Source organism: Ambystoma mexicanum, chromosome 5q (genome assembly GCF_040938575.1).
Source record: "Ambystoma mexicanum isolate Mex_15411 chromosome 5q, UKY_AmexF1_1, whole genome shotgun sequence".
Taxonomy (NCBI): domain Eukaryota; kingdom Metazoa; phylum Chordata; class Amphibia; order Caudata; family Ambystomatidae; genus Ambystoma; species Ambystoma mexicanum.
In genome coordinates, this window is record NC_090933.1 from 1,232,759,110 (window position 1) to 1,232,903,288 (window position 144,179).

Genomic DNA, 144,179 nt, shown 5'->3' on the forward strand with positions numbered 1-144,179 from the left:
TCGACCCGGGCAAGGTGAAGGGAGCAAGACGGTCAGCGGACAGGACAAAGGAGCCTCGTGGTCTGGCCATTTTGGGAGCCAGGCCACCATTTTGGGTTAAGCGCGAGAAACGCGCTTAAATCGCCAAAAGGAGCTCAAAACACAAGAAACGATCGCTGCCACCATTCCCGTCCGTGAATCACTTGCACCGATCAGTTACAATCCTGAAAGAGTATCTAGGGCCTGTAGAAGGCTAGAGACCCAAGAGAGCAGTAACTTAGCTTACAGTGCCCCTTTGTGTCATGTTGCACGAAAGCCGCAACATGATAAAAGAAACTACGGAAAACAGCGTTTCCCGGTACTGACTGTCTTAAGGGCATGTCAGTTTCCCCGTAAGAAAGGAGCGAAAGCCCAGAGGAGTGCGGCAGAAGGCTGCACTTCTCTGGCAAAGTCGAGAACAAGGTGAAAAACAACAGCAAAAAGTTTAGGGGTTGCCACATGGAAGGAAAATGACCTACAATTACGAAATCTTTCCTAACAATTTGAATTGATGAGGAGAAGAAAACCCAACGCTAAGGTGTCGCCTCCATGGTTGGGAAGGGCGCGAGAGACCAACTGGAAACGTTAATGGGTGAAGAGGGTGAATGAGAAATCTTGTAGGTGGAGTACGGTGGTGTCAGAGGGCGATTGGGTTTCAATAAAGCAGGGTGTTGTAAAGAAGAAAGAAGAGATATTGTATTTCAATCCTGTGTAGCTGATGGAAGTGCTGAGAGGCGTAGTGAGGGTGCGCGGAGGACAAGTATGGAACTTGTTGAGAGTGTGGCAAGTCAAGCACGTGGGAATACACATATCTAGCACGTATGAAACCATGGCCATGTGAAATATTACAAACAAAATAGTCTGTAAATAGTTGTGCGTTGTGAAACAATGTTGGTAATAAAATGCAAATACTTTTGTACATAGTTGAAGGAGAGCAATGTGTTATATTGTGATTGCTCATAGGTGTTGTGCTGTGTTCTAATGGAACCCTCTCAGTGGAACCTGGTGGTAAAACCCAAGCAGGATGGTTCATGTAGGGAAGTGTCAGTTGGTGGCGGTAAGGCTCAGCCTCACAGTGCTGGGGGTTGCTGCATGAATTTATCTTAATACATCTACTGCTGTTAAGCCACATATGCGTGTGGAGTCATCCTTATTTCACTTACATACATTTTGCATAGTATAGTACAGCTAAAGATCAATACCCTCAAAACTAAAATCATGTGTCTAACCTCTGCCGATTCCCACAAAAACAAAACATTGTTTGTTCTTGAAAGCAAACGGTTAGCAAGAGTAAAAACAATAAAATTGAGTCAACTAGTCAGCTGTGTAAAAACACTGGGATGTTCATCTTAAATCCAAAGCCCATGCGCTAGCCCACCAAGGTCTGGTATTGCAACATAAATTTGGGAAATGTTCACTAAAACCAATAATAACCTACTAGAGACAGAAGATGAGTGCAATCCTCACGCATGGCGGAGAAACAATGAGTAACATGGAATGCACGGCCTGGCAACAACTGGAAGCCATCTTTTGGAGGAAAGTCTTGGCACTTCCATCTTCATTTCCAATGCCTCGTATCCGATATTAACTTGCTATTCAGTCATTGGACTCATTAATCACCTGGAAACACAGATCTATACATGAAAATGATCATCAAGGAACAGATACGTGCAATTGAAATATTCAGAACTAGAACAAATTTTTGCAATGACACAGTACTAAGCAAGTGGAAAAAATGTATTGAGAGTAAAAGACAGGAGGCAGTGATTCCAGAGGAAATGCTACTCAGCCGTTCCCAAAAGGCAAAAAAGCAAATTGCATACAATGACTGGATAAATACAATATATTAAAAAAACCAATAGCAGCTTGATCTACACTGCGAATTTGAGATAAGACCAATTAACACTCTGCCAAACTATCTACAGATCCATCCAGCTCAACTGATCCGCAACACCTTTTTGAGGTTGCGATTAATCCTCCTTCCGACACGCGTTAAAATACAGGCAAAAAGGAAACAACTTTCAAAGAACCAACAGTTTTGTCGGTTTCACCAACAAATCAAAAGTTTAGAAAGTTTATATCATATAATAATGGGATGCCCAGCCCTAACAGAGAAACGAAAGTTATTCAAAGGATTCTTTTTAAATTTCAACACAGAACTAGAACGGAAAGAACGGTGGGAGCAAATCCTTTTGGGAAACAACTACAAATTAGTATTTACAATCATTCAGTTCTGGAATAATAGCATGGAAACCCACGGACCTCAAGATTGAACTCAAATGATAGCTTAAATGATAATTTGTCGCTTCTGTAGACATGTTTTACTGAATAACAAATGAAAAGTTTAAAACCTAAACTAATACATTTTAATAAAACATTTTAAAAAAAAATAGTGTCCAAATACTGGGCCTCATTCCAAATCGGGTGGTCTGATAAAAATGTACCGGTATTCGCAGATGCCAGCACTTTACCGGACCGCCCTGTTACACGTGTTCGTCCTGCTCCGCACAATACTAGTGCTCATCCAGCTCCCTCACACCGTCTCAGGCATTCCGGCACTCAGCGCTCAAACACAAATAATACACAAAGCCGAAGTCGGGTGTAAAAGCTCTGTAATGCTAACACACGCACCAGGCTCTGGAGGGCTGCATTCTACTCTGCCCCTCCCAGGCCTGGCTCATACTTATGTACAAGGCAAAAGCTACATATGTATTCTCCTCCCATTAACAGTACGTATTCTTAACAATAAGTCATTTCGCCGAAGAGGGGGCATAAGTACATTTTGAACCTCAGATTGGGCCTCATTACGACCTCGGCGGTAGCCATGCCGTTATTGGTGGCATGGCTGCTGCCGAAATCACGTCCGGGTCCTCAGAATGAGGAATTACCGGGCCATTATGAGTTTCGGAAGGCCCGGTAATTCCTCTCTCCAAGGACCCAGACCCGGTCCTTCCACATTCCCATTTCATCCCCCATAGGGCTGAATGGGAATGGGAGAGGGAGCAAACAACGGGCCATTACGAGTTGGCCCGTTGTTTGCTGACTCTTCCCCTCGCGGGACCCGGTAAGCACACCTGGTTTGACCAGGTGTTGCTTCCTGGGTCCCGCGAGGGGACCTCGTAATGAGGCGGTACGGGGTAAACGGCGCTGGCACCTTTTACGGCACCGTTTACCCCGTACCGCCAGGGTCGTAATGAGGCCCATTGTCTTTGAAAAGCAGGCTCTTATCAACCTTGGAACTTGAGCCAGCAGATTCCTCACTGTGTACATTCTCAAAGTGAGGGCTACTGATGAACATCTGCGAGGTCTGTACGGCATTCCACAGCTCAGCTGGCTGTGCTCTGCGATATATGATTTCATGGCTGTTGGATGTTAGGCCAGTCCTTTCGTAAGGCCAGTCCAGTCATATCCGGTAAATCTCAAAAGAAACCAAAAGAGAGTGCAGAATCAAAAATGTACCAGGTAACACGCCTGACTACGGGTTTGCCGTAGGGGCACCTAGGCTTACCTCCAGATGAAAGCTGGAGGTAAGACAGGTGCCATACCGGCAAACAAAGCCCTCATCACCAGCACCAGCATTGTTGTTGCATTGTCGTTGCTGGTAATCGCGGCATATCCCCTCATGGAGTCCTATGGGACTCCAAGAATGGGGATTTACTCCGCCCTTCTGGCACTCGTAATCTGGCGGCAATGCTGCCGAACCGAGAGCCGGAAACAGTAACAGCCTTTGCCGGTATCCTGGCAGGATACTGGTAAGGTTGTGATGAGGCCAATTGTTTCTATATGTACTCTTGTGCTTTAATGACTTTTCTTCTTCTAGGATGATATGTATGCTGCACCTCTGTCCTTGACTGTGCATCATGAGACATGAGTCTCTCTTGACTAGATTATTCTGATATCCTTTACTTTGCCCGCGTTCTACATCACCCACCAAATCCAGATAATTAAAACCAAGGCTGTTTTGATTAGGGTTGGAGCCAAGAGACCACACTCTGCCAACCTTAAAACCTCTTCATGGCCCCCTGTGGAGTACAAAACCCTCTCTATCATCCAGAGTAGTTATTCTGGTGGCTCACCAATGATATGAAACTAAAGATCAAGACATGTTGCACAACTAGGCTCATAAGGCCTGTCGGCTTGATATCCCTTTCCTTACACTTGTTCAGGTCAGAAGAAAAAAATAGGTATGAAGGAAGAACTTTGGACACCACTGGTGCAGCCTGGTAAAATAAACTACCTATCACACCCTGAGCTGAACAATGTAATTTTTTCTCCAAAATATTTGAGGATTCTGTCAGAACCAGAAATCCTTTGTCTGGCCTCTGACCCAGTATTCCTTCTAGCCCGCTCAGCTCTGCGAGGTCATAAATAATTAGGAGACACACACACGGGTTAGGTTCCCAAGAAAAAATGCAATTCCATATTCTGAAAGTTTCCTTTCATTATCTCCCACTTTATTCAGAAATCGTAACCATCTCATTATAAGGAGGATGAAGTTAAAAACAGCTCTCTTTAAACTCCCTTCCAGACCATACGCCACAATGAAATGAACTACTCAAGGCTAGGTTTGTCCATCACGCAAGCACAAGATGTTCTCCTAGAGACAGACTGACATCAGCTAGGGAATATATCCAGCAGGAGAATCGATAAAGAGCCCTGTTAATCAGCCAGATAAAGGTTGACATGGGAGATGGGACAAAGGGAACAGACAATGGTGAGTAGAAAGGCAGATCAAAATGACAATATATGGAAAAACTTGACTACAAAATGGAAGCTGAAAGTAACATTAAAATAATACAATAAGACATGAATAACGTATGGTTTGTCAAGCCCTTTCCTCCCCAACAACTATTTCAAAGAACATTTGACTTGGATACTTCCTCCAAGTCACAGTTGTTGATGTATTTCTTTAAGTGCGTCATGTGGAAGTGAACATATCCCCACTTGTGGAATCATTATCTTCTATTGACTTCTGAACCAGGAAATTATTACACTGTGCATTTCTATTTCCAAGATCCCCTGTTACTAGCAAATGAACCTATCTCCCTCCTGCACTTACTATTACAGCTGTGATCATTATGCTTTTCAATGACTTTACAATTTGCTTGTATTATGCCATCCGCCCCCCCCGCGTACTCCTTAATAAATCGGGAATTTTTCAAGGATGTGAATGATTAGATGTTGCCTTGATTTCTTCCTATTCTCTCTGATCCCTCCCCTCTCGTCTTGCGGTCCGGTGAAGCAACTGTTTTCATATGTGGCACGTTTTAATTGACCAATGAAGTTAGGAATAATCAATAAGTATGCCAGCATCTACAAAATACATCCACAGAACTCTTCTGCCTCTTCAAAGAGACACAAAATAACCTCACGAATATCCTGTTCATGCTAATTTCTCCCAAAAACTAACCAATGTCCTGTCACACTTCTTGTGAAAAAACGCCAACATGTAGCAGAATATCAAGCGTAAACTAAGATCCATTGACACCCTCCAATCCATCAGACAAATCTCTTTCTTTGAGCTCCAGAATGTTTAGCAAGATGGATGCATCCCCTGAAGAGGTCTCACCATTCTTTGCTACCACCTCCATCAACAGCAACATCTCTACTGCTGCTCTGCTCCTTCTCCAATGGTAGTATCATTGACTCCCTCAAAAGATCCACCATCATCGCCCTTTCAACGATTTTATGGCAAACCTGAATATCATGATGAATTGCCATCCAGTAGCCAACACTCTGCTAATCAGAAACATCCTGGAGAAAATTGACACATACAACATGAGCATCAACCAGTTTTCAGAACAACCTAAAGAACATAATCTAACTTCTGTTCATGAAGGGCAAACATGTGGCACCCCTTTACACAAACATCCCTCTTACATATCTTGGCAGATTTTAACACTGTAAATCTACAATACCCTCCGCTCAGACTGGAAGTTACATTGAGGATCAACTGGATCTCCTCCTTCGTACACAACAATATTTTCCTGGTCGGGTCAGGTAACTCAGTCCCCAAGATATGCCCATCTACTAGTGGTGTTGCTCATGACACATTTCTCTCACAGTGTCTCTATATCATGTATGCATATTATGTATAATGTATAACCTCTAACCTCCCCTGCCACCAGCCTCGGTTATCACCACATTTCTTAAACATCGGTCCATTGCCCCCATCCAGGTTTGCCCCCACATAAGCCCAAACCTCTTTCAAATGTATACAAATGGCATCAACATTTTTTGCAAACCGGTGTCAAAATAAGTAACTTGGAAAGGATACTGGCATGCTTCTCCCACATCTAAAAATGGATGATTGATAATGATTTGGGGACCACTCCGGTGGTGATAGAGCGCGTTAAAAATGCTCTTTAACATTAACATTAACATTAGCTTAGGAATCTTCGAACCAGAAGTCCTTTTCCTGGGGACAGACAATTCCTGCTCTCCTTTCTTTCACCTTTCCTTCATCCATAGGCCTACTCCCTACACATGTTAATTACTCTTGCCCTCCCCAACAAACAAATCCATGAACTCACCTAGAAATCTCTCTACCAGCTTCCCCTCCTGAGACTCGCATTAATTTATTTAACTTTAAATGCCACACAACCTGCAAGTCACTAGGAACTCTCCTTCCTCAGTAAAGACTTAACCTTGTCATGTGCAACCTTGACAATGTCTCCAGGTCAACACTGGATGGTTGGCCATCAGTCTGGCCTGCCTCAACTACTGCAACATGCTCTTTATTGAGCTCCCCAAGCCCATGCAGGGACAACATGACTGAATCACTAAACATGCTACTCTGGCTCTGCATTAATTATACTAGGAGCTGTGCTGTGACATGAATTTGGAGAACATTGGGTGCTGTTCATGGAGCTGCTAGACACACAATACGTTATAATCATAAATGGGGTTGTTCGGCCTTGTGTGTTGTGATGTATCATTGGTATGGATTAGAGCAATAGTGTGACAACTTTAGAGTGGAGAGACAGACAATGTGCATAGGCTGTGGTTATGACTAGTGGCCATACATCCAGGCAAACGACACCTGTGATCTATTAATGTCTATGCCTATGCTATTCTGTTATCTCTCTCTACATCCTTTTATGGCAAAAAATGTGCATAGCCAACTGCCACTTCAGTGCCATCAATGAGCCAAAACGACACTCACTTGTTAATTGTGTTTCTTCTGCCCCAACACATGACTTGACCAGCAAGGGCCAAGACTTTGACGCTTTCCTCTATGAAAACAAATCAATATAATTTGTGTCAAAAATCCTTCCACAATGTCAAGCCCTATTAATTTGGCAAGTTGTCTTGTATTTTGTCAGATTTCAAGCTCTTTTGCTTGCCAGAATTGACTAAATGAACAGGGACAATGACATCAGTCGCTTAAGGGGCATGTACATTCCTATAGTACGATCATTTTCCATGTGTTTCCCCCTTTTAGTACAACCTGGTGCAGATTTCTGTGGCACGTGCCACTGTCCATGATATCACGGAGAATGGGGTGCAACTCCCTTTATAATGACAATGTCCTTAGGTCCAGGGTGCCTGGCTGACTACGGAATGGTTACAGCTATTACATGTCTTGGTAGTTTCTGGGAAGTGTTGTTTCTCTGCATCTGAACCATTTTACAATTGATAACCATAACTTTGGGCCCCTTATCAATCTGCCCTCCAACCTTCCTGTAGTATGGGGACAACCACCATCCTGATAGTCCAGGACAATGCCTAATACATATTGCATGCTGGGGCTGCTTGCCTGTTTATTCTAAAAACCATAAATGATCACAGGGCATAACTTCAATGGGCCTCATTCCGAGTATGGAGGTAATCATGGCGCTATTAGCGCCATGACTAGCACCATTACCGGTACCGTGTCCGCCCTGGTTCAATGGGGATTTACCGGTCTAGTCCGACCTTTGCGGGACCGGTATGTACCCATTGAAAATGTCAATCCCCATTCCCATTTGAGCCCCCATCGGGCTCAATGGGAATGGGGAGGGTGCTAATAATGGTACCGTAAATGACGGTACCGTTATTAGCTCTGAAGTCCCTTTGCGGGTCCCGTCCTTAACGCCTGCTAAAACCAGGAAGGACCGGCAAAGGGACCTTGGAATAGGGCGCAAAGGGATTACCGGCAACGGTGTCCGGTATCCCTTTGCGCCCGGGTCGTAATAATAATAATTAGGCTTTTATATAGCGCTACAAACCCTCAGGTATCCGAGCGCTGCTTATTATTACCCACGGTGTGTGGTGCTCATTTATCGACCTCGGAAGGATGAAAGGCAGAGTTTGGCCCCGCCGGGATTCGAACCTGCGTTAACAGGCTCTGCACGGGTGTCAAAGCGAGCGCTCTACTCGCTGTGCCACTTGACCGGTAATGACCCGCAATGTCTTCAATGTCAGATGGGTCCGCCCATTGCATGCTGATCATTAAAGGCCAGTCATCATGAAATGGCCAGGTCTTATTTGGACTGGTCTGAATTCCATTGATATGGTCTCTGGCGAGGACCAGGGAGCTGTCCTTTCATCCCCGCTAAGCAACCTTTATGGGGAGCTGCTTGGGGATATGTTGCTCAAGGAAAGGCGGTTCAATGTATCACTATCTGGATGGTACCCACATGTACCTGCCTGTCAACCACTTGTGAGATTGCACGTTGCACGGATTTCCTTTAGTGTAATCATGACATCCAAATATTGAAGCCAGGCTAGACCTAAATCCCCATGGTAAAACATACATGCTGCCCCTTGCTTTCTCCATCAATGATGAATCGCCCACATTTCTGTTGGGTATGTCACTGGGCCTCATCACGACCCAGGCGGTAAGTTACCGCCTGGGCCGTGACTTTAGCACCATGGCGTAAACTATGTTTACGCCATGGTGGTTGGCGGACTTACCGCCCCATTCCGACCTTGGCGGGGCGGTAAGTCCCCAATCCCCATTTACCCTTCCCCATTCCCATTTTTGCCCCATAGGGCATAATGGGAGTGGGGAAGGCGTTAATTACGCCACCGTAAATTACGGTGGCGTAATTAATTCCATGGTCCCTTAGCGCCATGGATTTTAACACCTGCTAAAAGCAGGTGTTAAATCCGCCATGGCGCCAAGGGACCTCGTACTCAGGCGGTAAGGGTCGGCGCTGTTTACGGCGCCGTAAACCCCTTACCGCCTGAGTTGTAATGAGGCCCACTATATCATTATATGCAGTTTCAGACCCCTAACCAGGTTTAGCTGTGTCACACAGGTCTGATGTGTTTATAAATGCTGTGTCATAAACTGTAGCTTGGCTCAAGGGCCAGTTTAACATCAGCTGCTTTGTTGCCTATGTCCAAGAGTTTGATGTAATTATTCTTCCAGAGACCCGGGCTCTAGAGCCCATTCTTTTAGATAGTTTTGGTTTATATCATTCCACAGCAGCAAAAAGTGTCAGTGGAAGGAACGAAGGTGGATTAGTGTCCTACATCAGCGATGGGTTATTTAAGCAAAGTGAATGTCTCTTTGTAAATGACATATTGTTGGTTATTTTTATAGGACTGAAAAGCGGTAGAAGCATTTTTTGTGCAACTTTCCTAATGTAAATAATGGTAGTCAACTGGGTCCACATATCATGCTTTTAAAGTATACTCTAAGGGCCCGATTCATGGAACAGTGCACAGAGATCCCACAAAGCCTGCTTGCCAAGAACAACACTGCGCGAGCCTGCACGCAGAAGGAAATCTGCGCGCTCCACTTATTCATGGAATAGTTCACGCAAAGTAGGCCTATCCGCAAATTGTGACCTGAACACCCTTACACACCCTCACGCAAAGCCAAAACAGGCACATTCACCTACCTTTGCGGTTTCCCCGGGCGCAAATACACGCACCCTGTGAAAACTGCGCGGGGTTCCCCACAACTAAGCCAGCACCTCTGCAACACTGCTCGGCATCCCACGTAACTGCAACCGGCAACCCGAGAACATGTGTACAGTTTCCCGGAACTCATGTCATATTTCGGTCAAATTGCATGCACACACCAGTAAACCGTCCCTGCACCCCGCTAAGCTGCTGGCACGCACCCCTAAGTCTGATTGGAATCCTGTCCGCAAGTATGCTCCTCTAAATCTGACATGCAAACTCATCTCCCCCCTGCAAAACCTATGCGCAACTGTCTGTATGGCTGCCTTCCGGTGACGGAAAGTACGAGGGCATTGCGTGGGCATTTTGCCGGCGAGATGTTGCGCGTTCACATCCATGAATACGCTTTGTCGTGTGCACTTGTGGGCATGCTCTGGACTGCCTGAGGGCTGTTCCTCGTAAAGCCCACGTTTTTCCTTGTTCTTCCTCATTTTACATGTTGTGCCCCTTACTCCAGTCCCTGCACAGGCCACGCCCACTCACCCTCTCGCAGAGATGTGCAGAGCCTGCGTGAAGTCCCCGCAAAGTATGAAAAAATACTGCACAGTCGATTCTATGAATCGACAGATGGGATTTCATGCATGGTTTGGTGTGCAAAGTCCCTATTTTCCGCGCAGATAATTCCATGAATGGGGCCCGTCGTATTTTTTTTTTTTTACCAAAACCACGGAATAATATGATATGTCTGTTTGGGAATATTTTAATAGACAGATGTGAGATCGCCCTGGAGTTCAGCAAATGAATAAGGATGATGATGATGATCATAAAATGCTGAATTCAATAATGAAAGATTCAGAGGCAAACAAATCAGGAGCATTTGTTTGTCTTTTCTATGGGAATTAGATCTTAGGGCAGTAAATGGAAGATTTCTTACTGATATCCTAGGTCATTTTTCCTTTTGCAATAATAGAAGTGCTTCAAGTTTAGACTATTTTTTTGTCCGAGATTGGTGCTATGTTCATGATTTTTGTATTGCTCAAACGCCCAAAAGTGACCAAGATATTTTAACTAGTCAACTAGGTATAAAATGTCCAAGGAATTTTGAGATAATTGAGGATAAGAAGCAAAATCGGTAATTTGAGGTGCCTCTGAAGAGGGATAGAGTTGACAAAGAATTGCTTACAAAAAGGATTATTTCTTTAGTATTAGCAGATACTGAGTCCTGGAGAGCAGTTCCTGGTCAGAAAGCAGAAATGATGAATTCCTTTGAACATAGGTTGTGGCTGTGAAGCATTTGGCAACCCGTGACTAACCCCACACATGAGCTATTGTCATACGAAATGGAGCAATAACATTTGAACAGACACAGAGTTCGCTCATACAAGCAATACACGCTAGCCCAAGGAATTGTGTAGTGGTTGCAAACCTAAGAAAGAAACATAACGACGTGGAGAATGGATTCAAGTAGAACACGAGGCCCGTAGTAAACGCAGGGCTGAATTCTGGAAAATCATATATCGGATGTTTTTAGAACAGCGCATGCATGGAACAAATCTGAGAACATAAAGCCATCCACGTCTGCTTGGATAAGGCAGTATAGAGATTTACATAACCCAAAATTGCCATAATCATTTTTTAGCTCCGATTATGGGGAAAATTAGGGTACAGGGGAAAAAAGTCATAACTTTGGTATGATTACGTGCAACAAGGTACCGACAGCTTTATTCACGATGGACAAGGAGAAAGCTTTTGGGTAGGGCATGGTTATAATAGCGTTATTCAAACATAATTGTGTTTTATTGGTTCCAGTCTTCACAAAAACATTTTCTTTAATTCTACAATGTTGCAGAATTCCCATAACTTAGAGATAGGCGTTTATTCTGCTATTATATAAGAAGGGGGACAGACCAGCCCCCAGTTGTCATCACCCTATTACGCTAATAGAATGACAAATAGCATGGCAAAATAATATACAATAAATACTACACTGGGCAATGGTAGATGACATTTTTTGTGACAAACAGTTTTCGGGAAATGCTAGGTACAGTAGAGCAAATATTAAACTTGACACTCTTTTTCAATGAATACATACTTGGATATAAGACTCCTATTTATTTAGGTTCCTTGGATCTGAGCTCTGCTTTTGATCATGCGAACCAACAAAAAATATGGAAGCAGGTAAACGATTTAGGAATGCTGCACGGCTTTAAGTGTATAAATCACACTTCAAGGGAATCTGACTGCAAGGATTCGCAATGGTCAAGCAAATGATTTGACTGATGAATTTCAATCCACAAGAGATATTAGGGAAGGATGGACACTGGCCCGCCCCATTGTTACATGACTTTTGCGTAAATTCTTTAGTCAATGAAATAAATAAATGAACAACTGATAGGCCTAAAATTACAACCAAAAATATTTGCCTTCTGACCTATGTGGACGACGCAGTGCTAGCATCACACACTACTCGAACCCTCCAGACACTAGTAAAGGGGTATTTGGCATACACGGATGAGCATGATCTGCAGCTCAATATTGCAAAAATAACTGTAATGTGTATAGGCCGCTATAGAAAATAGCCTGATTGATTTATTTTGCCGGAAGTATATGAAGCTGAGCCAAGCAATTTTCCTATTTAGGTATTATGTTCTCCGACAATAAGAATTGGGGAGCTCAGTTGGACGTCACTGCAATACAAAAGGCACAGGTTAACAGTACACTATTAAATTATGGTCATGAATTGGATGGTCTTACTATGAACTCAATTCTATCTATCTATCTATCTATCTATCTATCTATCTATCTATCTATCTATCTATCCATCTATCCATCTATCTAAAGTGGAATTTATGGTACAGAGTTTTGGGGGCACTTGAACCATTTGCTTCTACAAAATAAAAGTTAAAACACCTTTTTTACGTCGTGAGTTTGGTGTTTTGCAGGGCACCCCTACCTTCCTGCTATGTCAGGAGGCCAACCTTGGATACATCGTGGATACAATGAATCTAAGGTCCACACACCTGTGGACAAGGCTCTGGAAGAAAAACGCCTTTCATCTTACCCACAGGATAACCAGGGACTTAGTAGACTCCAGTTCAGGTCTGTGCAGCCTGGGGCCACAACATATTAACCAAGAATTAACCTTTTCGGCTGCCAACAAATACTATAGATGGGACATTTGATCTACAAGCACTGGTTGGGATCTTGGGTGGGAATTCTGAAGCAGATCAATAAGACATGAAGTAATGCGCTGTAACTGAGAATTATACCAGTCGAATGGGAAGTATGATGTTGAACATCAGGGCTAACAGACTGCCAGTAGATATATTGATAAAATATTTGAGTATTGCATACAATCCAGAAAGCTTAATTGTCCTTGTCTCAAACAAAGGTGGAGGATCGAGCACATGATTTGTTCTTCTGTCCCCTTTACAAATGTCCTCCGAGGAAGATTCTAATCCCCATGCTTAAGACAGAGAACGATATAGCTGTGCTCTTCTCTGAGAAATAAATCAATACATAATGGCTCTGGTGTTGTATGTACACATGCTAACATGTGTACAAGTCAGGAACGTTTGCATACAAGGAAGCTTTCCATCTGTATTTGCTTCATAACTCTAAATTACTCTTGTATTTATCATACATTATTTTACACTGCCCCAACTCAAACCTGTATAGACGTGTGAAAGTTGGAATTTGAAACTGCATTGCCTGCTTGCTGGCGTGTGCATGTGCACCATTGTTTAATTGGTATTAATCCAATGTAATTGTTGGTTTTAAGTGCATTAGCTTTATTGGATAGTTTGACTAAATAAACCATTCATTCATTCATTCATTAACTGCCGTATCGGGCTATTTCTGCAGCAGAGCAACCTCCAGTAACATTGCTGGGTACACCTGAGCATTGCCACCCATTCCAGGCACTAGCTGGTGGGCCCCAGGATCCTGTAGCCCTGAACATCCTGGAGATGGTGCTGGCGGAATCTGTGGAGGTGTGGGAGGAGCATGTGATGATGTTGTGCTTCTCAGCATAATAGCAAGTATCCACATTACAGTGTATTAATCATGAGGCTGGCACTGCTCGTGACCACGGTCCTGGACCCCTTTTCTTTGTTCACCATCCCAGATTGGTGGTTACCATAGATCAGAGCAGAGGGCCCTTGCCAATCTGCAGCTGCTAGAGAACAGCCCCAGAGCTGAACAGGATGTGGTAAATCAGGCAACTGCCTATTCTATGTTCTATGCCACCTGGTGCAAGGGAAAGGCAAGTATACAACTTAGAGCGGCTTCTGACTGCTGTTGCCCCCTTGGAGTGGTTCAGCTTCCTTTTGTTAGTCACATGGAAGACCAGATGGACTTATTTACAGGTGGGATTGCTGCAGGTTTATAGTGGATGGGGATATGATAGATATGATAGGCTATTTATAACGTGCTTAATACCCAGAGGTTTCTAAGCGCGGACCCAGGGATTGAACCTGTGTTGCTCCGTGTCGTCTTGCTTCCACTCGAGCATGTTGCCGCTGAGCTATCCTCCCACGTCTGTAGAGAGTAGGAAGACCCTCTCACAGAGTTGCGTTGGTCAGTTTTGGGGGTGCTTTGAGACAGAAATACTGTGCACCCATTTCTGGTGTTTCTTTTCCATGGCTCATCTGAAACTTCCTGAGTGATGGAGGTCTCTCATGCTCTGCACCACTTGGCTTGTCTGTTTCTCCTGGGCTGGCGCCATTGTGCATGCTTCCCTACTGCCATTGTTCTGTGGAGCAATGGTCTGATTGTACTCTGCTCCCGGCACCAGCATCTTCGCAAAGATGGGTGGCAGCCCTTAAATCTCCATCCCTCTAGCTTTCCTGTCCTGCACTCTCTGCAACAGGCTTGGTCCCACTTCCACCATTCCCCATCCTGTAGAAAGGTATCCAGGCTGCCTCCTCCACTCGGAGGGCTTCTCTCCTCAATTTTGTTTCTGCTGTCTGGTTGTGGGTGGCATTGTGCTGGGCGGTGTGCAGCTGGGTAATTGTGGCGGTCTGCAGTGTGGAGTGGGTCCTTAGTACATTTCTGTCAGAGGGGAAGGAAAGGTGGCCTGCGGATTTAAACAAGGTGGGGCCACACCAGCAAAGCTGCTCAAACTGGCCCTCAGTGCCCCAGACCCCAGGATGTGACCGCCGATTCTCAGTCCAAATTCTGAAACCCTATTCAGTCCAGTTTCCATGCTGATACACTATGCAGAAGCTTTTTGCCCCTCATTTTCGACTTTTTGTCCAGAATTATAAAATATACATATATAAATTCAGGAACTGTAAAATGGCTGTATATTGAATTTGCACTAATAATTTCCTCTCTCCCTTTGAGCGTTAAGACAGATGCCAGGGAGGCTATGTGGGTGAATTGCATTTGGGCTGCTTGTGGGACGCTGTTTGCGACAATGAATGTTCCTGTAAGTCAATAGTTGGCTGTGTTCATACAGGTTGAAATGTACTGTTATCAGGAGATGCGATGGATCATCTTCCTGCATGTCCGGTGTTCAACTTTAGCTCTCCAGGGTTTATGTACTGCATCTCCCGTCAGCACTAGCAGCATAGTCAACGGTGAGGGATCATGGGATTTCTAGTCTAAAGCATCTAGAGCACCGAAATATGCAGACCCCTTTGGTATGGTAAGTAGCACATCTCACCAAACACTGCAGAAATGCAATTTCATTGGCATTTGTTGGTAGAATGTACCGTACTAGCTGATAAGTGCAGATTTCTTGGAAGGCATTAGATTTTCACGCCTCTAAATTTCATGTGAAATGGTGACCTTAATGTTAATGACTAGAAAAAGCAGGAGCCTCAATTATACTGTCTGGGGCAGCTATGCAAATTATTAGTTCTAGGAAAAAGGGCTTGTGCACAGCAGCCAGGACTGCTTCAATCAAATTCACCTGGCGAAGCAGAGATCCAGCAGTGAATTCATTAGAAATGTAGGGACTGCATCAGCTTTCGTGCATTTCCCAGACTTTGTGCTTTATTCTTCACGTGCCTTGACCAAGACGATGGCACTTTCAGGCACTCACCATCACACACAGATGCCTCTCTCAGTCTGCACCCTCTTATCTGTCAGAACAAATTCACCAGGCGCCTACGAACAGACCTTAACGTGCCCAATACTCACACCAACTTTCAATGTCTGCCTTCAAAAGAGCTAAAGTCGGTGGTGCCAGCTTTGCTGTGTTAGAACCTAAAAACTTGAACTCACTACCACTCAAACTCAGAAATGAAACCTTCACTGTGTTCAGAAAAGCCTTGGAAACAAAGCTCCTCGACTAGTTTGCACTTGAAGGTGTTCCCCTGTAAACATGGATAATACCTAACGTAGTATTGTGTTGAACCATGCAATGTTATCTCCAATCAACTTTTGCCCATGTAATCTGTATCCAAGTGAAACTTCTGTAACAGTTCCCCAATGCCTCAGGGCCGCTAAACGCTTTATACGTTCAAATCAGTAAATCAAACATATATGTACTGAGAGAAGGTGCCTCCATGTATTGTTTTCCTTGATTCCCATGTGGTCTAACACCCAGGTGTTGGCACTGCAGCCCTTAGCTTTCTCAGAAATGTAGATAATTTTTTGGGATACAGGAAATGCTGCTGAGCTTTGTATTATTGGCCGACGAACAATGCACCTATTGGGTTAATGAGACCTGATGTCTCATCAGGTAATATGCTGTTGATCAATGTTTTCTCGTCCCATCATCGATGCGCCTAGAAAGAAACTACCTGCACTTCTCCATAGTTTCCATGTTGGGCGCTAATGGAAACCGTGCTACCCATGTGTAGGTTTTGCTCGAGTCAAGACCATATATGGGGGGTGTTAATGCTTTGCCAGCCTTTGATGGGCTTCACATGTTAAAGGGATGGTCTAGTAAAAATTTTTATTTAAAAAATAGATAGGCCACATAAAAAAAATACTAGCATCCTCCGTTTTAAAACGTCCTATGTAAAATTTTGAGCTATTCAAGCTCAAAATTCGAAAAAGCAAGCACAGGGGCGCAGCCATTTTGTGAAATGGAGGCCCTCCTGTGCTGGCTTTTGCTTTTGCGGCACTAATGAAGGAAAAGCCAGCCAGCTGTAGTAAACAAAGTCTACCGCTGGGTGGATTTCCCTTCATTAGTGCCGGGACTCGGAGGACGCGGACCGGAGACCAGAGCAGGAAAGCTGCAGCTGAATCTCGGTAAGTGCTATTTATTTTTTTTACAAAAAATAAGCACTAGCTGCGTTTTTTTTTCTAAGTTTTCCGGGCTGGAGGAGCCCGGAAAACTTAGAAATAAAACTGCAGCTTTAAAAACGTTGTATTTATGTTTGCGGTCGCTTTTGAAGCGCTGAGCACCGGAGACCCAAAGTGATAGCCACAGCAGGCAGAAACACACGCGGTTGTGTTGGAAAACGCTGCGGTTTTTCTTTCCAAGTTTCTCAGGCTCCTCCGAGCCGGAGGAGCCTGAGAAACTTGCAAAGAAAAACCGCAGCGTTTTCCAACACAATAACGTTGTATTTATGTTTGCGGTCGCTTCAAAAGCGACCGCAAACATACATAAACCTTTTTTAAAGCTGCGGTTTTATTTCTAAGTTTTCCGGGCTCCTCCAGCCCGGAAAACTTAGAAAAAAAACTGCAGCTAGTGCTTATTTTTTGTAAAAAAAATAAATAGCACTTACCGAGATTCAGCTGCAGCTTTCCTGCTCTGGTCTCCGGTCCGTGTCCTCTGAGTCCCGGCACTAATGAAGGGAAAGCCACCCAGCGGTAGACTTTGTTTACTACAGCTGGCTGGCTTTTCCTTCATTAGTGCCGCAAAAGCAAAAGCCAGCACAGGAGGGCCTCCATTTCACAAAATGGCTGCGCCCCTCTGCTTGCTTTTTCGAATTTTGAGCTTGAATAGCTCAAAATTTTACATAGGAAGTTTTAAAACGGAGGATGCTAGTATATTTTTTTTTATGTGGCCTATCTATTTTTTAAATAAAAATTTTTACTAGACCATCCCTTTAAGCTTTGGATTGTGAAGTGGGTAGGAGGATTTTTTTGAGAGCTGAGCCTGAAAGCCACCCCTACCAATGTATTTTTTCCTGTTTGCCTTGGAAGCAGGACAATGCAGACTGTCACAGGTTCGATTCCCGGCCCTGCACTTAGCGGCTGGTCTCCGCCCTGAAGCACGATATAAAAGCTCAATTCTTTTTTTTTTTTTTTAAATGTTGGTCTTGTATTTCATATTTGATTGTAATTGTTTGTATTGCTTTTGTTTAACCGTTGACAAATGAAACACATACATACTGTAGGTAATATGAGATTGGAGCTGTTGTACTCTTCAAGGAGGAGCAATATTTAGTTCCCTCTTCATAAACAGTTCCACAGCTACAACTGGCATGTGACATATGGAAAGGTGTTACAGCTAGCCTATGCTGGCAGAGTTGCACAATATTCTTGGGGTGTGGTAGGACCCAGGCCGGTGTCCCCTGTGCAATAATGTTGGACAAGAATAGGATTTGAAGCTGTTTGCTTTCCGGCACAGTTTTTACTTCCCAGGCTACAGTCACAGTGTTCATCTATGATGGCATATGGCGGTACAGTTGTATGCATAGCTCTTCTGCATTTACCTTCTCATGCCTTCCTGATCAGCTTATCTCTCCCTCGCCCTCATCCCAAGGATCTACTAGACTGTGCTCCTTCCTACTACCATTGAGTGTTCTATCATACTCCTCCTTTGCCTCACTGACAGCACTTCGATGCCATGAACTTTGCAAGTAGGTGCTATACAAAGGCAATATAACATGACATAACATGACACTGAGGCAGACTCACAAGGGATCCAATTTCATGCTGCGTGTCCTTAGGCTCTTTGTTGAGAAGCACAAGGGTATACAGTGATATGATCAATTAGAAAACAAAGAATGTGCTTTAAATAATCCCAAAACATCTACACAAAAAACTGAATTTTAAAAATCTATAAATATGTGGTAGGGGATGGGAATATTAGTTTTGGGGTGGGGGAAAAGTATTAAAATAAAGAGGTGGCTTGGCTCAAGGGAACTCCCCCAAAAACATCATAAAATAAATGTGTTACTTTTTTTAGATGTTTTTCTTTGTTCAAAATTAATTCTTTGTTTTATCATTTGATAAAATCACATGTAACCAAGCACAAGCCTACCTAAGGTTTTGCTAAAAAGAAAATGTATCCTTTCGGTAACCATGACCTTACCGAAGAAACCTCCATAATTGAATAGAGCTCTTTTGCTCACTTTTCAGGGATCTGTTGCACAATTGGCAAATTCGGACTTATGACATACAACCCCTCCCAAATGTTGATGGTGACCCTTGGAAGTAAACAAAAGGGCTTTGCTGCCTGTGCTTTCCTGGCGTTCACTGTGGCAAACTCACAAGGCTGACCAATGCAGAGTCAATGGCATGCTTTGTTTACTTAAGCCCTTTGTACGGAAGCACACGACACGTGTCTGGTCAAGTAAAATAAATAAATAACATTCATAAAAAAAGAAACTTCATTTATTAGGAGTGGGGCTTCTGCTCCCAAGGAAGCCATGGTTGAATGACCACCCTCAGTTAAATGTGCCCGTATTTCCTTCCAGCTTTCCCATCTTTCCCATCTTTAGAACCTGGCAGCTTTCTGGTTTCTTGGGCGTGATTTGTACATGCCTTTGCTCACCATGCACTGTGGAAGGCTCAAAAGTCGTGCTGTTCGTAAGCGTTTTGCGTACAAGCCTAGGAGACAAAATGAGACAAAATGAGAGGTTTTTTGGCTTGCTTTACAGAATGCTGTTGTTGGGGGCCCTAGGGAAGTAAAAGTGAAGAACAGTGGTATTATTATGTTTTTCTTTTACTATACAGTAACCTTGCTTCTGACTCTGCAGGGTACACACTGTGATGCACAACATCAACAAGAGAATGCAGTGGTCTACGTCAATGCCTGGATTGAGACAGGTACGAATTGAGACAAATAACACACAAAAGGACCAACGATTGGTTTACTAGATCCTGTACACAATCCTGAATACTTTCATACACACATATTACAGAACCAACATACTTACTTGTGTTGTTTAGAAAGCCACTAACAAATAGCCTCTATTACCCTCCAACAGAGTCTCAGACAGAATATTCCCTTCTGACAAAATTCTCAGTTATAGAAGGAATTCTTCCTCTTTACAGGTCTATGATGCAAAAGCAGTTGATCTTACTGACAAACTATGCTTGCAGGGGTCCCCGAAGAAAGTAGTATGCCATACCCAAAAACAGGCCAGACAGCTCAGCATACATCTAGGAAACACACTTCGGCCCACATCAAGGCAGTTCTGAGTTATTCTCCCCTAACAAATCGATTCTGTGATTCTTCAACTGCTTCATAAGAGTCATTGGCCTCATTACAGGTCGGGCGGTCCGGAATTAACAGTGGCGGTAAACCCGCCGCCACTGTTAATTCCGGACCGCCCGATCCCGAGTCCTGCAGGTGGGAGGTGCTCTTCCCACCTGGTCTGACCTGGCGGGTTGATCACCTCCCGCCTGCAGGCGGACGTGGAAACACCAGCACCATCACGAGATGGTGCCGGTGTTTCCACTTCCCCATTCCCATTGAGTCCTATCGTACTCAATGGGAATGGGGATTAACTGAATTCCGTCTCCGGAATTCCCGGGACACCAGGGCTGTAATGCCCTGGTAATTCTGGGAGTCACGGAGGCGGAATGGTAATACGAGTCCGGCGGTAACAAGGCGGTTTTACTGCCGCGGTTACCGCTGGACTCGTAATGACGCCCATTGTCAGGATATGTTGGCACCACTTTCAGTTTTAGCACTATTTATCAACTGCTTCATTTTCTTCTGTTTTACTAAATAATATTTGATTTTATTTGCATCGCACAATGGCTGTAGGTATCTAGGTGCTAGTTTCATTGAATTGTGGAAGTTCAGGTTATTTATAACACATGTGTTTTTTTCAAGCGAAGATCTGGATTTGACCCTGTGTTGCTCGGCGTGGTCTTGCTTTCAAGACCTGCGCGTTGCCACAGAGCTATCCTCCCATCACAATATGCTTTACACCCCACAGTACTTTGAACAACATTCACCTGGTTTACTTACAGGCCAGGGTTACAACTAATGCCACTCTCTGTTCTGTTGACTCCCTTGCCAGAACAACACAAATTACTCATGCAGTTCTCTGTTTGGGTATACTCTCCTGCCCAGGCAAAGTCAATTTTCTTGAAGTACTAAATTTTGGTATGCTTCCTTACCAGACCAGCACCTATTTATAAGTAACAAGATGAACTGGGCTTGTAGGTACAGCTGGTCAGTTTGGCGACTCTTTACGTATTGCTGAAAATATGGTTGGTTGCATCCAGAAATGAAATTAAACTGGGGACAGGTACAACCCCTTATGTTCCAACAATATACAATATCCTGTCGCAGGTCTCTGGATTGACGGTGAGCCACAAAAAAACCCGTCAAATATTTTTTTGTAATGAGGGTATGCCAAGGCATACAAAGTAATCCAGGACAGTGCGCCTTTGATAATAATTGTGTTTATTATAATCATATGATAACTGATCATAACATTTGCCCTTTGTAGTGATTATTATAATCATAAGATAACTGATCAGAACCTTTGCCCTTAGTAGTGATATTTTAAATGTGCTGCACTTATTCGAGCGCAAATATCGATATAAGTCATATTCTGGATTCACATATGGGTGTCAGATCTAGGATGTGAAGATAAATACATCCCATTCAGTTGCACTGATAAGCAGTTAATATAAAGAGAAAAGTATATATATATAAATGAATGTAATTCCATAAACGTTGGGGAGTGTCAATGGGAATTAAATGTAGAATGCAAACAGAAATGACATTGATTCTCCTTTAAATCATTGAAGTCAATAAATTGCTATTATGCAACATGAATTCATATGACAAAATCTCTTGATTACTATAGAAATGATACCATCTCAGTGTCCAAGTTCAACCCAAGCATGGTTGTGTTGAAAAGACAAATTATTCTGGCTTCGGCTTGTTTTAGGGTTTGTACTCTGTCTCCACCCCTCTTATTCATTATAACATGTCGTAGGCCTATAAATTGGATCCTGGCCTTATCGTCCAATTGATGGTTTTTCTGCCAATGTACTGCTAAGGGTAGATTTGGGTCCTGACTACCAATTTTAGCCAAATGTTCACGGATCCTGGTCCGGAGTTCTCTTTTGGTGCTGCCTATGTACAGTTTACTGCAGGTGCATTTTATAGCATACACCACATACTTGGTTCTGCAGTTGATTGCCTGTGTAATTGTGAAAGCTTTTCCATTGCGGCCCTCAAGTTTTTTTGTTTTATCAGCCGCAAATTTACACATTGTGCAAAAGCCACACTTTCTAAAACCTGGCTCAATTGGATTGAGCCAAGTAGTTAATCTCTTGTTGGTTACATCTGGTAACAGGGATGGGCTAATGATTGTCTTGATAGTATTAGCTTTTTTGAGAATATGACTTATATCGATATTTGCGCTCGAATAAGTGCAGCACATTTAAAATTTCACTACAAAGGGCAAATGTTATGATCAGTTATCGTATGATTATAATAATCACTACAAAGGGCAAATGTTATGATCAGTTATCGTATGATTATAATAAACACAATTATTATCAAAGGCACACAGTCCTGGATTACTTTGTATGCCTTGGCATACCCTCATTACAAAAAAACCTATTTATAAGTACTTTTGTGTTAAGGGTAAACTCCATAATTATTAGCAAGGTATTCTGTTTCACACAGTCAGATTTTAGGTTTCTTTTCATTGGACACAGGAATCACACTGGTCCTATTTACTGCACCTAAGTGTTTGCCGCATGCAAGACAGGCAATGCTTCTTTCCTCCTGAAAGTATTGCCTCAGAAGGGCAGTCTTCCTGCCAATCTTGTTCCATATTGTACCTTGCTTTGATCCATGTATGGATGTCTGCATGAATCTGATGAATGTGTGTAGAATGTTTATGTGTGTCTAAGAGCTCTCACTCAGGAAGTTGATGGAGATAAAACCTGGGTAGTGGGAGCCGGTGGGCTCTCCCCATAAGACCTTTGCTCTTATGAATATACTACTTGATCTGATGATATCTGATTTAGTATGGAACTGAATAAATACCTAAAGACTTACTACTGTTTCAAGAATCTACTTTACAATACTGTGCGACGAGGATGGGAACGTACAAGCAGAACAGGTACCCGTGAATAGTGAAGGGGGAAATGGAGATATGACTGCTGCAGGGGGTGCAGTAATGGAGCATGTGTCTGAGAAGAGGGTGAGGGAGACCCACTGCCCCCAGGGAGAAGTTTCCCACCACCTAGGGCAAAATAAAAAGGAACAGGAGAGAGAGAGAGAGAGGGAGAATGGTGCAAAGTGATTCTGCATCAAGGTTCTGAGTGGCACTTCCTCCAGGGCAAGGAGAGTGGTCCTGTACGCAGTGCCAGGAGTGACTGTATCTGCGAGGAACGGAGAGACTGTTCTTGCTCACCCAGTGCCTTTGTGAAAAGAAGTGCTACAGAGATATGGGGCCAAGTGAGCACACAGAAGTCCCATAGCATCTGGGAGCACGAGGATCCTGGTAGCATAAAGACTGCCCTTTGGAGATAAGTACATTTGGAAGGGTAGCTGCTTAACATGTTAAAGGACGGAAAGCCGATCCCTTATACTGCAGTACGGTGGACATGTTAATTGGGCTGGAGACAACTTGGACAAAACAAACAATGTATACATTTGTAGTGATAAGTGTATGTGATCAGCAGGCGGAGAGCCCTCTGCTTACATACCACATTTCGCTGAGCGCTGAGGTTCCTGTGCACTCTGCGTGTGAATGGAGACTTGCTGGCCTCCTTTGACATCAGTGCGCAAAGTGTTGTCATCACTGGACCTCCAAACTGCAACTCAGATACTGACTTCTTCATAAAACTGCATGCATCTCCTTAACAGTGCACATGACATAACCTCTCCACACCATCTCCCTAAACAACATGCATCTAAACGTTAATGCAATAGTCTCCCAAAACTCTACATTGCATACCTCCAAATATCCCTACTGCATTTGCCCCAAACTCACTCACATCTCCGTACTGAATGAGAGGTAACCAAAAGGTAGTACACGCAACAGTACCACAATGAAAATTAGAGGTCCTTGTTCCATCCTACAATTCATCAAGAAGATAAAACAACATGTTTAACTATCTACTATCACTGTCATACTCCTCACACAACGAACACACAAATACAATTCACTGGCAGGAGATATTGTAACTTGAAAGTGAAATGCTCCTACAGTTCCTCAAAGGGATAACTCTATTCAAACAATTATAGAATGTTTGATGCTTGTGTACCCATGCACAAACTCTCACTACGGAAATGTAACGTCCTAAAAGTTTAATGCTGCCTCCAAGCAGACACCATACTCAAGAATTGGTTACTCTAAAACATTGGCAATTTAGCACTTTGCAATAATATGATAGCATGTTGAAAGGAGAACGTGGGTAGGTAGGTAGGCTGTGTGCGCAAGAAGGGGGCAGGTTGATGCTCTAGGGTGGCAGCTTAAAGGTCCATCAGTGGCAGAGATGGATGGAGGGAGTATAGGGATTTTTCTGTTGGTTGAGGGTGTGTAGGTTTGTGGTGCGGTCGTCTGCGGTACGTTAGTTACGCCCGGTGTGGCAACTCCTTCTTTGATAAAGAGTTGTATGGTGAGTTGGAGATGTATGTGAATGTCATGTCTCTGGTAATTGAGGTAAACTAGAGGGTGTGTGTTGTGCCCTGCTTCCTCCATGTTGTTGCATTATGTTTTCCTTTTGCTGGTGTTTCTTATGATATGGTAAAGGAAGGGAGGAGTGTTGTATCTTATTCTCCTCCTGGTTGGTGTTTGATTGTAACATGTTACAGGAAAGAAGGTGTGATGTATATTGCTTCCCTCCCTTTATGGATGTCTGCATGAATGTGATGATGCCAGCATAGAAGATAGTATGATTGGGTAGAATGTTTATGTTTGTCTTAGAGGTCTGACCTAGGCAGTTGATGGAGATGTAGCCTGGGTTGTGGGAGTTGGTGGGCTCTCTCGATAAGACCTTTGCTCCTATACAAATATGATCTGATCTTGATGACATCTGATTTACTATAAAACTGAATAAATACCTAGACTTACTGCTGTCTCAAGAATCTACTGTACAACATTCCACCTTTGTATTACTAGTCAACTAATTATTATAACTCTTCTTCTTCTTCACATTTCTCTGGCTTTGGCAATGTGGGTTTAAGGCATTCTCTACATCTGGACAACATTCTTCATACACACTATTATAGTTAGTTATTTTCTTTTGTCTTAGGTAACCCTGGTTGTTTGTCAATTGCCTGAGTGTACATTCCATTTAGCTTTGGAAATTGTGGTTTTTGTTCGCCTCTTGAGGTAATGTCTCTTTGTATGTGTGACAGAAATAAAGAACAAATGGACCTGGGTAATGATGTTGGTTGACTCACACCAATTTATCATATACAATAAATGTATTATCAAACACTTCATAAAATGTATCAACACTGTTTGCCCATAGAGCACATAAATCCAAATACCTTCGTCATCAACAAGTTTATTCCATCATGCATACTCATATTACTCACACACATCCAATGATAATTTAACAGCAAAATGTGTTTTCCTTAAACATAGGGCCCTTAATAAAAAAAACACGTCAGTAAATCTTTTTTTACACCTATGTAAACTAACAGTATGTATTTTTGTTCGATAGCACCATGGCTTATTAAAATCTACACACGTTTTGGTGGTTCCAAAGGGGCTTGCGAAAATTAGCCTTCTATTTCTCGACCTTCTTCAGCAGAAATGGCCAGGCATTAGTGTTGTCTTACCCTGGTGACAAACTCTGATGGAAGATGTCTTCCAAACATAAATCTAAAACAAACAGAACATTGAACCACTCATTACTAACCAACCTCTTAATTATATGAACACAGTTCAGTTGTGTATATAAATCTTAAATGATTATATTCGTTCACACTCACCTCCAATCTCAATTTATGGGGGTAATGTAAACTGTGGAACTAATCCTTCATGCTCTAGGATTAAATTTGAAGAGGCCTTAAAAAATATAATAGAGGAGACACCAGCACAGAAAAACTTTTCCTGAGACTTATTGGATTTCTTATTTCGCGGAGTGCTAACATTTTGGTAAGATTTCTCCTCACTCTTAAACCATGACTGTTTACCATTGTCTTCACTTACTTTGTTGTAATTAACTTTAGGGAATATCTGGTTTCCTTGGCAACATGCCATTACATGTACTGGCACTAATGATATCCCTTTAGTGGAGGTAGACAAATTCTGTGTCCTCCTGTTTCTTTGGGGACCTTCTCGTCCCAGGTGATCCTCCCGGCTAACACCACCCCCAGGGTAAGGATAAGGATGTGTCTGCCTTTACCTGGCCACCTGAAAGGAGACTTTAAGGAGGAATCGTAGGATCCATCATAACATCTTGTTCACGGACAAGGTAAGTGTTGTTTTAGAATGGCTCAACAGGATGCTCTTCAGGAGCAAAGGACACCCTTTGAGCAAGCCCTCCCATAAGATTCCATCAAACGTACATGTCTGGGATTCCATTTGAGAGAGTAATGGGCACAGCATTCCTTAAAGAGCACACCATCACGCAAAGGTTGTTGCTGTATGCATGGAAGCATTACCCAGAAGAATCTCACAAATGACCTATCATAAAGGCAAATAACTCAAGCACTCCTCTGCAGCAATCATTTTGAGTGAAACTGGGACTTGCTTGGGTTTGAACTCCAGAATCTACTGTCACTCTTTGGAGTTCTTAAGGGTTAACTCAAGCATGTTCACAAGCACTTGTTGGGTGTCGTGACCCACGTTTGAGCTATCATGCTGCACCATTTGGTGCTGTGGGCTTAGAAAATCCAAGATGGCCAAAAAGCCCACATGTGCACCAGAATCCAGGAGAACCACGCAGTTTGTGCGCACACCAAAACGGTTGCCTAACTTGCCACCGACCAGTGCAAGCATGATGGGCCAGGGTGCCATGAGTGGAATGGGTGCCAAAGGTAAAACAGCAGCGCCTGTTAAAAAAAAAAAAAAAAAGCTTTAAAATTACCTTTGGTTTCTCTGAATGCCAGCTCAAAATGCCTATTTTCAAACATTGCAACACATCCAAAAATCTCACTGAACACCAGCAGACATCTGGCAGAATGAAGTTTTGTGTGCCTACATAATCTGGGAAGATGAAGAGCCCAAAATAATGTTGATAACAAGACTGGCTGAGTGCTAAACTGAACTGAAAGACACTAAAATCGAAATGTTTAGAATAAATGAGTGACCTACTTTTGAGTGTCACATAGTTTGTCACTGTTGGAATGTCATAGTTTTGAACTTAGAATCAGCATTCTAGCTGCATGTGTAAAAATTGTAAGTTTGATTTAAACTGAGAACCCAAAATGACATGTAGCTAAAAACTGTCTTAAAGAGATTCCAATTCTAGCTGACAGGTTCCCAGGCCTGGCTGCATTCTGTTCTCCCTGCCAAAAGGAGGTCACACACTCTCTGATTGAATTACCTGGGGACTGCAGGAAACTAAACAAAGGGCCCAGGCAGATGGTTTATTGGGGGGGTCGTAAATGGCTTCCTTTTGAACAAAGCCCTTCCTTGACTCAGGCAGATGGTTTATAGGGGAGGTCGTAAAGTGGCTTCCTCTTGGCAGAAACTGGGAGGGGCAGCCCCCTCTGAGGACAGGCTGAGCTTAAAGAAAGTGGATAGACTGGTTTCTCCACCATGTGACCTGGGAAGACACACCCCTGTTGGCCAGAATATGATTTTAAGAAAGATGTATAACTCATGGTGCGAACTTGTCAAAATTATCTAAATGATGCCATAATTCTTGTGATTTTTCTTCCCACATTTTAAGAGGTTTTAGTACCCGGTGGTATGATCTGGGGGTTTACGAGCGGAAAAGAGGCTGTTACTCTAAATGTATGCATGTTAAAAATCTGACACTTCCTTATCTAAATGCCCACATGCCTTGCACACAATTGTATAAATTTGGAGAAAAATCTGATATGGGGAAAGCTACTAAAAAGCGCAAAAAGTGGCCATTTCTTTACCCAAGTTCCTAGAAACGCCAGGGTCGGAACAGTGCCTCCCATCAGTAATGCATGATGTGTGTATACAATGACAAACAACTGTGTATCTGATAAATATGTATTTGGGTCAGAAATAGATTTGTGTGCAATCTGACAAGGGGAGGTTCCTCTGACCATAAAACCTACAGCATCACTCTGACTCACATTTCCTTCCCCCAATCATGGGAGAGGGGAGAATTGGGCCAATGACAAGTAGAGAGGGGCAGGCTTAGCTAGGCCCAGGCACACACCCATTTTCAAAACACATAAAAAGAGACTGCTGGGACAGGTAGAGACATTCAAATCCAGTTGCTGCGGAGCGTTTTGCCGGACCACACAACATCCAGAAGATACCAGTTCCAGACTAACTCCAGCTACATACTCTAGAACCTAGAACTTATACTTTGGAACCTAAATCAGAGGCCTAAAACCACAAGCTGAGTTCTCTGCAGCAGGCCTCAAATCATTGCAAGCTATTCACAGCCGGGTGAGCTGCTTGAATCCCTTGCCAAGAACTTTTGCCAGGACCAGTGCAGAGATCCAGGAGCCGTGCAGAGACCGCAATATCCGGACAGACCAGACCAGAGATCCAGATTGACCCAGACCACTGTGAGCAGAACCAGAGAGCTGACCCAGATCACTGTGAAGTGCCGAGACCAGAACCGGAGTCCAGTCCAAAACCTGACCAGATCCGTGGCGAGGCCTATTTCAAATTTATTTTGTGAGTACCTAGCAGAACTGTGCAGAACCAATCTCTTAGTTAAAATAATCTAATCCAAACTATTTTAACCTAAGTAGAACAGCCTCGTAGGAATCGTATCATCTGTCATTTGTAAAGCTGCACAACTGTCACCTGTCAATTCTGAAGCTGCAAGCTGTCACCTGTCATTTTGAGTTTACTTTAAATCCGAAAAACTACCTTTATTTAATCGTCCGTATCTCTGGAACCGTTTGGGATAGGAACGAAATTTTAGAATCTCAGCTTTCCAACGAACCTAGAACCGACTTGCTACTTTTGCCGTAATCACGATTCACGCACTTGCGAATTTTACCGCGATTTGCGATTTGGTTAAAAATCCAGCCACGTGTAACCATCAGCAGTCATTTCTTTCCTTGCTAAAAATTCGTTTGCCTCTTAATCACCATCTCTGAATCATTGCTAAAGTGAGCCTGAACTCATCCCAAGTATCTCTCAGTCACCCTGAACCTCCTAAAGGGAATTAAAAGCATTTTCAGCATATTTCTCACTTCATTGCCACCACATTCAAAGCACTTGGGCCTGTGTTTTAAAACTCCTACCTGTTTCCTCTAAGCTTGCTGGGGTGGGAATTGAATTTCGTCTTGTATTTGATTGCATTCCTGAGAACTGTGAGTGTTACTTCCATCTCCTTCCATTTCTTACATTGCATAGGGGAGGGGGGTGAATTGCCAGAGAAAAAGTGATTATCTTATCTTTTGCTAAAATCATATCAAGTATTTCTGTACTGCACTTTATTCCTCATTGCTTTTCCCTTGAAATCATAAAAGTATTTTTGCTACTTTATCCATCCTACACCAACTCCTCATTGATTATAAAGAAGTGTGCTAGTGTCAGATTACCCATTGTTGATTAACATTATATTTATACGGGCGATATCGATTATTAATTTATTATAAAAGCGTGGTATCTATATTTTGTTTTATTTCTCAAATAAACCTTTTAAACTTGCAAAACAGAACTACTTCTTGGCTCAGTGGGGTCAGGGGGATTCTAAGAGAGGGGTGTTATATAGGGGTAGTCATCCAGAACTCATGAACTAGACATAGAGATATATCAATAAGGGTTTCCATTCAGTATCCCAGACTAGGCATTGACTTAGCTGTAGTGTTGAATTGAATCTTCTTACACACTTGAATATGGCAGAACCCTTACAGGGCATTTCAAATATTTGATGGCAGACTCTGACCCTAGGTAACTGTGCCAGGGCCATTAATCACATTCAGAAGTTCTTCTCTATGGTCATGGAGAACAATTGGGCATTGACCAATGTGCATTTTTTAAATATTTGTATTAGGTTTAGCATTTAAAACAGAGGAAAACCTTACACAAGTTCATATTACAAATTCATATTGTGCATCAACAAACAAAAAACAATATAAAAATCTGACTAATACACCAAAATTTAAAATACATCTAATATTCTAAAACATGTTATATAAAAATATTTCCATCCTCTTCAAAAAAAGGTGGTATAAAAATCTCAACAAAGCGATAGTCCATGCTATTGAAGTTCCATGATTAATTCTCTTACATAAATGGTCAATAAAAACACACAATTGATGAAATACAAAATCCTTAAATATTTCAAAGTACAGATTTCTAAGAGCAACACATTCAACTATGAAATGCATAGGTTTTCCAAGGAGGTTTGACATTAACAACAAAAAAACCCTTGTCGCGTCAACCCCATCTCACCTAAACATATATACCCTTGTATAAAGTATACTAAAACCTAAATCTTAAAAGAGCATTTCTAAGGTTTGGTGATTGGAATTTTTGAAATAAAGTGGGATAGTCCCAAGTCTTTTACTAGTTTCTTATAAAATTGGAAAATGGTGGTATTGTTGAATTGCCTCACATGTATCACACCAATCCCTTTCTTGCATGATTCATTTTACAGATCTAGTGTCCATCATACATTTTTCAAAAGGAAAACCCTTTAATTACTATGGTTTTCCGGCATTTATTCACCTCCAGCATGTTATTACCTCTGCTAGCTGGTTGAACGTCCTCACAAAGCGAATGAGGTATAGGTTCTGTTGGGTTTTTGTTTAGAGGTAGGCGTTTCCACAATATCTTTGTATTTTACAATGACATTCCCAATTCAGATCTAAATATTGATATTGGGATACCCTTACGGAGGGACAATACCTTCCCACAGATCATCCCTTCATACAAAGATTAATCTAATTGTTTTAGCAAATGATGGGATTCAAGACCATATATCAATGAGGGGATGATCTTTTCCTCATACATCTTAATTTCCGGTAGCAGCGAGAATCTAGTCTAAAAATGTTTCAGTTGAACAGGTAATTGGAACGCTTTCTTTTTTAGTTTTTCAACCTCTACCATTTTATTTGGGTCTGCTGTAACCGTAAGACCTAAATAACTGAGTTCCTTCACTAGTTCTATTTTTTTATTTCCTATTACCCAGCTATAATTCCTCTTTCTTTGAGCTGGAGTAAAATGTAACATGTTTGTTTTTCCTTTGTTTATAATTAGCATATTCAACAGAGCATAGTCTTGAAAGGCATTCAGAAGACGCGTCCTACTGGTGCACAGTCAAACAGCATGATGGCGTCTGCATACATCATCCAAACTATTTTCACTCCATTCACCTTAGGTGAAATAAAGGTGGCATTTTCTACAAATTCGCCCATGTCTGCCATATAAAGGTTAAAAGGGATTGGGACTAATATGCAGCTTAGTCAGAGTGCTCTAAATATCTCAATTTCTTATGAAAAACAGCCTTTTGTACTTAACCTAATTTTAAACTTCATGGCATTATAAAGAAACATTAAAATATTTAATAAAACGTGTGGAAGGCACCTTTAAAAATATAATCTTTTTTTAAAGTAGTTTGTTTTTAATGCCACATTGCTTCTACTATAGGTTTTTCTGTATTGCAGATTGATGTGGGCCTAAATAATTTGCCATCTTCCAGCAGCAAATATCTGATTTTGTAATTAGAGCCTTAATCATGCATTCCCCGCTGCATTGGTATTGCATGCCCCGGTGAGTCTTGATCTTGTTTTTATATCCCTATTGTGCTATATGTATTCAGAGACTCTTCTTTTCCTCTTATTCCTGTGATTCTTTTACAGTTCTAAGCTCTCTTCTCAGTGCTTCTTTATATTTTGTATGTAAATGTCATATGCATGCTCACGCTGGCTCCTAATGCTTGACTGCATCTCGTGCTTAACACCATTATATTGAATGAAAATGACAAATGTTATGGAGAGACATTGTCCCAATTCCATTCATAGGAAGTGGCATCAAAGCATTTCCAAATGGATCTGTTAAATGAATAGTTCTGCTTTGGATGCCAAGTCACGCGATTTCTTCCATTAGATATTGCCACATTAAGTGGCTCGCCTCGTGAATAGACATCTGGTGGATCCTTAAAGACTGCACATAGCATATTATGGTCACTTAGAACCTCCACTTTGATGGTAAATGAGACGCATAGAGCAAAACAGGGTGCCCGTCACGAATACATAATCAAAGATAGATTTCAAATTTCCATTGTGCCAAGTTTCACCTCTGTCAAGGTGCCACCTAACATTCCTGTTAAACAAAAAAAGATTCCAATCCTCCATAAAGTCTAACCATTTGTTCACTTTCTGGATTTGGTTCATGTCATACTTGGGGGATCTCTTGCTCCCTTTAGGTTGATTACAAAGGTCTATAAGACAGTTACTGTTCAGATCTGATGCAATCACGATATTAGCAATTCCAAATTCATCAGGCCAGGATATCTATTTTACCAATAAATCTATCTAATGGACATGACTCTTCATTTCAATACACATTTATTAATAATACCTACCTCAGACCAGTGTTTTTCAGGCTTACAGCTAAAAAACTAGGGGTACTGTTATCAACAATATCAACGCTAGAGGCCGGAGTGGACTGAATGGCTGTAAGTAGGCCACCGCTCGGTTGCCCCTTAGTCTTATGTGAGGCTTTTTGGTCATAAGTGACAAATCCATCCAGTGACAGATCATTTAAGAGAAAAGTTTCTTGTAACACGATGGTTGTGTTATTCATTAGCTTTTGACACAACACAGAGTTATTCAGCAGATTTAACAACCTTCTCGAGTGCCAGACAATAGCTTAAGAACGGGGGTTCTGCTAAAAGCCTGGATGCAAAATGTTTCTCTGACTCATGCCAGGTGTCAATGATTTGGTCAACACAAATGTGTAATTATACTGTTTGTTGGTCCCTTTGAATGCTTGTACAATTTTGTTATTTTACTGTTGCTTTTATAACGTGCTAGTCACCCAATAATGCAATCGATAAATACATACCATAAATGGCATAAGCTTTATTGGGGAGCAAGAACATTTGCTTGGTTCCTAAGGGTCATCTGGAGCTCCTTATCCCTTGGCCACCCGGTGCAGCCGCCCGCCCACTGGGGGAGTTAATCTGCCAGCTCTGTCACGAGAAGAGTGCCAACCCTTTGGCGTTGGCCCAGCACCGCTGCTGGTGCATTGTGCGCATGGAGTACCACTGCCCCAAATGCGAGAAGGTCTTCTCGTGCCCTGCCAACTTGGCCTCTCACAGGCATTGGTACAAGCCACGACCACTGCCGCAACTGCCGACTGCTGTCTCTAGGGAGCTGAAGGGTGAGGTTGGTGAAGCCCGTACCGATACCCCCAGTCCTGGGCCTTCCGAGTCTGGTTCAGAGGAAGGACTCTATGTGAGCATGCACAGCAGCACATGATTCTGCCACCAGGCCTACTTGTGCAAGCATATGCTGGCACATAGGCCTGGTTCTTCACTTAACATTACTAAAAGGATAGGGGTTCACTAGCTCTAGATCTGTCACAGATAGGGCTTGATAGAATATCAAGATCGATTTGTGTGGCATTTTTAATTGAGGGAAAATACATAGTACATGTGGCCCCCATAAATATATCTCACAGATGGGCGCTCATGGCCGGGATCTAGTGACATTGTTAGCAGGCCAGTCATTTTAGTGCAACATCGGTAAGGTGTATTGCAGGTTGTTCATGCAATTGTTAAAGTACCATTGTAGCATGACCCCTAAGAGGCAGAGATTTACAGAGGAATGGGATTGTGTAGAGTAATGCAAAAGTAATCTTATTTGGTATTGATGAAATCTAGCAGAAATAAAATGAGTTTTGAAAAGAGAAACATAAAACCCTCATCCTAGGAGGGACATTCCCAAATCCTCCACATATTCAGGTGAATGGGTGGACTTGCCCAGGCTACCTGGAAGGAGGGAAAGTGCTCATTGGCAACAGTCTGAAGAAGAGACTGCATTGTATCCTGTGCCAAAACGTGACAATAAGGAAAGTGACCCCGAGGGCTCACAGCGGCACAGATGAAAATGGTGTAGAGCCCATGATTCTGAAAGGTATTCCCAATCTCGTACAGATAGGGAGTGGGTAGGAGACAGGGTCTGGACTGACAATAGCAGCACTGATTCTGAGGGTGGATGGACTCAGGTTCAGAGACAGAAAAGAAATAATAAACAAAGAAAAGGTGTTATTAAAGACCCATGGAGGCAGATTAGTGCTAGAAAGAGCTTCATGACCCCATACCACAAGAATGAAAAGTATTCAGTGTGGGAGCAGTTAGAATTCTCTGAACAAATGATGTCATCACTTGAAATTAAAAACAATGGCAATTGCATGGAGTTTGTGAAATTGACATTTTCCCAGAGTATGCCAGTTTCTCAGCTGGACTGGAAGAACAGGATCATTGCCTATAAGGTGGCCATTTTGAAACACATCTCCACTCACAAGAACCCACAAGAGGCCTGCAAGGCTGAATATAACTTGCAATGCTGGGAAGATCATGCCATTAGGGAGTTTGTACAAGAATTGAAATGTGCATTTGGGCAGACTTCCAGGTGAGTGAATTTGTGACCACATAGTTCCATGCTCTTCCCAAGTATATAAGTACCCAACTAGTTTGTCACGATTTCCAGGACACTGTATGTGGCAATAGAGCAAGCCACACGGATATATGAGGTCCAGAAACCCACTGACAAAAAAAACAGCCCTAAAGCAACAACGCCATCTACCACACCTGTCGCTGCCAAGGTGGCAGAGGTGAAAACTACCCCTCCTTTGGACCTGGAGACGGGGGTGCCTAACAATACTACTCCAACTGATAAACAGAATGAGATGCAGAGGAGACCCTCTAGCCAGGCCCAAACGAGTGGCAGCCAGGCAGGATGTCAGAGAAATTACCCATCTGACCCTGAACCTATGTAAGCCCTTGATTTAAGGGTACGAAACTGATCCTGAGGTATAGGTGCACTCCCCAGGCACAAGGGGGAGTGAATTACCACTCCACCTCACAACCTGAATTTTTTCAGCAGGTACCCTCAAGATCCTAACTTCCAAAACAATACTCCTACTCTCCCCAGTTCCAGGACAATGGATCCCTGAAACAAGGAGAAGGGACAATCAGGACTGAACATTAAGGAAGAAATTTCCAATACCCTAGCTACTCCGCTTGAAGATACATTTACCCTGTTTAGGGAGAAGCAGAGGTATGAGCAGACACCTGCCTACAACCCATAGAAAGTTACTCAGCTGGAAGACAGGTCCAACAATTGACCGACGACCTAGGGTGCATGCTGAGGGCTCAGTCAAACCCTCAACCTGACCCTGCTTCACAGAACCCACCTAACGCCCCAGAGGGGAAAATGACTGAAGAAAAGTCTGACAATAAACAGGTTATTGAGGATGGGGCCCTCGTGGAAGGGAGATGCCAAGCCCTACAGGAAGTGTCCTTTCTTACCAGAGCAGAACCCCTGGAAACCTCTCAGCCTGATAGTGACTCTGTCAAAGAAAAGCTCACTTTGTGGAGGGCATAATCCTTGTTGAAAGATGAGATCCCTGGAGGATTCAGGTAAGGAGACTTTTTCTTTCAGGAATGGGGGTTTCCCTCCCAAAGAGAAATGGGTCCAAAGGGACCATGAGTCTGACAGGGTTGGTATGGAAACCGACCCAAATCCAGAATTTCCTCAATCCCAACTGTGCAAGCCCAATAAGAAAAAAAAACACAGAGGTATTCTCCCCACAAACCAGTTTTAAGAACTTCTTCTGACAAAGGGGGACAGCAAAGATATTGGGGAGAAAGAGTTTTCCCGACTACCAGAATTGAAAAATTTGCAATTCATTACTACAGATTCCAAATACACCTGAGGAAAAAGAGTGCATATGTGATGCCATGGTCAAGGTACAGGGTCAGTGTGAATGATCAATTCTGGTGGATACTGGATCCCAAGCCACCCTTCTGTCCAAAATGGCATTCAACCTACTGAATATAGGAACTGGGGAGAGTCACCAGATTCCCCTCATACATCTTCTCAGACAACTCAAAAATTTCAATGGGAACGATATTTCCATCTCACGGACTGCGGATCTAGAGATACAAATTGTATGACATTGTTTTCAACATCCTGTTATAGTCTTGACAACAGAGGGCACTCCTTGTTTAGTGGGAAACAATTTCCTTTGGACGTTATCAACACTGATTAACCAGGGCCTCTGGACCCAGACTAACCAGCCCATCAAACTCAACTCTTGAAAATCAACCTTCCTCCCAGCTGCAAGTGGCATTCCATACTGGAAAGGAACACTCAGTAATTTTATACCAGTCAAAAGTCAGAAGAAACACTGAGTCTGGTGAAAAAGATTGATGAAAAACCAGCCCAAATTCTGACTGACATTCAGAAAAAGGGTAAACCCTTTGTTTTCCCCATTCAGATACATGATGGGGAGGAGCCAGGGTTCAGCAGAGTGTGTCTGAGTAATGGAAAAGCCGTAATCAGCAAAGGATTATTCAGGCAACTCAAAAAAGATCCAAACATTGCCACATTTAAATTGATTTATAAATGGAAAGTAGGTCTGGAAACACCAAATTCCAAACATGTCCTGCCCAGCAGGTATATGGTAAAGATATTAATTGCTGTTAAATGTATAGAGCACAATTGTTGGATCATTAGAAATGTTCATTCTGGCTTTTATTTTGCTAGGGACATTCTCAATTGATTCACAATTATCCTGGATTTAATCAAAAACAAAGTATGGTCACGACTGGGGGGTAACCACATGAGCTTTGACAATAAAGTTAAAGCATTCTGGTCAGGTCAATTGCTCTCTTTTGCAGTTGAAGTTCAGGTGGGAGAAGCGGTCACCATCCCAGGACAGGTGCAACAGTTCACCATTAACCTCAAAATAAATCAAGGACAGAAGCTTAAATATACGGACGCATATATAAACTTGAAACTCTTATTTCCAACAAGGTTCATACTTGCAATCGACCCATTTAGTGGATCTATAACATGACACCATTTGAATATTGGTGGATAACAGTGACCCTCAAAGTTTCACTTTGGGCACAGACACCTCTATTGGGATGGAGGATGATGCCCAACCCTATTCCATTGATTTAGGTAATAAGATAATTGGGCTGATTCCTCACTGCTGTTTTGAAGTCAATGACAATACTCCTCCAGAAAAGATTTTTACCAGTCATGGCGGGAAATACTTGGTGTATTCTTCATGCCCTTATGGGGTTGAAGATGTATCCTGTGACATCAGAAAGGACGAAATGGTGATGAAGTGGTATTTCGAGTGAATAACAACTACCTTTCATCCATGGAACATCCTGTCCAGGTGAACACCATAAAAAGGGATCTCCCACCCAACTCGAGGATACTGCTGAAATTGCCATGCCTGAGGTCTTTCCTGGTTTCAGGCAGATGATCGAGAAACAGATCAATCTCACTGATGCCTGTGAGACTGAAGAACAAAGACAAAAACTGAAACAGGTCTTCCTGGACCTCCAGGATATCTTATGACTGTGGATGTACATCTGTTCACTCAACCACCATACCCACAACCCTAAAATGGCCCCAGCATTTGGAAAACAATGTTGGTTACCTCTCGCGTACATGGAGCCACTCACAGAGAATATCAAGAACCTGGAATCCCGTGGGATAATTTGTCCAATGCACAGTACCTTTAACAACCCAGTACTTGGGATACTAAAACCCAATCGCCAAAGGAGACCTGAGGGAGTTGAAAAAATGGGTCCACGTGTCTAGATGGCCACTTCCCTAGATTGATTAAGGGCTGGGCCAGATCCAAGGGTGAAATGTGTACACAGCCATTGATTTGACCAACGGTTACTGGACGGTACCTGTGAGTAGGGAAGATCAATACAAGCTTGCCTTTACCATTCGGGGGCAACAATAGATGTGAACCCAACACCTTTTGGATATATAAACTCCAGAAATAAGTTAAATATCTTTCTGCATAAAGCCATGCCCAATTTGGGAAAAAGGGGAACATGGCTTATGTAGATGATGTATTGATCAAGAGCTCAACTGTGGAAGAACGTACTACAGTAATTCGCTATGTTATGGCCCAGTTGAAGAAAGACAGAGCAAAACTGCCTTTTCAGAAGGCACAGTGGGGATAGACCAGAGGGGCTTTCCTAGGGCATGAATTCACCCCTCAGGGTCTCAATCCTCAGGCGAAGAAACATACTTACTGAAATTAAAAGACCCTACGACGCTGTGAGAATTGAGAGGCCTTCTTGGACTTATTAATTATAGTTGAAGTTCATTAAAGACTCGATCCTTGGTACATTTATTAAATGCTAAAGTTAAGTGGGATTGGGGTCTGGAATAATGGCAGTTAAGCAACTGAAAGGAAAACTTTGCCAAGCTCGACAAGGATAACAAAGTTATCGCGTATGTGAGCAAAAATGTCTCCTCTGTCGAGGAAAATATCAACGACTTTGAAAAGGTACTCCTGGCAATGGTATGGGCCTTGAAAACGTACTGTCTGTTTATCCAGGGGGAGTAAATTATTGTAGAGACTCCTCATCAACGCTTGCAGTACTTGCAAAGGGACAGAATACGGGTTTGGAATTTAAGTAATTCCAGAATTACTTCCTGGTTCCTTTCCAGGCAAGGCATTCCTGTGGAGGTTCATTAATCCAGCCTCACTGCAGTACACCACTAACTCAACAAACTGGTTATAATAACCGGCTCTGATTATGTCAGAAATATGTTAGTGAAACACTTGATAAACTGGAAGAATCGAGGCATGCTTTTTGCCAACAACAAACAATTAAAACATGGAAATCTGTCCAAGTGATTGATGATCTGGTGACCTCTAATGAGATGACTATGTATTGGAAAAAGATAAGAGGTCATTCCAAAATAGGCTGACCAGTTGGCTAAAGCTGGATCTCTGCAGGGTGATTTCCTAAATATGGAATCCCTGCTGAGTGAAATCCAAGTCACAACTGTCACCAGGTCTCAAACTGATGCCAACAGTCAACTCTCAACTGCTCATTGGAGAAAAGAGGCCCCAGATGCAGATGTGATCACTGCACAAAATGAGCCCCCTATCATTGGAAAATTCCATTGACATATTGAAGACCCCGTGAGTTTTGCTCTAACAAAATCGGATTATTCCGGTAAACAGGATTTCCGAGTGTTGATGACATTTTCCTAAATGTTTTGAATCCAAGATGGTTTGTTGATTCAGTAGTCTTTTTCTGGATGTGACCAGTGGGTGGTACCTACCCAGTCCGGACCCTGATTTTGAATCACGCCCATGATGCAACCAGGGGTTTTCACACAATATTGGAAATCTTGCGTGATGTGCATACTGGCTAGATATTGGCCAGGACCTCAACATATATTTCAAGGGGTGTCTTGTGTGTGCATAATTTCAGGCAAACTCCCCCTCACACAGAACTACCCTACAAAAAAGGGAATTAAACTGCCATGGTCAGATTTACAAGTCAATTTCATTGGGGATGGTGATTCGGTCATCCCGAGGAAACACGTACATGTTTTTTAAAAACATTTTTTATTGATTTTAACAACAATATAACTTTGACTCTTACGTACATTGCATGAAAATGTCCAGTTGATTGTGTCTGCGTGTGTCTCCCCCCAACTTCCCCCTCCCTCATCCCAGCCAATTCCACTTACTTGCACTAACATCAAGCTTACGTATATACGTTTGCATTTGCCACTGACTATGCTGGACAATTACAACTATTCAGGTATCGCTATGTGATAAATCCAACAATTCCTGCACCATACTTTTCCAGGAGTCGAAGTGAATGCTTGGTTCTCCCTGGCCTCGGCGGGCTGCTTCCTGCCATACTGAGGTGTCTGCCAACATTAATTGTTGGAGGTCGTTCCACCATCGGCGCACTTCTGTTCTCCTATGCGCTTCCCACCCCCATTGCTATTCTCCGTTTCGCAAATATGTTAGTGAAACACTTGATAAACTGGACGAATCGAGGCACCTTGGCACCTTGTATCTGATATACAGTTTTATGAGTTTTTCTGCCTCATGTAACAGAACTGTTTTTACCAAGTATTGTTATGTAACTAAAGCTGTGATACCACTCGATTTGGGATTTGGGTTTTTAACAAATGCAATAAATAAATAAATAAATACATAAAATAACCATATAAAATCTTGTGGTTGTTTTCTCTCAAAACAAGAGGATGATGTATAGCACCCACCTACCTCCTGGGTCTTCTGTTGCACCCCCTACACCACGCTTCCCCCTTTTCCTTGCATGTTCCTCACAACTCTCTCTCGTGGCCACGGTTGTAAAAGTGTGAATGTTGCAGCAAGTGGGTATATAGGTGAAGGAGAAGACAGGAGCTAAGCGCTGCTGCTGTGCCTTGTCCTGCGGGTATCTATACCACTGTTCTATAAATAAAGGTGCATGGTTCAGGTCACTCACCTACCTGCAAGCTCGGTTATGAAATAAAACAGGCAGTCATGTTGTGCCTCTTGCCTCAATGAGTACATACTTTACTTGAGTTTGAAACCCACATTTAAAATGTGTTACAGGAAGACAATGCAACACAATTTAATGAAAAGTCAATGCCTTTAAGTGGGTGATCCTTCTTGCTTTGAAAGTGGTCCTTTGAAAGATCTGATCATTACTACATGCACAAAATTAGTACTTCTGAGGTGGTCTGTACTTTTTTCTCCATGGCTTGACTTGGAGCCTGATGGGAGCGCAATCATTGTTAAACTTGTTACAACAAGAAAGTGAAGGGGAAAAATCAATATTCCAAATGAATGGCTGAAATTGATTCTGGAACAGAGCGAATCACTCGTGTAAGTCCTTCAGCAGAACAATGATTTGGGTTGCTAAATGCCAATTTATGCGCAGTGGCTTTCAATCTGGATTCGTGTCACCACGTTCCATGAAAATTACCATATTATCAATCTTCCGGGGCTTTGTTAAATATTAGATTTGCTCGCTCTGTTCGTGAAAACGCTTGTTTCCTGCAAGGACATGCTTTCTGCACACCTTCCGTTGATTTGGAGCAACGCAAAGCAGATGCGTGTAGCCTTCAAGTAATTGGATTTAACACTGAGCAAATCTGAATGAATATATTTTTACCATTTCCCTCATAGGCTCCTTCATAAGCTTCACATGTTATTTGCATTATTACACCATTTCCCCATATGATTGAATTGTATGTGTATATTTGTTTAGGGACATCGGTACACATTATGTGATGTTGCGTGGGATTGGTGAGGTGCACATCAGCCTTCAATATGACTTGTGGTTGAGAGGTAGATTTAAATGTCATCCATCTCTTCTGCCCCTCCACCAACCCAATATTGCACAGGTGAGAAAAGTTACTCACTAAGGCAACCGTACCGTCCCCATCCCAGGCAGGTACAGCAGGAGATGGACACAATCTAATGCTGGCACGAACAAACAAAAGCAACGTTACAACAATACATCTGCATGCACTAGACACGAAGCAAATATGCACTCAACATGAAGACGTCAAACATTACGTAACACATGCATTTATACATGAGAAATATTAGCATAGTATTGATAAGACATGAAATATACTAACATAAGCAATGTGTAAACTGAATGCAGAATGAACAACGGTATCCAGTCATTGCATCGAATACAAAGCATTGAATGGCAAAAGCATCGAAAAAAATGCATCGGAAAAAAAGCATCGAATACATTTTTTTTCAAAAGGTAAAGGTTTTATTTTAATTATAATGGGTTTTAAGGGTTAAAAAAACAGGGGTTGGCGGGACCCCCATTACATTTTTTTAAAAAAAAATACATTTGATGCTTTTTTTTCATAGCTTTTTTTGGATTCTAAGGCATTTGATGCTTTGGCATTCGATGCAATTACTATAAACCACAACACACACATATAGCTCACTAACAAATAAATCTGCCCTCTCCACCCCTCCCCCTCTTTCCCACGACCAGCACTTGCCCGCTCCCACCGGTGGTACTCAGATACAAAGGAACACAGATAGGACACCTGCTATACTCCCTACACATGCACGAGATGCTGCATGGCCAAATACAAAGAGATCATCCTGCCTCATGGTCTAGAAATGAGGGATGGTATCTTCTTTAATTGAAAGGAAACAAGTCTGTGGACCTCTCTCCCCTACTCCTGTCTAGCTCATGTCTTGACGACCTGTTAATTTTCCAAGGTTGGGTAGTACCAAGACAACTAATGAAATCCCCAGATGTTAGGCTGCCCACTATGTATTATGCCAACCAATAGTTTATTGTAGGGATGATGTAGTTTTACTGTTATCAATATAGAGGTGGCCTCAGGAAGAGCCATTAAACAAGTGTTACCCAATTAGAAATATAATCCTTATAGAATGTATATGTAGTCACCACTATTATCCAATCCATGTACCCCAAAGCTTTCGGTAACTAAGATTACAGTATGATGTCAGCTATGACGTATATTGAATATAAAACATGTTGTTTTTGATAAGCGTGCTGAGAGCAACAACATTTTAATGCTTGTCTGCTGTCCCTGCTGTATTTTGATGATAATAAAGCTGGGTTTGCCTTGCCTTTTTTTCTTTTTTTGTACTGATGTGGTTTTAAATTTCAACCTTTCTTAAAAATAACAATATAATAAATATGTTAACCAAATTCAGTCTGCTAGAAAAGGGTGGATTTATCCCATATTAACCTGAAGTGTTGATTAAAAAGTAAATTTCACCATAATGAAAACTTTTTTTTTTAAATGGACGTCTGTTGTAATTGACAATTTTATTGACTGTTCACCACCATTATCAAATTACAGATTACATCCCAATTTATATTAAATGATTGATTCTAAGTGGAGTGAAACCATGGAATTCATTGCAGCAGTGATAACTGTTTTACAAGCACCTTGGAATAACCTATGCCAATACATCTCACAAGTAAGAGGCTGACCATTGTGGAACATGTGCTCCAGAAAGTATCTTTTTGTCCAACAGAGCTGGGCATACTGCCACAAGATGTTTTATTGTTTCTCTTTCAATATTATTTTTACAGAATCTACAAGTTCTTTCAGAGTCCACAGTTTTTGTTCTTTTACCAATTACATCTCGCGTTGGCCAAAAGTTGAGTCTGAATCTTAGAAACATAGACGTATATTTGGGATCCGGAAACTTGGACAGATATCATTCCTGATTATTAAGGCCCTTAATTATAAAGCTGCCATTTTTATTTTGTGAATTGCTGACTTGTCACGATCCAATCTTGCAACCACAGTTTTTGTCTTGCACGATTTGGGTTGGCTGACAGCAAGGCCATCGAAATGCCTGCTGTGGCCAATATACCAGCAATATGTTTCTTCCATTGCAGAGTACATTGCAGAGTAACAGCATAAGCAGTGGTAGTGAAATATGCAGCTAAAATTGCCAATATGGAGCCCTTTTCTGAATTAGAAATGGATTTGCTACTGGGGGATTGCTGGCATTAATAAATCACTGAAGAATATGTCCAACCTTCTTAACATGGTAGGCCATACAGCGTTCTAATGGTATTACTCACTTTTGACTAAAATAATTCTCCTACAGGTCGTTTCTGCCAAACAGCAGCCTGTCGGTGAACAGGCATGCGCTTACAGTGCATCCAGGAAGTGGAGCTGAGGGACAGTGAGGTAAGGAGGTGGTTTTGGGAGTGTTAGAATGTGTATGTGTGTATGTATGTTTGTGTGTGTACAGAGTGTGTGTTTGTGTGTGTGTGTGAATGTTTAACATGTCGGGAATGGAGGCTAGGTGCGGAGTCCAGGGGTGGCTGGGGTGTCCCTTGTGGAACACATGACATGGTGTGGGGGGAGGAGAGAGGATGAGACAAATGGGGTTGCAGGTGTCTCCAGCATTGGTGGAGACCGGGAAGGGACACTGGGAGGGAATGATGTTTCCCTACAAAACCAAACCTATGCTCAGTGAACCGGGTTTCTGAGAAATCAGCCTGCGGGGAAACATCATAAATCGGTTCTAATCCTTTATGTAGAGGTTGGAGATGCAATGTAGGTGGTAACCATTAAGGGGGAGATAATGAAGGGAAAATAAATAAACAGAAAGCAGAAAACAAGCATAATAATCATTGGCAAACATCTGTTGAGGCTCTGAGTGATCTTTGAGATTGCACCTCCATACCAGGACCCCTACCTTGATTTCATTCTAAGGATAAGAAAGATGTTGTCAGATAGGAAACTCAAAGGAGCAAGTAAAAATCAATAATTACGCTCAACAAAATCCTGGCAAAACTGGAATGAATGAAATGGCAGGGCACCCTGCATTGCCTGATGTGCAAGCTAGACATGACACAGGCACGCCCGACATTAATAACTTTAAAAGACAACATGGATGCCATCAGTCAGAAAACGAACACATTATCAGTAAAGTGGATATTTCGTCCATACAGATTGAGAAATGCTGAGGCTGTGTTTAAGAAGCTGAAAAACACATAAGTAACAAAGAAGACCAAATGATACACGTACAAGCCAATAAAATTCAACTCCAGGCAGATAAAAAGAAGGTTAATATCAAAAACGCGGACCTGGAAGGAATAACACATATATTCAACGGTACGGGCCGAGACTCTCTGGTAGAGCTGCAAGAGAGAACTGAAGTATGGATCGTCAATATAATGATTAACAAAGAGATAGAAAACCAAACAAAAATGAACAGTTGTAGGTATCAAACTAGGAACACTATTACTTATATAGATGATGTACCGGTATTTATATCTTGAAAAAAATAGATAAAGTACAACCAGATTATTCAAAACTATATAATTTATTGCACAAATAAAGGGACTCTAAAGAACACACATAACAGAGAATCGTATTAAATACAATTGCATTACTCAATTTTCATAAAATAATCGCACCTTAGACAAATACATGGACACAAATGTAGCAGCATATCACATCACAAAACGAATGTGTCACATAAAACATATATATTCCTGACATGTAGCATGTTTCAGTTCTTTGTGCCTTTGTATGGCTGAACTTTCTTCAGGGGAAAACACTTCTGTTGCTTTAAAATTCCTTCAAAATTGTGCGGTAGGGGTCCAAAAACCATCCGGCAATTATGTAATGAATAAGCTGAAAAGCCTCCAAAGATGGATACTAAACGGCTCTCAGATGTGTGTATAAATACACCATTAATACCAAAAACATCAACCCCAACACCCAAAATGGTCCGTGGTTCACTGACACCCTCGTAATCAATGGGTAAAACAAGAGATGACTGTCTGAAAAGTCTCAAAAGGTGGATAATAACCGGCTCTCTAATGTGTGTAAGAATACACCATCAATCTCAAAAGCATCAACCTCAGCACCCAAAATGGTCCATAGTCAACTGTAGCACTCGTTATCAGTGGGTAAGACAGGAGATGACTGTTCTACAGATGTGTCTCGAGCCGTCACCATGGGATTTAATCATTAATCATTATAATCATTATATATCTATATTCAGTGAAAAAACTTTGTTAAAGGGACGTTATGGTTAAGTTGCGCTACTAAAAACCTATGAAATTCAGTAAAAAAACATTGTTAAAGGGACGTTATGGTTAAGTTGCGCTACTAAAAATCTATGAAATTCAGTGAAAAAACTTTGTTAAAGGGACGTTATGGTTCAAAGTAAAACCGAAAAATCCCTGAAATTCGGCAGTTATGGTAACATAAGCAACCATAACTCGCGCCACCGTGCACTGCTAGCACTAACACCCAGGACATCAAAGATGACATCACAAATGTCATTGATGACATCACTGATGACATCACATGTGCATTTACTTTTCATAAAAACTCTGTACAAGGGATTCTTATAATGCTGACCAAAAACTGTCAAGGATCATTGGGATAAATATCATGAGCTAATTAGTGCATTAAGCAACGCATTGATATAAATAGCATTCTATTATGAAGTTCTATCCAGTATACTAAGCTACTCATGCAGAAACAAAGGCAGTGTGTGCAGCATACATGATGAAGGTGCTATATTCATAATCTTGCCATGTTGAATACTGAAATGATAACTGCTTTCTTATTAGAGTTTTGCGTACTGTAAAACATGTGATAAGTAGATAATAAAACCCACTTAATACATACTTATTACAGAAAAAACACAAAGAGACAATAACACATACTGTGTCTTCCGCTATGTATATGTTTCATATGATCTGACTTGACCCTAAGTCTACAAATATAGTACCTTTTCAATTTTTACTTCCTGACTGTTACTGAAGAAAACTATGTGGCTTCGATATGTCAGTAAAGGATGAAAAGGTAGAGCCAGCTATGTGATGTCATCAGTGATGTCCTGGGTGTTAGTGTTAGCAGTGCACGGTGGCGAGTTGTGGTTGCTTATGTTACCATAACTGCCGAATTTCAGGGGTTTTTCGGTTTTACGTTGAACCATAACGTCCCTTTAACAAAGTTTTTTCACTGAATTTCATAGGTTTTTAGTAGCGCAACTTAACGATAACGTCACTTTAACAAAGTTTATTCACTGAATTTCATAGGTTTTTAGTAGCACAACTTAACCATAATATCCCTGACTTCATATACATGTAACATAGAACATACTAACCCCCTCGTAGTGATTTTCATGTCCGCGGACTACCGCCATGTCCGCGGACATATCGAAAATCTAAGCGTGGTGAATGTAAATTTAAATAGTGTGCCCCATTTCCCCTTTGAAGTTGGCTCTGAAAAGAGACGTTTTTCTTTTTTTTTTTAACAGATGCTTGACTGACACCTATTATTTTGTATTTTTTTTCTTGTTTTTTTTTCTTACTTTACTCCTAAAATCTTCACATAACCTTCTCCAAAGCAACCCTTACATTCCAAAATAGAAAGGCATTTCCCGTAAAAGATGAAGAAATGCCATCTTCTTTAAAATTAACACCATTACTGGCATCAATATTCTCATTATTACAGAAGAACATACCAGCTCTAAGCATGAAGGCACACATGCCTCGGTTGATGACACACCTAGCAATGTTTTGCTGAGGACAAAAAACAGAACTATTGTCCCATATTGCCCTAGGTAGTAATCCAGAAAAAATTTCTTTCGCATTTGGAAGGATCTTCATTACGCTTGAACCAAGTGTTCCAAATCAGCCAACAAAGTAGGGGCACTGACGTTGCCCAAATGGAAAGCACCAGAGTGCAAAACTACCACATGCGGACTGTTCATCGTGGCCATATCCTCACAAACTTGTACAATTCCCTGTACATTGCAATCAGGCACAGTGCTCCACACCACATCCACTCCTTTCACATCAAAGTTCTTTGCAACATGCCTGCATTGAGCATACTGTTGTAAACCATACACAAACATATCTCCAAGCACCAACACCCTGACTTTCTCTACTTCTGCCATCTTCAGCACACACAGTCTCTTTCAACACAAATCCACAACCTCGACATCTGATTGGCTGATCCGTACAGTCTTCTTTCCATTTTGGATTTCCTGGAAAAACCCGGATGTAGCACGCCCTGTCCACGAACAGCCGCGGTGTCCGCGGATGGCATCCACTTTACTCTCTGTGCCATTCCCTCATTGCATACAGCTAAGCAATCACACAATACGAATAGCGTCCTCAGAACACTCCCATTTTGTGAATTTTTGAACATTTCAGGACAATTATCATTTCATTATTCAACATATTAACATTACAAATATTATACTTTCATCTTGTACTCTGCACACAATGCTATGTTTCTCCATTAGTAGCTCAGTATACTAGATAGAATCCCATAATACAATGCTATTTATATCAATGCATCGTTCAAAGCACTAATAACTGTATGATATTTCGCAACATTATAATAAAAATCCCTAGTACACAAATTTCATGAAAAGTACATACACATGTGATGTCATCAGTGATTTCATCAATGACATTTGCAATGTCATCTTTGATGTCCTGGGTGTTAGTCTTAGTGGTGCACGGTGGTGGCGCAAGTTATTTTTCATAGCTTACCATAACTTGCGATTTTCAGGGGTATTTCGGCTGTACTTAGAACCATAACGTCCCTTAAACAAACTTTTTTTAATATCACGCAAACAATATACAAACATGGCGTGCAAAAACCAACTTCTCAGAGATGGCTTTACACAGAATGTTGCAAAGTAATAATTTATGCTTGTTCACAGTGAAGGTCAGCTGCTTCCATTTTTTTCTCGGGCCCCGGAGAGGCTCACGAAGCGGACTATAAGGTTGTAATGTGTTTTGGCCTTGACAGACAGAGATTGTGATGAAAGACTTCTCTTGAAGGAGTGTTGCTAAAACGTAAGAGAAGATAAGGATGAAATTTCTGAAACGAAACCACTTTTATATATCATATCACTATGCGAAAGATCATTCGCGCACGCGGAGTCGTATTTTGGGACTGCACTACTCGTAGACAATGGAAATTGCAATTGTACTGTAAGTAACCCTTTAGATTATGGTATACCAAATATAATTACAATAGCGTGGCATTAAAGACCGCTCAAGTTGAACTTGTTGGTTGAAAGTGGCATAATGTTTTCTACCGCGCACTATCACCGCCGAATTGATCCCCTGTCGTTTAGAGGCCTCTGAAAAAGGCAGACGACACAGGGTGGGTTAATAGAAATAATTTGACCGGTCTATAGGTGGTCAAGCGCTCTACTCGCTGTGCCACTTCACTGTAGCCTGTCAAGTGGCACAGCGAGTGCAACGCTCGCTTTGACATCCGTGTACAGCTTGCTAACGCAAGTTCGAATCCCGGCAAGGCCAAACTCAGCCTTTCATCCTTCTGTGGTCAATAAATGAGCACAACGCACTGTGGTTAATAATAAGCACCGCTTAGATACCTCACGGTTCTTAGCGCTATATGAATGGGAAAATATTATTATTTTATTATTAACATACTCCGTTGCACTATCTTCGATAGCAAATAGTTTGACGCCCTAATAAATAAAATGATGATTTTTAATGAAGATCGGCTGGTGAGACTAATTTATGTTTTTTAAAACAGGTATGTGGCCCCATTTTGCCTACGTCACGATTTACAGACTCCAGCGGATGGGGTCTTCAACTACCAGGTGCAGGTCCAAATATGCAACTTCATGACCCTCACCATTTTATGGGACAATCGCCAAGGACCAATATGCCCTTACGCAGTACTAGCGGCTACAAACAACATACCAACCAATAGGGTGGTCTAATGGCTCGTTGTTGGAGAAACCTTCCGATTATCAGAGCGACCATTTACTGCTTTTATCATAAACCAACAGCCTATCTACCGCAAAGGAACAACGCGTGGCTCAAAATAAACTTTTGCTGATCGACAGCAGAGACAATAGCAAATCGCTGAATATTCACTAAACATTTCATGTGAAATAAATGTACTTTACCAAATGTACAATCCTGCTGTTTACTTTTAAACCACAGTTTCATATTCCGAATTGTGGCGCACTGAGTTGTAAAGCTGATCTAACACCCTCTGTACCGCAAAGGAACATTGAGTGCCTCAACATGAACTTTTGCGGATCGACAACAAAGACAAATGCAAATTGCTGAATATTCTCTAAACATTTGATGTCAAATAAATGTACTTTACAAAATGTACAATCTTGCCGTTTGCTTTTAAATCACTGTTTCATATTCCGATCTGTGGCGCGCTGTGTTATGACATAATATGTGTTGTCTTCCGGGTTCTGTGTAAAGTCACTTAGGACTGCAGAGGACTGGGCGCGTTTGATGACGCACCCTGTAACGTCACGGAGAGAGGCGGGGAATATGAATGCTTTGATAATATCAGGCTTAGGGGCGGGAGATATGATTTAATGTCGCAAAAGCAAGTCAGCCAGGTCAATAGCGCCATTCATAGGATTATCACATAATGTCGGCGCACACCAGCCGGATTTATCGTTTCTTTAGTGGACAAAAAGTCGGTTGACGTCCATAGGAAATTGTACTATTAGCGGACAAAAGGAGTGGTCTTAAAACACTTTCACCCTGACAACGAACAATACAAACAACGTTCTCAGAACACCCCCATTTTGTGTAATTGCAACCATTTTGGGACTCTGTGAGTGTTCTTAGAACACATACAACTAGACAGATTACAATACGGACAGCGTCCTGAGGACACCCCCAGTTTGTGTATTTACGAACAATTAAGTACACCGCGAGTGTTCATAGCTCATTTTTACCTTCCTTGTGAACAAAAATGACACATACTCTGTCCTCTAAACACCCCATCATTTAGTTTATTTACAAAATGTCAGAACAGCCGTGTTCTCCGCTGACAAATCAAACGCAACAAAAACGTCTAGTACATAAAAAAACAAAACATTGAACCTATCTCATACTCCCCCACCCTCCCCAAACACTCTTACACACCAACACACGGCACTAAATACAATTTTTTATCCACGTTTCACCACGCTGTACGCGGTCGACGGCGAATACAAGATGGCGTGCGCCACAGAAAATCTGACGAGCTCTACGCCCCTCGCCGTCCAATCAGCGAACACGTCGCATGTCCGCGGACATGACTCTAGGCCATGGGCCAATCGGGGTGCTGTCCGCGGAGCGAACAGGGAAGTCCGTCTGCGACGCGAACACAGATATCACTAATTTTTTTGCCTTACGTTTTGGTCATTTTATAAAAAACTACTGAACGGATTTACACCAAATTTGCAAAAGCACGCTTTCGGGACCAAGCCCCCGCTCCTGCCGCAAATTTGGTGTAAATCTGTCCAGCGGTTTGGGCTGTGGCCGTGCGCAAAGTTTTTTCCCATTCTGTCTATAGGAAAAAACACAAGTTTTGGGACCCCACTATAACTTTTCCCCTCCTGGACGAATCCTCACCAAACTTTGCAAAAAAATTCAGAGTGGGCCATATACTTTTTTTGCAAAGGTTGGTGAGGATTCGTCCAGAGGGAGTGAAGTTATAAGCCACCCAAAAAATGCTCTTCCTATGGAAACACCAACTTAACCATGACTACATGGACGCTACAGCGTCCATGTAATATCCCCTGATAGTAGAGATAGTGAAAATGGGGGTTATGTGTTAAAACCTATTTGAATCCCTGGATCGTCAATATTACAGGATTTCCCAGACTATAGCCCATAAGTTCAAGAATCAAGAGAAACATTCCAAGAAGTTAAGAATGCGTATCCAGCAAAATTAAACATTATGAACAATGGGAAAAACAGCGTTGTTCATGGGTCCTAAATCAGCTCTGGCGTTGCCAATGGATCTCGTCCAAGGGGTTTACTGTCATTTTACTGAAGCCTTTTTTACTGAAGTAAATTTTACAGAAAATTAAAAAATACTGATTTTTATGAATTGGGGAGTCCCCCCCTCGATCCCACCTGTTCACTTATGTTTTAAACTCCACCCCAAACCCCTCCCCACCCCTTCTAATCCCTTTCCCCCGATATATAAATCAATTTTGGCATTTTTTCAGTAACATTTACCTCAGTAAAATGTTTTCGGTTAAATGACTGGGTGCCGTCCAAGGAAGCAGTAGTCCCCACCTCTTCATTGCAATATTTGAGGATGCATGACAATACACTCTGCATAATGGCACTCTTCAACTTGTGAAGCCGCAACAAACAATCAGACTACCTGACGTAAAAATAAATGTACCACTCAGTTAGATTTAGAACTGAAAAGGGTTGTGAAATACACACACAGGAGCGGTTGCTCTGCCATAACTTCCCTTGAGCATGTAACGCTTACACACTAACAGGCCGATTCATGGAATAAATGTGCGGCGAAAATTCTGGCGCAGAGGGGCCTATACGTGCGCTGCGCCGAAAAATAGCGAAAAGCGCAGGGAAACCAGCGCACGTCGATTCATGGAAGTCCGTGCGTAAGAAAAGCATAGGACGTGCGCTGAAAAAGTGCGCGGCGCACGCCGGCACACAGGTCAACCAACGGCGTGCGCCACGGCCACTGCGCTATCACTCCGAGCGCAGCGCACTGCTCTAAAGTAGGCGGAACACAGGGCGGGACACTCGGAATGGGGAATAAAATGGGGCACAACACTCGGAATGGGGAAGAATGTGGGCGGCATGGGGAAGTACAGGAGGCAAGTGCGCGGAACGCCCACACGCTCTCCGGCAACACGTATTCATGGAATCGAACAGGGCAAAACAGCGCTCGATCAAACCAGCGCACAGGCCCAAAAACGTACGCCACAAGTAAGCAGGCGGTAGCGTCCCGACGCACTTAACAAAAGTGCGCCAAAACCTGCGCCAACAAATACCACCCACATACAGCAATGGGCCATACCGTGACCCCAAAGGACACATGAGGTGCAAAGGTGTACACCATTAACACGGACACCCACTGTTCAAAAATTTGCGCGTGTGTGTACAACGGGTTGCGCGAGAAGTCACTCGCGCGATTGCCCTGGGTACGTGTATCCCGGGGTGCGGGGAAGTCCCACACGCGATTGCCCTGGCCACGTCGATTTCAGGGGTGCGTGTGAAGTTCCACACGCGAAAAGCCAGGGTACGTCAATTACAGGGGTGCGCGGGAAGTTTCACACGCGAAAAGCTAGGCTACGGGAATTCCAGGGGTGCGCGTGAAATCCTACACGCGAAAAACTAGGGTACGTCATTTACAGGGGTGCGCGGGAAGTTTCACACGCGGCTCTGCTGGGTGGGTCCTCACAGGTGTTCCATTCACACCCTCCACGTCCCCTGCATGCAACCCACACCACAGGGGACTATCCTGCACACCTGCTCATGCCTCCCACCACCCCCACCCCCCCAGCAGTCAGGGGCACCTTCCAGCAGGCCCCCACCCATGTCTACCACCACCCCCACCCCCCCAGCAGTCAGGGGCACCTTCCAGCAGGCCCCCACCCATGTCTACCACCACCCCCACCCCCCCAGCAGTCAGGGGCACCTTCCAGCAGGCCCCCACCCATGTCTACCACCACCCCCACCCCCCCAGCAGTCAGGGGCACCTTCCAGCAGGCCCCCACCCATGTCTACCACCACCCCCACCCCCCCAGCAGTCAGGGGCACCTTCCAGCAGGCCCCCACCCATGTCTACCACCACCACCACCCCCCAGCAGTCAGGGGCACCTGCAAGAAGGCCCCCACCCATGTCTACCACCACCCCCACCCCCCAGAAGTCAGGGGCACCTTCCAGCAGGCCCCCACCCATGTCTACCACCACCCCCACCCCCCAGCAGTCAGGGGCACCTGCCAGAAGGCCCCCACCCATGTCTACCACCACCCCCACCCCCCAGCAGTCAGGGGCACCTTCCAGCAGGCCCCCACCCATGTCTACCACCACCCCCACCCCCCAGCAGTCAGGGGCACCTTCCAGCAGGCCCCCACCCATGTCTACCACCACCCCCACCCCCCCCCCGCAGTCAGGGGCACCTGCCAGAAGGCCCCCACCCATGTCTACCACCACCCCCACCCCCCAGCAGTCAGGGGCACCTTCCAGCAGGCCCCCACCCATGTCTACCACCACCCCCACCCCCCAGCAGTCAGGGGCACCTTCCAGCAGGCCCCCACCCATGTCTACCACCACCCCCACCCCCCCAGCAGTCAGGGGCACCTTCCAGCAGGCCCCCACCCATGTCTACCACCACCCCCACCCCCCAGCAGTCAGGGGCACCTACCAGAAGGCCCCCACCCATGTACTATCCATGTCCACCTTCACCTGGGTCACAACCCCACACAATCAAGACCGTAATGGACAGTCTGCCCTGCAAGAATTCCCAAACAACTATCCCATCCACCCACATATCAAACACAATGACATGTGATACACCCAATGTAAATCATATGAATGAACACATGTCTGTCACACACAGATGTTGCAAGTGAATGTCCAAACACCCCACATGTCATGCATGAAAGCAATGAGATGATACAACACATTGAAGGATCAAATGAAAATGTATTAAAAATAAACAAGGATGGTAAAAATAAAAAATAACAATAAACATGCAATGCAAACTAAATAATAAAAAAGTACAACCAAAAAAATCAGGAACACTAATTAACAAAAAAAAAGTAAAATAGGGGTCCAAAGTCAAAGTCCAAAATTAAATCCAAGTACAAATGAAAGAAGAAACACATTGCCTCATGTGAAAAATTAAAACAAATATTAACATCCCTCAAACTATCAACATGATGATCCGGGTCCATGAGCCCTAATAAATGAAACCTAACTATTTACACTAACTAAGAAAATGTCTATATACAAAAATGTGGTGCATTGTCCATTGGCAACCAAATAATAACATTAAAACAAAGGAAACCTAACTACAACTAAACTACAGAACTATATACAAAGGCGGCGGGCAAGTCCTGCGGCTCACTGATTGTTGTTCTGGGCCAGGGCATCATCGAACTCCCGCTCGATGTCCCGGAGGCAGCCCCGTTCCACAGCCCCGAGGGTCCGCAGGGACGCCGATGTACCCACCTCCAACTCCCTGCGGATGGCCTCGAGGCACTCGGCCCGCCTCAGGGCCCTCCGCATGGAGTTCTCCGCCCTGACCATAGCGAGCCGCGCCTCTTCCGCCCGCCGCCGCTCCGCATCTATGGCATGGCCCAACCGCTGCCACACGGAAGCCACTTGACGTCCAGGGTCCTCCTGCCCTCCGGCCGATGCCTGCCCTTCTGATGGTGATGGCCCCGAGCCATCAAGGCTCCCACCTTCTTCCTCCTGCTGCTGACGTGCTGGTGCCGGTGCCCTGACACCTGCTGCCTGCACATCCTCCATTGTTTGGGGTGCTGTTGTTGCGGTGGCCACGCCTGCTGGACTCACGACTCCCGACTGGGGCAGGGATGTGTCCTCCACCAGCCTGGCCCCATCGTCAGAGGCAGCTCCACAGGGCACCCAGGTGACAGGTGGGTAGGAAGATGGCACGGAGGACGACTGGCGCATAGGGGGTTCAGGTGAGGAGGGGGTCGGAACAAGGCCAAGTGTAAGGAGGAACACAGCCTGGTCTCCCTGAGAATGGGTCCGGACGTGGGCAACCCTGCTGGTGCAAGATGATGCAGACACAGGACCGGGGACAGGATTACACACAGGCACCTCCGCGGCGGCCTGTGCTGCCTCCTGTCCCTGCCCCTATGCTGCACCACTAGCACCAGTGGAATGCCCACCTCCAGACCCCATCTCAGTCCCTTGCACGGCCTCCTCCTCCACCAAACCCACCACCAACCTGGATGACTCCCTGCCATCTTCCGCCGCGGAACCCTGTGGGGTCTCAGCTGCCCCTTCTGCTGCCGAGGAGTCCAACTTCCTCCTGCGCCTCCTGGACCTCCCCTCGGCAGCTGCGACCTGGGACACAGCACCGGACTCCTCACTCCCCGACGAGATGACAACAGGGGAGGGGAGCCGGGCCTTGCGTCTCCGGCTGGCGGTGGCATCCCTGCCGCTGTGCTCCACAGCACCTTCTCCGCCCTCCACATCAGATGACGCTGCAGGCAGGGAGAGACAGGAGACAGGCATCAGGACACTGTACAATTGACTCACACACATAACAGTTGTACAAGAGTGGCATTGTCATACTCCAGACCTGGCATCACAATCCCCAACACACTTGTCTCCTCAACGCACACACATGAGTCATTCAACAGCCATATTGCTACAGCCCGCTACATACATTCACATACAGCAGCATGAGCAGACAAAGGTGAGCCACACATCACATGATACACACGGACTCAAATACACATGCACACATGCAAAGCACACATCCAAGCATGTGTACCACTCCGCAAACTGTCAGTCATGAGATGAACATCCATGTCACATTTGCAATTCACTCTCCAACATGACAGTGTCACCTGCATCCATGTTGCAACACTGTTGCACCCTTCACAACTACACACACGCACACGCTGCAGACTAATGCACCTGGAATCAACATCCATGTGTCACACCACAAGCATGCCAACTCACATGCACAGTCAAACACATGTGCCCACACACAAGCATTTGCACTGCAAGCACACACACACACACACATGCACCATCCTTGTCTCACACATCACAGGCACACATGTGCTTGTCTCACAGCCCTGCACACACACATTTATACATGGCCACACAAAGACATGTGCAACATGCACACTCCTGGCACACCACCACACACACAGCTTACAATCAGTATGCATGTACACTCACCGCTCGACTCCAGACGGGTCTGCCTCCCAAGGACCTGGACATGGAGCGCTGGGGATATGCGTTCCAGGACCCGAAGTTGATCTTGCGACAAGTGGCCCCGCCGCCCCTTGGCATCCACTGCCTTCACGAGGCGCCGGGCCTTGTTCAGGGTCCTGGACCTGTAGTCCTCCCAGCGCTTCTTGACTTGATGGAATTCTCGGACTGCCACCCCCTCCGCGTTGATGGCAGTCACAATGTCCGTCCAGATCCTGGTCCGTCCTTCCTTGTCGAGGCGCATCCGTCCGTAGAGGGCATCATACTGCCCCAGGACTCGCTCCACCAGGACACCAACTTCGGTGGCACTGAAGCTGGTGCCCCTCTGCCTCCCTGGCCGGGGGTTGCCAGTCGTGCCAGATGTTGTGCTCCCTGACATGGCAACCCCAGAGGCAGGAGTGGGTGGGCAACTGGGTCCTGGGGCTGGGCTGTGGAGCGATGGTACGGCTGTCGGGAGTCTTTGGTTCCAGCAGGGGTGGTCACAGCAACTGCACCCCAGGCAGCAAACAGCAGGGCACGTGGGCAGCAGGCAGTCAGGCAGCAGCAGATGGCAGGTGGGAGCGTGCTCGGGGCTCTGGGGGGCAGGATTCCGGCCTTCGGGGCAGGAGCGTGGTCTTCCGTGTGTGAACGCGTGGCCAGCTTGATACGGAGTGAATTGGCACGTGAAAATCATGCACGTCTGCGTGGAATCCGAGGAAAGGCCGCGTAAGCACGTCAGCACGCGTACGCGATTTCATTGGTCCAAAGGGCCAGGCGCGTAAGCGCGTCTATAACGCACGGCCGTTTCCCAACCCGCGTGATTGGTCCAAAGGACCAGGCGCGTAAGCGCGTCTATAACGCACGGCCGTTTCCCAACCCGCGTGAAAAAATAAACCTCCCGCGCGAGCGCGTCAGCACGCGTACGCGATCTCATTGGTCCAAAGGGCCAGGCGCGTAAGCGCGTCTACAACGCACGGCCGTTTCCCAACCCGCGTGAAAAAATAAACCTCCCGCGCGAGCGCGTCAGCACGCGTACGCGATCTCATTGGTCCAAAGGGCCAGACGCGTAAGCGCATCCATGACACGGCCGTTTCCCATCCCGCGTGAAAGAAACACAAGCCAGTGTCAATGCGTGTGATTGGAGGCTGGCCCTTCAGCGCCTACACGCGGAAGTGACGCAGGACCTCTGGGCCTGCATAAAAGGTACATGTAGAACGCCATTTCCTTGTACGTGCTTTTCGTGGAGAGCGAGTCGGTGTATTCTGTACTTCTTGTCAGTTGACACGCGATTTACTTCACGGCGTTCAAAGGTCATACTCCCTGTTACCTCTGACAGCTTTTTCTCTTTAGCTCTTTTTCCTGGGCCTGTTTCCTCACACAGCGTTCCCTTCTACTGTTGTCCTGTCTCCTCAGACAGCCTACCATTCTTCTTTTGGCGGGGGTGTTGCCAACGCGCACACGCGCGTCTTTTTGACGCATTTCTCCCTGGCAGACGGTGAGTTGCGCACGCATCTATCATCTGTGCTTGCCCCGTATGTCACGTACCTCTTCAGAGGTCAATCTAGGCTGCGTGTGACACGCATACGTTCATTCTTGTGTTACTGGATGCCACAGCGTAGTGCAGGGTTTTTTATACGCACACGTGGTCTAGGAGGGGTATCGTGCACGTTCCTTAACTTTTTTGGGGTGCCTGTGCGTTGCGTGACCCGTCATCTTTCCCCAGGGGTGTCATATAGCCTTGCCACTGCACTAGGGTACGAATACCATCTGGTACCCAACCCCTTTGACTCCCAATTGCCCAGGACAATTGTGCACACCGACTCCCATACGCACAATAACATCAGTGCCATGGTTGGGAGGCGTGCATGCCGTAAGGGTGGCAAAGGTGGCCGAGCCACACGTGGTGGCAGTGGAGGATCCACTAGGGGACGTGGTTGTGACTTGCAGGGTGCCCCTGTCCCCCCCAGTCTGGAGGACCAGTCAGGGACACCCATGCCCCCCCTCCTCCCCCCCCAGGTTGAGGGTCATGTGGCTGATACCAACCCTGATCAGCCCTTGTTGGACCAGCCCATTGTGGCACCAGACCTGTCCGAGGGTGACTCCATCGCTGACATCCAGGTCAGCAGGTCCACTGCACGTGCGCCGGTGCACATTGGTGTCATCAGGACCCGCGCATCTATGCCAGATAGGTCATCTGCTGCCCCCCGTGGGCAGGGTGTGGCTCCATCCACCCCACCTCTCATACACCCTGCCAAGACTGTGTCGGTCCTAGTTCATGCACCTCAGATCAGGCCTGACCCTATCCCTCTACCCCCAATGCCTGCACCTACTCCCATGCTGAGTGTGCAATCCCACACACCCAGTACTGAGTCCACCACGGCTCCTGCCCCTAGTGTCCACAGCGGCGTAGGACACTCTGGATCCCCACCCCCTTCCAAGCGGAAGAGGAAGAGTGCACGTCCGGCACAGGCTGATGCCCCAGGCACGGCTGCACAGTCCGGCCCATCAAGGAAGCCCAGCTTCACAGACGCCGAACTGAATGCACTTGTTCAGTATGTGTCATACCATGATAGGGAAATGGTCATCGTTGCAGGGTCCAAGACCACACATGCCAGACGCCAGGCACACTGGCAGACCATTGCTGACAAAATAAGTGCCCTTGGAGTAGTGAGGCGCACAGCTAGTGATTGCCAGAAGCGCTGGAATGACCTTAAGCGCAGGGCAAAGGATAAGCTGGCCTCAAGTCATGCCGCAACCTTGGTGACTGGAGGTGGGTCCCCAGCACAGGAAATAGAACTCACACCACACGAGTCCGTAGCTGGATCCTACGTCACCGAGGGACAACTCCAAGGTGTGGGAGATCTCCCTGATTACGAGGCATCATCCGGTGAGTGCACATGCATGTGTGTTATATCCATGTGCATGGTGTGTGTGCGAAGCCTTCATGTTGGGTGCCTGTCAAGGGGGTGTGTGGCAGAGTTGATAGTGTCACCCATGTGCCTCATCCAGTATGTTCAGTGCAACACCATGTGCCCACAGCACTATCCCTACTGCCAACAGTGCACATATGGCCCTACACCATGGAAGTTCCCCTTGAATTGTCATTTTGTCACGACATTGTTGCTCATTCTCCCCTGTCTATTCATCTTATGTCTTACATACCATTCCTACACTTTCCCCCAGCCATTCAAGTTCCATCGTCACATGCCTGACATGCAATGATACCACATGCTAATGCGTCCTCTGTATATACATGGCACTCAACATGCTGTCATACTGTGGAATTTGCCTTGACACCCACCTCCTACCTGTGTGCTCTTGTTCCGTCTGGTTTCAAGCCCCATTCCCTCACACTCCATGCTGCTCTTCATGGTCTATCTTCCCTGACTTCTACTGTTCAGACCATCGTGCCCTACTCACGACACCTGCTTGCAAACAGTCAAATGAGGGCACCCTGCCCTCCAATGCGACCCACCGTATTGCTGACAAGTACATCTGAGCCTACTCAAGGTTAACTCTCACTGACATCTGCTCATACATGCCTTTGCCTGTCCCATGGACCCTTCACATGGTCCCAGTCCTCTCTCCTTGCTCCTCTTCCACCATCAATGGTGTGACCCGTTGGGGTGTACTCTTGGCCTCCTTCCAATCCTCAGAGGCCACAATTGATGTGTATGGTAATGGGAGCATCTCAGTCCAAGGCCCTCAGGCCAACCTTATTCTCCTTGACAAATGCTACCCACATCTCATCAACTTCCTTTCCTCTCCTGCTGTCCCCCCTCCTCTCTCCTCATCTATCCTGCACTGCCTCCCTGCACCCTCCCATGATCCTTCTCCGCCTCCCACTCCAACTCCTACACATGCTGCACCTCTGATCTGTAGCACTCCCCGTAAGTCCTACAAGGCTGTCAACCTCCTCCACATTTACACTCCTTACTCTGCCGCTGCATCAGGCATTCCTCCAATATATGTCACTTACATGAGGTAATGCACCTTGACATCCTTGGTCTCATGGAAACATGTCTGACGGCCAGCTCTGTCTGCATCTTTGACACACTCCTACCTGACGTTCAGGAGATCCTCTCCTTGGCCCGGCACTACTGTGCAGGGGGGGGGTGTGCCCTTGCCTTCCCTGAGGGTATTCCTGCCACTGTCACTCCTACGTAGACCTACTCCCCTCTGGAATGGCTTGTGTGACGTCTCTCTCCATCTCACCTCGACATTCACAAACTGTGCGTACTGTGTATCGGAAAACTGGTCAAATGTACTACTTCCTTTCTGAGTGGCCTCACCTCTCCTCCTCACTCATGTCCCCAGACACTGAAATCCTCTTCCTTGGTGATGTACGCATCCACCTGCATGCTTGTTGTCCCCCCCACGTGACTTTTCCGTGACCTCAGCAACTCCCTATCACCCTCTAAACTCCCGTCTGTCCCTACTCATTCTGCAGGGCACACTCTTGATGCTCTGATCTCATCTGACCTTCCCCTCTCCATCCCTCTCTGCACTCCTCTCTCCTGGAGTGATCACTTTCTCCTCTCCTCCCACCTCACCCTCACCACCCCACAGGCAAAGCCACCCTCACCACTGTCACACACCTTCTTGGTATTCCAACCCATGAAGTGTGTGTCAGTCGAGGCTTATGCTGCCAAAATCTCCCCCCCATCCAGCTCCCCCTTAGGCTCACTCCCATCCTGACAGGGCCCACTCCATGCTCCACTCTATGTCAGGTACACTGGATGTCTTTGCCACGGTCATGACAATCCGCCTGAAGCCCCATGCCAATGCTGACCCCTGGCATGACTCGGATCTTGTGAACCCAAAACACAGGTGCCGGGTGGCAGAGAGGAAATGGCCTGCATCATGCTCATCCTCTGGCAAACTGGCCTGCCGACTGCTCCAAAGGCAATAGCGTCTCACCCTTCTCACCAAGATGAGAGCCCCAATCCAAGGGCACATATCTGCGGCATCTGACAACTCTGCAGGACACATTGAAATCTGCAAGGACCTTGCCGAGCCAGATGTAGTGTGTACCTCCCCTGTCCCCTCCGAGCCCACAGCACTGCATGACTGTCTCTGTACCCCTATAGGCCACCCCCCCAGCACTTGTCTGCGCCTACCACCATCTGCCCTCGACGTTAAGTCCTACTTACCTTGTACAGCACTTCCAGCCGCCACTTCCCCTTGCACTTCATTGTGCCACCCACCTCTGCACTTGCGTTACATGAATGACACCAGCACCAGTAGGATTGTTGAATGGCATCCCCTTCTGCCCCACCACCCCTCAGTGCTCCGCTGTACCTTCATACATTTCTGTACAGGTGCTTCACGAATGCTATATGAATCCATTACAGGTGATGGGGAGGTGGAATCTCATTGTTTACTGCATTTTGTTAATGTTGACAAGGCACTGTGCATCGTGGCCAATTGGGACTAGCAGATCCATGTCCAACATGTTAACTTCTTGATGTGATGAAGCAATGTCAGGACCAGAGTGGCCAAAATCCAAATTAGTTGCCCTCCTCTCCCTCTTCACTTGGTGGCTATGTCACATGCCATGTGTGTGATGGCATGTGCATTTGACATGGCAATCACCGGCCAATGTGTGATGCCAGTGCTAGGCAGCATGGGGAGCAGGCGTTGCTCTCCATTCTCTGTGTCATCATTGTGTGCCCTGAGCCTCCCCTCCAGACCCAGTGATGGTGAATGCATAGGAGGTTTCCCAGTCATGTGGGACATGTGTCATTGAACTACTGCCTCTGTTGTTCATCAGCCCTTGTTGTATGCCATGGTGCTAATGCCTGTTTCCATTTCTCTCTTTCATGTCTTTGCAGGGGACGAAGCACTTGTTGATGCTGGGGATGTGGTGGTGGAGCCGTCCCAGGAGGGCAACCCGGGCCGACCTTCCACAAGTGAGGGACGTGGTGTGTTTGTGGGTGAAAACCCACAAGTGCTGCAGGTCGTGCTGTCGAGGGGTGTCTCTGGGGGTTCCTCCCCCGAGCAGTATTCAGGTGTAGACTCGGAGGATGACACCTATGTGCAGTCGCAGGTGAGTGTTCTTGGGAGAGAATCTCCTCTGTCCGACCCACCTGCAGCCGGGTTATTGCCCTCAATGGGGATGTCAGTGTCGGCAGCTCAGCCTCCGGTGGTTACGGATGCAGGGCCACACCACACAATCTCTGATCCTGTTCCTGGGGCTGCAGATCAGAGAGGGAATGCAGTCCTGCAGCCTGAGTCTTTGCCGGCACAGCAAGGCGCAGTCCGCCTTGCCCCAGGCAGGTGTGGTGCCCGCCAACGTGGTGGCCGTATGCCACCTGGCAATACCGCTTGGGAGCAATCCATCTACGGTATGGCCACCCAACAGGCAGCATCATCCGAGATGATTGCACAGGCCATGGATAGGGTGGCCACTTCCATTGTCCCCCCAGAAAGGCTGATGGAGCGACTGGAGCAGGCTACAGAGTCCATCTGCCAGGCACACAGGGAGGACATGTTGGCGTCCAACATGGACAGGCGGGCGGCACTGGCAACTCTGCGGGAATCACTTTCCATGGAGTCCCAGCGCCACAGGGAAGGCCTGAGGGAAGAATTCCATCACCTCAGGTCGACCCTGTTAGAGCTTGAGGCTTCATCCCATAGAAGGACAGAGGAGCAGCTGGAGCGTCTGACACGGACGCTCTCGGCCGAGATGCAGGCAACTCATGCGGAGGTCAGGTCATCCCGGAAGTTACTGCATGGGGACCTCCGCATGATTATAATCCAGAACCAGACCTTCCAGACCCGCCTGCTTGCAGCCATGGAGGAGCAAACTCGGGCTTTGCGTGGGCTGCCTCCCATTGTCACACCATCTTCTGAGGCAGCTCCCCCACCTCCTGAGTCAGCTGCAGGGTCTGGCCAGAGCGATAGCGACTCATCTCCCACAACAGAGTAGCCGTGTGGGCCACGAGCCTATGGGGTGTATTTTTTTCCCATGATCCACACAGGTGGATTGTGGCGTGCATCCTGTCCTCGGACCTCATAGGTGGCCCCCCCCTCCCCGCCGTCCCTTTCATGGTCATTTGTTCTTATCATATTTTTCTTTTTCAAGTGTGTTGCCTTGTGTGGGTACCTGGGCATACACTGTATTGTGGCTGGGCACATGCAGGCTTGTCCTGAGTTTGGTTTCGATGCTTGGGTACCTGACATCCACACCCCTCCTGCTTCCGTTTCCATGGGCTGGCAAAGGGTGTGCCCAAGTGACAGCAAATTACACGGTGACATTGGACTCCCATGAGCTGTTGGGCAGTCCATAGTCAATACTGTGTAGACATTCATAGTGTACATTGTTGTTGCACCTAACTATGCATGATGGTTTGATATGTGCCTCAACTTACATATGTTACTCATGTTTTGCAGGTATTTCACACAGTTCTTCACACGGGCATACTGTCTGGAGTCAGACTACATGTCGGTAGATGTGCAGTGACACTTTTGCGTGGCGCCATCACTGTACATCTGGACGGTGAGGACATACCAGCACAATCAGGTATTGAGACTACCATTGATTACATGCAGTGTGTCTTGTTTGGGTGGGCTTCAGGGTGGGTTGGTGTGTAATTTGATTGAAATGACTCTTACACAGGTGTGTAGTAGTGCCTCCATCACGGTTAGCTGTTCAAGTGCGGCTATGTTCCATTTGTGGCACTGCAATTTGTGACACCGGTGTCATGTTGTGAGGGTCAGTTTGTTTGCTCTCACATACCATGACATGGTGTCCTCTGTGGCGGGACTGTGAAGTGATTGGGTGACATGGCAATGTTGTCATGTAGCAATTCGCCTGTGCCAATGCATATTTGATGAATGGAGTTGTGTCTTTTCGTAGTTATGCATTGCTGGTGTATGTGTAGGTAGGGGTGCACACATAGTGACACTTCCATGTTAACAATCTCAGGCTGATGTGTTTCTGACAGTTTATTGTCAAGAAATTTTGTGACATTGTCAGGTAGTGTCATCATTGATCGTCAGATGGTATGTGCCAGAGCAGTGTGCACTAGCCAGCACTGTGATTCCTAGGTGAAGAAGTTGGCCACCAGTTGCGTACGGGCTGCCTCCCCCCGTGCCCTTTCCCCTCCCATGCGCAGCGGGCGTGCATGTGGTTGTGGATGTGGGGGCACCACCATGTCCACGGGCAGGCCCCGGCGTGTTGCAACGTTGTGCAGGACACATGCTGCCACTATGATCCTGCACACTAGTGGGGGAGCATATAACAGCTGCCCGCCAGAACGGTCAAGGGAGCGAAAGCGTGACTTCAGCACTCCGAATGTGCGCTCCACTATGCCCCGTGTTGCAATGTGGGCTGTGTTGTACCTTACCTCGGGTGGCGTGGTGGGGTTCCGGATTGGGGTCATCATGTGGGGGCTGATAGGGTAGGCACTGTCCCCTGCGGAGGTGGTGATGGGTATCATTAGTGGTGTTGTGACATGACCCTGTATCTGACATGCATGCATGTGCAGTGGCATTCATGCTCACCAAGCAGCCATGTATCTCCATGCCGGCCAGCCTCTAGGTCCCGGCTTAGGGTAGACATTCTGTAGATGAAGCTGTCGTGGGTGGACCCGGGATAGTTGGCATATACTGATGTGATGATTCCCTTGGCATTGCATACAACTTGCACGTTGATGGAATGCCAGTGCTTGCGGTTTCTATAGATGTGCTCTGTTGCCCTGGGGGGACGTAGAGCCACATGGGTGCAGTCAATTGCACCAAGCACTTTGGGGAATTGAGCCACACCATAGAATTCCTGGATGCACGCCCGCCTTTCTGCAGGAGTCCTGGGGAGATATATGTGCCTGCGGACTGATGGCCGTGCAGTGATGATGTTCAAGACCTGGTGTAGACAGCGTGACTGCGTGGCCTGTGACACACAACCCACTATGGCACTTGTCCGCTGAAAAGATCCAGTGCCCAAGAAGTGCAGTACATTCAGGACCTTCTGCAGGGGGCTGAGTGCTTGGGAGCACAGGGTGGGTGATGTGAGGTCATCCTCCCACTCACTGACCAGGTCCAGTATGATGTGTGCTGGAAACCTGTACCTCCCATACACCTGGTCATCAGGCATCCCGAATAGGCTGGTTCTGGGTGAGAAAATTCTGGCCCTGACTCTCCTCCTCCTCCTCCTTTGGTAACCCACAGCCACTGCTGCTAGGAACGGTATGTTCATCTTTGCACTGAGCTTGTAGGATGTTTTCACGTGAATATTTAGACGTGCCGGGTCACGTACGCCTGCTTCCTGCAGGCGTACGTCTTTCCGTATTGCCTGTTGTAATTTTGCACGTGTCGTGGCCGAGCGTGTGTGACTACATGCTCGAGGTTTACCAGGTTAAATGTACGTTATTAATATTGTAATTGTATTCAGATGTAAATGGTAACCGGGCGTTTTTCACGCGCGCTGTTGAATATGCGATTACTCGCTGTGTGCCTTTGGACCAATGAAATCGGGTACGCGTGCTGACGCGCTCGCGCGGCACGTGTATTTTTTTCACGTGGGTTGGGAAACACCCGTGCGTCATAGGCGCGCTTACGCGCCTGGCCCTTTGGACCAATGAAATCGGGTACGCGTGCTGACGCGCTCGCGCGGCACGTGTATTTTTTTCACGTGGGTTGGGAAACACCCGTGCGTCATAGGCGCGCTTACGCGCCTGGCCCTTTGGACCAATGAAATCGGGTACGCGTGCTGACGCGCTCGCGCGGCACGTGTATTTTTTTCACGTGGGTTGGGAAACACCCGTGCGTCATAGGCGCGCTTACGCGCCTGGCCCTTTGGACCAATGAAATCGCGTACGCGTGCTGACGTGCTTACGCGCTGAGGGCCTTTCCTCAGATTCCACGCAGACGTGCATGATTTTCACGTGCCAATTCACTCCGTATCAAGCTGGCCACGCGTTCACACACGGAAGACCACGCTCCTGCCCAGAAGGCCGAGTTACTGCCCCCCAGTGCCCCGAGCAGCCTCCCACGTGCCATCTGCTGCTGCCTGCCTGCCTGCCTGCTGCCACCGTGCCCTGCCATTTGGTGCCTGCACATCAGCCATCTGCAGGCGTACAGTTGCTGTGTCCACCCCTGCTGGAACTGAAGACTCCCGACTGGAAGAACACCACTCCACAGCCCAGCCCCAGGACCAAGTTGCCCACCCACTCCTGCCTCTGGGGTTGCCATGTCGGGCACTGAAACATCTGGCACCACTGGCAACCCCCAGCCAGAGAGGCAGAGGGGCCTCAGCTTCAGTGTCACTGAGGTTGGGGTCCTGGTGGAGCGAGTCCTGGGGCAGTATGATGCCCTCTTCGGAAGTAGCCGCGCCAACTATGAAGGACGGACTCGGATCTGGGACGACATCGTGACTGCCATCAACGCGGAGGGGGTGGCAGTCCGCGACAACCGACATGTCAGGAAGCGTTGGGAGGACTGCAGGTCCAGGACCCTCTCAAAGGCCCGGCGCCTCGTGGAGGGGGGCCGGGGCCACATGAGTTCGATCCAAATGAGGGTCCTGGCACGCATACACCCAGCGCTCCACTCCCAGGTCCTTGAGAGGGAGACCCGTCTGGAGTTGAGCGGTAAGTGTGCAGGCATTGCTGTGTGAGACAGTGCATGTTGCAGTGTGCTGGTTGTGTGATGCTGTATGTGTGGAATGGGCCTTGTAGGCATGTATGTGTGCAGTGTTGTCATGGCGATGCATGTGCGACCAGTAATTTGTGGATCACATGGTTGTTGTATGTGTTGCTATGCAACCTGAGGAGGCCTATGCAGATTGGACACATGTGAGCATGCAAGTGTATGTTCGTGGACATGGGTGTGGGTGAGGGATGGATGCTGATGCCAGGTACATGTATGATGTCGAGGTCGGTGTGCTTGACCTGCATGTCTGTGACTTTTGAATGGCATGGATGCATGACACATGTCTGTGACACTGTACAGATTCACTGATGCTGCCTAATCATCCTTGTATCCACTGTGTTTGTGATGTACGAGGCCACATGGATGTGACAGAGGTGAAGTGTGTGCGTGTGATTTGCATGACCAATGATGCATGTGAGTTCCATGACATCGTACTTTAGAAGAGTGCAGTGGACATGTATGTTGATGTGCATGCCATGGACCATGGGTGTTGCGTGTGTGTATTGCCTGACCCATGTGTTGTGGAGGGACATGATAGAAGTGTACTTTACCATTGGCAGTCATCTGATATTGCTTCCTGTGTAGGGGACCATTGTACAGTGCCCTGATGCTTGTGTTCTATGTCTCCCTCTATGCAGTGGCTAGTGATGGAGAGGGCGGAGACGGCGCTGTGGAGGTAGACGGCGGGGATGCCCCCACGGCTGCGGCGGAAGGGGTGGGTGAGCCCCCACAGGGGCCAGCTACAGCGGAAGAGGGCAAGGAGCCATCCAGGTTGGTGGTTTCTACAGAGGAGGAGGCGGCCGAGACTGAGGCGCACCTGAGGCCTGGTGGGGGCATCCCTGCTGGTGCAAGTGGTGCAGTCCAGGGCCAGGGGCAGGAGGCAGCACAGGTCGCCGTGGAGGTGCCTGTGCATGTCGCTGTCCCTGACCCTGTGAGTGCACCACCATGCACCAGCATGGATGCCCCGTCCCAGGCCCGTCCGCAGGTGGAGGGGGTGTCTATGTCATCTGACTCCCCTCCACCTGCGGACGAGGGGACCCGTGGGCGCATGGAAAAGGTCCTGATTGGGGTCGCGTTGCGCAAGGGGGTCATTCGTGATGACGTGCGTGCTTCCCGGGAGGAGCACGCACATCATCACGAAGAGCACCGTGCCGACGTGGCCCAGTTGGGATCTGCCATTGCCGTGGGTTTTCTGCAGGTGATGGCCAATGTGTCGGGCATCTCCTCCTCTGTGGAAAGTACGCGCCGGTCGTTCTCCTTGCCGTCTTCCGGCCCAGTTGACACCAGGGCCCCCTGTGGACCTGCCCCGACCAATGCAGCCGGCTCAGTGGGGATCCCATCCCTGCCACAGTCGGGAGTCGGTGGTCCAGCAGGTGTGGACACCATGGCAACTGGACCCCTGCAGGTGGAGGATGTGCCGGCATCATCAGGCAGGGCACGTGCACGACGGCGTCGGTGGATACCATCAGCCTGGATGCCGTCGTGCTGGCAGAGGCAGTGGCTGCAGAGGCAGCGGCAGCGACGTGGGAGGCGTCATGGCTCGGGGCCATCAACATCGGAGGGGCAGCCATCGGCTGGAGGGCAGGAGGACCCTGGACAGAATGTGTCTTCCGTATGGCAGCGGTTAGGCCACGCAATAGATGCGGAGAGGCGGCGGGCAGAAAAGGGGCGGCTCGCTATGGTCAGGGCGGTGGACTCCATGCAGAGGGCCCTGAGGCGTGCCGAGTGCCTCGAGGAGATCCGCAGGGGCTTGGAGGTGGACACTGCGTCAGCCCTGCGGGCCCTCGGGGCCATTGAGGATGAACGCCTCAGGGAGATAGAAAGGGAGTTCGATGATGCCCTGGCCCATAACATCTCTCAGTGAGCCGCAGGACTGGCCCGCCGCCTTTGTATATAGTTATGTAGATAGTAGGTTTCCTTTATTTTTATTTATTATTTGGGTTGATTGGACAATGGCCCACGTTTTTTGTATATAGTTAGCATTAGTTAGGTTTTGGGTAGGTTTCATTTTATGGTTTTTAGGGATATTGGACCCGGACAATCATCTTTGTACATAGTTTGTGGATATTTTCGATTTTATTATTTGGACCATGGGGCAATGTGTTTGATTTTGATTTCCATTTTGAGTGACTTTGCACCCGTTCTTTTGGATTTCACCTTTCATTTGATTTTTTTTGTTTTTTACCTGTTACTTTGTGTATTCATTTAGGTGTTTCTTTTTTTTTCCTTCTTACATTTTAATACATTGTTCTTTTGATTCTATTGTGTGGACTTCTCTCATTGGTTTGTTGACTGTCACAATCTGGGTTTTCACAGTCATGTGTTGCCATTGTGTGAGTCTGACGGACTTGGACTCATGCGCATACTGCTCATTGGTTATGTATCATGTAATGGGTATTTGATTTTTGAATGGATGTGTACCTTGGATGTGTGTATGGACTGGGGTGACATGGGGTGGGATGTGGTTGCCCATGGGATCCTGGGATCTGTATTGTGATTTCCTATTGGCAGGGGAACATCTGTGTGGGCCTGGTGGAGGGTGCCCCATGACTGCTGGGGGGTGGGGTTGGTGGGAGACATGAGTGGGACATAAGTGGGGGCCTGCTGGCAGGTGCCCCACAGTGCTGGGGGGTGGGGGTGGTGGGAGGCATGAGTGGGACATTAGTGGGGGCCTTCTGGCAGGTGCCCCTGACTGCTGGGGGGTGGGGGTGGGGGTGGTGGTAGACATGGGTGGGGGCCTTCTTGCAGGTGCCCCTGACTGGTGGGGGGTGGGGGTGGTGGTAGACATGGGTGGGGGCCTTCTTGCAGGTGCCCCTGACTGCTGGGGGGGTGGGGGTGGTGGTAGACATAAGTGGGGGCCTGCTGGCAGGTGCCCCACAGTGCTGGGGGGTGGGGGTGGTGGGAGGCATGAGTGGGACATTAGTGGGGGCCTTCTGGCAGGTGCCCCTGACTGCTGGGGGGTGGGGGTGGTGGTAGACATGGGTGGGGGCCTTCTTGCCGGTGCCCCTGACTGGTGGGGGGTGGGGGTGGTGGTAGACATGGGTGGGGGCCTTCTTGCAGGTGCCCCTGACTGGTGGGGGGTGGGGGTGGTGGTAGACATGGGTGGGGGCCTTCTTGCAGGTGCCCCTGACTGGTGGGGGGTGGGGGTGGTGGTAGACATGGGTGGGGGCCTTCTTGCAGGTGCCCCTGACTGGTGGTGGGTGGGGTGGTGGTAGACATGGGTGGGGGCCTTCTTGCAGGTGCCCCTGACTGCTGGGGGGGTGGGGGTGGTGGTAGACATGGGTGGGGGCCTGCTGGAAGGTGCCCCTGACTGCTGGGGGGGGTGGGGGTGGTGGTAGACATGGGTGGGGGACTTCTTGCAGGTGCCCCTGACTGGTGGGGGGTGGGGGTGGTGGTAGACATGGGTGGGGGCCTTCTTGCAGGTGCCCCTGACTGCTGGGGGGTGGGGGTGGTGGTAGACATGGGTGGGGGCCTGCTGGAAGGTGCCCCTGACTGCTGGGGGTTGGGGGTGGTGGTAGACATGGGTGGGGGACTTCTTGCAGGTGCCCCTGACTGCTGGGGGGTGGGGGTGGTGGTAGACATGGGTGGGGGCCTGCTGGAAGCTGCCCCTGACTGCTGGGGGTTGGGGTTGGTGGGAGACATGAGTGGGACATAAATGGGGGCCTGCTGGCAGGTGCCCCACAGTGCTGGGGGGTGGGGGTGGTGGGAGGCATGAGTGGGACATTAGTGGGGGCCTGCTGGCAGGTGCCCCTGACTGCTGGGGGGTGGGGGTGGTGGTAGACATGGGTGGGGGCCTTCTGGCAGGTGCCCCTGACTGCTGGGGGGTGGGGGTGGTGGTAGACATGGGTGGGGGCCTTCTTGCAGGTGCCCCTGACTGGTGGGGGGTGGGGGTGGTGGTAGACATGGGTGGGGGCCTTCTTGCAGGTGCCCCTGACTGCTGGGGGGGTGGGGGTGGTGGTAGACATGGGTGGGGGCCTGCTGGAATGTGCCCCTGACTGCTGAGGGGGTGGGGGTGGTGGTAGACATGGGTGGGGGCCTTCTTGCAGGTGCCCCTGACTGCTGGGGGGTGGGGGTGGTGGTAGACATGGGTGGGGGCCTGCTGGAAGGTGCCCCTGACTGCTGGGGGGTGGGGTTGGTGGGAGACATGAGTGGGACATAAGTGGGGGCCTGCTGGCAGGTGCCCCACAGTGCTGGGGGGTGGGGGTGGTGGGAGGCATGAGTGGGACATAAGTGGGGGCCTGCTGGCAGGTGCCCCACAGTGCTGGGGGGTGGTTGTGGTGGGAGACATGAGTAGGACATTAGTGGGGGCCTGCTGGCAGGTGCCCCACAGTGCTGGGGGGTGGGGGTGGTGGGAGGCATGAGTGGGACATAAGTGGGGGCCTGCTGGCAGGTGCCCCACAGTGCTGGGGGGTGGGGGTGGTGGGAGGCATGAGTGGGACATAAGTGGGGGCCTGCTGGCAGGTGCCCCACAGTGCTGGGGGGTGGGGGTGGTGGGAGGCATGAGTGGCACATGGGTGGGGGCCTGGTGGAGGGTGCCCCATGACTGCTGGGGGGTGGGGTTGGTGGGAGACATGAGTGGGACATAAGTGGGGGCCTGCTGGCAGGTGCCCCACAGTGCTGGGGGGTGGGTGTGGTGGGAGACATGAGTGGGACATAAGTGGGGGCCTGCTGGCAGGTGCCCCACAGTGCTGGGGGGTGGGGGTGGTGGGAGGCATGAGTGGGACATAAGTGGGGGCCTGCTGGCAGGTGCCCCACAGTGCTGGGGGGTGGGGGTGGTGGGAGGCATGAGTGGGACATGGGTGGGGGCCTGGTGGAGGGTGCCCCATGACTGCTGGGGGGTGGGGTTGGTGGGAGACATGAGTGGGGCATAAGTGGGGGCCTGCTGGCAGGTGCCCCACAGTGCTGGGGGGTGGGTGTGGTGGGAGACATGAGTGGGACATAAGTGGGGGCCTGCTGGCAGGTGCCCCACAGTGCTGGGGGGTGGGGGTGGTGGGAGGCATGAGTGGGACATGGGTGGGGGCCTGGTGGAGGGTGCCCCATGACTGCTGGGGGGTGGGGCTGGTGGGAGACATGTTTGGGGGCCTGGTGGAGGGTGCCCCATGACTGCTGGGGGGTGGGAGTCATGAGCAGGTGTGCAGGGTAATCCCCTGTGGTGTGGACTGCATGCAGGGAACGTGGAGGCTGTACAGGGAAGACCTGTGAAGACCCAACGATCGAAGTAGCGTGTTGAACTATCCACGCCCCCCTGAAATGGACGTAGCCTGGGATTTCGCGTGTGAAACGTTCCCGCGCACCCCTGAAATGGAAGTAGCCTGGGATTTCGCGTGTGAAACTTCCCCGCGCACCCCTGTAATGGACGTAACCTGGCTTTTCGCGTGTGGGACTTCAAGCGCACCCCAGGAATTTCCATAGCCTAGCTTTTCGCGTGTGAAACTTCCCGCGCACCCCTGTAATGGACGTACCCTGGCTTTTCGCGTGTGGGACTTCCCGCGCACCCTTGAAAATCGCATGGGCCGCTTGCCGTGATGGTCCAGGGTTAGCGCAGCCCCTTGCGCTGGTTTGGGATTTTTATGAGATTTCCCAGCGCAAGGGGCGTTCCTGGGGGCGTAACTTGCGCTGCAGCGAGTCGCTGCGCCACTGTGCGCCACGGCTGCCTGGGCAAGCTAAAATCCATGAATACGCTGTGCGCCGGATTCGGTTTTGGCGCACGCGGCTGGCGCAGACTATCGCACGCGCACGCTGTGCGCCAGCCGCGTGCGCTACTTGTGCGCTGAATTCTATGAATTACCCTGTGAGTATGGTTGTAATGAGTCCATTTGGTGTATTGCCAGTGAGTTGTGATTTCTGGATTGGGTGGGGTGGTCGAAGGGGAGAGGGTTGCATTTCAGGATGTTAAATGTTGTCTGCAGAGTGGGGACAGCATGGATCAGTCTGAGTTCGGTAGGCATTCACGGCAGTCCTACTATTACAAACTTTATTGTGACCCAAAACCCGACACTGTGCAGGTAATGGTCGCTAACGTGAAAGTGTTGAGGTTGAATATTAGGGGCATGAACAATACCAGGAAGTTTGGGCAGATTGCATTGTACGCAAAACGACACAAGATACATCTTTTAATGTTGTAGGAAACTAATTTGAAACCAAATGAATGATTGCCCCTTAGGCCCCAGGGTGGGAAGTGCACTGGAAGGGTAACCACATTAGAGATACTTGATATAGCTTGTGAAGCTGGAATATTCCTACTGGTATGGGGGTAAGGGGGGCAGGAATAGTTATAGTGAATATACATGCCAGTTATATATCATTTCACCAGAATTATTTTTTTCATGTTCTAGCTACCTGCAAAAATATGAGGGCTACATTATAATCTGGGCAGGCGATTTGAACTGTGTGCAAACTATTGGTTTAGACAGATTGAATCCAGCAAACACTACCTGAGTAGGCAAAAACATGGGATGAACTATGAATTTACTATAGCCTACATGAAAAACACATAAACCCCACATGGAAAGAATATGCAATCCTAATTCTCGTAACCATTACATTATGGTAACGCAAAACGTATGCAAAAGCACAGTGGAGTGGAGAATCCTACATAGGACCCTTTCCTACCAATCACCGATCCTACTAAATGCCACTATCATATTCACATCAAGGAGGCACCCCATATGGCACTTCAAGAATAACTCAGTTTGAGATCCAATATTTCTGGTGGAAATTGAACAAGATATCAACATTTTTTTTAAAACTGATTCTGGATCAATGCACAATTTCAACGTAGCATGGGAAACTTTCAGTGTGTACAAACGAGGAATATGTGTAACCAACAGAAGGGGGGGCAAACAAGTAGAGACTGAAATTAACAACTGGAGCACATTTTAACAAAGAATAACAATAAGGAAATATTGATAAAGATTCCAGAATTGAGAGACTGACCAGGGAGACCATTGAAACAGGTAATTTGTAGGGAGTAGGGTGACTATGACATTGTGGAAACGAAAGACAAGGATGGGCTCCTGATTAGAGACGATGAAGGAATCAACAACATTTTTTAAAATTACTCTGAAGAGTTGTATAAGTCAAAAACCAAAGTGCCATCAGAAGGGACAGTTCATTTCCTAGATCAACCAGGATTAGAATGGTTGGAAGGTACACAAAGGGGTCAGTTGAACAATCCCATTACAATCAAAGAAAAAAAGCAGGTGAATAAATGGTTCTAAGTGATCCGACCGCGCTGAATTTTCCGCGACCGTTAAGTTCGCATGAGAAAGGTGCGAACTACCAAAAGTTTGCAGCCTTCTCATGCGAACACACATACATACTCACACTCTCACACAAAACACCCATAACACACGCCCCACCCACACCCTAAACACACCCCCACCCACACCCCTAACATAAACAAACCCCACTTACCTTGTTCTTCACGCTGGGTCCCTGCAGCGCAAGTTCCCTTTCACTTCCGTGATCGGGAACAGGCGCTGCAGAGTCCTTTTCTTTTCTTTTTTTAAATTTTTAATGGAAGGCTGCGGGAGTGTCCCTCGCAACCACTGCTCACTATACTATAAAGTATAGTAGTGGGGCGATGCGGGGGACACCCCTGCAGCCCCCGTCCTTTTTTGTTTTTACAATGCTACCACCAAAGGATCCAACTTTTGGTGTTCGAAGCTTAGTTGTAGCATTTTTAGACCTAATCGTTCATGCGAACCATTAGATTCGGTAATACAACCAATACCGAATAAATCACTACCAAGCAATAAAACACCTGGCACCGATGGCGAGACAGCAGAAAACTACAAAGAATATGTTTAAGAACTGATGGACATACATCTCCTGAAAAATTACCAGAACTCATTCAAAAGAGGACAACTACTCTATTCCACTCACATGGCATTAATTAAAGGTTTAATAAACCCAAACACAGTACCTTCGACATGTTCTTCAGATAGACCACTATCACTAATAGAGGTAATAAAATAATTGCAGTTATGGGCAAAATGTCTACTCCCTCTGGTGCTATCCCTTGTATTGAATGGTAAAGCAGGTTTTATCCCAAGACGCTTCACACAGATCAATTTAAGGATACTCTTTGCTCTAACATTGGACCAAAGATTCTGGTGTTGGTGGCCATCCTAAATGCAGAAAAGGCTTTCAACTCCATCAAATTGACTTTTCTATTTGCAGTATTGAATAGATCAGTTATGGGAACATAGTATATGAAATGGATATAGAAAGCAAGCGTCCCCAAAAGGCTGTACCCTCCCCACAATGAGAGGCAATGAAGGACACACCCCAGCAGGGAATGAGACCAAGACCAAGTGCGGGTGATGTAAAGGGTTTTTATCTAATCAATATACGGCATGGAAAGGACTCTGGAAGCTCTGAGAGTGCTCTGTCTGACAATAGCAAAGACAGTCATATTTATTACAAAACCACGTCACAAAATCCTACACGCTATAGGGGGCACAAAGTCTCAGGGATTGGTTGGCGTCGAGTAAACTATAGGTGAGGCAGTGAGGAGCCACTCCAGGATTGGTGGACATCCGCGTGGTGCCAACGTGGGGTGGATGGGTCCGCTGGGCTCATCGGGGAGGAGCTGCAGGCCAGTGTTGATGATTGATGGCTGCATTACACTTCGCCCTTGTGGCCACACACACTCATAGCCTCATCCTTTAGACAATTCCGGTTGTCCTGTAAATCCTACAATATATTACTCTAAGAAATAATAGGAGACCGGAGAAACAACATGCAATCTGAAGCTTCATCAATACATCTGTGCACTGTTACTTTTGACTTGTTGACCGGGTGTCATAAACCTGGGTGTCTGATCTGAGGGCACAAGGTGAGCTGCCTTGTCATTCCGTTCTGTTAGATGTAGTGAAGAATTGCTTTATGATATGTTAGTACAGGGTTGACTACCTATCTCCAAGGCCCATTCACTTGGGGTGAACTGGAGTACTACTGGATCAATGAGGGTGCACCTCTGGCCCTTCGAGGCGGTGGGGTTTAGGACCAGGTTGTAAATAATTCATTTGGCCGACCATGGCGGCCTCGGACATGGGGGAGGTGAATACTTGAAGCGGGTCCAGCAGAATGAGAGGAGATGAGGCCGTGCTGCCCGTGCACCAGCTAGTCCTGGAGGGGCTTGGCGGAAGGAGGGGGAGGATGGCCTTGTGGTTCTGCACAATTCTCTGTGCCTGCGCTGCACAATATACCATGCGAGGGGATAATTAGTAAAGTTATTAACGTTAGAATGATTACACATTTCTATTGTTTATACATTCATATACTTCTTCAACATAGCTATGAGAGTCTGGCAGTGTCACATATATTGCATAACATTAGTTAAACACTTATTGGTAATTCATAAGACGACAGATGAATAACATATGGATAACACGTGAGGTAGCATCAGGTTGGGTTTTGTATTAGGGAGCATGGAAGCAATACGTTCATATATGATTGTGCATGCACATTCTTGTTCATAATACTTAAACGTGTTCTACTGTACGACACTCAAGTATTTTTGGTAATGCTTTTTCGCCTCTCTTGTACATTAGCAGCAATTGTTAGTTAGCACTAGGTGAGCTCTATCAGGCCCTTTCATTGAGTTTTCAAGGCACATTGTGTTTTACAACGGGCTGAGGACGTCCTTGCTTTACCAGCACTATGAGCTTCATCCCTTTTCCCCATACCCATGTTATAGTTTTTGCAAAACAACTCTGTATATTTTTAGGCTTTGATATGCAGTTAATACTTCAGGTGGGGGGCACGGGCAGTGGTTATCGACACCATATTTTAAATGTTAAGGGTTAACTGCCAGGTCGGGGTCTGTTCAATTGGGATGATCTCTGTTATTTTTCAGACTTCAACCATGAGTCGGGTCACTTCGGGGACAGTGATGTACTGCGGAAGGTAAATGATACAGTGTTTATTCTGATACTCGTTTGTGTCTGGTTGCTCGTGAGAACGGGCCTTCAGCGGATCTGCCATGAGGTGGAGGCGCAGGGGAAGTGCCTGGCTCCCTGCGCGCCAGTGAGCGGGGGCCAAGCTGCATCTTTCGCCGACAGGCTGTTTCATTAGGGCTTTGGTCATTTCTATCTAAGATGGAGTCCCTATGCTTTCAAAATGGCGTTCATAGGATGTTACAGTACACACCGATTATTCCTGTGTGTCGATTTGCAGCCACCCTGCCACCTGAGCACAGGTGCATGGGGGGCTTCTGACAAGCCACAAACTTCACAGGTGTGGGGCATGTTGGGGAGGGGGTCCCATAGACCTGTCCTCCCATACATTTCCCCTCTTTTGTTACTTAAGTAACAAATACTGTAACTCGCCCAACCTCTGGCGCTCTTTCTCGTTCGCAACAGCCTCATCCCATGCTGGTGTGCCTTTTATTGGCATCCAGGCTCTACACACACCCCTAAGGCTCTCCCCTCTCCTAGCGTATTCATCTGGTGTACAGGTCAAATATATACATCCCCCATCTCCTTCCAAATCCACCCATACCTCTGTATACCATTCTCGTTCGTGAGGCTCCTTTATTGTGGTATGATATAACCTATCTACTATGTCCCCATCATAGTATAAGGGCACCATTCTATACTTTGGCTCTGGGGCCTCACCTGTTTGTACTTGGGCTTCTTCCCTTATATGTGCCATTCCTCTAGAGTTGCCCATTGTCACCATCATCATTGCGCCATTTGGCACTGCATTCGCACAGCATCGAAGACCCAACTGGCACACGTAAAAAATCAGAAGTAAAAACACCACGATGGGCATCAGCATTTTGAACCACGTGCTGTCGGTCATTCTGCCTTCGCTCTTCATTCGTTCCTCCAGGTTGTGTACTGCTGTAATAACGTGTGATAATGTTCCATTGTCTGCGTCTTCAGAAGGCACGAATGTGCAACACGTGCTCCCGATTTTTCGGCAAACACCTCCATCCATCGCCGTTAACAGGTCCAGGATATACCTGTTTTGCATAATCATTAGCCTTAGGGCTCTTAGCTCCACCTTGATCACATTGAACCCTTCTTCAGTGTCGTTAGCCAGTTTGATCAAATCCCAGCACGTGATATGGAGCCATTTTGCATTAGCTCGTGCCTGGATACTCGGGACGAGGGAAACGAAGAATGTTTCTGCAGAAATGAACAGCTGGTACTTGTCTGGGATCTGTGCCAACAGCTCTGAGGAGGCTTTGGATATGTAGTTGGATGATCTCTGTTGCCTTGATAGCACATCTTGCACATTGTCTGGGGACAGGGCATACAATTGTGGCTTTTCTTTAGGCTGTGCGTTTTGATCACGACGGGCCACTGGCACTTCCTTTCTTCCCGTGATGTGGCTCTCTGGAATTACCATCAATGCTGAGTGCAGCGTTGCCAAAGAACATGTGCCCCTCCAGGATTGTGGGAGGTGCAAGTATGCCTGTTTACCGCAGACCCAGTAAGTGTCCATGAGTGCTGCTGTTCCTTTCTTCATGTCTGGGACTATGAGTGTTCAGTTGCAGTTCTTATTTACACCCATGTTAGTTTTTCCTTCGCAATGGAAGCATAGTTCGTATGAAATTTCTCTTTGCAGTTTAAATGTTTTTCCTATGGCGGTCACCCAGATTCGTTTTGTGATGTGTTCCTTCCAGACTGGTGTGCAGGTTTTCTCGATCCACTGCAGCTTTTCTGTCGTAAATCCTTGCAGTGCTTCAGCCTTGCACGATATTACTTCATCTTACCATTTATTGTCCAAAAATAATGTCCCTTTGATCACGAAAAAAGTTTATTTCAAACATATTACTCCTTTTGCTCTTGAGTAGCAGGTTTTCTCGTTTTGCAACATTTCGAACGATACTTCATGTTCCTGGAAGGTGTTCTAAATTCTGCACAGGGTGAGATGGAGGAGACACTGGGCATCTGTAAGAGGTAGCTCTTCAGGCAGCAGAACCTTAGGTGTACCTGTGGCGTGGGGAATCAGGGAACAGACATAACAACTCTCGTTGGTTGTCTGCTTTGCAGTGGAGCTCATGTCTGCGTACCATTTATTTGACTGGTGTGGATGTCTAGGGTCCCTTATTGTGTCTAGACCCAGGCCAGAATATTCATCATATTTTTTCCTTCCCACCGCCCTCCTTCTCCTACTGCTTTTCAGGTAACCCCTCGCTTCCCTTGCTGCTTGTGCCATCGTCCCCATTGTCCCCGCGCCCCCCTTTTCCCATTCATCATATAGCGCCGAAAACGTCTCTGTCATTTCTTCATTCTCTTCCTTCCTATGCACAGGTGTTCTAATTTCTGTGGTCGGGGCAACATCTAGTGTGGGCATTGTAGTGTTATACAACCACGATATGACAGAAGGGTTTCGATCATTTAGGCCATACACATTATATTCTGAGGCATTCGAGTTTGCAGCTCGGCTTGTGGTCGAGCTGTTGGTGGTGTCATTTGGGTGCTGTACGTGTATAGGGTCAGTATCATAGCCCCATATGAGCTGGAATCCATCCCATATTAAATAGGCCCCCTCCTTAACCATTCTGGTACCATTTCCCCTGTTAGTTCCATTCCTTCCCCCCTCATTCATCTCTATAGAGATGAATATTAGGAACCAGTAAGTGACAAGGCCAAATATCATGGCAAAAAATAAAACAGCGCATACAAATAGGCCACATTCATACGAATATCTCTGTAAATCAAATACATTGTGTTCATGTCTAAATGCCATAATATTATTCGTTGCGGGCTGCCCGTTCGTTGCCATGGTTATTCCTATATGTTAAAACATAAAAGGGCATTAAGCATACTCAACAGTTAAAATCATCATTTTACTGTATACTGAAGGAGGGATAGAAGAAGAGGAAGACAAGGAGGGAGAGAGGGAGAGGCAGCGAGAAAGACATTCCATAGTTACAGTTCAATCTTATTTACATTTTCTCTTTGGTATAGACATAATTGTGCATTAATGTACTTTTTCTTGTTGTCATTCATTACCATGTACCCATGTATAACATAGCGGTTTAGTTATTTATTTATTTTTTTAAATGTGAGACGTCTGCTGTTGTTTGTACTTCTTCCTCTTGTTCCTCTCTTACACTGTCATAGGATTTTCGTACCTCTGTCAAATGTATCCAATATCTCAGGCCCTTCACTTTTACTGCTGTCGGTGTGCAGTATATCACCTCATATACGCCATGAAATCTTGGGGCATTCCACCTACGTACAAAACTCCTAACATATATCATGTCGCCTGGCATTAATTTACCTTGTGGGTTTTCTTCTACAAACTGAACTGTCTCGTTTCCTTCTTCTCGTGTGACTGGTGGTGCAAGCTGTCTTGATATCATGTGGGCTGCTCTAGTGAGTTTTGTCAAATAGTCATTAAATTCTTCACCTAGTATTGTGGCGCTTTTATGGGCATCTGAATGTCTGCGGAGTGGAGAGTGTGCTGTCTGCATACGTCTTCCAGTCACAATCTTGTGCGGTGACAAATGGTGGTCCTTGCTGGGCTGATTTCTCAGCTCGAACAAAGCCAGAGGCAGGCAATGCACCCAGTTCTTTTTAAGGGAAAAACATAGTTTTGACAATCTCCCTTTTAGGAGGCTGTTGATTTTCTTGACCACGCCGTTGCTTTGCGGATGATAAATCGAGCACAGTTTATGTTTAATTCCCAATAGAGCTGTTACTGGGTCAAGTTCACTGACAAAATGTGTGCCATTATCCGAGCGAATTACATTGCAAATTCCCCAGCGTGGGAATACCTCCCTCACTAAGAATTTTGCAGCACATTTGGCATCTGGACATGCACATGGCCCTGTCTCAACCCATCTGGAGAATGGACAAACTACCACTATCATGTACCGTGCCCCATTGCACCTCTCTCCCATATCTGCATAGTCTATATGCAGTTCTCGGAAGGGCCCTACAGGTTTGGGTATTGTTCATCGCAGTGTCCTTAAGGTCATTCCTGAGTTGTATATTTGACATGTTGTACATTCCATTGCCAACTTTGATAAGTGTTCCTGGAGGCCTGGCACAAACCAGTCCTCCTGTATCTCTGCTGCAATATGCTGCTTTGCATTGTGCGCTGGGAAATGCAGTTGCTGGAAGGCTATTTCTAAGAGTTTGAGTGGCATTACCACTTTCCATGTGTTGTTCTGATGCCACAAGAGATCTGTCGCGGACTGGCTACATCCTCTCGTTTCCCACAGCCCTTTCTCTTCCTCACCTGCTCTTTCTTGCAATTCTAGTATCTGTGACACAGGCATAGTGTTGTAGCCATCTGGGAGATCTTCCTCTACTGGTTGGTGCATTAGGTACTCACCTGCTCATTCTTTCACTAAATAAGAGGCTTCCTTGGCTGCAGCGTGCACTGCTGCATGTCCCAAAGAGATAACATATGTGTTGGATGTATGGGCCTGGCACTTCACTATTTCTACCATGGTGGGCTCCTTCAAGGCTTCAATGAGTTCCTTTAGGAGTTCTGCATTTTGTACTGGTGACCCATCTGCTCTGTGGAACCCTCTCCGTCCCCATCTTGCCAGCCCCCCGTGTACTGTAGTGGTCATGTAAGCTGAGTCTGTGTAAATGGTGACTGCACACCCTTTTGCTGCATGTAATGCTTCAATGAGTGCTATGAGTTCTGCTGCCTGGGCCGAGTAATGGGATGGCAGGCGATGCTGCATTATCACTTTGTACTCACCTTCTTTCATCCTTACAACAGCTACCCCCAAATGTTTTTCTCCTGCGTCTGGGTTTATTGATGCAGACCCATCTATGAAGAAAACCTCTCCTTCATTTAGGGTGTTTCACTCACAACAGTGCTTTCGCCTTCTTCTCTCTTATAAGTAGTACAGTTGTGTGCCTGCATGTCTTCCAATGTGCATGGTTCTGTAATGAATGTTGCTGGGTTTACTGTTTTACATCGAACTACGTGGATGTTTGCACTGGACAATATTATCTCATAGGCGGTTGCTCTTTGTGTTGTCAGTGTGCTTTTTTGATCTTTCCAATATAGCAAACAGGGAATGTTCCACAAATGTGTCACAGAGCATCCCATCACTATTGTTGCACTTTTTTCAATGGCGAATGCTTTGGCTGCGAGAGATTGTTCGCAAGCGAAGTGTCCATGCATTACTGCGTCTAGTGTGCCACTGTAGTAGGCTAGGGGCTTGTGTCCTAAGGACGTTCTTTGTGTCAGTACTGCAGTCATGAGGATCCCTTTGCAGTTAGAGAACAGGTCAAACTCCCGCTCATAATCTGGGTTCGCGAGCACAGTTGCACTCGAGATGAGTTCCTTGAGTGATGTAAACGCGTCTCTTGACTCTGCGGATCATTGTATTGCTGTGTTTTTCTCGTTGGGTCTCCTTGAGTGCCTGTAATAATGGTCTTGTGTATGCTGCGTAATCTAGTATCCATGCTCGGCAGTAATTGCACATGCCAAGACAATTTTGCATTTCCTTCACTGTGTTTGGCCTTCTTACAGCTGTGATGGCAGCTACTCTGTCCGGTATTATTTTCTTGCCATCCTGCGAGATCAGTTGTCCCAAATACAACACTTCCCGCTGGCAGTACTGCAGTTTTCCTCTGTCAACCTTTAGCCTTTGTGGGCCAGCAATGTCAAGAGGGCAATAGAGTCTTTTCTTCATTCATCCTCATTCTTTGCGCAGATGAGTAGATCATCTACGTATTGAATAATCGTGCTCTCTGCTGTCAAGTTCCCTAGATCTTCATGTAGGATGTGGTTGAATATGCTGGGGCTTTCGCAGTACCCCTGGGGTAACTTGCAATGTACGTATCTCCCCCCCCCCCCAATGTAAATGCTGTTAGGTATCTGCACTCTTCTGCCAGTGGGATGGAGAAGAAAGCATTTTTCAAATCCACTACTGTGAAATGCGATTCATTCTTTGGGATGCTGCACAGTATGGATGCCGGGTTAGGGACCAGAGGGAATTCTTTTTGGATGACGTCATTGAGGAGGCGTAGGTCTTGGATCATCCTCCACGCCCCACCTTTTGCTTTTTTGATCGGGTAAATGCAAGTATTACATTGTGAATTCGAGGGCACTATTATTCCTTGGGCTAGTAATGCACTTATTGTTTATTTTATTCCTTCCTCTGCTTCTCGGGACAGGGTGTACTGCTTCACCCTTGGTAGGATAGCTCCAGGTTTGAGTTTCATTTTAACTGGTGTAACACCATGCAATAATCCCACATCATGGGGGCCTGTGGTCCGCAAATTACTGGGCACTGCTTTCATGTCATCGTCAAAAAAGGAAGGAGGTGCTCCTACCACTGCCATTAGCTGTACTGGCACTTGTCTTTCTTGTATCATGATGTCACATGGTATGGCCATTTCCATTATTATCTCACCATCACTTTCTGAGTCTGAAAAAAGGTCTTCATCTGATAGATCGCGCAATGCAATGTCAGCATTGATGCACAGTACTGTGCGCCTCTCACAGCCATGTATGTACATTGCAATGACGGCTATTCTTTTGGCTGAGACCTGAACTGCATGTAAATCTAGGGACATCACTGTCCCGGGCAAATCTCTGGGCGCGCTATTGGTCGGAAGATAAACTCTGCGGGAACTCACCACTCTAGATTTTTCAACTTTGGGACCACCCCTGCCAATGTTTTTAGCCCTTGAATGAATACATCAGGATCTACCGGAATGCCTCACACTTCTGGTGCTGTTGCTCGTGCATGCACCACCAGCATTACGCCCATGGGGCAGATCCCTGGAGTTGAGCAAACTATCCTTCTCTCCTTAAAAGAGATAGTCATGTTAAGCTTACTGGGAGGTCCCTACCCAGCAAGTTAATCAGGGACTGTTCATAGTATAGTAGGGGTGCCCTCACTGTCTTACCCCCCACGGTGACATCTAAATCCTCTGTGTAAGGAACTTCGACAACAGCCCCAGAGAACCCCTGTGTCTCCAATTTACGATTAGATAACGGGAACCGGCCTTCACGTAAACATGATTTTTCAGCTCCCGAGTCCACCATTAATATGAACAGTTTATTCCCTATATCCGACCCTATCAATGGTTCCTCTGCTGCATTGTAGGTTGTATATAGTTCAGGACACGCAAGTGCTCTCTGTGGGCTGTCCTAAGCTGGATGTCTCGTGTTCCCTCCGGGACTGAAGACATTACCTGATACCACTGCCACTCCACCGTACGGTGCAGGCGCGCTGTTAGCCGTTGTGGTGAAAGGGCTGTACTGTGTGTATTGCATGTGTTTGCGGCTCTGTAGGTGCTGTTGTGCATCACGCGGCTGTTCTCTTCATTGCTCCACAAACCCCTGCTCTTGTTGCCCTTGTGCCCCTCCCATGGGTAGTCCGTAGGGGCTTCCTGGATGTGGGTGACCATAAGGTTGATCCTCCGGTTATATGTTATTTGGTCGGCTCCTGCATTCCAGTGAGAAGTGTCCCCACCTACCACAATTCCAACAGTTCCCTTGTCCCCCTCTAGGACCCTGCCCTCCATACCCGCCACACCCCCTTATCCTTGACCATCCCCTCTGCGCCCTCTGTACCCACCTCGTCCTCCGCGGGGGGCCCACCCTTGCCATTGCGGTCCTCTGTACTGCTCCTGTCCATTCCACTGTACCTGCCCGTTGCCGGCCCAATTTGCTGCCATCCTCCCCTGTACCGCTACCAGTCCCTCCTCCGCCTCCCCCTCCCAGTCTTGGAGGAGTGCTGCTACAGCTGCGGCGACCTTCACTAGCTTCTTTTGTACTAACTTTGCTTTGTCTGCCAACCTTTTTTGTGAAATTTCTTTCTCCCTTTCCTTTATTCTTTTGCAGTGGTGCACTATTATGCTTTGAATCTCTGGCCACCCTTTCACTTCAATCCCTGCTATTTTGTCAAGTGCTTTCTGTACCTCTTTTGGGAGCCCTCTCTTAATTATAAAGTAAAATTTGGATGTTGACTGGTCCCAGGGCGTACCCGTCTCAGCTCTCCACATCTCCTGCACCCGAAAAAATGAAATCCATAGCATCTTCCCCATCATTCATGGTGCACTGCATCACTGACTGTAAGTCTGGTGTATCCGGAAATGTTTCCCTCAATGCATTCCATACTCTTGCGCGCACTGTGTTAAAAGATGCTCCATCATGGCGATCACAATCCAATGTTATTCCCGGGAAACCAGCTTTTGCCCACCCTATCTGCCTGGTCACCCACTGCCGATACCAGCAAGCTTTTAACATCACCGACTGCTAATGGCACTCCCGCGGTATGCTTCTCAAATGCATATATCCACTTACTTGCACCTCCTGATAGCAGGGGTAAGGACTTCAACAGATTGGCTTTTCCATCTGGGACCAGGGTATGTAATTTGGCCTCCCACCTCCCTTGTGTATCAACGGGAGTTGTAGTTTGCTCTTTATCGTTTTGCCTGTACTCACCTTCACTCCTTTTCTCCCTAACGTGGCCATTCTTCCCATTCTATTCCTTAATCTTCCCGTCCACTCCTCTTCCATGCTTCTCCCCGGGGGTGTCTCGTCTCCTCTCCCTGATCTTCCCCCTGTTGCCACACCCAACATTCCGCTTTCCTGTTCCTCATACTCCATATCACAACACAGTTCTTCCATGCCTCCGGCAGCCATTCCCTCTTCCCTGTATTTTCTTCCTCTTCATGTGGCCCCAATTCTATTATTCGTGTTGGTTCCTCCTGAATTCTGAATAGTATTTCCCCCTTTTTCCATCCTTCTTCAGATGACCTGTCGAGTGCTGGTGCACTAGGTGTTTGTCCTGTTCTTGCAGCACTTGTTCCACTCTGCTCGCATATATCTCTTATTCTAGATAACTCATCTCTAGCTGTTGAGAGCCTGGAGTCTAGGTCCTCTGTTAACTTTTCGATATCTACTGCTGGGGAGATTACCTGTCCACGCTATTTGGGGCACTCATAAGGTGGCGGGGCAGCTGGTTGTGGGGTGGCTGTGGGGGCCGCGGTAGGCACGTATGTGGGATCACTATATCCTTCTGCTGGCACTGGTTTGTTTAGGAGGGGGTACAGTTGGGTTACTTCTATTGACCCTTCCTTCCCTGTGCTCCGGCTGTCATTCTTATGTGCCACTAAGTGAGTGTTAGTGGTGGTGGGCTGATCGGGTGCTGTGTCTTTCTTTTTGAGTGGAGGCACCTCTTCGAACAGCCTCCACAAATCTAGTATCTCCCTCCTATTATGAAACTGCTTCCCCTTGTATTTTATGAATATCCATGTGGCTACCATATCCAAAACACTCTTGTCAAATGACCCTGCTTGTGGCCATACCTGGGGTAACCCTTCTCCTTTTAATTCCGTGACCCACTGATCATGATATTTGTTTATATGCTCTGCATAACCAGGCAGATTTTTGCAAATGTGGGCCAGGGGTGTTTCCGCCCCCATGCTCGTTGTTCACCTTTCTGTGTTAATTGTGAATCTCGCTGTGGCTCGTGTGTGTGCATCTCTTATCTCCAACAACTTTGTTTGGTCCCCTTTTTCTTTTTTTTTATTATTCACAAAGTTGCTATTCTAGAAACTCACTGGGTCACACTTACAATGACCATATCAAATAACTGCTGAAAACACTAACTTAACACCACTTCTTGTACAATGCAATTCTTTAAAACATTACGCGCTTAGCATATGCAACATGGGTCCGACATTAAACAGACTTTTTAACATACAACACGTAACAATTACCCTCCTCCCCTGTTTACTTGCCGTGTAATATTTCCCCAACAAGGTCTCCTAGCCCTTGCCCACTACTTGTCCCTACACCCTTATGGGTTAAGACACCTTCCCTAGTATTGAGGTACCCAGAATAGAATGAAAAAGAAAGGAAAGCAGTTTCTAATGTATACACCGTGTCTCCCTATTCTCAGACACTTTTATTTTATTTTCCACTGTTCAACTATTTGCCAGCACTAGTCGAGATAGCACTACGCAGCGCCGCCTTCTACAGAGTTAGGTTCCCGTCTTTATCTTCCCGTATTTCACCTTATTGTCCTAATAGCCATATGCAGAGAAATAAAGTAGCATTAATAGAAAAGTACCTGTTAACTGACCTCGTACAATCTGGCTCCCTCCACTCCACCTTTTATAATCAATTGCACTTAATACTCACGTGCCCGTCTTGTTTCAAGATTATCTGGGCTGGGTCCATCCAGGCAGCGCTGCCTCACACTCAATGGCCACCCCGGCTCCGGCGAGCGGTACTAAAGGGGTTTTTGGAGCGGGACCGTACCCTTTGGCCTACTGCGTGTGCACATCTAAGCGTACCAGTTGCCGTAGGCGGGCAGCTTTCTTGAGCGGGCGCACCGTGCGTCTCCACTGCCACCCGGAATTTCTCGTGCCAAAGGGGACGATGAAAGAATCAATCACGCCTTCGGGGTCACCACTGAAAGCAAGCGTCCCCAAAAGGCAGTACCCTCCCCACAATGAGAGGCAATGAAGGACACACCCCAGGAGGGAATGAGACCAAGACCAAGTGCGGGTGATGTAAAGGGTTTTTATCTAATCAATATAGGGCATGCAAAGGACTCTGCAAGCTCCGAGAGCGCTCATTCTGACTATAGCAAAGACAGTCATATTTATTACAAAACCATGTCACAAAATCCTACACGCTAGAGGGGGCACAAAGTCTCGGGGATTGGGTGGCGTCGACTAAACTATAGGTGAGGCAGTGAGGAGCCGCTCCAGGTGTCGGAATAGAAAGTATATCATGCCTCCTATTGTAATAAATATATTAATATTGGCCTACGCCAAGCTGCTCGAAACTCACTTGCGAGATCTGTGTTACAATGTCCTGACCTTTAATCTATGTAGCCCGCCATTTTAGGTCAAACCGCCATTTTAGGATTCGTTGTGGAAAAGTCACCCTGTGAGCTAAAATGGTGGACGATGTCATTGCAAAATACAACATGGCCGTCTTGACCACTGTACATAGCTAATGTGTAATCTGCCTGCAGGCCACTTGTTGAGGTCATGAATTGAGACCACGTCCTTCGTTGACCTATGTGTAATAGGACCACTCGCGCGATGAAACTAATCCACAAGCATATATTGAAGATAATGTGTTTGCATACTGAACGAAGAACATCTGTCTTACTACATTGTATTTATGTGTAAGAAGGCCTGCATGCAAAACTTTAGAATACATAGTTAATGCATACGCTTGTTGTTACATGTATTAAAGACAAACCAGTTAAATGTGGTTATTTGAGACTCGGCACGAACCCTAGAATTGGTGATGTATAAAGTAGAAAATTAACCCAAAGTGGGGCTGGACATAGTGCCCACAAAATGTATAAAAAGCGAATGCATTCTAATGTACAGTCTCTCACTGAACACACTGAACCACGCTGGAGTTTGTTGTGTTGTACTGAGGGCCGATAGCTATCCGGCTTTGCACTGTTTTTGTAATTGAATTCAATAGAGAATAAAGTACTTTGTATGTTCCTTTGTAACCCGTGTTCGGTGTATTTCCTTTTGGGGTACTCAGCCTCGATATTTTATTTCTGTTTTCACACAGGATTGGTGGACATCCGCGTGGTGCCAACATGAGGTGAATGGGTCAGCTGGGCTCATCGGGGTGGAGCCGCCTGGCCAGGCGCAGTCAGTGTTGATGATTGATGGCTGCATTACACTTCGCCCTTTTGGCCACACACATACACTCATCCTTTAGACAATTCTGGTTGTCCTGTAAATCCTACAATATGTTACTCTAAGAAATAATAGGAGACCGGAGAAACAACATGCAATCTGAAGCTTCACAGTGCACTGTTACTTTTGACTTGTTCACCGGGTGTCATAAAACTGGGTGTCTGATCTGAGGGCACAAGGTGAGCTGCCTTGTCATTCCGTTCTGTTAGATGTAGTGAAGAATTGCTTTATGATATGTTAGTACAGGGTTGAATACCTATCTCCAAGGCCCATTAACTTGGGGCAAACTGGAGTACTACTGGATCAATGAGGGTGCACCTCTGGCCCTTCGAGGCGGTGGGGTTTAGGACCAGGTTGTAAATAATTCATTTGGCCGACCATGGCGGCCTCGGACTTGGGGGAGGTGAATACTTGAAGCGGGTCCAGCAGAATGAGGGGAGGTGAGGCCGTGCTGCCCGTGCACCAGAGAGCCCTGGCGGGCCTTGGCGGGAGGGGGGGGGGAAGATGGCCTTGTGGTTCTGCACAATTCTCTGTGCCTGTGCTGCACAATTTACCATGCCAGGGGATAATTAGTAAAGTTTGTAATGTTAGAATGATTACACATTTCTATTGTTTATACATTCATATACTTCTTCAACATAGCTATGAGAGTCTGGCAGTGTCACATATATTGCATAACATTAGTTAAACACTTATTGTTAATTCATAAGACGACAGATGAATAACTATGGATAACACGTGAGGTAGCATCAGGTTGGGTTTTGTATTAGGGAGCATGAAAGCAATACGTTCATATATGACTGTGCATGCACATTCTTATTCATAATACTTAAACGTGTTCTACTGTACGACACTCAAGTATTTATGGTAATGCTTTTTCGCCTCCCTTGTACATTAGCAGCAATCGTTAGTTAGTACTAGGCGAGCTCTATCAGGCCCTTTCATTGAGTTTTCAAGGCACAGTGTGTTTTACAACGGGCTGAGGACGTCCTTGCTTTACCAGCACTATGAGCTTCATCCCTTTTCCCCATACCAATGTTATAGTGTTTGCAAAACACTCTGTGTATTATTAGTCTTTTATATGCAGTTAATACTTCAGGTGGGGGACACGGTCAGGGGTTCATACAAGGAGGTCATCGACACCATTTTTTAAATGTTAAGGGATAACTGCCAGGTCGGGATCTGTTCAATTGGGATGATCTGTGTTATTTTCCAGACTTGAACCATGAGTCGGGTCACTTCGGGGACAGTGATGTACTGCGGAAGGTAAATGATACAGTGTTTGTTCTGATACTCGTTTGTGTCTGGTGGCTCGTGAGAACGGTCCTTCAGCGGATCTGCCATGAAGTGGAGGCACAGGGGGAAGTGCCTGGCTCCCTGCGCACAGTGAGTGGGGGCCAAGCTGCAACTTTCACAGACAGGCTGTTTCATTAGGGCTTTGGTCATTTCTATCTAAAATGGAGTCCCTATGCTTTCAAAATGGCGTTCATAGTATGTTACAGTACACACCAATCGGCCTTGTGTGTCGATCAGCAGCCACCCCGCCACCTGAGCACAGGTGCATGGGGGGCTTCTGACGAGCCACGAACTTCATGGGGTGGGGCATGTCAGGGAGGGGGTCCCATAGACCCGTCCACCCATACAATATGTTTATTATATCGCTCCCATAGAGCAACATTATTAACATTCTGATCTGGCATAATTTCCATGACCCATGGAACTAGGCAGGAGTGTCCTCTATTCCCTTTGCTTTTTGCAATAGCAATACAACTGATAGCTTGTTATATAAGGGAACTCCCTAAACAAAGAGGGATGACATTATAGTCCTCAGTGAATACATTCTCTCTATATGCAGACGATATGATACTATATATGAAGTAGCCTCATGAAGTGGTTGAAGATATTAATAAATACGGTGAAATGTCAGGCCTGAACATTAAATGGTGACACTCCTGCAGCCAACTTTGTGAACACTTGAATGATTTTAGATGAATACATACGAACGTATCTCCCCACTAATGTTGCCTCATTATATAACACACACTAGTTTGATACAGTGAACACTATAGACTCTAATGTCAATAAATGGGTAGAACTACCCATTTCTCAGATTGTAACGGTATCATTTAAAAAAAATGTGATTGGCCCAAAATGAATATATATCTTTAATAATGTCCTAATAATACCACCAAGGACTTTCTGGGAACAACTGAAAATACTCTTAGTGAAACCTATGTTATAGCAGGGTTGGATTCACCGGTACAACATCATTTCATCAACAGTCTTGTTTTCGTAGATTTTTTTAATGTTCAATGAAAAAATGTTCAATGAAAAACTCATAAAAAATATAGGTGGTGTGAAAGTGCATATAAGGGGTCGGGGGTTGGCAATCGAGAAAACCCAATAGGGAATGGGGGTTTGGAGGGAATCCCCACAAAAGCAAAAAAAGAAAACAATTTCGATTCGTTTTTTTCGTTGAAAATGTTTCATCAAAAAACTCAGCGGAAAAAGACTGCCGAAGAAATGACCTAGAACCGGATTTACCTCATCTCTCCTCCCCTTATTTAACTCGACAGCCACAACATTCTGCATGTTGGTTTACAGATGTTCATGAATTCCCACACATTAGAATTGAAAAAAGCGCAATATTCCCAGCAATTATTGACATGCATACACTGGGGCAACAGCGGATCCAACAGATAGTAAGTTCAGCGGGCGCACATTACGTGGAATGCATGGAGAAAGACAGCAGCACTCATGGGGGGAGAGGTTTCTGTACACCTCGATATTCTCCAACACCTCTGCAAGCTATTTCATTTCAAAGGCTATTCCGGTTCCACTTTTGAAATCTAGATATCGCTAAGATGCAAGATCTATTTGTAGATGGTTGTTTATTGAACAGTAGGGGAGTTGAATGCTATTACTATGTAACTGCATGTCATATAAAGAAATACATTGATGCACCATTTAACGTATACACCGGAAGAACAGTATCTCCTAAAGCTCAATACCTTGTGGCACCACTGTTTTATAATAAATAGTATACACAATATACTAATTGATTAAGTATTTTAAAGAAGGGCTGCCAGATAGAGCATGAAACCCTTGAGAGGCATCACTGGGTGTGAAATTCAGAGACAGATAACGGTGGAGAGCATGCTTGCAAACCAGAAGAATATCAATGAACAAAAGATACAGGCTTATTCACTTTAGGAATCTCCACCAGTCATATCACACGGCAGCTAAATTGCATGCTTATCGCCCAGATTCACGGTCAAAGTACTCTCAATGCAATTACTCGGAAGATGATTTTCTAAACTTAGCATGGCAATGCCGGTTGTTGAGAAATCTTGGAGCCAAGTGGTGGGCATAATGAACAAAATGGTGGACAACGGATATGGTTTGCTTGGCTTCTTTGAGGTGGATGAGATATTGTAAGACTGGTTCCTTTGTAAGTCGTCAGTGTGGCAAGATGAAATGGTGGCAAAGCTTGGTGTAGAGGCCCTTTGTTGTCGCTTAAAACCTTGCATGCAGAAACTATCCTACAGTATTGTTCATTGCTACCTGCACAAAGCTGAATCAGGGGTATTGGGAGCCAATAAGGGATGACCTTCATAAGCATGTGAAAGACGAGATGTGAGGCCAGCAAATCGCAGGGAGGAGTACTGAAATGTGAATTTATGACACACGGGTGTTACTACAAATAACTGCTGTCTATTTGGTAAAGCTCACACCACATTGAGTTATGGATGTTACTAACCTTCATTATCCTTACCAGAAGTCTGGCATATGACAGGGGTATGCAACCTTTGACTATCAAGATGTTTTGGACCAAAACTCTCATCAGCCCTGGAGAGCTGCATATTGCAGACCACTGAATAACATCAGGGACACCATTTGGGGATGGACAGAGCTAGCTGTTGCTAGCATTGGTTCCCTCTTTGCTACCCCTAGACCGGCCCTTGTTACCCCTAGGTCACGTACAAAGAGGAAGTGCCAACAGCAGATATCTGTGTTGAAAAAGGCAGTTGTAAATGCAGCTAAATGTGCCACAACTTTTTTCACCTGGAATTTGGATCTCGTTGGATCCCTGGAATTTAGATCTCGTTGGTTGGAGAAATAACAGGGATGCAGAAAAAACCATGAAGCCGCCATCACTAACTGGTTGGAAATCCATTAGTGAACAATGGTTGGGTTAAGAGGCAGGGCTGTTTGTGCAGCTCATACCCAGTACTGTAGCAACAGGAGGGGTTTGGGGGCTAGGTCGAGCTAGCTGGGAATGGGTAAGAGCAGCCTGCAGTATTCAGTTACATCAAAGCATGAACGCAAATCTCATCAGTGTTTCTCGTTGTCTGATTTGCACATCCAGTGAGCCACTGGGCCTGTGATGAGAGGGGTGCCCAGTGGCTTCTACCACCACTCCTGCCTGGGCACTGTGTGACCTGACCCAGATCTGCCAGACCTGCAACACAGGCACACAATAGGTAGACGCAAGGTGAGATAATTAATAAACATGTATTTGCCCTCTTCCTTTTGAAGTAAGCCATCTGTTGCTTCCTCAAGCAAAACAAATATATATATACATATATTTGGAGGGATATCTCACGGGTAACCCACTTGCTTTGGAACATGAGGATGCAGTGCAACATGGGTTCAGTTCCTGTTCCAGTGCTTGGAAGGTGGATGAGGCTGGCATTACGCAAGATATAAAGGACCAAAGAAAACACATGAAATTGGCCTTTTCTAGGGGTGATGTTATCAAGCTGCTGCTGTTTACATTTTAAATTAACAAATCCTGCAATTTCTGTGACCTGCAACACATCCTTCCCCCCATCTCCTATATAACAAAAAAAACTGTGGGTTACTTACCAAATAGGCAAAACAGAAAGGTGATGGCTGGAAGGTTTCAAATCATTCATTACCACTGGTACAGCTCTGGGCAACCCCCCAAGACCATTGTTTTTCTGTTTGACTTGTGCTGGTCAGTTGCTGTTTCCAGTGTGTGGCCGGACACTTGGCAGGCACTAGATGTCTGCACATGAGGTTTAGGCCTCTTCGAGAGGCTCTGTCTGTTTACAGTTTAGCTCGAGTGATGTACAATAGTCCAGGTTGTTGTGTTGGACGTTCTCTTACATTACATTCATTTGGTAATATTGGCCTATACACACTGATATTAACGCTACATATGGTGATCCATTCTTGTATGACATGTATATCATATTACAGTGATATCGTAACCAGATGTGTCCTAGTTGACTGAGGAGCAATGCTATGTGATGCCACGTCGAGTTTTGACAGGGGGTGAAAGGTTGTGTACTATCACTTCTTGTGATGGTACTTGGGGGCGGACTCAAATGACATCACTGTCTGTGAGGTCATAAGAGGTCAAGGGCTGTGTGATGTCACTTCCACTACCCCTGGCATTTTGGTGAAATGATGTTCCTGAATAACACAGCATGAAGCATGATGGTTCTGAAAACTGTGTATTTGAATACCCCATTGATGTATGTAGAAAGAACGCACTCTGTAAAATTAGATGTTTCGATTTTAGAACTGGCTGTTGGAGTGATGGCAGCTTGAGAAGGAATCTACCATTACCATGATAGCAGTAAAACCATGGGAGGCTGGTATATCTACTACAAAATCGATGGAGATATGACTCCATGGTCTTGTAGGAACCAACCTTTGCTCCAGTAAGCCAAAGGGTCTTTGCATGCAGTATTTATTTTGAGCACAAGGTAAACAGGATTGTATGTAATATCTTACATCCGAGCGGAGGGTCAGCCACCAGAAGTACCTATGGATAAATTCTATTGTATTGGAAAATCCTCTATGACACTGCCATTTTGCTTTCGTGACACCACAACAGAACTTGCTTCTTTCTGTAAGGAATCTTCCACTATATACAGATTGCCATTGATAAAAACTTGACCGTCCTTCCTTTCGAAGGGAAGTTTGCTGTCTTGGTGGAGATCCAGAGGTAAGGTTACTGAGGCCTTCTTCTTGGAGGAATGAAGAGAGCAAGTTGACAAATCGGTTTCTTCTGAAGAAATGTTCTTGAGGCCGACTACAGACCCTGCCTATAGGGTTGGTGCGAGACAAGGCATCGACTACAATGTTTTGGCTTCCCAGGATATAAGAGATAGAGAAATCGTACTGATCGAAGAAGTAGGCCCATCGGGCTTAACAAGGGTTCTGACACTCCATATGCTGTAGCATACGTAGGTTCCTATGATCTGTAAGCAGGGTAAACGGATGAGCGCCTCCTTGCAGTATGTGGCGCCATTCTTTACAAGCCAACTTCATCGCCAAAAGCTCTTTTTCTATTACAGAGTAGTTCACTTCGCTTGAAGACAAGGTCTTAGATAGATATGCCACCAGATGTTCATTCCCATCGACTTCTTGTAGAAGTACAGCTCCCACAGAAGGTGCCAAAGCATCAGATTTGATGATGAAGGGGCGCAGCTGGTCCGGCTGGCGTAGACCCGGGCCTGAACAGAACAAAGTTTTGTGACATTTGAAGGCGGCCTCAGCCTGTTTTTGCCACTCAAAAATGTCATTCTTCTTTAAGAGGGACACAATAGGGAGAACCGCTTTAGAGAAACCTGGGATGAACTTGCGATAAAAGTTACTGATCCCTAAGAATCGCTAAATATCCTTTACCGATGTTGGAGCAGGCCATTGAAGGGTAGCAGAAACCTTGTTCTGATCCATTTCAATTCCTTGATTAGACAAAACATATCCTAAGTAGGGTATGGTGGAGACTCTGAACTGACACTGATGTTCCTGGTAGGAAGTGGAAGAAATGAGAATGTCATCAAAATAGACAATCACAGAGCGAAACAGTAAGTCTGAGAATAGTCTGTCCATATACCTCTGGAAGACAGCCGGGGCATTGACGAGCCTGAACAGCATCACCCTGTACTAAAAATGACCAAAAGGGGTCCTGAAGGCCGTCTTCCATTCGTCTCCCTTCCTTACGCGAAGAAGATGGTAAGCTCTGCGTAGGTCCAGTTTGGAACATATTGTGGCTCCTTGATTGGCCTCCAGGATATCCTTGATAAGGGGCATTGGGTAGCCGTCACATACCGTGACCCTTTTGAGTCCATTGTAATCTATGCAAGGTCTGAGCTCCTGTGTATCCCTCTTTGGTATGAAGAATAACAAAGGTCCCGCCAGGGAATGAGAAGGCCAAATGAGTCAGTTCTGTTGGTTGGAATCCAGGTACTCCCAAAGCGCCCTTTTCTCAGTTATGGAGAGAGGTTACATGCGCCCAAACGGAACCAAGGCCTCTGGGGTGAGTTCTATGGAGCAATCTTCTGGTCGATGAGGAAGGAGATCCAGGGGAACTTTGTCAGCAAATTCAGTGAGATCCGGGGGTATACAATGGATGCTGATGAAGTCTACCGGCATAGAAGGCAATGTATTCACCGATTCTTGAACAGTGTTAAGGAGACAATGGGCCTCATTACAAGCTTGCCGGTCCGGATACAACGGTACAAACTCTGAGTTGTGCTCGCGGGTGCCTTTCATTCCAGTTGGCGGAATGAAAGGCACCCGCGAGCACAGCATTTCGGATGCACAGGCACTGTTGATAACGGTGCCTATGCATCCGGCTTCACCATTCCCATTGAGCCCTATGGGGCTCAAATGGGAATGGGGAGGAATTTATTCTGGCGCACAGGAATGGGTAAATACCGGGTCCGTCAAGGCCATAATGATCCGGTAATTGCCAATTTCTGGGTGCCAGAAAAATTGCAACTTCGGTTGCAGCCGTGCATGTTTTACAGGCACGGCTACCGCCAGGGTTGTAATGAACTGTAGGAGATTTTCTGCCCAGTCTATGGTCTGGTTATGTTTTCTTAGCCACGAAATTCCCAGGATTAAAGGGAAGTGAGCTGCCCTGATGATATCGAACTAGAGGGTTTCCTGATGCTGAAAGACTAATAGTTGGAGTTCTTCTATAGTATGTGTGATGAGTCCCGAACTGAGTGGCCTTCCGTAGACACCTTCAACCTTTTGATCTTCCTTTCTCTCAACTCTTGGGATACCTTCTCGATCAGCCCAGACTGTGTTGATACAGTTTCCTGCGGCTATACAATCAATCATAGCCAAGACATCAATCTTTTTCTTACTGAGTGTTATTTGAATGGAGACCACCATCAGTCTGTTATCTTCAACCTGTGTGGATACTGACTGGGCTGTGAAGGGACTAGCCAGCGAAGCTCATATACCCATCCCTCTTTGGACCAAGGTTGATTGTTTCCCGACCTGTGGGGCGGTACCTCGGGACAATCCCTCAAAAGGTAAGTGTCAGATATGCAGTACATGCACAGGCCTTTCTCCCATCTTTGCTTCCTTTCTTCGGGAGTCAGAGGTCCTCAACCAGCTCCTATTTGCATGGGTTCATCTCTGTTAGGTCTGGGTAGTGGAGGAGCGTATTGTGTGGGTTCTGTAGCTTGAAGAAGTGGGATCCCCCCTTCCACCTTTCGGTTCGCCTCTCGTCCAGGCAATAATCAATTTGCAGGATGGTGGAGAGTAGATCTGCGAAGCTGTTCGGTCGAGAGTTTCTGGAAAGTTTGTCTTTGATATCTTCTCGGAGACCTCTTCTGAAGATGGTGTATTGGACTGACTCTAGCCACCCTGCATCTGCAGAAGTCCGCTTGCAGGAGGGGATATAAGGAAAAAGGTCCATAGACCCCTGCCCGATGTCTAGCAGATCTTCACAGGCTGAATAGACCACCTCAGGTCTCTCAAATGCTTGTTTCAACAGGTTAATGAAGACTCTGCAGTCTTACAGTATAGAATTACCTGAGATGAGCAAAGGGGTTGCCAAAGCAAGTTTGTTACCTACCATTTTTGACAAAATAAACCCCACCTGACTGTGGTCAGAGGCATACGTGCCAGCACGGAAAGTAAAATGAACCACACATTCGTCCTTGAACTCTTTGAGTCTTTTCGGGGCACTGTCAAACTTTCCAGAGGCTAAACCCATAGAAGGGAGATCAGAGGGATGTTGCTCTCGAGCAGTAACTAATTGCCTTAATACTGCGTTCGCAGATTTGAGATTTTGGACTTGCAGATTGAGCCCTTGTACTGCAGCAACAAGCTCCTGGACTTGTTCTGCAGTTGCATGTTAGTTTTTCACCCTAAGTTACTAGGAGAATCCAGGCGTGGACCCCTTGCTCACTATTCTTAGAGAGGCACAGCTACACCCTACTGATGAGGTTCAACCAGACTGAAACATGTGTCTGGGGTTGCTGTTGGTACTCTTGTTCAGAGGAGAATTGCCTTACATTACGGTGCTGGACTGCCCCTGGGCAGGACAAATACTGATATGTTTAAGATATTTCTCCTCTGTGAAAGATAGTGAGCTAAAGACTCTGGGTAAGGCTCTTGTAACCAGGACTCATGTCTGGAAGAGAGTCTCCCAGGACCCCCCTTGTTATTTGCATGTTAGTTTTTGGGCATTGCAATCTATCAAGATTGAGATCAAAATCCGGGAGGACCCCTAACTCCTCACCTGATTCTTCCGGACTTTAGAAGAGGTTTCCTTTGACCGACCTCTTTTTCCCTTTCTTTACTTTTTTGTGGTCTTTCTTTCCTTAAAAAGATAAGGCGTGCTGCGGGGGGAAGCCACTATGTCTGCCTGTCTCCCCGAAACAGGCAGACAGGGGAAAAGCTGGGTGCAGCAGAAAAATCCCTGATATGGATGCAGTGTACAGGTGACTGCTCCGAGAGCTCCAGAAGATCAGAAGCAGGTAGGAGTACCTGAGTTCTTGTCACAAAAAGCAAAGCGACAGGTTAGAGGAATGGGGGAAACCAGGAGAGCAGGGGAACCGGAGTGAGACCAGAGCCTGGTGGCACAAGGAAACAAAGCAAGGGAAAAGGGCATAGGCAAACCTACACACAGCGTCTTACCCCAAAGAGAAAAGATGTGTTGCAACGCACTGCTGAACACCTCTGGAATGAATATGAAGAGAAAAGGCGGCAGCCATGATGAAAATCATCAGCGCGCTGCGGCACGTTGGAGAAATGACGTGCTGGTCAATTCAATGGAGGAACATCCACCGCCTCCAAAGACACCACAGAGACACGGATGTGACACTGAACTGCAAAGAGGCAGCGTTAAAGTGAAATTTAGATGTGGCAGAAATCCACCATGAAGCGTTATTCGAGAACACTTTAAATAGCCTCTTGCCTAACGTTACTGTAATATGCACTCCCAACACAATTGATATAATATCTGATTCCTGTTTTACATTTTTGTCGGGACTGATATTTGCATGTAAAACACATGCATGCTTAACTAGCTAAGAGGCATAGTCTTGTTCTTTATCTATGCTTATTCTTTATGTCCATTTTAGAATGTGATCTTTGACCATGTGCCACATTTCATTGGATGGGCTAAGTATATCCAGCTGAACGTTGGAACTTATCAAGACATGATAATAGACCTAGAATCTATATAAAGTTGCAAAGGTTTGAATAGATAAGTATTTGTGTCTGCGTGTGTGTATGGGAAAATTAAATGTATGTATGTTTGTGTGTATGTAGAAGAAGATAAGTATTTTCACATATATGAATTAAACAGAGTTAGACAATTGTATACATAGATGAGTGTATGTTTGATTAATAGGTCGATCTTGCTGTATATGGGTATTTGTAAAAGATTAGTTATGTATATATTATTTGGATATTATAACCCTGAACTCATTAGTTGAGACACCTCTGGAGATGCAAGTTTAGATGCAATTACCATAGTTTGTTGTATAAAGATGTATGTGTCATCGAAATTCTATTGGTGGCCGGCAGCTATTGCCTCTCTGCTGTCTTTGGTTAACTGGCTCTAGTTTAGTAAGTAGTAGAACAGAATTCAAGTGTTAAGCTTCATTAATTGTGTAAAATGTTAAACAGTTTCTTTGTTGTTTAATTCCTACCCCCACTTCTTATTTTTGTTTGCTTCTTTCTTTTCCCAACATTTTCGCCTTGTATTTTTGGTTTGCGTTGTTTGTGTGCCAATCTTTGGGGAATTTTTTTACTGAACCATTCTGCAACACTTCTTGCATTATATTACTTGAGTCTTGTACATGCAATTGTTTAACTAATATGTGTTGGTACCAGGCAGGTTACATATTGAATAATTTATGTGTCAAAAAATGTTGAAGCTATTTTGCCAGTAACTCTCATGGTGCCTCTATCCTGTTTAGGAATGATTTGAGATACAAGATTGAAAAGGCATGTGTGGACCCTGATGGGAGATTTGCTGGTTTTAATTATATATAGAAAATGCTTACTTAACGCTCTTAAATATCTATATGCCCAATGTAGAATAAGCAAACTACTTTGCTAAAATAGATGAAATTCTGGATGAGCTGGGCAGTACTGTAGTGGTTATTGGAGGAGACGTTAATACCAATTTAGATGGAAGATTAGATAAATCCAACCAGACTAGTTCATATGCTGAAGCTAAGGCTAGGAAAAGTCTTTTGGGATTGTTAAATAAGTGGGATTTGTATGATATTTGGCGAGATTTTAACGGAGGAGTTATATATTACACTTTTCACTCGACCCACCATGGGACATCATCACCTATTCACTTTTTTCTGATTAGTAAGATCCTCTGTGGTGATGTTTGTAGAGTTCATATCAGAGATATTGTGATATCAGACAATGCCCTATTGAATTAGCATTAGATGAATTTGCGGGTGGTTTAAAATCTAAGAAACAATGGCGAATGATTACACAGTTACTTAGTGATCCAGAATTTGTCCACCAAATTGAAAGAGAAATCTCTATGTTCCTGAGAGATAATCTGAATTGGGTTTACATATTGTCAGTAGTTTGGGACGCTAGCCACAATAAGAGGTAGAATTATTAGTTTGCCTTCATATAAGCGAGAAAGAGAAAAACTATGGTCAAATAAGAAGACGCATAGAAGACACCTTTGAGACATTACAGTGATATTCCTAGTGAAGAAAATATGCAGGTCTTGTCTCATGCTAAAGATGCTTTAGATTCAGAACTTTGCTTGAAGGCAGAGACATACCTATTTTATTCAAGACAAGAATTCTGGGAACTGGGTGAGTAGTCGGGAGAATTATTGGTGAATCGTTTAAACATAAGGAGATTAATAGACAAGTGCTCTTTGTTGTTGATGAATGGGGCGATATTTTGAGAAAAGTTTTAGACATTTGTGAAGAATTCAGAAAATATTCTGCTTCTCTATATAGAGATGATGGACTTGTGTCTGTGTTGGACCTCGATGCAGAGATTAAAGTTCAGGAAGTTTAACAATCTATTGGAAATTCAGCGAGTGGCAAGTGCACTGGGCCTGATTGATTCTCAAAAGAATTTTACAGGGGTTTTTGTCAAGTCTTGGATCCTTTTCTGATACAATTATGTATGGAGATTATACATACTGAGGAGGTTGCTGAATCTATGCACAAAGCGTTAATCACGGTTATTCCTAAACCTGGTAAAAATGTATCGCTGTGTGAGAAGTACTGACCTATCTCATTTTTAAATGTTGATGTTAAACTTTTAGCAAAATATTTGCCAGAAGACTGAATGGTTTAATTCCTAAAATAATTCATAAAAACCAGACAGGGTTTATATATGGTAGGTATAGTTATGATAATTAACGGGAATTGCTTGACGTTAGTTATCTTAAGGGACTCTCAATTGACGCTCATGGAGCTATCAATACAGATGCCGAGAAGGCTTTTGATAGAGTGAGTTGGGTCTTTCTGCGCAAAGTCTTGTGTAAAGATTACTGTGGACCAGGTTTCCTCAAACTCTTTGGAGTTCTTTATGGTGGCGCAACTCTTACTATCACTACGGATATTTGGCAATATCTCTAACTATAAGGTGAATGGTCTCAAACGCATTAGTTTTTACAATCTCTCTTTCGTGCCATAGAGGACTATTTAATATAGATCGGGCGGAATGGGCTGACTGAGGTTTTAGATATTTGGGTGTTCATATTGACAGAGGTATTGAATCCTTCTTGGCCAATAACATTCAGCTGAAACTTATTGAGATACACAGACTCTTCAGTAAATGTTAGAAACTAAAATTGACTCTCTGGGACAAGGTTAGTTTGGTAAAAATGACCCTACTTCCTAAATTGTTATATATCTTTAATAAGCTGCCGCCACCACTCCCGAACAAACTACTTTTGAATATTAATAAATCACTGAAAAGATTTTTGTGGGGGGAGAATGGTCGTGCTCAAATTCCAAAAGAAGTTCTTCAAAGACCAGTGCATTTAGGTGGCTTTGGCTATCCTGGTATAAGGAGATATCACTCTGCATTTGCATTACGCACTCTTCATCGCTGGATTATGCCTGACCAAGTAGACTGTGCAGGTTTGATAAACATTGAGAGGAAGCAGTCTCACCTATGCCAATTGATGTTGTCCTATTCGCGGTAAAAAAGGTGCAGGCCAAATAGACAACCCCATTTATAAAATATGTGAAAAAAGAATGGAAGAAATGGAATGTGACTCGAGATGAACAATATTTACACTGTGCAGACTCTAGCTTGTGGAAATATCCAGCTGAAGCAAAAGGATCATTGTGCTTTGTCTTGGATTTCTTGGCAAAAAGCAGGCATTCGGAGGATTGGGCTGGTCCCCGACGATCAGGACATGCTTGATTTTGAATGCTTATGCATAAAATATAAGCTAAAGGCAGGAGAGATTTGTTGCTATAATGTGCTTATATTTCTTGATTTCTTTACTAATATTCTATCACCATTAAATTCTACAGTGCATGCACCACCCGTGATCCTGCGCTTATCTAAAACCATGCCCCTTTCTGCTTCCACATTATATAAACGTATAACGCCTCAAGAATTTACACTACTGTCACATAGTGGTAGGAATAATTGCAATATAGACTTGGGCTCTTTGTTGTGGAATCACATTTGTTTAGGACCAGTTAAATATAAGATTGATTTGAAGCTATGATATACATAGCAGTGGATTAACCACTACGTGTACTGGTCTCCGTGGAAGATGTGGTCATCTAAATGATGCTGTCAAGATATTCGCTGGAAATGCAGAAGTGATTATGACACCACCCTCATATGTTATGGTTATGTAGAAAAATGTGATTGTTTTGGTATGGCATTTTCCAGAGAATTGATTTGGTCTTAGGTATATCCCTTCCAAGAGACCTGCTTGTTGGCGTATTGGGCCTATGTCCCTCTACACTGGGTTGTCCAGTGTAATTTTATTTTGGATTGGACAGACAGGGCATTATTGGTTGCCAAAAAATACATCCTGAATTTCGGGAAAAGTGATACTGCCCCTTGTGTTGATGACTGGCTGCTGAGTTTGTCACTTCTCTCTAAAAGGGAGAAAGTAACATTTCATGGTAAAGATCAACATCATAGGTATGAGAGTATCAGGGGTGTTTTTAATGACCTTTATGCTTAACTGTTTACAATTTTGTCTTAAGGTTTACTTGATTTGACTCCTCATTAGCATGTGTGTGCCGTGGATGGTTTTAGTATTTCTGTTTTCCTTTTGCTCTATTATTGTTCTTCCCCTGCCCTCATTTCCTCTCCCCCCTTATTTGTTTTTAAAACTCTTTTTATGTTACAATTATGATAGCTGAGCTAAGATTGTATCTATTCTACAATATAACAAACAAACAAAACACCTGTCAGGCAGGGGGATTGCGCACCAGGTCAGACCGAGCAAAAATTGCTGGGAATGGTTTTATTGGCAAAAACAAAGCACAGCAAATGCAGAGCACACAGGGCAAAGAGGTAAAGCATTTCACACTCTCAGAGCGCTTGGTCACACACTGACTGCAGTGAAAGTCCTACCATTTAAGTGACAAAAGAGAAAAGGTAAGGTCAAACAGTGAATCATCATGATGTTGGGTTGCCCACTCTTGCTGATCATGATGTTGTGTTGCCCACTTTTGCTGATCATAATGTTGTGTTGCCCACTCTTGCTGATCATGATGTTGTGTTACCCACTCTTGCTGATCATGATGTTGTGCTGCCCACTGCCCCTAAGTCTACCATACCGGAAGAACATGTTGTCATTATTCCCATTGATAGTAGCACAACACTCATGCTTAAATGTGCACTGGTTAAAGCCCAATCTATCCCTACCCACACCCTTGATGTGCACAATTTGATCACCAATGACCATCTTGACATCCTCTTTCTTTATGAGACATGGCTACAAGACTCCTCTGGCCCTGCCCACTCCCTAGCCATCCCTAGTGGGTACACTATCTTTAGGCAAGATCGAGTTGGTCAAAGGGGTGGAGATGTTGCCGCTATTGCCAGAGATACACTCAACATCAGAACAATTCAAGGTGACATAGGCCATAACTCCAACTATATACTCATCAAACTACAGGCCTTGCCCACTTCCACCATTGCCTTCCATCTAGACTATCGCCCTCCAGGCCCCTCCTCTGACTTCCAAGATGCCCTCTTACACATGGTATCAGACAACCTCAAAAAAACCTCCAAAGTTGTGTTACTGGGTGACCTCAATCTCGGTCTGAATGACAAAAATGATGCACACGCATCTGCTCTACAAAAATCACTAACCACACTAGGATTTATCCAAGCCATTAATAAGCCAACTCATGAGAAAGGACGTAGCCTGGGCTGGGTAGCCCACCACAATTGCCTCATTTGCGTCCAGGACATATCCGTCATCCCTTGGTCCGACCACATTTGCATCAAACTAGACATCACCACCACCTCTGGCCCAACCAAATCAAACATCACACTGCCAGCTGCTCTCTCCAGAAGCTCACGGAAGCTCACCAAAAATAATCTTCTCCCACACCTCCTAGCACCTGCACTCCAGCCACCATTTCCAAATGATTGTACCCTCCTGGCTAGCTCATTTAATCAAGTCATTACTCTTGCAGTTGACACCATAGCACCTCTTACCCTTAGAAAGGCTAAGAAAACCAAGCACTCCAATGCATGGTTCACTCAGGAACTAATGCTTATACGCTCTAATAAAAGGGCCTCTCTCGCCACTTGGTGAAAAAAGAAACCCTACTGAAATAAACAAAGCAGCATTCCAGGCCATCACCAGAGACTATAAAGCATCCATCACACAGGCCAAAGCTGCGTCCTTCAATACTAGGATCAACAACGCTCAGTCTGGGACGAAGGAAATCTTTGCTATCTTCAGGGAATTAGAGACTTCCACTATCCCTCCATTAATCCTCCTAAAGGACGAGTCATGGTGTAACACTACTCAAAATGCCATCTTAGAGAAATTGGACACACTGCAATCCAAAGTTCTAGCTCATCAAAAAGCCATATCCGCTCTTCTAGACTCTTGTCCCAGTCCATCCTGCATAGCATCTGCCTGTAAGGAGATACAAACATTTGAATTCTCAGACATAACCGAATCGGACGTCATTGCCCTTATCACGTCCATCAAACTCTCCAATTGCAAAGGAGATGCCTGCCAGCACACATAATTGAGGACTGTGCTCCTTCCCTCGCCCCTTTCATCACCGCATTCATTAACTCATCCTTCCACTCTGCCCAGGTCCCAACATTACTGAAGGAGGCTTGGGTCCGTCCACTCCTAAAAAAAACATCACTTGATCCCCTGGTCCCGGGAAATTACAGACCTATCACCACTGTCCCCATCCTGCTAAAGATACTGGACAAAGCAGCTTTCAGAAATTCTTGGAAGACTACCAACTCTTGGGACTACGCCAGTCTGGTTTCCGTCCACGGCCTAGCACTGAGTCGACATTACTTGATCTTAAAAACCAAATTGATGTCCTTGACCTGAGGGACATAGGTAAGCCGGCTCTCCTCCTTCTTCTAGACGTTTCAGCAGCTTTTGACCTGGTTGATCATAAAACACTATGGGCCTCATTACACGGATGCCGCTAAGGGATTACCGGCACCGGTAAGGGCACCGGTGCCGGTAATCCCTTAGCGCCATACTACGAGGTCCCTCAGCGGGTCCTGTCCTTAACGTGTGGCCAGACCACACGTTAAGGAAGGGACCAGCTGAGGGACTCCAGGGCAAATAACGGTACCGCTAATAGCGCTACCGTTATTTGCTCCTTCCTCATTCCCATTGAGCCCTATGGGGGCTCAAATGGGGAAGGGCATTGGTGAATGGGGAATTACCGCCCCGCCAACCTTGGAATGGGACGGTAATTCCCCCATTCAGCAAGGAGGAATCGGTAAAATACTGGCAGCAACCATGGCGCTAATAGCGCCACGGTTACCGCCATCCATGTAATGAGGCCCTATGTCATCACATGTCATCCACAGCCAACTTCTTCCTGTCAATGGATATCATATTTCCTCAAAGGAAGAGTGATGAAGGTGTTCTCGGATTCCTCGAGTGCTAACCCCAGTCCAATCAAATGTGCTGTCCCACAAGGTTCCTGCATAGCCCCAACTATCTACAACCTCTTCACCGGGCCTCTATTCCAAATCATTGACGCCATGGGCATCTCTTATACCAATCATGCAGATGACACCCAGGTGCTCATACCTATGACCGGTGACTATCCCTCTGACATGAACACCCTCAACCTCATCTACTCTACAATTCAATCATGGATGGCTGAAAACTGGTTATGTCTCAACAGTGGAAAAACTGAACTCTTGCTAATTGGCTTCACAGCAACGCTGAGCAAATTGGGCAAGCAGTACTGCTCATTCACAATAGACAACATACCTATCACTGTGTCACAAGTAACCAAAACACTGGGTGTATACCTTGAACCTAACCTGACCATGGAGAGGCAGGTTAATGTCATCTCGTCCTCAGCAGCCTATCATTCTAAACAAATCAATACAGTCAGGCCATTCCTATCACAAGAGAACTGCCTCACTATTGCAAGGGCCATTATTGGATCTAGGCTTGACTATTGCAATGCCCTTTTTGTTGGAACATACCAAAAAAACCTGGCTAAACTCCAGCTTGCTAAGAAGAACGCTCTAAGGGCCACAACTGGTATCTCGCTTAGGGATCATATCTCTGGTGTCAGAAGACAAGTGCACTGGTTACCTGTCAAAGAAAGGATTGTCTTTACAACACTGGCTCTCAAACATAAATGTCTTCATGGATTAGCCACCCCCCCCTATCTTGCTCAAAGGATCATCAGACAAGCATCCTCTAGACCGTCCAGGACTGCTTACGCCAATTGCATCGTTGTCCCTCCCACACGCAGAGTGCGAGCCGGTGGCTCCAGCTTCCCAACCATGGCATCGACATACTGGAACACCCTCCCAGCCCAAATCAGATTGATGGAATCTCAGGCAGACTTCCGTAAGGCACTAAAAAACAGCCTCTTTGTATGACAGCCTCCCCTTCCAACCTGCTTGTGCCTCATACCCTCTGTTGTTCTCATACCATGTACTGTACCACGAAATGTAACCTGTGCTGGGTCTACGGACTCTCTGTCACTAAGCTATTGTATCTAATAGGGGCCGCTCATCTGTAACCCCGAAGCAAGCCTACTTTCATCTTCTTACAGCACCTTGTTGCCCAAGGGTTGTAGTGCGCTATACAAATCCAAAATAAATAAAATAAAAATAAATTAATAAATCATAGAAGACATCTTTGAATATAGTCAAACATGTGTCAGGAATGTAAAAATAAATAAAATGCATGAATGTAAGTGACACAATGGTGAATACAAATGTGAGGAGGAGGTACGTTGATGCATATGGAACATGTTAGATAAAATGTCCACATAGCCACAAGCAAAAGTTGTGAAAATGTAAAATACAAATACACACAGCAAGATTGAACATCATGAGATACACATGCAGGCATCGAAGTAAAACCCGTTCGGAAGAACGATCATGAAATGCACATACAGGTATGAAAAAAAGACAAAATGGCATAATTCAAAGAAGCATATGTGCATAACATGAAACCCACTGCAAAACAGTAATGACACTCAGAATGAATACACCACAAGTAGCAACCAAGTTGGCGATTAAAGTGCTTGGTGGCATTTTTACCCTCAGCAGTAATTACCCCAGGATTATTAACCCTTGTTTGTATTTGTGTGACTGGTGGAAAGCATCAAAATCTGTATTCCCTGCATGCTATGCCTACGATACATACCATTGGCCACCATACATACCATTCCTACCATATATACCATAAATACCATTGGCTGCATTGGTTAAAGCTAGCAAAATGCACCCCAGAGGTATTTGATGTCATATGTGTAGTTACATTACCACTGGCAGTAGTTCCTGGCAGAGTGATAGCTCCAGTGGAGTGATAATATACCCCATCAGAATGTATTTATTTTTAGCATTTTTAAATGTTTGTATGTAATATGGTCCTCCTTCATTGCCATTACCAATACTTGGATGTACTCTAGAAGAGGAATCAGTGAGAGTGCACGCGTGCACTCTGTAATTAGAAAGATGTCACATCCAAATGTGGGTGGCATTTCTGTGGTCCCCAGTAAATAATCTTTCCTAGTCCTTCCCTGCACTAGTGGACTCTTGCATAGGTTGTATTTCAAAATGCATTTCTCAATCTTAACTGCTTTCCCCTTTAGCATGCTGGAAGTACTCCCAGATCCATGGCGTGATCGGCATGGTCTCTGGTGTGGATATTCCCTCTCCTGCCGGAACCCTGAAAAGGGACATAGGTGCATGCTTTGTCCCCTCTGCAAGGGTACCCGGAAGCGAAGGCACTTCTATTAGTTCCTCCACCTGATTCCCTTGCCTGGGTCACCCCCTTCTCCTCTGCATGTGGCTCATCAATTGTACTGCAGCTCAAGTGGCTCCACCCTCTCATGTCTATGGGGCTGCCCAATTCTTCCAACATCCTCATCCAGCTGGTCTTCCAGCCCCTCCTCTCCAACGACAAAGCCATACATCTGAGAGATATTGATTAATGGGGTCCTGCTGTTAATCCAAAGCTGCAATGACCTATTGCATTCCAATGATGTTAGCTACAGCTTGCCAGTCCCCAGAGATCTTGCTTGCTCCTTCTACAGCATATTTCACAAGAGGGAGCCTGCATGGAATGGCCAACTCTGACTGCCCTGACTTCAACACCTGCTCTAAGTCTCCTCCTCGTCTTACGGAAACAGCAAACCCCACTTTGTTACCCATGCCTCTTGTCTTCTTTCTGAGACAACGGCTAATGCCTCTTCCACCTCAGACAAGATCTGCCATGGTTCTGTGGGACTGACAGTGTAACCAATCCCACAAGCACAAGGGGCACCACATGCTTGTAAGTGACTTCAATCCAGCACTCCACTAAGTCAATGCTTAGTATGGGATGCCCGATGGAAGCCCTTATTTATATATTTTGATATCAAAGTTCTTTAAATCTGGATGATGAACCCTTACATAATGCCCCTCTCTTTGAATCTCCCCGACCTCACTGAGCCAAGAAGTAGGTTTGTTTTGCAAATTAAAAGGTTTATTGGAAGAATTGAACAATATATATGTCACACTTTTATGAATAGGAATAATATATGAATAGCACACTTATGGATATGAACAGCAATCAGTAATGGGTAATATCACAATATCAACAATCTCTTTAATCACTTAGGAGTAGGAATAGAAAGGAAAAGGTAGCAGAGAATACTTTGTATGGGTTCAAGGAAATGCAAGGTGGGAACGAATGCAACACAGAAATAAACTTAATATGATTTCAATCAAAAGACAATATGATCACTTTTTCCCTGTGACTACTCACTCCCCCCACTATGCAAAATAAAGAGGTAGAAATGAGGGCACACAGGGTTCAAGAATACACTCAATAATGCAGTTCAATCCCAGTTCCCCCAGCAAGCTTAGAGATAACAGGTATGATTTTAAAACACAGGCCAAAAATGCTTTTGAATGTGATTGCAATGAATGGCAAAATATGCTAAAATGATTTTAATTCACTAAAGGAGATTCAGCACTAGTGAGAATTACTTTGGATTGGTACAGGTCAACACTAGCAATGATTCATGAAGGATTATCAGATTGAAAATGAATTTCAGCAGTTGCAAACAAGAAACAACTATTTTGACAAGTGGTGAAATGGAGCTAAATTGCAATTTGCGGCAATTTTTCCACGTGCGTGAAACATGATTACAGAAAAACTATAATGAATTGGAATGCCGTTTTAGGTTTGTTGGAATGCTCAGGATCTTAGCTTCAAAATGACGGTTAAATTGCGATTCAAAAGTTACAGAGGTTTTTGTGAAGGTAGATTTTTCAGAAATAAAGTCAAGATTTCAGAATGACAGATCGCGCTTTAAAGAGTTGGCAACAAGGATAGGCTTAGACTAAGGAGCTATGAAGAAGCAAGCCACTCAACGGGCAGCCACCAGAATAGGGCGCCTCCGCTCTGATCTCTGTCCGTTAAAACACTTGTCCCTCTTCAGAAAATATCAGCGCGAAGATGATTATTGCTACAATTATCACAAACAATATAATGAGAAGAATTCAGGATGGACACATGATTCTATAATGCAGTTCTGGATAAGTGGAATGGATCGAATAGTATTATTTTAAACTAAGAGATGACTATGGACAGTTCTAGACTAAATACTCACTCCTAGGCTTTGGACTGGAATGGGCCTCGTCAAAGATCTGGTCAAGGGTTTGGCTTCACTCGCCACCGGACATGTCTCAGGCACTCTGGGTTCTGCTCTCAGCACGGCACTATGGTCTGGGTGGCCTCTTGGACTGGATCTGATGGGGTCTGGATATAGCACTGCTTTCTTTTTCTGGATCTGGGTTCTAGCACAGGGTTCTTGACTAGAACAGCAAAACAGCTCAGCCAGGCTGTTGGATTTTGAGATGCCCCTTGGAAGTTTCGAGGTTAGAATCAGGTTGCAAAAAATTCTGAAGGCCTGCTGCAAAGAGTTCAGTTTTGGGTTAGGCGTCAGTTTCTGCTTCAGGGTTCTAGAGTTTGGTTCCAGAGTTTGGTTCTGGAGTTGTCTGGATCAATGTCTGGAGTTTTCCTGCAGGGTGCTACGCCAAGAAATCAGTTGAGTAGTGGAAAAGAGTGTGTTCTATGTGTTCTCTGCAGTCCCTATTTATGTATTTCCAAAGTGGGTGGGGAGGCTGATTCTACAATGCCCAATCCTCTAAGGATCTGATAGGTTAGAGGATTTCCTATGCCCTGATTGAAGAAAGGATCAGCGTGTCACAATGAGTCAGACTGATGCTGTCTTTAAGGTCCAAAAGAAATCCCTCACTTTTCTTTTTACATAGGAAATCTATTTTTCCCCTGTACTACTTCCACCCTGATGCTAGGTAAAAGATGTATTTGTTTCTCTTTTTGCCAAGCTAAATCAGATTGAATCTGTTTTCCCTATAGTGAACACATAGACTCACAGAACCCTTTTAAATGTTTTTCAGCAGCATCAATTTGGGTGGAGCACTTTATAATGACAAAGTGCCACATTGAATGTTAAAGAGAAAGTGACGGATCAAAAACTTCCTCCTGAAGAAAGATCTAAAGAAATTACACAAACTGATACATGTCGAGGCATAACACCAGTGATTAGATCTACTGGTCTGTGTACTTGGGTCTTCATTGACTAAGAATTTTCTTCTCCTGTACATGTTACATTAAGGTGTCAATAGGAGCTGTGCTCTAGTCCATTGAAAGACTAGTGATGATCTGTTACAATTCAATTGTGAGCATTTTGCTTGATGTAACTTGCACTTTATTTTACTAGGTTTTAGCATCTGCATTTTTTTGATGTTTTTTTTAATGATTATTAATAAAAGTTGTATATTGTGATAATATTTTGGTGTAGCTGATTACTCTATCTACTTTTGCAATTGTATTTTGTCTCTAAAAACCCTTCTTTAAGGTAGAGATCTCTTTACTACCCTAGGGAGTAACTGTCCTGAACGGGTTCCTCCCATAATATATTTTGGAATACAAAAGGGAACAGTTGTTAAAAAAAGGTTTTGGGGTAAATGGCAAGATAAGGGAAATAAATTGAAGAGGTCACAGAAGGACAATAGGACAAAAACACAGTCAATTGTATGAGAAATTTCGAAGATTTCTTTTTCTTTTTGAGATATTTTGTGGGGTGACATGAATTGGAAGAACAGGAGAACGGCCAGCGAAAATCGTTTGTGGTATTTTTTAAACATGTTATGAAGGAAAAAGCATAAAAACAAAAGACAACAAAGTGATCATAATACAAATGAAAACAGAAAATAGGCAGAACATATGGATGAAGAACCTCTAAAATACCCTACATTCACATGAAAATACCACCAACGTACAGAGTCTCTTCTGTACATTTGTACCTGTGCAGCTGAACAAAAGCCACAAAAGTCAAGTTAAAGTGAGCTGGGGCTTTTATGGTGCCAGCAAGCTACCACAGACACTCTAGGAATCAGATTGGCTGCTTGAGTTGACCATGCCTGACCAGGCTACGAGGGTCAGCCAAACCCAGGATTTGAGTTTGACTCGTGAGTTTGGCCAAGTGCAAGTTTGCCCATCTTTATTCAAGACGACACATGCACCCATTTGGCAGAACCATTTTATAGAGGGACCTTTCCAGCCTAACTCCAGGGAGGATTCCTATATGTGAACGAAGGTTAACTCCACAGCGAGCCCAAAGTATGAGGACAATGCTCAGGCATTGCGAATCTGCCCCATAGCCAGTTTTTGCTGGCTGGTGCGGATTTGTGTTTTAACCCTGTACATGTTTCTTTTTTAAAACCAGGTGTAGTCAGCAAGATTAAGGGGTTGCTAGACACATTTGATCATTCACACTTGATTAATCCGTGAATCCCAATAGACATATTTTTGTATGTGCATATGATAATAGAAATTTAATGAAGCAAAGATCATTACTTTTACAATGTTTCTTTATTGGTCATTTCCATGTATCTTTGACTGCTGGTCAGAAGTGAGATTCGCTATACACTAAACGCTGCTGCAGTCGAGCTCTGTGACTTAATTTGATTTCTCAACCAGTTGGAACTCCACGGTGCTGTATCAAAGCCTGCTTTACAATAAGATACATCAATAGGCCCCAGTGCACTGGAAGGGGCTCCGCCAAGCTGTGCTAAGCCTTTGGCCGTTCTCCAACGGTGCATACTGACATCCCTTCCAGCAGCAACACAAGAGAGGGGTGCAAGCAAAAGTCCTGACAGGGGCTAGGGCACTAAACAACAACTTCAACTAGGTCAATAATACACAAAAAAAGAAGTACAATGCCCTCTCGCCATGTATAATAAAGTTTTCAAACACACACAATCTTTCAATGGAACGAAAACAGAAAATACTTTATTTGTTGTCTATATTGTTGATCACAATCAAGGTGTTCAAAATTACATAAATAATTCACCTAACCCCAAAAAATGTACAAGACTGATAAGCAATGCAATTTTGGCCCTGCCCCTCTACCAATTCTCAAGACACACCCGCTGCTTTCACACCGCTCTTATATACCACACACAAACATGAGATAACCAATCAAAACCAAAAAGAAACACAAGCTAAAAACATATAAAGTTATACATTGCTAAACAAACTGGAAGTATAAAACCATTAAGTTGTTCATACAAATGTACACAATTCTTCAATATTTTGATACTACTGTGAGTTTTATATTATTTACAAACTCTCTACTTCTTAGAAATAGATGTAAATCCAAGGTCTTCGTCAAAACAAAGGCACATGATGCATTCAATTCATGTAAGTACAAAACCACCTTAAACTGGAAAGTGTGCTTATTTAAGAAACCGTTTGCAAATAGTAATGACAATATATTGTACAAAAGATGGCAAGGTAAGCATGCAACTAGAGGGAAGAGAGGTTGGCACCTGCTGATTGGCAGGCAGATCAGAGGTCCAGCCCTGACTGGATGCCTGTCATTAGGCGTTCCTCCCAGATGTTGGCAGCTGCAGCAGGCTGAACAAGCGCACTAGACAGGATAATAGTTTGCTGTGACAGTCTGTCTTCTGCATGGTTAGCGGTGAGAAAAAAATCATTGAACGCAGCTGTTGCATTGTAAGACCCTGGGATACGATGCCATGACGAGCAAGAACAAATTCAAGCTTTCAATTTTCCCGGATTAGATTATTCCTGGATTCAATATTTTTTCATGAAACCTTCACAACCATTATGGCGATAAAGTCGATTGATGTTTAATTGCAAATTCATTTATGACCTGTTTTTTTTATCAAGTACTGTGAACTGATTGTTTTTTCTCGAGTACTAGATGAAAAAAACAACCAACCGTGAAAAATGTTCTGCTTTTCCATTTGACAAATGTGAATTATTTATGCTTGTCCTTGATAGTTGGACTAATTGAACACACAAACTCACTGTCCATTTATAATATACTAGCAAAAAGTACCCGTTCTCTGAATGGGTTCTGTGGACAGACCTGACAACACTTTCATCAATTGTTGAAGATGAATGATCCTGTAGGTCTTATCGCTTGATGTGCTCTGCACTCTGAAGTAAAATGCACTGAGAATGGGCGTGTGTGGCTGACTGACATACCCTAGAGCAGATGTTGGGGGGAGGTGAGAGTTGGTGTGCTGCTGCATACTGAGACCTACTGTGCTCTCTCCCCCCCGTTGCCTCACACTGGCATGGTGCAGTTCGTTGTGGTGCATTGCAGTTCAAATGTCACAGAAATCATGCATTTTAGAGTTGAGGACTGGTCCTTCTACGACCACATTGATGTTTCGCCGATTTCAGGCAATTGTCTCCTGCTTGAAGGTGCTGAAATCTGGGGAAAGGAGTGGGATGTCCAAATGCTAAGTAGCCAGTAATGTCCGGAGGGTCCTAACAGGTAACTATGCAAAATGTGTGCAGATTGGTATAACAGTGTGAAATGGTATAAGGAACAATGCTTCCCCAAGCCACAAACCCACACATTGTTTTAGAGTGTTGCTGGAATCGTGGAAAGGGGTGGGGTGTCTAAATGTAATGTAGCCAGTAATGTCTGAAGGGTCCTGACAGGTAACTATGCAAATTCTGGTGCATATTGGTGAAACAGTGTCAAATTGTATAAGGAACAAAGCTTCGCCAAGCCACACACACATTTTGACTTTTGATGAAATCTGGGGAATTGGGTGGGGTGGCCACATGTCATGTAGCCAGTATTGTCTGGAGGGACCTTACAGGTAATTATGCAGAATTTGGTGCAGATTGGTGAAACAGAGTGGACATGTATAAGGAGCAATTCTTCGCCAAGCCACAAACAAGCCCACACATTTTCACTTTATAAATATAGGTACTGTCAACAGGGGTCTGCATCCTTTGCTCTACAGATGTTTTCCCACATTGGGTCCTGGACAAAAACGGTTCTATTTATGGAGTAGATGAGCATCTGACTGCATTGGAAAGAAAACGGTTGCTCATTATGGCCCTCTGAGATGTTCTGCACTCCCACGATCCTCCACCTCTCACTATGTTGGCTAGGAATAAGGGGAGCTGAGGTCCTAACCCATGCAGAGCAATATAATGAATAGTCATGATTTAGGAGTTCATATCACAGACTTGCCCACTGTGTGAGGCACCTACATTGACTGCCTTTGTGATTCAATACAAAAAGAAATGCCCTTATTTATTTATTAGCATTTTTAAAACGCTCACACATCCCGTGGGCATCGAGGCTCTGTTACAATAATTTTTTTTTTGTTGCCTAATTGTTTTTTTTTTTTTGTCTTAGTTCCGTATTTATAACGTGCTTAAATACCCAGAGGTTTTTAAGCGTGGACCCAGGGATTGAACTTGTGTTGCTTCGTGTGGTCTTGCTTCCAAGGCAAAGAGGTTGCTGCTGAGTTATCCTCCCGGATGAATAGGCTGGCTCTAAGATGGTATGAAAAATGCTGTTAAAACATGAGCTGTATTGCAGAAACTTTAGACCGGTTCAAGTGCAATTTTGCAAAGTATAGACCCAGGCCAAAAACTGCTGTCATAATTTTTTGGGCAATGACAGACATTGCCATGATCTAATTTTAATAGGGAAAGGTATTATTTTGACAGCAAACTTTTCACTGGTATCCATTGAATGTCCATCTATTAGCACTGTGTAAACAGTTGTCCCTGTGCTAATAGAATACAAATGTGCCCTTGTACCAGTACAAAGGGTCCTCATTATGATCCCAGACGGACTATTGTTCAAGCTCAAGCAGCAGCAGAGAACCGCCCTGGTTGCTGCAACGTTTCCGTTAATGAAGTTAAAATAATTAATGTCATGGATTTTGAAAGAGAAACTGATGTTTTCTGATGCAACTATTGCAGATGCAGGGAGGAAGGATTTGGTTAATTTATATTTCTTACTGGTGTCAGTGTATATTGATATATAGACAACAAAACATATTATGTGTGATTGAATTACAATCTTAGTATTTACTTCTACTCGGACGGTTCACAGTTTTTATTGATTCCTCTGTTTGAAGCCCAGTCCTGAATGCAGAAAGTCATCGATGTGTTTTACCCATCATCCCCCACCACCCCTGGACATTTCACAGCTTTTGCTTTTTTCCTCAAAAGTCTGGTATGGACATTGTAACTGTTCTCTTACAAATGTACCCTAAAGCGAAATCTGAACAACAAACTGTACACCTCTATGCAGCTAGCTGGAAAATCCCAGGACTCATTTAATTAGCAAGGGCAGATCTTAGACTCTACCAGGAAGAGGAGTCAATAACCCACTGAGGAACCTGAATGACATTACATTCAAGAATCGCAGCCCTACATTGTGACCAGTAATGATGCTACTATACTTTGGACAGTTATGCCAGCATTTCCACCTCAAAGCAGTGGACGAGATTTCACCAGGCTGGTGTCAGGCACCTTATTAGTCAATTTCATTCGATTTAACGATACAGGACGGCGTGAACAGCCAGCCAGCTACTGATTCTATGACAAGACAGGAGGCTCATATTATGCATTACAATCTTTACTCTGAAACCACAGCAGCAAAGAAAAAACTTTTACAAACAAAAAAGTTTCAACAACAGAACTAGATAAAGTTCAATGTCAATGCATGGGGAACTCCCCAAACCATCATGGAGGATAGGTCATACCCTGCAGGGGACCAATGAGCAGGGACCCTCCTTTATATATGTCCATTACTCTAACCCCAACCCCTCTTTCTTTGCTGCTAACACCACAGAGCTAAGTCACCCCTTTCAGTTGTGTCTTACATTGTTTGTCAGTAGTAGGCTTTATTAGTTTGAATATGGCATATATGGTAAATATGTGTTAATTACCTTTTATTATAAAGGAATTTGTGTATTTGATACATTGTATCTGGATAGCCGCGTGCGGCCGTTGGTTTCATTTTGATGTCTTTCCAAAAGAAAATATGTATTATGCTTATACATCATGTTTCAGCTGAAGCAGTGGTGCAATGGTTGAATTTCGGACTACAGTCCATGAGGTTGTGAGTTCGAGGGAGCTCTCTATCTCGCGCTTGTAAACTCAGGTGCTAGTGCATTAATCAACTCGCTCCCGGCGTGCGCGAGAGCAGTGTTGTTTACACTGTTCCCTCTTCATTTCGCCTGTGAATTCCAGGTGTAATGGTTTATTGGGCGTGACACCCTTAAGGCTCCTGTTGGCCGGTCAGAAAAGAAAGCTGTTGCTTGACACCTGGCGTGTACGGGGCTCTTGTTTGAATTTGTGCCCCTTGACAGATTTATGGTCACCTGGGGATTCCAGGTGCTGCAGGCTTTGGGTTCGGCCTGCCCCTGTGGCTTATGTTTGTAACAAAAGCCTCTGCTTCAGTACTGAGCCAAGTTAGCTCAAATATAGAGCTGCAGGTCTCCCATGCAGGAAGACCCGGGTTCACGGCCGACCAGCGCATGTTTATTTGTATATTTTAAATAATTGTATTTTACAGTGGAGGTATTTGATTGTCACCTTTTTTGCTCAGTTGAGCAGGGATTTCCTAATGGGCATTTGGTTGGGTAATGACTTCTTCAGAAAGATTATAGCACAAACATTTTAATAGTAAAAATGTGGTTTTGTTAAATGTTTGTAATTTCGTATCCCTGGTGACACAACACATTTCCTTACCTTTAGTGCTAGAAAGAAAGAATGTATACTGATAGACTGGGTTTGTTAGGTCAAAGTCTGACCATCCAGCGCAAGAGCCCGATGCACTGCCAGTCTGCAGTTTTATTTTATTTTCTTTGTTTATTTATTCATTTACTTATTTCTTAAGTTATGTGCTTTGCCTTCACTGTAGGTGCCATAACCTGTTCGGTTTCAGGTTCAGCCTGATTCTATTGCGAGGTTACCCCCTCGTGTACTGCTGATTATCACACCCTGCTCGGGCGAGCAGTTGGAGGTGCACTTGCTCAGTGCATCCTACCTTCAACTTGACAGTTTTCTTTTGTTTGGGTTATCTTCCCTGGAAAGGTGCAGTCACCTGCTCGGTGGCAAGGTTGCCTGGGGTTTCTGCGAGGGGTCCCCTTGTATACGGCTGTGTCCACACCCTGCTAGGGTGAGCAGTTGAGGTACACTTGCTCAGTGTTTCCTCCCTTAAAGTCGGCAACTTGGGTAATTACCTTAACTGGCATGCACCATAACCTGCTCGGTTTCAGGCTCTGCCTGAGTTCTAATGCGAGGTTACCCCCTCGTGTACTGCTGATTATCACGCCCTGCTCGGGCGAGCAGTTGGAGGTGCACTTGCTCAGTGTATTCCTTCCTTAAGGTCGGCAGCTTTGTTTAGGTGCTGCATATGGCTGACGCCATTGTTTGGTCTTGTAGGCGTGCAGTAACCTGCTCGGTTTCAGACTTCGCCTTGTTCCTACTGCGAGGTGCTCCCTCGTGTACTATTGGTTGCCTCACCCTGCTGGGGTGAGCAGTTGAGGTGCACTTGCTCAGTGTACGCTTTGATAAAAAATATGTTTAAGTGTTGACTGGAACACATTTGCGTTTTTTCAGAATTGTCAGTTGCCCAGAAAGCTCAGTGAGTATCAGCTTATATAAGGGCCGGGGATTCGGTCCCCTGTGAGGGCGTAATCCCTCTTCTTTGGATATTTTATATATATTTCATATATTATATATCCCCCTCATTCCCCTTCCTGCCATCCTTGGGGGAGATTGCATCATAATATTACACCTCTGGGAGTATCCAATGGTTTCCGTTTTTTCCTTTTTCCAGGAGTTCTGGCGGGTGACCAGTGCAGACTCGCACTGAGCATTTCCCTCCCGTCTGTTACTTTCCTTTGTGCTAATCTCTGGTATTTCAATAAGTTAACCGGAGTCTGTTCACAGTCAGGGGATTGGTTAGAGGCGCTAGTGGGTATTTATTTCTCTTAATGGTGTAAAGCGGGGCTTTAATGTGGTCCTCAGGGTAGTTTTCTTTCTGGATTGCAAGGTTTTTCCTTTGGATAAGTGGGGGAGGTTTCTCCTCTTTTGGGAAGGCTCAATATCCCTTGGTGGGATAGAGGGGTCTGGGAGTGATACTATCCCCCATCCACGTTATGACACTCTATCACGATGCGTTCCAGAGTCTATACATTAACTTTCAGACGGTGTCTGCCGCTACGATTACCAGAGTGCTGGGATATATATTTGGTTGATGACTTGATTATCATAGTCACCTGCATGGCAGGTGGACCTTTGGGGTTTTCACAAGAGTTTGTTTGCAGTAAGGTGCCAGCTCAGGGTGCTGTGAGCTTCAAAGATCTGCAAATTGGCTGAAATATAGGTTGGACCTCTTCTGGTGTACACCTTCAGTTTAACCGTTTAGTGATCAGTTCTTTGCAGTTTAGAGTCTTGCTAAGATTTTGGAAATTTGGTGTCCTCCTTCGGTTACTTTTGATCCGCTAGGGGATTTATCACCAGGGAGGAGGGATCAAGGTTCAAGCACCGGGCATACCTACAAAGGAGTTTAGATATCACTATAATGGTAGTGATTGGATGTCGGATACATTTTTTCTTCTTGCCAAGTTTGGCCTCTTAAGGATCAGGTTTATAATATCTGCCTTTTGTCATGGTAGCAGAGTCCTTCTTCAAGAGTTCGGGAGGTCTGAGGGTCTCCGTGTTGGCGGTTTGACGGGTTTAGCTTCTCAGGTGGGGCCCTCTCTTCCATTCTGCTTCTGCCTCCAGAAGACTTCCCTCCTTAGTATACACGTATGTTTGAAGACAATTGTAGATTAATTCTATTGCTTTTCAGCTCCGCTCAGGATGGATTGTCCTATTACAAAATTTATAAAAATGATTTTTTACTCCCATTTTACCCTTTTGAAGATTTGTCTTTCCCTCTTGGTTCCCCAGTGTAGTTTTGTGACATGCCCTGTTTCTAATGCGATATCTTCCTTTAATGCATGGGATGGAACCTATAAGACTTTCACCCCTATGGGGTTCTTTTCTTTATCTCCAGGAGAGCTAGGTGTTTGTTTTCATTGGTTTGCTTTCTAGGTCCCCAAAAATGGTACGAATTTAAGTGTTTTGAATATTTGATTGAACAACATAGGTGTTTATTTCAGATGGTTTTGTCCTAACCTATTAGTATAGGAAAACTTTGTTCAATGTTTTCCCCTCTTTTAACCAGTTGGTTTTGGTGGCCTGTAAGGAACGCTGGAATTGGCACATTTCCTGTTTTTCTTGCAGTGGATTTGACTTTGCCTTATAAGACAGCTTTTCGGGCAACCTAGTCTTGGGCAATTCTCTGATTGGTCAACAGATTGATTTAATGAAAGCATTTAAAAAATGTTTCCTTTCCTATTATTTTATTATATTATCTATTATATTGGATCATTTTGTACGTACTAATGAGATGCAAGGGCTTTGAACTTGCATAATATGAGCCTCCTGTCTTGTCATAGAATGACTAATCCCCCACACTAACGTGAGATGGGGGTTTAGATTCTATTAAAGACAAGGAGGCGATTATTATCCCTCCCACCCACCCTGGATATGATATGATATGACAATTGTGATACGCATGTACACAGGTGGTTCAAGTGAGAATATTCTTTGGTTTGTTGTTCTTCCCAACCACCCACCCTTCTTGCTTGTTGTTCTTACAGGTACGAGTTGAGGTTCTGCTCAGGAGTGTGGATCGCAGTTACAAGTTCTGGAGTGCGTGATTTCGGGTGAGAAGTCCTATCCAGAAGAACTTCTTCATTGCTTCAGGCTGAGGAAAGGTTGAGATCTCCAGTTTCGCTGGATCCTTTTCTCTGCGCTACACAGTTCAACCGTTCCATTGGGCGTCTGGTGCAAGTCAGCTGCAGAAAGAGGGGTTGGGGTTAGAGTAATGGACATATATAAAGGAAGGTCCCTGCTCATTGGTCCCCTGCAGGGTATGACCTATCCTCCATGATGGTTTGGGGAGTTCCCCATGCATTGACATTGAACTTTATCTAGTTCTGTTGTTGAAACTTTTTTGTTTGTAAAAGTTTTTTCTTTGCTGCTGTGGTTTCAGAGTAAAGATTGTAATGCATAATAATCGCCTCCTTGTCTTTAATAGAATCTAAACCCCCATCTCACGTTAGTGTGGGGGATTAGTCATTGCTAGCTCTGTTGGAAGTGTCCGCAAAGGTATTTTGTAGCATCCCCTAGGCGAATTAAATAAGTGGGTAGCTAAAGAGAATGCATTGCATTGCTAAAAAACGGTTTTCCAAAAGGCATGTGGACTACCCAAAACATCGGGACTTTCCGACATCTGCTAGCACGTGACCTTAGTAATCCTGGTGCCTTACGCTACTTGCCATAGATTGACTATTTCCAAGCCTTTGATTGTGTTAATAAGGTAAGTTAAGTCCTTGGTGTCTGGACCCCACCATATTGAACATGGTACTGCAATTTTATTCCCACGCATCAGTAGCCTTTAGGTTGGAAAATAATGTCTGTTTTACAGATTACATCGATGCAAACGCTAGTCTAAAGTTGGGGTTTGTTCTTGCTATATTACTTATATGTTGTTGAGATGTATAGGACCTTAATATGATAGGTTATTTATAGGTTATGTATAACGCACTTAAAACCCTGAGGTTTCTAGGCGCAGACACAGGGATGAACCAGTGTTGCTCCGTGTTGTCTTGCTTCCACGGTGAGCATGTTGGCCCTGAGCTATCCTCCCCAAGACGTGGATTCAGCCCTGGATGCATATGAAAACTTTCCACCTAAGAATGTCTGTTATCTAGTTTCCTGCATCAGCTACGTGGATGAAACAGGTTGCTGACCAGGACACCAATTGGGTCCCAGCGATCACTAACGGCCCTGACTGAATATTCTCAGATGAACAAATTAAAGATTAATTAAGACATTTAATTGATTTAAACTATACCTCAAACCCCATTTTGCTAGAATAAAAAATCCTAGCAATCAATAAGCTGAAAATGACAAAGCACCGGGTGGACGGCCTCTGGGTTTGTTCTACTCCATCATACATTTGGTGGCCACCAAACTGCAAACTTTGGCTGCATGTTAAAACATTGCAAATCCTGAATACTGGATTTTTTATGGGGCCATTATCCATGTGATACCTGTTCGGCAGAAGTTCCTCTTTTACTCAAGAACTATAGGCCCATATCACTAATCGCTGAATCTTCCTTCTCGAGCTTCCGCTCATCCACCTCCAACTCTCTGAGCGTCAGACACTTCTCCAAGCAGAGAGTTGGGGGCAGAGCTATCTCCTCGGCTGGTGCCTCCCTCTGGAACAGCCTCCCTGCAACTCAAGACCTCCCTTTTTCGCTCTGCACACTGGTCATCTGGTCACCCTCTGGACTCAGGCCCATGCTCCTGCATGTCCAGTTGCCCTTGCACTACCTCCAGGCAGGATCCCCAGAATTTAAGGGTCTGTACCTGCAACCCTACAGTCCCTTCTCTCTGCACTTATGAGCCACCTGCTGGCTGCACTTCCCCTCCTCCTCCCTCTGGCACTTCTCACCTTCCCTCTTCCCTGCACTTTTGTGATCTGAATGACACAAGGCCTAGTAAGAATGTTATTTTGTCCTCCCTTTGTTTCCCCCTCCTTGTCTTGTCACTAGGGATGTAACGGTATAACGGTATACCTTTAAAGATACCGTGAACCACTTAATTGAACAATAATAACTGTCACATTGTTTATACCGTTATACCGTTCATACCGTTAAGTGTGCTTTTCAATCTGATTTCTAAAGGCTGCAGTAAGCAATTGCTGCGCAGTCTTGGTTTTGCACTGTTGGATGTGCCTCTGCCAAGTAGTTTCAGTTGGAGCAGTTTTTAATGCCATTCCATAAACCACACGTGCCTTACACAAAATCAATATGTTAGCAATAGGAAGAATAGATACAGTGCCAAGAAGGAAAAGGGTTTACTTTGGGGTGGCGGCTTTGGGGTTTATATATTTATAATGGATAATGTTCTCTAAACATATGGCGATGGGGGATTTCCCTGGTTCTATCATTGAATTTACATATAATAAGTCACACTGCGAAATTCACTCATCCCTGTGGGTATTCCCTGCTGCCATACCAAAGGGTAACATGTCAATGACTACTGAACACCTTTTGGCCCGCAAGTAAACTAAAGGCTGTAACGTAAAGAGAGAGTGCGTGTGTGTGTGTGTGTCTAATCAGGACATTCCATCAGAACTTCCAAACCAAACCTGGGCCAGACAGAAGGAACACCATGGGAGGGGCCTTAGGGGGGAGTGCTGTCACGACCCTTGCCCAAAACCCCCTCTGGCAAACCCATTGGCCAGGTGGAGTCAGGACTCGGGCCTCTAGAACCTGGCATCCTCTTCAAAGCCCTCATGGTGCCAGTCCTGGCGCCTATGGCGCCAGGTTCATACACCATGAAAAACAATGTGTGTGTGTGTGTGTGTGTGTGTGTATGTGCACAAGCGTATACTACCATCAGCCTCCATTGATCTGTGGCATGCAGGTTATCAAGATGGCAACATGTTCATCTTCACCAGTAGCCAGTGGGGAAGCAAAAAGCCTAAATGACCACTTAAGAAAAGCTATTCAGTTTGCTTTGGCAGTTGCAGCAGGCCTCCACCCCACCCCCTCCACTCCACACGTGTGTTTGTGTTTGGTGGAAGCAAGGCATTTCAGTGGAAAGTATGTTGAAAAGCCCAATTCTGGCCCTGGGTGCCTGGTTTTGTTTGTGATGATACATCTGTCAATTTATGACCTTTTAGAAAATATTTGTTAAGATCAGTTAAGTCCACCTGCTATACCGCGATAACCATGATATACCGTCATTTGGCAAGAAGGTTATCGAACCGTCATAAAACGAATACCGTGACACGCCTCGAAACTCTTGTGTACAGACCGGTGATAAATGCCACATCATAGCATATCATAAGATTAGATTTTCGCTATGGTCTTAGCATTGAGACTGGTGTCATTAATGCCAAAATTGATACACAAAGACCCGATGTGGGTTTGTGAAAGTAAGGGTTTCCTCTGCTAACACCCACCTGTTCTGCAACATTATTGAACTTGGCAAAAAAATTGATAACCCTTACGAAGCCCTGGGCAGCCGTCATGCTGGGCTCAAGCCTTTGATAGAGTAAATGTCCCTTTATTAGTCCAGTCTTTGAGACTGCATGTCCTGGGACAACATGTTATCTCCTTGATACTAACCCTTTATGGGATGTCCAAAGCCAGCGTCTTTGTGAATGTCACATGCCCCTTGTGGTCCCCATACACAAAGGCACTAAGCATGGTTTCCCACTCTCCCTTTTAATATTTATTTTGGCTCTAAAGCCGCTGCATCAACGGATCCAAGTAAATTAGTTTTACAAAACTAAGGCAATGCCTTTAAACAAATATTCTTTGAAGCCCCATATAGTAGGCTCTAATTTCATTTAGCAGCCAGCGGGAATTAAGTATTAAGTATCCTATTTGTGCATCTAATACAAGACCTATTTCAAGTAAATGCACAAGCGATAGCAGCGAAGGTCACTCGTTTGATCGGTAAATGCTCCACACTTATATTATCATGGTGGGGGAGACTATTCAAATGTCCATTAGCCCTGGAATAATATATATGGGCTCATTAGGAGTTTCCTGATCTGGAATAAATGCTGGTAAAAATGGCAGTAATTCCAGAACCAGCATTATTTTGGGGCCAGGGAAACACACGTTTGCTGGTGGGGGCAGTGATCTACTGGCAGGCCTGACCTGCTGGTAGTTCAGGCCCCTACCTGCAAATAAATGCCAGCATCACTCGCACCGGTACTACCAGTGCCGGTAATTCTGGCAATCCCATCGGGGATATCGGGTGGCAGAAACGGTATGGCCGTTTTGCCAGTATGCCACCAGAATTACGGCCGGAAACCGGCAAACTGTAATGAGTGTGATAGTTTTGCAATTTTGCCAGTGTATAGTTCTTAAAAGTGATTACTAAAATGCAAGTTATGGAACAATAAAAGAGCCAAGTATTCAGATGTTTTTGTGCTCAGTCAAGGTCTATGATGATGGTCTAACTCAGACCTTGAATGCACCCCAGGGTAGCTAGATTTGGAATCAGATCTTGTGTCTCCATATACTACAAGAAACATACCCAATTCAAATCTAAACCGGCGCTTCAAGACATGGAAGTAACTGCTAGCATATGCAAATCCCTATAGATATGGGAGTCAACTATGAGATGCAAAGTAAATGAAAGAAGCACACAGCTTATGCGGTATCATGATAATGTTATGTTAGAAGGTAAACTTATTTACTGGCCACGATTGGCAAGACTGGGAATATATACAATGTTTCCCCTTATTACAGTCTGCATATAATCTACCTGCAGGTGAATTTCTGAGATACCTCCATTTAACTCATATACCGCACAGTCCAGAGGAAATTACCTTATCTCCTTCGACATCCATTCCCAAAGCCCCAAGTCAGCATTGTCCATACATAAAACCATATTGTTTGCAAATGAGACTCACACAAATGATAAGACTGGAAACTCATGGAATGTGGACTGTGGTACAACAATCTCAAAAGATATATGACAAAGCGTACAGAGGAAAATAAAACACACATCAGCATACGCCTCCTCAACCCAAACACAATTTATGCTATACAAGAGAGCATATCTAAAACAGTCAAAACTCGCGAGAAGAGACACTGAGACAGAAGCTGTTAATGTGTAATTATACTTGTACTTTACGGCATTGCTTTGGCCTCTAATCCCTTGTATCTGTAAAATAGCATGGCCTTTCTCTATATTTGCAGATGTATGTGGTAGTGCTAATCCTGCCTGCTTTGGAAGCACTGCACAGGGCAGGTTATTTGACACCATGATAGCAATTACGCTTAAGATGTTTACTTCTGCATGGAAGGACTTCACCTCACGCTCTATCAAAAAGCCTGGTGGAATTACGTACTATATGTACATCAAATGGAATCCTTCCTCTTCAGGAAATCAGTTGAGGTCCATGCTGCTTTCTGGAAGAATTCCTGACCAAATATCAACAGCAAGTGATTGCAATGTTAACAAAATCGCCCTACAGTTGGATTGCCTTGTTAGGAGAAGTGAAATCTCCCTAGAAGAACTAAGTGAAGTCACACCCTGTTCAAATGTTATGCTTGATTTTGAATACAAGGATACTACTAACTACTTGGCATGAAGGCAATGGAAAGACTTCCATCAGGGAATGCATATGGAGGGAATTTGCAACTGTTAACATGCTATAATCCCCATATTTGTATGCATTGTAGTCTATTTATGTTTTGTGTGTATTAGTAGAAATATGTAGTAAGTGATGCATTATTACCTACTTAGTACATGTTTCACAGTACGGAAAAGTCTAATACATAAGCATTGATCGTTTGATTATATAACTTTGGAAAATTACAAATATAGCAACTCTGTGGTGTATGCTGCAGCCAATACCTACATTTCTGTATGAGGAGGTTCCTCTACTAGAAAGAAAACTGCAATGGAATGTTCTTTAGAACACTAAATTGCGTAATGAAGTATGTAGTTTATTACACATTTCCCGATAATCCCTGATACTTTTTTGCCAACATTACATTCACAACCCCTTGTATGAAAAGTAAATGTGCATGTGATGTAATCAGTGATGTCATCAATGATATTTGTGATTTCTTCTTTGATGTCCTGGGTGTTAGTCTTAGCAGTGCACGGTAGTGGCGCGAGTTATGGTTGCTTAGCTTACCATAACTGGCGAATTTCATGGGTTTTTCGATTTTACTTGTAACCATAACGTCCTTTTAACAACTTTTTTTACTGAATTTCATAGGTTTTTATTAGTGCAACTTAACCATAGCGTCCCTTTAACAAAGTTTTTTCATTGAATTTCATAAGTTTTTATTAGTGCAACTTAACCATAACGTCCATTTAACAATGTTCTTTCAGTGGATTTCATTGGTTTTTTTTAGTGCAACTTAACCATAACGTCCCCTTAACAAAGTTTTCTCATTGAATTTCATAAGTTTTAATTAGTGCAACTTAACAATAACGTCCCTTTAACAACATTTTTTCATTGAATTTCATCAGTTTTTATTAGTCCAACTTAACCATAACGTCCGTTTAACAACGTTTTTTCAGTGAATTTCATGGGTTTTTATCAGTACATGCAATTTTCCTACAATTTACTGATATCATATTTACCAAATATAACAATATTTGTGTCCAATTTACAAAGTGTCACCTTAAAACTCTGCCATTTCCCACCTTCAAGAATCATTTTTAACACTTCTATTCACATTTTGCAACTATTTCAACTAGTTTTGCATCCGTAGACGTCTACGAACAGCTGACTTCATTGCGGACCTTCCAGACAGTGCCACATGACCATACGCTGGCGCGTGGCATGTTGACGTATCCGAGAACCCGTACGCACTTCACGATAAGATCCGTCCTTCGCAGACAGTCCGCGAATCCAAGATGGCGGGCGCTTCAGGACAACTGACGCATTTCACGTTTTCTCACCAGCCAATCAGCGAGCGTGTCCCGATGTCCACGGACCGAACAAGGAAGTGAGTCCGCGGAGCGGACATAGATATCACTAATATTTTTGCCTCATGTTTTGGTAATTTAAAAAAAGACTACTCAATGGATTTACACCAAATTAACAAATGCACGCTTTCGGGACCAAGCCGCCGCTCCTGCTGAAAATTTGGTGAAAATTCGTCCAGCGGTTTGTGTTGTAGGCGTGAGCAACCTTTTTTTCCCATTCTGTCTAAGGGAAAAAAAGAAATTTTGGGATCCCCTATAACTTTTCCCCACCCTGGACCAAACCTCACCCAACTTTGCAATGAAATTCAGAGTGGGCCATATACTTTTTTTGCAAAGTTTGGAGAGGATTCGTCCAGGGAGAGCGAAGTTATAAGGCGCCCAAAAAGTGCTCTTCCTATGGGATTAGCAACTTAACCATAACAACACAGCCACTACTGTGGATGACATCACCGATGACATCACATGTCTGGCTCCCCCTTTTTCCCTTTACTGACATATGTAGGCCACATGGTTTTGTTCAGTAACAGTCAGGAACTAAACATTGAAAAGGTAGTATATTTGTAGACTTCTACTTCAAGTATGTTCTTACAGTAATTCCCTTAGGGTCAAGTCACATCATATGAAACATATACATAGGGGAAGAGACAGGCTTGAAAGACAGCAATCCTTTCTGTGCATGAAGATAATCAGTAGGATTATCAGCACTTTCTGATAGTTTTTTTTTAATTACTGTACTTTCCCTGTGAATGCTCATATTTCCATACATTGTACTCACACTACTTTCCTCAGGGTCCAGTCACATCATGTGATACACAAACATACGGTAAGTAGCAGCTTTGAAACAGAGCAATTATTTTTCTGCATAAAGATAATTAGTTAGGTTATGAACTCTTTCTGCTGCTACTTCTGCGTTTTTGCTTACTTCACTTTCCCTGTATATACTCACATTTGTATGTGTTGCTGTCTCTTTGTGTCTTGTCTGTAATAATGGAATTATGTAGTAAATTGGTTGTATTAGCTACTTATTACATGTTTCACAGTATGCAAAACTCTAATAAGAAATCAGTTATCATTTCAGTATTCAACATGGCAAAATTATGAATATTGCACCACCATCATTTATGGTGCACACAATGCCTATGTTTCTACATGAGTAGCTTAGTATACTTGATAGAACTTCATAATAGAATGCTACTTGTATGAATGCATTGCTTAATACACTAATTCGCTCATGACATCGATTACAATGATCTTTAACACTTTTTTTGTCAACATTATAATTAGAATCCCTTGTACAGACTTTTCATGAAAAGTAAATGCACATGTGATGTAATCAGTGATGTCATCAATGACATTTGTGATGTCATCTTTGATGTCCTGGGTGTTAATCTTAGCAGTGCACGGTGGTGGCGTGAGTTATGGTTGCTTAGCTTACCATAACTGGTGAATTTCAAGGGTTTTTTGGTTTAACTTCAAACCATAACGTCCCTTTAACAATGTTTTTTTTACTGAATTTCATAGGTTTTTAGTAGCGCATCTTAACCATAATGTCTACTAACATCTGACTTCATTGCAGACCTTCCGGAGAGTGCCACAAGACCATATGCTGGCGCTCAGCATGATGACGTGTCCGAGAACCCGTACGCACTTCACAAAAAGATCTGTGCTTCGTGGACAGTTTGGAAGTGCATTTCCTCCTGATCTTGGAACTTTCAACTTCAACATTTCCCTTGCACAGCTCCAACACCTATTCCTACACATCCATTAACAATCTAGTACACAGTACATACTTTTAGCAAAACTGTTATTTAACTTTAAATGGCATCAGCCAAGGCCATCCCTCCTCCCCAAGAGACACCACCACTGCTGTAATCAAGGAGCATAACAAACACTGCCCCCTAACTTAGAAATAACACACCTGCACCATTTTCCCCTGTCCACCTGCCCCTCCATATTAGTGTTTGGTGCCTCTTCCCTCATTTCCCTCCCCACCTTTCGTTCTTAGCTCTCCTGCCATAAAAAAAAATACATCCAAAAACAACAAAATAAATGTTTCTTTAGGAAACAGCTTTCACAGTTAAAAAATAGAACTAAAAAAAAAGTATAGACTCCATCTACTTTAGCCTGTGGCGTCCTGGTTTAGGAAGGAAAATCCTTTTCCAAGATGGCCACCATGGAAAGGGAAGGCGGGGGTACCATACACGGCCCCTCTTCGCTTTCCATGGCAGCCTGCAGAAGGCAAAAAGAGCCCCCTATGACCTTATTACCACAAACACATTTTTCTTCCCTTTCAAATATATCCTAATTTCGAATAACTTTACCACAAAGCCAGTCCCAGGTGGACATGGCCAGTTTAATCCTATGTTTTGTCCATTCTGGTCATGGCCAGTAGCCAGATTGTCCAGCTCATGACCTTATATCATGAACCGGACATTCTGGCCACTGCCCATGGCCACAGGCTACCCCTCAGTCACTAAAGCTATACCACTATTTTTTTTAACAACATTATGACACTTGTCAAATAAGAAAACACAGCCACATTTGCAAAACCATGCTTGTAGATTCTTGCCAATGCGCCTTACGCAAGTTTGCTGGAAATCCACCCACGTTTTATGTTTGCAAAAGTGTCAAATGAATGCACATACAATCGTCATCTGCACAAAATCCCACCAAACTTTGTAAACTCATTCGAAATTAGGTCAGAAATATCGCACCCATCTTCATCACCCCTCACCTCCCCAGACATTATTTCATAAGTTTCACAAGTGCAATTGTCAGAAAATATTATTGTCCTGAGGGTTCGGCCATGTATTTTTATACATACATTGATCTATCACAAACATTAACAATTCACCTTACCTCACTTTTCCTCTTTTAAAAACATACGAAATCTGATAGCAGGGCGCGTCCATCTTCTGCTATTCTTATCCGTTGCTGCATCTGCCTAAGGTAAACTGCCCTGACGTCACTAAATCATATGGCCTTACCCTGAACCTCACATCACCAAACCTAATGATATTCCCCAGCTTTCTCGGTGATGTTCCTCGTCAGCGTAGCCAAACGTGCCCATAATCACCTATGTGACGTGACGCAGAAATCGAAAATCAACACACATCGACTAACAACACAGCATGTCACAATTCGCAATATTAAACCGTACTTTAAAAGAAAACAATAACAGTGTACAATTTGTAAAGTACTTTTATTTCACAAGAAATGCTCCGGGAACATCTGACTATTGCCATATTCAATCAAATTGCAAATTTCTTTCTTCGCTCGCGATCCAAAATGTTTATCGTGAGGCACACGTTGTTCTTTTTGCGTAGACAACGTGTTCATTTTCGGTAAAAGAACCGCTTGGGCGCACAGTGAATTTCAGTGCTTCTGCATCAACTTTGGGCTAGACCACCATAAAGGATGTTATGCTACTACTAATCGCTATCCAGGCGTTGACAGCTACGTTCAGCTGCCGATTGAAGAAGCCATCAGTTGGCATCTGGAATCTATGGCAATCGCAGAACGGCAGAATGTATCTGTTTCGAAAACATAACAGAAAATGTGTCTCAATACCCAAACTTTATTACAATGTATCTATTGACTTATTCATTCAGCATAGAGTTTAAACTAACAATTAGCACAGACATCAAACAAACTCAACAAAGAGAAAACAACGTGGAAACTGATACACAATTCTATATGGTCATACATGACATTTTAATGAAATATTAGCGTTGAACCTGGATGAACCTAGTGGTGGTCTACATGCACCACAATGCTGCACTCCCCATAACCACGTCAAAAAGACATCTGCACACAGATAGTACTTGGGATTCATTGCAATAAGCAACACAGAACAGACGAATGGCATATAACCCAAAAATAATCTTCAGCTAATAATAAGGTAATGCTCGTTCCGGTATACAATCGTCGAAAATCAAACTTACATTATATTAACCATTTCCATTCTCTTGGCGTAAGTCAGACCGTAACGCTCACTGCGTTCGCACCAAAGATTCTTCACAAACTGAATTTGCATGTTCCTTACACACTTTTGGAATGCATAAGCTTTTCAAATCTTCATTATTACAAACTTCCTCTCATTGCATTCCTTACGGAAGGGTCTCTTTCTCTCAAGGTCAAAAAACAATTGAACCTTATACTGTGTGTTCCATGCGTGGGCTTCCTTAGCTCGCAACCAAAAATTCAAAGCTGGTGGCCTTCACTCAGAATCAACATACATTCTCACTTTGCAACAACTTTCTCACCACATCCATGACAGCTGTTATTCTCATACACGTGCATGGCCACTCTTTGCATCAGACACTGCACGTGGCTGCCTCAGATGCCAGACTCTAGGGGACGCCAGTCTGACTCCATTATTATTTTAATTACATTTTAACACTGACACATTAGTCCTTTATTTGCAGCGTTCTGGTTGTACCACCAGCACATCAATTTACAAACATCAAACGTTTTAATTAAGAGTGTAAAATAACCCGAAATTGCTTCTATTTAATATTAATAAATATTCGGCAACCAATATAAACAATATAGAGTAACAGGTACTCAGAATGTAGTTTTACTCTCTAATACCACAAGATAAAGTTGGGGTTGCAGACTACAGAAGCAACAATCTATATTTACAAGCCCAGAATTCCATGATTATACATCTTCATCCCTTGAATGCCAAAATGCAATCTCTTTCGCCTGTACTTTAGGCACATTATATTGTGGAACTCCTCCAAATGTACTGTATGACTTTCGTGACAAAAAAACACCGGTTTTTTGCTTCTTGCAGCCATATCCCATCCCATCCTCATCAACCCTCACCTCCCCAGAGATTATTTGATAAGTTTAACAAGTGCAATGTTGTGTTTTTTAATATGTTTTTGCTGCGATGTCCGCGGACACCAAAACACGGATCCAAGATGGCGGGCGCATCGAAACAATCTGACGCACTTCACACTCTTCAGCATCCAATCAGCGAACGCGTCGCATGTCCGCGGCCAAGAGGCAAGCCAATCAACCAATCGGTGTCCTGCCCACGGAGCGAACGGGGAAGTGTGTCCGCAGAGCAGACATAGATATCACAAATGTTTTTAGACCTACTTTTTGATCGTTTAAAAAAAACTACTGGACAGATTTTCACCAAATTTACAAAAGCACGCTTTCGGTACCAAGCAGCTGCTTCTGCTTGAAATTTGGTGAAAATCCGTCCAGAGGTTTGGGCTGTAGGTGTGCGCAAAGTTTTTCCCCCATTTACTCTATGGGAAAAAAATAAATGTTGGGACCACCCTATAACTTTTCCCCCCCTGGACCAAACTTTGCAAAAAGAATTCAGAGTGGCCCACATACTTTTATTGCAAAGTTTGGTGAGGATTCGTCCAGGGAGAGCGAAGTTATAATCCGCCCAAAAAGTGCTCTTCCTATGGGATAATCAATTTAACCATAACTACACAGCCACTACTGTGGCTGTGTAATAGGGAAGTGCAAGATGCATGCAAGTTGACATTACTGTTTTGATACCTTTATTCTACTTTTTTCTTTTTTTTGCTTTTCAATTGTTTTCTTTTCTTTAGTTTTCATCTCTTTTCTTCTCTTTAGCTCTCTGTCAGCCCCCACATCCTTCTAGTGAAAGCTGGCATTCCCCACAATTACAGTGAAATAACAAAATAAGATACACTAATGGACACACCCCAGTAGGGAAAGAGACCAAAAATTGATCAAGGTATTTAAAGCACTTTGATTGATGACACTGAGTTCAAACACAGAGGTGATGTGACAAACACTGTCTGGGTGAAGCCACAGCACTGTGGATCTGCAGCGCAGCATCAGTTTCATCCCCATAACATGAAGGGTTCTGGAATGCCCCCGACGTGCTCAACGCATATCCGGATACTCGGAGCTCAACCCAATGCGTTGCTACTCTCCCTCGAGACCAGCTACGCTTCGTAAATTCGACTACCTTTCCTATTCACTTTGTAGACCTTTATTACCTAAGTCTAATATCTATCATTTGCGTTTGGCTTCTGGTTTTGTCTTTTGCTCTTAGCTTCCTGCTTTGGAAACACAAAATTGATCTTGTATACTTCGGTACGAACTGCGCAGAGTGAAGGATTCCTCTGTTAGCAGTGGCACACCTGCCTGGTACGTTTAGTCTTGGCCAGCCGATCCCGTTCCCTCTTCTTCCTGCTCTAGGGATAACTTTGTAATTAGCACGCTGATCACTTCTCCCTGTATTACTTTAGGCAAACTCATACAAACGACCTCACGAGACTCATTACTCCACCTAGTCTCTTCTCCAGAAGAACCTTTGGGATTGACCGTCCCACACTGTCTCTTTCGGAGGGTAAGGTTCCACCCTAGATACTTAGAAATTCAGGATATCTCTCTTCCACCCTGTAACTAACTCTCTGTCCGCACTTACAGCCCTATAGCCTTTTTCTAGTACCAACTCCTACTATTTCATAGCAGGTTTACGCTGTTTCCAACGTCCGGAGCCCAACACTCCGGAAATCTGGGTAAGCCGCCTCAAACCCAACTTCCTCACTCCCTCTCTCTCATCCTCTTTCGCTACTACCCTTCCTCTGATTCTTATTTTATCTTTTGTGTTCTACTGAATGTTAATAGCCCTTACTGATCCAGAGAAGTACCCATACATCATTGAGAGAGCTGTCATCCCAAATACATCTGGGGAGCTGTTTTCAGGAGACCTCAAACTCTAGCAGCTCTGCGCAGGGTTTTTTCCCCTATGGGGGTTTTTCTCTGGAGGTTTCACCGCAGGCTTGTCTTTCTAGTTCCGGTCTGCAGAGGGGTTTCTAGGTATTTCCTCACTTCCATCATACACTGAGGAGTGAAATTCCGTGAGAGGGAACAAGGTAGGTGTTTCCTAGTTGATGCTTGAGCTATGTTATGATTTTTGTGCTAACCACCATTACAGATAGCAACGCCCGAAAAAAGAGAATGTATTTGACTCGGCTCAGGCATATATAGGTTGCACCTAACTTTAGGATGGACCAACAAATCCAGCAGCTGATAGCTGTGGTGCAATCTTTGACTACGGAGGTGCAGACTCTTAAACAGGAAAACGCTACATTATTTCAAAACCAGGAGGTAGAATTCCCCATTGTTCGGAGGTACCCCCTGAGGCACTACCAGGAGGGCAGTTTGATGGTTACCCAAACCGGGTAAAAGAATTCCTCAATGCTTGTACAGTACAGTTTGCATTCAAACATGCTTTTTTCACAATGATAGGGACAGGGTTGGTTATATGAAATAAGGGTAGCCTCCCAAGAGCACTTGCTAGATTTAAAACAAGGAAACCTGGATATACTAACATATATCACAAGATTTAAACAGATGGCTAGTGAGACAACTTGGTCGGATGATGCCCAGGTCACACTGTTCCATAGAGGTCTGTCAGAAGAGCTGAAAGACGAGGTCTCTAGAGTACCTCGCCCATCATCACTAGTGGTATTAATGGCACTTGTAATGCAGATGGATTACTGCCTTAGAGAACGGAATAGTGAACGAAGGAAAGGAAGCACATTGCGCCCTTTGTCTTCCCCTTCTTCATCATCCACAAATAGATCCAGTATTGAAGAACCCATGCAACTGGGAATTACAACTCGGGGTCCACTATCTGCAGAGTAGCGTACTCGGAGGAGAACCCATAAACTGTGCATGTATTGCGGGGCTCACATGCATGCGGTACAGGAGTGTCCCATCGCTCCTCCTAGAAAGTCGGGAAATGCCAGCACCCGGCTGGAGGAACCACGGTCCGGAAACCTTCTACTGCATGAGGTTCCTCACATAAATTGCAAAATTCGATGTGCTACAATTCCCCTCAGACATATATGTTGGTTCTAAGGATTAAGATTCGGGGATCATACCCTTCCCGAAATCTCGGCGTTGGTGGACAGCGGGGAAGCTGGCAATTATCGATAATCAGTGGGCTAGACTGAAGAACATTGCCCGCTCAGCAAAGGCTGAAGCAATTCCAGTGGAGAGTGTGGACGGGAGTCCCTTAATTTCCGGCCCCATTATCAAACTGATCCTTTGACAATGTCGGTCTCCTCTCACCATGAAATTATTACGATGCACATCATCCAGGCAGCCCATTATCCCAATATTTTAGGGCTACCTTGGTTACGAAGACATAACCCTTTTATTAATTGGAAGGCGGGATCTTTATTTTTGGGTTCAGAGTTATGTGTGGAACTTTGTATTTGTGGCCCAGAATGAAACCCGGATCCACCGGATCTGTCCGTTCGGGGTACTCAGAGCGTAGTTGCTCAACTACATATCTGGTCTCCCCAAAGAATATGAGAAGTATCCTGAAGTGTTTTCTACCTCAGAATATACTCAACTACCACCTCATCGTAGAGATGATTGCGCCATAGAGTTGATTCCCGAACAGCCCCTACCTTTTGGCAAAATGTACATTCTCTCTAACACGGAGAAGGAGGTGCTTCGAGAGTATCTGAAACTCATTTGAAGAACGGATTTATCACAGAGTCCACATCTCCATCAGCCGCATCATTATTCTTCATTCCAAAAAAGAATACTACAGAGCTCAGACCCTATATAGACTACAGGGATCTGAATAAGATCACCATTCCCGTCAAGTATCCAATGCCCCTGATCCCGGATATTTTGGAAGCAGTCCAAGGGGCCAGCATATACACCAAATTGGATTTAAAAGGGGCCTATCATCTAATAAGGATTAGACAAGGAGATGAATGGAAGACTTGTTTAGGACTCCATTTGGGCACTACAAATATCAAGTGATGCCCTTTGGACTCTCTAACGCCTCCGCAATGTTTCAAAGGTTTATGGACCTCTCTTCTCTGATCTTCTTCTCCATTCGGTCATCGTCTACCTAGATGATATTTTGGTATTTTCAAAAAACCTTCCAGACCACAAATCCCATGTCCAGGAAGTCCTTAAAAGATTGTACCTCAATCATTTATATTGTAACCTGGAAAAATGCTCCTTCCATCAGTCACAGGTGACCTAGCTAGGTTATATATTGTCATCCCAAGAAATTTCTATAGACCCAGAGAAGGTCTCAGCAGTCAAGGACTGGCCAGTACCTACAAACTGTAAGGAGATTCAGAGATATGTGGTGTACAGGAGGGTGAGGTGAGCTCTGATGGGCCCATAGGTCAGAGCTCACCCTTGAGTACCTGTAAGACAAGATAGCTGCACCTTGAGGAGGTTGGGGTGCAGGATTCACTTACTCCGACACAATTCATTAAGGACAACTCAATAGTTTGGCAAAGGGAAGTCCGTTTAATGACAAGTACAAAAAACAAGGAAACAAATGGTAATCAACAGTGTCGCGATCGCCTGTCTCGCTTCAACTCCCAACTTCTAGTTGGTCTTTCGCTTGATTCCTCTTGTTCACTTCCACTAATTTCAGGGACTGGTTGCTCGGTAGGCAATCTCGCACCCTCTATTGCCTTTGTTCGAGGTTCTGCAATCATTGACACTTGCCCTGGTTTGTGCGCATTCAGTGTGTGAGTGCGTGTAGTGGTTGGTGCTACATTTTCATTCATTCTGTGCTGACCTTGTCTCCAGCATTTCTCTTCATTCGTTACCTCAAGTGTGTATGGATCACTGCTAATTACATTCAATTTTAGTTCATTTACTTTACCATCAGGTTTTCTTGGGACTGGGATAACTATGTAGGGTCTAGGTGCCATTGTGGGACTCATGTGTACCTTATCCGGTGGGTGCACTGAAATTGGGACGCTTCTTGCACCAATGAAAAAAGCAGTTCTGATTGTTAATGACAGAAAAACAATGATAATTACTATGCATATACACATAATATATCTATATGAAAGCTGGCAGCATTTCCTTCCAGTGAAGTGGGGGCGCCCCTCTGCTTGCGGTAGGACCAAGTTACTGTTCTGGGCCCCAATTTCAAACATGAGTCTATTGTCAGTGTTCAGTTCCCTTTACTCACTGTGTTGCTGTTTCTCAAAAGGTTGTATCTTAAAGTGTCAAGTGCCCTAAGGAGTCCCCCCTCTTGAGGGTGACGATTGTCTCTAGTTCGGAGAAAAAGTTCACCTACTAAACTATGGAGAAAGATTAGACTAACACCTTTGGTGAATCACATTCATTATGCATATGCAAAATAGGTAAGTTCCCAGCTCACTCCCTGAATCTGCTTCAGTCCTGAGGACATGCTGGAACCTGTTTAGATCCGGAAAAAATGAAAAAAATGGTAACACTAAAGTCAAATCGAAAATAAAAATAAAAATAAAAATAAAAATAAAAAATAAAACAACACAGTGAAGTTCTCTTCTCTGCTCTTCTCGATCTGTCCCTCGGCGGAAAGATGAAGAACTGTGTCTCTGTCCCCTCGATCTGTCCCTCGGCGGAAAGCTGAAGAACTGTGTCTGTGTCCACTGTAAAACAAAGTCTTGGTATTGGCTGTTTCAGGATACTGTGTTAAGCTCTCAGAGAAAACATTTGTCTGTAGTGTATCAGAGTCTTGGTTTTCAACAATGCTTAAGTGTGGCTTGATTCAGGAGTTTGTTTTTGCTTAGAGGCGCATTTCTCTTCTTCACCCTGAAACTGTGATGCACAGAGTGTCCATATTATTGTCCTTTATCACCTTTCTTTTATTGCTTAGAGGAAATGTCCAGTTTCAAACCCACAATTTTCAAACAGAGTTCATTTTGTCTTGGCTTTGCTGCTCATGCCTCCTTCTTTCTCATCATGGATCTCATCTGCTTGTGCTGAGGTTCGTCCCCATTGTCTGTGATTTCTTCGCGGTGGGGTGCAGCTTGAGGGATCTCACCGATATAGGGTTTAATGTCATTTAGGAAAATCCATGCTCTCCTGCCCTGCAGTTTGACGGCAGAAGTTGTGCAGTCCTCTACGATGAAAGGGCCATCGAATCTTGGTTCGTCCCACCTTTTCCTTGTGTGGTTTCCCACCAACACTGCATCACCAGGAAAGACGAGTGGTGCACATAGACCTTGAACTGCATCTGTCTCAGTGCCTCCTGCTGTGTCTTGTGCTGTGCTGCACCCTTTTCGTCGCCTCTGTAGTTGGTCTGTAATGACATTAAGGCTTGATGTCATGCAGTTCAGGTATTCATTCAGTTCGGTCCCCAAAACCTCTCTGGTTGGCTGGTCATAACATCTAGCTCTATCTCGGTGGGTAAGGGGGGTCCTAATTCTCCTTCCCGTAACTATCTCGGGGGGCTAAAATGATGGTCGGAGCCTGGTTGGTTCCGAAGTGCATACAATGCCAGTGGTAGTGTCATGCCCACACCGCTGGCGCACGCATTGGCAACCATCATGGACTACTTGGTACTCATTTATCATCCTAATACTCCTTGAACAACTCCTTTTCACGCCTTGGTCTTTTATTTCCATTTGCTCAACTTTGGTTCTTTCTTATTTTATTCAATTAACTACATCTACCATAATGCACCTGGCTACAGTCCTCAATTCCTGGCTATTCTCATTCATCGTTATTGGGACCACAATTCTCAGAAGCCCTAGCGGCCAGTGCTGCTTCCACCTGCTCAGGACCAGAGAGGGAGGAGGCAGATTGTCTTCAGGTGTGCGGCTCCAGGTGCTGTCAATTAGCCTGCCTCAGAATAGGGCAGGGCTGTATATAAGCAGCTGCCTGCAGGAGCACAGTGTCTTGCATCTTGAGTTCTCCTCGCTCCTGTTTGCCTTGACCCTTTACTTTGTATGCTGTTCCTGTTGCCGCATTATCCTGTTTTGTTCCAGTGCCCTTTCCGGGCTCCCTGCCTTGCAGCCAATCACGCTCTGCTGCCTTCTACCTACAGCCCTTGTCCTCTGGGCTTCCTGCCTTGCAGCCTATCACAGTCCTCTGCAGCCCTCTACAGTCAGCGGCCCTGCTCCTCTGGGCTCACTCCTTGCTGCCCTGATCCTCTGGGCTCCTTGCCCTGCAGCCTGCCTCACTCCGGCTGCCTACAGTCCTTGTCCTCTGGGCTCCCTGCCCTGCAGCCTGCCTCACTCCGGCTGCCTACAGTCCTAGTCCTCTGCAGCCCACCTTGCAGCCAGACTCACTCCGGTTGCCTACAGTCCTTGTCCTCTGGGCTCCCTGCCCTGCAGCCTGCCTCACTCCGGCTGCCTACAATCCTTGTCCTCTAGGCTCCCTGCCCTGCAGCCTGCCTCACTCCGGCTGCCTACAGTCCTTGTCCTCTGGGCTCCTTGCCCTGCAGCCTGCCTCACTCCGGCTGCATACAATCCTTGTCCTCTGGGCTCCCTGCCCTGCAGCCAGCCTCACTCCGGCTGCCTACCGTCCTTGTCCTCTGGGCTCCCTGCCCTGCAGCCTGCCTCACTCCGGCTGCCTACAGCCCTTGTCCTCTGGGCTCCCTACCGTGCAGCTTGAACCCTCTGCTGTCTCCAAGCCCCTGTTCCCTGGGCCCCCTACCTTGCAGCCTGCACCTCTTTGCTGCCTACAGCCCTTGTCCTCTGGGCTCCTTCCTTGCAGCCTGCTCCCTCTGCTGCCTCCAGCCTGTGTCCTCTGGGCTCTTTCCTTGCAGCCTGTCTCCCTCCGCTGCCTACAGCCCTGCTCCTCTGGGCTCCCTACCTCGCGGCCCTATTCTTTTGGGCTCTCTGTCTGTCGCCTACTACTAATCTCTCTCTGTCCTGTTCTTCTGGACTCCCTGCCTTGCAGCCTACTACAGTCCTCCGCAGTCCAATACAGTTTGCCTGCACCTAGTGCCACCCTTGACTGCAGACCTGCTTCCTACTTTGCAGCCCTTCTGTTTTCCTGACTGCTGCTCTTTGTTCTCTTCCTTGAGTCCTCTGTACTCCACCTTAGGTTATCTATTTCAGTCTAACTGCCTTTCCTTCATTTCCTTCTGCTAGATTGCTCATGGACTTCCTTTTCGCTTGATATTTCTGTTCTTGTCTTCTCATATGTCTTATGTAATCCCTTTGTACAGAGCTTGCCTGTTGGTTTCCGGCAGGCAACCTCTGCCCCTTCCTTTGTCACGTTTTCAGTGTTACAGACACCCACTGCTGTTGTTCCCAGCCATGAGCATACAGCGTGGGCCTCTGTTATAGCAATCTGTGCAGAAGGCTGGAGTTTCCTAAGGTTCGTGGAACACTCTTTCCCATTTCAGCATACACCCCAAAAGGGAATCCAGTTTGTTTGTACCTTTGTATCTTTTGCCCCTTTTGGCTCACAGGTACTGTTTCCTACTCTTCTTTCTTGTTGAACTTCCTGCTGTGTGTGCTTATCTGCTACCTTACTTCAGCACAGCTACCCAAACCCTACCTGGGTATCCTGTGCCACTCTTGACAGAGTGCCATTCCTGACAGGTAGACAGTGCAGCCATCCCTTCTTTAGAGTGAGCTTCAACTTGGCTATCATCTCTTTTAACAAGCCGTTGAGTCTCTCACAGATACCATTACCCTCCGGATGATACACCGACGAGAACTTGTGCTTTATACCAAACAACAAGCTGATCTGTTCAAATACTGCATTAACAAAGTGAGCCCCGTTATCTGACCTCATTACCTCGCACACCCCCCATCTAGGGAACACTTCCCTCACCAGGAACTTAGCAGCACAGGTTGAGTCTAGATGTGTACAGGGACCTGCTTCTATCCATCTACAGAATGGACACACCACTACAATTAAGTACCTGTACCCGTTGCACACTTGAATCATGTCGACATAATCGATATGTAAGTGCTGAAAAGGCCCATTTGGCCAGGGGGATGACTCCTCTCACTACTTTTAATGTGTGCCCAGAGGTGAATTGCTGGCAGATTATGCAGTTCACCATAAAGAATGCAACATGCTCTGCTAAATTCGGTGTAAACCAGTCTTCTGCGAGCGTTGCAGCGAGATTTTCTTTTGACATGTGAAAAGGGTAATGTATTTACTCCAATGATATCTTTAGTAGGGCTACAGGCATTACTGGTTTACCAGTGCTGTCTTGCCACCACAAACGATCATAGGGGTTTAAAGAACACCCTCGACGCTTCCATAGATTCTTCTCATCCTGCGGTGCCTCCCCTTGGAGCTCCATTAGTTGGGACTGGCCCATATTGCTATAGGCTTCTGGTGTGGCTCGCGCTACCATGATACGCTCATGGGTGTGTGCCACTTCTACTTCCATGATCGTTTCACTTTTAGACGCCATACGCTTGGCCTCCGTGTCTGCTGCATGGTTTCTGCGTGACACGAAAACTGTCCCCTTAGTGTGGGCGGCGCATTTCACGACCGCTATGCCCACTGGGAGCTGTAGTGCCTTTATCAGCCTGTCCAATAAGGCTGCATGTTGCACTGGCGTGCCGTCCGCTCGGAGGTAGCCCCTCCTTTTCCAGTGTGCTAGGCCTGCGTGCATGGTTGAGGTCACTTAAGCAGAGTCACTGTAGACTGTTACTTCCTGGTCTGCGTGATTCTCAATGGCGAGTATCAGCGCCAGTAATTCTGCAGCTTGTGCTGAAAAATTAGATGGTATTTGTGCACTGATGAGTACTCGAAATTCTCCATTAGCTATGTTTTTTACCACGGCCACGCATGTGTATCTTTGTCCATCCTCTTGGTCGATTTTTGACGAGCCGTCAATGAAAATGATCTTGCCTGCCGCCAGGGCATTTTCTTTTACCCTGGGCATTTCATCATAGAATTCTTCAGAATTCGCACAGTCATGTATCGGCTCACCTTCAGTGACTGGCTCAGCTATGAACGTAGCTGGGTTTACAGTTTTCCATCAAACTACTTTGATCGATGGGTTAGAGATAATAAACTCATAGGCAGACGCTCTCTGAGATATCAGTGTGCCCTTAGAATCTCGAATAATGAGTGCTCGACGTATAACGTCATGGAGCATCCCAATACAATGGATGACGCCTTCTCTATGGCGAACGCTGCGCAGCTAGACTTTGTTCGCAAGGGAAGTGGCCTCTTATAACATGGTTGTGACTCCCTCTGTAGTAGGCCAGGGGCTTATAGCCCAACGAGGTTCTCTGAGCGAGCACTGCTGCCATAACTCTGCCATCAGTGTGCGAGAACAGGTAGAATTCTTCTGCATAATTAGGAATCCCAACAACTGGGGCCTTACAAATCGCCCCCTTGAGTTCCGCAGACCCCTTCTCCATTGCCTCAGTCCATTCAATGTTTTCCTTGGTCTCCTGGGCCTTCTTTAGGGCCTGGAGCAAAGGCTTAGTATAAGAGCTGTAATCGAAGACCCATGGTCTGACATAATTGCACAGGCCTAAGAATCTCTGCATTTGCTTTATCGTGAGCGGCTTAGCCATGTTCATGATAGCTTCAGCCCTTTCTGGGGTTACCCTTTTCCCCTTGTGTGAGATTAGCAGGCCTATGTATAGCACCTCTTGTTGACAGTATTGTAACTTTTAATTGTAATTTATATATCCTTTCTCAGCCAATATAGTCAGTAGCTGGACAGAGACGCGCCTGCATTGCTCTTCAGTGGTGCTGCAGATCAGAATGTCATCCACATACTGCAAAACAACACCGTCTACTGCGATGTTGCTTAGGTCCATTTGCAGGACTCTATTGAAAATGGACGGGGATTCACAATACCCCTGTGGCAATCTCGTGCTCTTCAGACGCAGTTGTCTGAAGGTAAATGATGTCAGATCTTGTGAGTCACGGTGCAACGGGATTGAGTCAATCACCGTGAAATATCTTGCCTCAGTGGTTATGTTGCATACGATTGTAGATGGATTAGGGACTAGAGGGAACTCGGCTTCAACAATATCGTTTAATGCTCTTAAATCTTGGATTAAACACCAAGACCCTCCCTTTGATTTCTTGGCGGGGTAAATCACCGTATTACAGGGTGATTCTGATGTCACTAGGATGCCCTGATCCATCATGGCGGACATTGTCTTTGCGATCCCTTCATCTGCCTCTCTGGACATGGGATATTGTCGCACACTTGGCAAAATTGCTCCTGGTTTCAGTTTAATTTTCACTTCTCCTGCTCCCTTCAGGAGGCCTATGTCATAAGGTCCCGTAGTCCACACAGAGACAGGCACTTGGGACATGTCATCTTCAAAGTATTCTGTACGTACCAGCGCCAACATCATTCTCTGTGGCACCTCTCGTTTGATCATTTTGACCCAGAATATGAGACTTAGTTCCACCCTCATCTCTTCTAAGTCAGTGTGTTCTTCGAACAGATCGTCATCAGTGACGTAAGTCACTCGATACCCTTCTTCAATGGCGATGATCCCTCACCATTGTCTGCCTTCATCATCATATCCTTCGATCAGCGCTACTTTCCCTCGCACTGCTGCAGTATATATCATTAAGGGAAATACTTGTCCCACTTCTTCATACATAGGTATTCTTGGTCTGAATAGGAACTCATCAGGGGTTCTCATAGTTTTATCTGCAAGGCCTGGCAATCCCGCCATAAGCACACGCATGCCATATGCGAAGACTTCTGGCTATAATGGTATAGCTCTCATGGCTATGCGTCCGGAGTATGCTCTGATCATTTCACACACGTTTGAATAATGCATACCTGGAGTGGAGCATACTATGCCCTCATCTGTGAACGAGATTGTCATTAAGTCTTGACCCTAAATGTTTACTGGGGTCTGACATGAATATAGTAAAGGTTCATTCATCTCACAATCTCCTACAGAGACTGGGAGGTTGTCCGTAAAGGAAACTCTGCTGTGAGCTCCTGTAAAACTCTGAGGATCTATGG